General features: G+C 39.8%; 6 protein-coding genes across 8 annotated transcripts in view; 2 read left to right on the forward strand and 4 right to left on the reverse strand.

Moving 5' to 3' along the window:
* Window positions 1-6011: 6011 nt before the first annotated feature.
* ssh2b (slingshot protein phosphatase 2b) lies at window positions 6012-16111 on the forward strand (the record flags this gene model as incomplete). Its single annotated transcript, XM_036142983.1, is given in 13 exon segments — window positions 6012-6124; window positions 6253-6317; window positions 6909-7030; window positions 7123-7188; window positions 7284-7349; window positions 7487-7681; window positions 8738-8831; window positions 8932-9060; window positions 9339-9385; window positions 9599-9745; window positions 10566-10766; window positions 11610-12564; window positions 13495-16111. Coding segments are annotated over 13 exon segments (3460 nt in total), but the record flags the coding sequence as incomplete, so codon positions are not given.
* A 1874-nt stretch (window positions 16112-17985) lies between these two features.
* coro6 (coronin 6) lies at window positions 17986-42702 on the forward strand. Its single transcript, XM_012852822.3, has 11 exons — window positions 17986-18193; window positions 23858-24057; window positions 29104-29226; window positions 33847-33976; window positions 34093-34271; window positions 36515-36634; window positions 36728-36832; window positions 37230-37375; window positions 38063-38120; window positions 41236-41463; window positions 41816-42702. Exons 2-11 carry the CDS (start codon window positions 23860-23862, stop codon window positions 41936-41938), a joined length of 1410 nt encoding a protein of 469 aa, XP_012708276.2. The 5' UTR covers window positions 17986-18193; window positions 23858-23859; the 3' UTR covers window positions 41939-42702.
* LOC105917883 (von Willebrand factor A domain-containing protein 7) lies at window positions 42414-85625 on the reverse strand. 2 transcript variants are annotated; one of them, XM_036142986.1, is made up of 17 exons: window positions 55173-55185; window positions 54870-54937; window positions 52319-52513; window positions 51958-52230; window positions 51776-51869; window positions 51514-51648; window positions 49043-49229; window positions 48793-48968; window positions 48601-48713; window positions 48388-48504; window positions 46413-46619; window positions 46198-46330; window positions 45888-46037; window positions 44626-44718; window positions 44276-44538; window positions 43885-44178; window positions 42414-43781 (listed from the first exon to the last, which is right to left on the reverse strand). In XM_036142986.1, the coding sequence occupies exons 3-17, from the start codon at window positions 52499-52501 to the stop codon at window positions 43401-43403; spliced, it is 2799 nt and encodes a 932-aa protein (XP_035998879.1). In that variant the 5' UTR covers window positions 52502-52513; window positions 54870-54937; window positions 55173-55185; the 3' UTR covers window positions 42414-43400. The 2 variants fall into 2 exon arrangements, with proteins under 2 accessions (XP_035998879.1, XP_035998880.1); XM_036142987.1 differs by lacking the exons at window positions 54870-54937; window positions 55173-55185 and adding an exon at window positions 85558-85625.
* On the reverse strand, window positions 73379-83601 carry LOC105915972 (von Willebrand factor A domain-containing protein 7-like). Of its 2 annotated transcripts, none has more exons than XM_036142984.1 (16): window positions 83515-83601; window positions 82100-82294; window positions 81746-82018; window positions 81567-81660; window positions 81308-81442; window positions 79338-79524; window positions 79078-79253; window positions 78882-78994; window positions 78669-78785; window positions 77782-77988; window positions 77567-77699; window positions 77249-77398; window positions 75784-75876; window positions 75440-75702; window positions 75049-75342; window positions 73379-73865 (listed from the first exon to the last, which is right to left on the reverse strand). In XM_036142984.1, the coding sequence occupies exons 2-16, from the start codon at window positions 82280-82282 to the stop codon at window positions 73485-73487; spliced, it is 2799 nt and encodes a 932-aa protein (XP_035998877.1). In that variant the 5' UTR covers window positions 82283-82294; window positions 83515-83601; the 3' UTR covers window positions 73379-73484. The 2 variants fall into 2 exon arrangements, with proteins under 2 accessions (XP_035998877.1, XP_035998878.1); XM_036142985.1 differs by lacking the exon at window positions 83515-83601 and adding an exon at window positions 83348-83432.
* A 10263-nt stretch (window positions 85626-95888) lies between the features above and the next one.
* Window positions 95889-104951, reverse strand: LOC105915971 (von Willebrand factor A domain-containing protein 7). Its single transcript, XM_036142988.1, is given in 16 exon segments — window positions 95889-96365; window positions 96449-96742; window positions 96842-97119; window positions 97202-97294; window positions 97438-97584; window positions 97689-97821; window positions 97898-98104; window positions 100209-100325; window positions 100402-100514; window positions 100627-100796; window positions 100894-101080; window positions 103324-103452; window positions 103598-103691; window positions 104417-104593; window positions 104595-104690; window positions 104775-104951. Coding segments are annotated over 16 exon segments (2799 nt in total). The 3' UTR covers window positions 95889-95978.
* A 7630-nt stretch (window positions 104952-112581) lies between these two features.
* LOC118564639 (von Willebrand factor A domain-containing protein 7-like) overlaps window positions 112582-117037 on the reverse strand; it is a 19830-nt gene continuing 15374 nt past the window's right edge. The window contains exons 12-18 of the mRNA XM_036143526.1: window positions 115984-116146; window positions 115758-115890; window positions 114631-114780; window positions 114408-114500; window positions 114048-114325; window positions 113632-113925; window positions 112582-113547 (exon numbers count right to left, since the gene is read on the reverse strand). Of these exons, the coding sequence (XP_035999419.1) occupies window positions 113092-113547; window positions 113632-113925; window positions 114048-114325; window positions 114408-114500; window positions 114631-114780; window positions 115758-115890; window positions 115984-116146 (1567 nt within the window). The 3' untranslated portion in view covers window positions 112582-113091. The remainder of the gene's footprint in view (window positions 113548-113631; window positions 113926-114047; window positions 114326-114407; window positions 114501-114630; window positions 114781-115757; window positions 115891-115983; window positions 116147-117037) is intronic.

Consider the following 117037-nt stretch of genomic DNA (forward strand, 5'->3'; position numbering starts at 1 on the left):
AACAAATGACAACGATGGACCTTTTGCTTTAAGGTGTTTTTTAAGAGACATTGATTAGACTTCAAATAAATATAAATATTATATTAGGATATTATTTTATATATGTTTTCTTAAATATGAATAATTAGGAAAACTTGTCAGTGTTAAAGTGTGATAAGATAGGGAGGTGTTAACATAGTCTTATGGTTAACTATCAATGACAGTTCCTAATTGATTATGTTTTTACTAGCTGTTATTTTGTAAACTTATTTCAGATGTTATTCAGTATAAATCTTTCCTCCCCTCCATTTTCTAGACATATCCAGGTCCAGGTATGAGGTGCCAGTGCAGCCACTGCGTGAGAGTTTCCCTAAGATTCTCCAGGGAGAAGCCAGGAGAAGCTTCCGCAGCGACTGGTACAAATCCCATCCCTGGTTAGAATACTCGCAATCAAATGATGCAGCTTACTGTTTTGCATGTAGGCATTTTTCCCTCCCTGATGCTCCAAGGACTGTTTTCACCTCATTTGAGGGTTATCGTAACTGGAAAAAGGCTACAATGAAAGACAGTGGTATCTGTTCTCATGCCAGATCAGAAGGCCATGTAAATGCAATGTTCGCATGGACAGAGAACAAGAAACTTAAGGATAAAAGTACCTCAATGGTTCGACTTATGGATGAGCAAAAAAATAAGCAGGTGGCTGAAAATCAATACTACATTAAAACAGCTGAAATTTAGTTTTAACAGCCACAGAAAACATAGCACAGCGGGGTCACAGGGAGTCTCCCGACTCAGAAAAAAAAAAGGTGTTTTTCTGTCTATGTTAGACCTGCTGGGTAACCATAACCCCATGATTAAAAAAAGACTTGAACAACAAGCTAAAAATGCAAAATACACAAGTAAAACAATACAGAATGAAATGCTTGAGTGTTTGGCTGCAATGGTCAAAAAGGAAATCATCCAGGAAGTTAAAACGAGCAAGCAGTTTTCAGTTATTGTTGATGAAACTAAGATGTTCAGAAAAAAGAGCAAATGTCTTTTGTTCTGAGATATTTTTACAACGGTGTGGTTCATGAAAGCTTTCTGGAGTTGAAGTGGCAGAACACCTGGATGCTGCCGCCTTAAGTGACAAGATTATTTTCTTCCTGGAGAAGCATGGGCTGGACTACAAGAAAAACCTGGTAGGCCAGGGCTACGATGGCGCGGCAGTGATGCGTGGGGCACATGCAGGTGTTCAAGCAAAAATAAAAGAAGTAGCAAACATACCTTCTATGTTCACTGTAGTGCACACTGCTTAAACTTAGTTATTGTAGACACTGTAACAAGTGTGGCAGATGCAGGGAACTTCTTCTCACTATTGGAACAACTGTATGTATTCATGTCTGGGTCTTATGAACATAACAAATGGCTGGAAGTGCAGCGGGAGATGTTTGATGGTGCACCAAGGGAACTCCAACAGCTAAGTGATACACGTTGGGCCTGTAGGCACATAGCATGTCGCAATGTTATGGACAGGTTGCCTGCGATAGTACAGGTGCTTGAAGAGATTGCATCTGAGAACCATCCACAAAGAGCAGTAGAAGCAAGAGGGATACTGGCTCAAATTGATCAGAATTTGCTGGATGTCTTGTTCTGTTCAGAAAGGTCCTGAGTGACTCCAATTTTTTATCAGACATGCTACAGTCTAAAACAGTGGACTATGCAAAAGCTGTTGAACTTATTGAAGCACTAAAGGAGACACTGGTCCTGTACCGTAGTCAAGCCTCTTTTGAGGAAATTTGGAGTGAAACACTGGATTTATGTCAACAAAGCAACATTGATACAACTCAGCGAAACCAAAGAGGCCAAGACAGACAACAAAAGTGCTCCAGGACACTGTCATCCACTCCACCTTGGGACAGCATGTAGTTCCAGATAGCAACATACTTTTTGTGTGTCTGTATACTATCCAGTTCTGGATAACATGATTGGAGAAATAGGAAGAAGATTTTCTAAAACAAATTGTAACATTATGCGGGTGTACAGGCACTAAATCCATCAAGTCCAACTTTTTTAAGAGAGGAGGCTGTTCTATTATTGGCTGAAGCTTATGATTCAAATATTGAGGATCTCAAACACGAGTTACATCAGACAAGGAGAGTACTAGACAGACAAAAGGAGGGAAAGGAAAGTCCTACCACTCTCATGGAGTTCACTCAGATGTTGGACCCATACCAGGATGTGTTTTATGAGTTGTTCAGGTTGTGTAAAATAGGGGTTGTGTTACCTGTGAGCAGCGCATCCTGTGAATAAAGTTTTTCATCTCTCAGGCTCATAAAGACGTATTTGCGATCAACTATGACGGAAAAGAGACTATCAAGTTTGGCTGTACTAAGCATTGAATCAAAACGCACAAAGGCATTAGATCTAGATACATTTGTGAAGCGTTTTGCTGAGCAACATGGAAATCGGCGCATTCAGCTGTTATAGGCATGCTAACTTTCTGTTATGCTCTCTGGTGAGCCTTTACAAAGCTGTTAACAAGATGGCATTATCAACCTTTCTGTATTTACAGCTGAGAAAATCTGATATACCTTTAATAAAACCAAAGTTTGTGAAACAAAGTAAAAAATGTGATACTGGTGCAAATCCTGCTTAATATGAAGCAGTGTTATTGTTTTTTTGTTTACAGTATGAAACTATCCAGAAATGACCTGTATGAACCTACTCACAAAATGTTTTGTACTTTTTCCGACTGGGAGCAAAATGTATTTTTACGTTGCTTCTTTTCAGATTTGTGGAGATTTTGATGTTACATACAGTACTTGCCTTTTTGTTGATAAAACAGCTCTATCTAAAGCATATTTACAAGCATGAAATGTCCATTTCATGTCTCTTTAACTGCTGTGAACTACTGTCCTGTATTGCTCATCACTTTTACAGTAAAACCTCATCTGTCAAAAAAATGTCAAGTTACAGAGGAACAAATGGGGTAAATGTGTGTTCTGAGTAAACAATAAAAGCAATGTCCAGTACCTTGTTTGGTTACCATGACCCATTTGTTTTTACAGTTCCATTCTCAGTCCATAGATCTCTGATGGGTACATTTTTCTTTCTATAGTTTCTCGTGCAAATGCTGCAAAGCTGCCTCTCTGAAACAGTCCATCTCACGCGTCTGCGACTCAGCACCTGTGTCTTACCTTAATACCTTCCCTGTGATAATGCTCCACCTGAAGTAGTATTATCATACTTCTATCTCTTATTAAGTGAGATCACATTGTATATGTTCCTAATATGAACTGTTTCACATGAACACATACTGTACATACTATTTCTCACCAAACTGTGATAACTGTTATTAAATACAGTATAAACAAATGTCATATGTTGCCACCCCTCAAAAATTCCTGCCCCCCTCTCGCCACCCCATAAATATTTTTCTAGATCCGCCCCTGGCGATGAGCGATAAAAACAAAGAGTGAATCTGTGAGAGTCACGGGAGTTTCTGCGCTCGGAGTTTTTCTTTTTCTTTTTTTTGCCTCGGTTCTCCAGCGGTGTCTGGAACCGTCTCAGCCGCGCGGGTAAGCGATGCCTCCCGGAGTGGCGGCCACCCCTCGCAGCTCCTCGGCCGGCTGCTTCTGCGCCTGCTGCGGGGTGAAGATCGGACCCTGCTTCACCGAGAACCCCGTGATCTCTCGGGGGGAAATCTATCAGCTGTGAGTTCATGCGGTCAGCTGAGCAGAAACGATCTGAGCGTCATCTGCAGAAACATTTTGTACTCTCAATACGTTGTTTACGCTTAACTTGCATGCTAGATTTTGGCATGTTCTGGCAGTTTTATGCACTCATTTCTGCGTTAATTCGTGCTCCCAGTAGGTTTGAATTAACAATGGTTTACAGTTTTGCTGAGATGTCTAACTAGATGATTGCACCGCAGCCTGGATCCAGCAGGTCTCCTTGCATTTGCCTTCTGACAAACCCGCCTGCAGGATGCTTCACCTGCTCGCATGCACTCCCCCACCTCTGTTTTCATGCATTTTAAGGGAACACCAGGCTAGCAAGCACACTGTGTACCCCAGACACTTTCATGGCTTATAATTAATCTGTCAGCTCTGGAGGTGAGCACTCTGGATCAAGCTGGCATTTATTGGTGATTTATGGGTTTGATCAACAAAGCTAGAAATATTTCTTGCGTCATGTATTTATCATTGGCACTGTTGTGAGACATTTTGTGCCTGTGCGGGTTCTACGTGTGCAAGCTCGGCTCTTTCACAAGATCATGGTATGAAGATCCTGACGGCTTGCTCACAGCATTGTGCTAAAATGCTGATTTTTTTGTTTTGAGGAAAGGCATGTGGGTATTGTCATCACTCTGTCACTGCTGTTGTTTCAGAGTGTTTTTAGTGTCTAATCCCTGTTGATCCCTTGGTTTGTCTTGAGAAGGATTTAAAGCTGTTTTTACTCGAGAGTATTTAACATTTCATACTTCTTTTTTTCAACAGTAAACTCTGACAAAGGTCAGAGGAATTTTCTAACCTGATAAAGTTGCTCAACTAAAGCCGACATTTGTCTTTTTTGTCACCCGTTGTAATAACTCGTGTTAATTCCAGCGTTTGGCTTTAGCTTCCTTTTATCTTGATGACAGGCAGTAAAATTTGCAGACTTTCTGTCTCTGCACCCTATCCTTGCCCTATGTTTATGTTCTGGCGTAGAAATGAGGATATGGACACTCCGTCATCAGTGGTGAGAAAATCTGCTTTCCGTGTCATCATAAAATACAGACTTTAGGGACTGTCAATTTGTTAAAACACAGTGTAATCATCACCACTATGAAATCTAGCAATGACTGGGAACAAACACCCCTTGGATTTTCACATTCAGATTATTGTGTTCGATATCTTGAGTATATTACATAATTCAATTATCCATAGGGTTCTCGGCATAAGTGGCTTATTGAGAGGTGCCAAGTCGGTGCCTGGTAGCCGTTCAGGTTTGTGTCAGCGAGTCGCAGCCGCAGCCCATGGACCGATAATTGGAGGAAATTCAGATGAAAGAAGACGTTGTTTTAAGTCAAATAGCAACTTCTTTTTATCTCTCCTGTAAACCAGTCCATTTTTTTTCTGTGCCTCTGTCATTTTAGGAACATATCAAATCCGACTCAGCAAACATGTCACTGGAAGTTGCTGGTTTTTGTCTCACATTGCAATCTAAACTGTCTTGAGCTCATAAATCTTGCTTTTAATTGCTGTGCACAAGATTGGTTGTTTTAGGAGCTCACAGGCCTGATCTAAATTAAACTGAAATCAAATCAGTCCTGCCTGAAATGTGTTCCACTTTCAGGCAGGAAGCTTCCATAGCAGGTATTTACCAGATACTGTGGAATAAATGTTTTTAATGGCTGCTTGATTCAGTTGTGGTATGAAAAGCCACATGTAAATACAGATGGTGTCTCTGAACTTTAAGATGTGGTGGTTCACATTTTAAGAAAGTCACCAATGGCGGCATTATTGGTATCTGGGCTGTTTTTGCACATAGGACAGCACTTATTTCTCTTCTGTAATATTTTACAAGGTGGAAGTTTAAAGACGGTGCAATGTTGACTCCTTCGTCTTTGCACAATCACTCCTCATCATTCAGACAGAGTCTTAGGTCCTGGGCTAAGACCACCTGATTTTGTTTTTCTTTTATTTATTGTAATCTTCGGGTGTTTCAAAGAGTTCATGACACCATACACTTCGTCAAGGATCAAGAGCCTTTAGAACAGGCCCATAGCATGACAGATCCCCTACTGTACTTAGTGAACATATGCTGTGATTGGCCAGACTGGGTTTGACATACGTTACACCTTTTTAAAATGCAGTTTTTGATTCAAATGAGAGTATTTACTACAATAACACTGGACAGAAGGGCATTGATCTGGTATGACGCTCTATGCTACACAGTTTTCTTGCTTTGAATGTTTGTTGAGTAAAGTCTCTGAAAGCTAAGGCCCAAAAAAGCTATTAATACCTTTTTTTTTAAACAAGTTTCTCCTTTCTTTTGTCTCTGTGCAGCATCAGTGAAAGTTTCCTGACAGTCAAAGGAGCTGCTCTCTTCCTGCCTCGAGGAAATGGCTCCTCTCCAACTTCAGCCTCTCGCTTCTCGCAGCTACGGAGTAAACATGCAGGTCAGGCGAAAAGCCCTGTTCAAAGCGCCGACCAGTTTCAGTTTGTTTTTCTTAGCTAAATGATGCAGCATTAATAGGCAAAGCTGTTGCCTTAAGTTGTTTAAGAGCTGTTTCTTAAATCTTAACAGGAGACATCCAGCAGCATCTACAGACCATGTTCACTCTCCTCAGACCAGAGGACAACATCAAGCTGGTGGGTGCATGATGCTACCGTATTTTTCGGACTATAAGTCACACTTTTTTTCATACTTTGGCTAATCCTACGATTTATAGTCAGGTGCAACATATATCAAATATATATGTCGCACCTGACATATAAAACATATTTATATGTTTTAAAATGTTAATTCATACTGACCAACATGAACCAAGGAGTAAACATTACCGTCTATAGCCGCAAGAGGGCGCTCTAGGCTTGTGAAAACTATATGCTGCTCCTGTACCACATAAAAATTAATTGAAACATTAATTATAGACATATAGACAACGAAGACTGCACACGTTTGTCGTTTTGCTGTTTCAGTATGCATTCACGCAGCTGAGCGTTACGTGGTGCAGCTCGAAGGGGGAGCCCAGACCGCGACAGAACCCTGTTATTGGGCTGTCCGTGAAGCTAACAATAGCGTTAGCTTATGTTGTAGCTTATGTTGTAGCTTATGTTGTTACAAATTCACTGACTTTTTTATGTTGATCTCAAAACATCCGTGTCATGCGGTACTCAAAGCACAAACCAACTTCACTGCCGGCTTTTTCACTGTTCTGCCCTTTCTGGTTCCTCCTCCAGGCGGTACGTTTGGAGAGCGCCAGCACTCAGGCCACACGCTACATGGTGGTGGCCTCAACCATCGGACGCCAGGACACAGAGGAGAGCGTGGTGCTTGGCATGGATTTTAGTCCCGTAGACAGGTGAGACGATGATTGCGCTCAAACCTACGTGTGCCGCCTCGATGATATAAAGTTGTAAAATTGAGGTTTCTTATTTTTCTCTCTCCTTGCAGCTCATGTTCAGTTGGTTTGGTTTTGCCCTTATGGAGTGACACCTTAATACACCTGGATGGAGATGGGTAAGAAATGAAAGGCATGAAAGAACTCAGCACTCTCCAAGCAAAAGACGCCAAAAGGGTTGAAGGTTTGCTTTGTTTCTCCTTTTTGTTCTCAGCGGATTCAGCGTATCAACCGATAACAGAGTGCACGTATTCAAGCCTGTTTCTGTGCAAGCCATGTGGTGAGTGTAAAGAAAAAACAAGTGGATCTTTATTAAGCTTCCGGTTGTTCAACTGTTTTCATCCTTAAGGGCATTCTCATAAAACAAAATCTTTTTACTGCCATCATATCAAAATCCTTCCAAACTGATATTGACAGGTCGGCTCTGCAGTCGCTCCACAAAGCCTGCGAAGTGGCTCGTTGCCACAACTACTTCCCAGGCAGCTTGTTCCTCACCTGGGTAAGCTATTATCAGAGCAGAGTGTCCTCCGACCAGACCCGCATCAACGAATGGAACGCCATGCAGGACGTGCAGTCACACCGCGCCGACTCACCCGTCCTTTTCTCCGATATGTAAATATTAAAATCATATGGATTTAAAACTATACTTGGTAAACTGCTGATTTCCAGTGCCGTCCAAAAGTATTCATGCTTTTGTCAATTTCTTCACCTTTTACCTTACAACTTCAATGTGTTTTTTATTGGGATTTGATTGCGATACACCAACAAAAAGTAGTGCATAATTATTAAGCAGAACTAAAACTGTACGTGGTTTTTAAACATTTGATCCGGATAAAAATCTGAAAAGTGTTTGCGTTGAGGCTCTATAGGTCAGTAATTTTCAGAACATCTTTTTGCTACAATTCTAGCTGTAAATTCTTTTTGTGTGTTTTTATCAGCTTAAGTTGTCTAGATTCTGAAATCTCTGCTTACTGAAGCTCAGTAAGCATGAAGAGCATATGGGAACAGTAATTTTAGCAACAGCTATAGTTATTGTGTCAATAGATCCAGCCACCTGAGCTGTGAATCTCTGCAGCTCCTCCAAAGTTACCATGGGCCTCTGGGCTGCTGATTAATACCTTGCTGTGCCATTCACTTTCCATTTTATTACAGTGCCCTGTGAGATGTTAAAAGTTTAGGAGTTTCTTTCTCTCCCTAATCCGCCCCAGCATCCCCACCAGAGATAAAATATTTTATTTTTTACCTCTGACTTTCTTTGTTTCTTGGTCATGATGCCATTTTTCTCTTTAATGTTCTCTAACAAACCTCTGAGGCCTTCTGAGAGTAGCTGGGTTTATACCAAGATTAAATTAAACAAATATGTACTCTTATTTAGAGTTTAGGTGACTTCTGATATTTTAGGCATGTTAGAGTGTAGAGGCTGAATAAATATGCACACCACAGTTTTCAAGTTTTTCTTTTTGAGAAAAATATACTTGCATCGTATTCTCTTTGCTTCAAAATTGTATGCTATTTTATGTTGGTTTATCATGTCAGATCTTAATAAAATGCACGAGGTGTTTGTGTTTTAAAGTGACAGTGTAAAACTTTGAAAGAGTTATGAATACTTTAGTAGGGCGCCTTTCTGTCTAACTTTATATGTTAAGTTTCCCTGTCGTGTTTCTCCAGCCCCACAGAGAGAGAGCTTACAGAGCGACAGATAAAAACCAGCTTGAGGGAAATCATGATGCAGAAAGATCTTGAGAATGTCACCTGTAAAGAAGTGAGTTGCCTCGCATATCTTTCAAGCAGAAGTAGTCATTTACATTTTTTGTCCGAATTAGGTTAAACTGAGCGCTCTGTTCTCTTAACGTGTCCCACAGATACGAACAGAGCTGGAAATGCACATGACGTGCAACCTGCGAGAGTTCAAGGAGTTCATCGACAAAGAGATGATTGTTATTCTTGGCCAGATGGACAGTCCTTCAGAGATCTTTGACCACGTCTTCTTGGTATGTTGACAAAAAAAACAAACATTTTTGTTGGTTGTGACACTAAACAAGAAACTCAAGCTACACTTGAACCATTTATCACCACTTTGTGCATCAGAACCACAGCAATCTGATGCAGAGTTGTGCAATAATGTGTCCAATTTTAAGGTACTTAGGTCTTGTTTGGATTGTAAATGCGTACTGTATGTCAGGCATGTGTGACCATTGGGATTTAGGACGGATGAAAAGCTCAGAGGAAGGTCTGGAACAGCATTGAGGATTGCTTTTGTTTCCTACAGGGATCTGAGTGGAATGCATCTAATTTGGAGGAGCTGCAGAAGAGCGGGTAAGGAAAGACAAAATGCAACGAAACGAACCCCCTCTCTACAATCAGTGCTGGGGACATTAATGAAAATACAGTACAGAATACATCCATTTAAAATAAGAACATTTACTTAGCATACAAGCAAATGTTGTAGCTTGATGTGTTTTCAGTTTAACGGCTACAGACAAGCAGCCTGACTTATTTTCATCTAACATTTGTGTATTTTCCCTTCAGCGTTCAGTACATCCTGAATGTAACCAGGGAGATCGATAATTTCTTCCCCGGCGTGTTTGAGTACCACAACATCCGCGTCTACGACGAGGAAGCCACCGACCTGCTGGCTTATTGGAATGACACCTATAAGTTCATATCTAGAGCAAAGTGAGTTTTATGGGGTTTCTGTGCAGAATGGAAAAATATGACATTTGTTTTAAAGCTTTTCCAGCTCTGGATATATAAGGAGGGAATTGAAGTACTGCTTTTACTTTTCCTATTATGCAGATGCAAAACAAATCAAAGTTTCTGAAAGAAATAGAATAAAAAGTTTAAAAAAATAATTTATATAATTGGTTTACCACATTGCAACTTGTACTTTTAAAAGTATACTTGTACTTTAAATAATTTGTTTTTGTTGAGGGACATCTTTCACAACTCCAACTGGTAGCATATAGATTTTAAAATGGAGCTGATGTGATTTATACCAAATGTAAAAAAATGATTTATTTTTGGGGGGGCGGCATAAAAATACGGCTTTTTGTAGTTGCTTTAGAGACCAACTTCATCATTTTGACATTCCTTCATTTCATAATTTTAGTGTTCTTATGTCATTTATTCAGGTGACTGATGATTTTGAACAGTTGTTAGTATCACTCTCCTTAAAACATTTTGTTGACCCATCATTTTATACGTACATCAGGTAACGCGGCTAATTTACAAAGATTTCTATGAGTGCTGAAAAAGTTTATGTTCTAAACTAATCAACACAACTAAGGGTGCGCTTTTAATCTGAAACCTTTGGCAAAAATGGTCTACAAGACAATGAATGTTTTAGTTAACTGCATAAATAATCAGCTAAATCACTGACAGTCTAAGATGGAGATGTTTTTTTGGCTTCTTTAAAAAAACCTGACTCATTTGTTTTACAGCCCTAATTTAAACCCAAAATGACAAGGAATAACTTAATTGTTCATGTCTAAACCAGGAAATCTGGCTCAAAGTGCCTGGTCCACTGTAAAATGGGAATAAGCCGCTCTGCAGCCACGGTGATCGCGTACGCCATGAAGGAGTACGGCTGGGATTTGAAAATCGCCTTCAATCACGTCAAGGAGCGTCGGACTGTGACCAAACCCAACCCTTCCTTTATGAGGCAGCTGGAGGAGTACCAGGGCATACTGCTAGCCAGGTACACACATACACATGTAAAGATGGATATTAGAAGAAAAAAATCTAGAACATCCATTGAGTCTTTTTCAAATGTGCAGTTTGCCACAAAAAGTACTTTTTTTGCTATTTAGTGGGATATGTCACTGAACGTATCCTCTTATTTGGTTTACTATCATCTGTGTAGTATCTGTGGGTCACTTTTACTGCTTAATTGTTTTTGAATGAGCAGAATTTGATTAAATATACTGAAACATACTATTTTAAAACATCTTAATGAAAAACTGGTTTCTGCTTATCTGACATACATTAGGCAATAATAGCGCATCGCCTATCAGACTTTTCCTAACCAATACCACTTTTAAACAATTTCTTTTTGTTTTGTTCTAAGCACTAAAATTATCTGCTGGAGTTTATAGATGGAGTATAGTATAACTTTCGTATGGAGAGTTAAGACATAGGTTTATGTATCACAGCATTTCTCCCTAAGCTGTATCTGATTTTTATTAAGCTCAGAAGAAGGGCATCAAATCACATCCAGTTGGGTGATGCATTTATAGAATGAAAAGGTGGGAATCAATGAATAGAAAAGGGGGGGAGGGTAAATTTCCAGTATTTGAATTGCCAATTATCAATCTCAGCCTATCAAAGGGAAAATAGTTCAGTTCTGATGTTTGGGTGTTCAAATAACTGCATATTTAGACAGAAAATCCACATGCTATAAATCATTATCATGAAATTTCAGTCATCTTTTAAACAATATGCTTGAAAAACAGGAAATATAATTGACATAAATGACACTATGTAGGGTAATTGAACTTTTGTTAATTTTGCCAATATATCTGTTTGTCCCTTTCTTCTGTAGCAAGCAAAGGCACAACAAATTGTGGCGTTCTCACTCCGATAGCGATCTGTCTGAGCACCACGAGCCCCTGTCCAAGTCCCTCGCCCAACCCAACAGTCTGGGTCGCTCCGACCCCCATAACCAGGCAAGCAGCATGTCGGGCTCCTCTGTGAGAGATCTGCTGGAATCTCTGGGAACTTCACCGAGCACCGGAAAACCAACACACTCCACGAGCCAGCCTGATACCGGCACCCGCTACTTTGACGACGAGCCGTCGTTATCAGGCGACCCTAAAGCTCAAAGCCCGGAGGCAGCCTCTCTGGCTGATAAAGCCTCCGACAGGCAGCTACCCCCCCACCATCCCGACCCCACAGCTGGCTCTGTGGTATCTCCCAGCCTCTCCAATGGTCTGTGTGACTCTGAGAAGCAGCCAGCATTCTCCCGGCCACGGGCGGCTACTGTGGTCCCTGAGATTGAGAGGACAGACGCGGTTACTGTTGCACAAAGCGTTTTGGTGAGCCAGCCTCACCCACCTCCCTCTGTTCTCCACCTCCCCCCCTCTCCTGCTCCATCGTCTACGAATGAAGCCGTCAAACCTCAGGTTTCCTCCCCTACCCTCCCGGTCCCGGTGCCCGAACCCTTGACGCCGCCAAACGCACAACAGCCGGGATCCCACTGTTTATCGGCACCAGTGCTCATTAAAAAAACGGACGATCATCAGACGTGCGGCTCAGATCCTCCCTCCTCCAATGACGCCAGTCCTCCCGGTGCTATTCCACAGGACAATGTGCTGCTGTTCGGCCATAGTGCAGATCACATCAACTTTTTTAGTGCCAGGGAAAAATTCAAGGGAATGAGTCACGATGGTAAAACTGCCGTGCAGCAGTCTCCCCTGCTGAAGAGCTGTGGTAAAGACCATCTGCCGCTGGCCCAGGAGGGCGTAAACAGTGAGGGGCAGGAGGAGGAGAACACAAAGGTAACCATTGCTTGTAAGTTTTCCTCTATACTTTCTTTCATGCTTTGTTCTTAGTGTGAGAGTCTGTGTGGATGTTCTGAGATGTTTTTCAGCTTTAGCTCAGAGAAACCGGCATATTTAATCTTACAGGTACATTTTCAACAAATTGTAATATAGTCAAAACATAATTATTGAGTAATTAAATTAAAAATGATGAACTCAGATGAACTCATTACGCAAAAAGGGATCTATTTTTAAATCTTTTTTTTTTTTTTTTTTACTCAGTCCAGATAAGACTTCTCATGTCGACTCTGGTTCAGGTTAACAAAGAATGCAACATTTGTGAGTTTCTCGCTGCTCTTGAATAGACTTCACAAGTCTTTCAAGTTATCCTTAGTGTGAACATATCTCTTAAACTTTTTTCCTTCCACTCATCCTTACATTAATATGCTTGGATACAGCGCTCCTTGACCCGCCCACCTCTACAGCATGGACCTTTTTTTTTTTTTTATCTTGCCCTCCTTGTTAATGACCTGTCACCTGTCTAGTTAGCTGTGTTCCTTATGATTGTGTTAAATCATTATTTATTTTATTATTCTAGTTTTCAGAGTAACTGAATTTATGATTTTGAGCAGCTGTGTAAGCCTTAATATTAAATAATAAAAATAAACATCTGATGTACATCTTGTTGAATAATGAATCTATATGAAATAAGAGTTTAACTTTTTGAATTGAGTTATTGAAATAAATTAAGGTTTTAATGGTTTTGGTGTATTTAGATATATTTGTGTACCAGCATCGTTGAATTTATTCCAAATAGGCCTTTAGGTTATGGTTCATATGCGCCATCTAGTGGCGACTAGTTGAAACGCACATAAAAAAAAAAGTTCACGTTTTTTCTTGGTTTTACTTCATTATTGTTTCTGCTTCTGTGTCACCTCTGCTCTGTAGGAAATCCATGCTCCTGTGCAGGTCGCAGGAGTAAAACCCACAGAGACCCTCGCCCGACCAGAACCACAAAGCTCCCACGACCAAGCAGGGATGAGGTCGAAGGAGGAAACGGAGAATCTAGACACTGTCCCTCAGAAGGAGGCCAAGAGTGTAAAAGAGGAATCAAGAGACAAAGAGGACGAGGAGGCCGCCCCCGCCCGTCTCTACAGCGACTGGACGAGGGGGTCCGTGCGGCGAGTTACGCAACAGCTAGAGCAACGGATGAAACAAGAACACGAGACGCCGTTAGCCTCGTCCTCTTCACTCTCGCTCGCTGGGAACGCCTCCTGCTCTCAGCCCCGCCCAAGCAGCTTCCACTCCACGACGGCGTCCGGGTCACAGGATGCAGGGGTCCGCACTCTGGAGGAAGAGCGGGAGGGCCGGGGGGGTGGCATGTTTACTCCAGCCGGCAGGGAGAACGCACTGGGGGTCCTGGGGAATATCGACAAAAGCACAAAAGGACACAAACTCCAGCCTGCTGAAGCCAGATTGCTCTCTACCTCTTCTCCTTTCCAGCACTCTGTGCCGTCTCCCTTTGCCTCCGTGAACTTCCTGTGTCTGGAAGGTGTGACGGAGCTCGAGTCGTGCGTAGACTGGGACTGTTTCACCGAGGGACCGCATGCCGACATCGCCACGAGGGAGACGTGGGAGACTCTGTGCGAGCTGGGTGCCTTCCTGCAGCAGGTCGGCTCGGGTGGCGCGTGCACGAGCCAGGTCTCGGGGAGTGCTCCGAAGCAAGGCAGCGGTATGCAGAAGAGGTTTAGAGAGGTGGAAGCCAGGATCCGCCAGGCGGGCTTGACCCCTCCGTCTCTGATGAAGCGCTCGGCATCGCTGGCCAAACTGGGCTGCCTGGAGCTCCTCGCCAACGAGCTGAGTGAGCTGGAGCGCAGCTGCTCCGCCGCCGCGGCCGCACCCTCTTCTCCAGCTCTCCTCCAGCCAGCTAGCGACGAATCCAAGAAGCAGCGGGTGCACAGCTCTCCCTCCTCCAGCAGCAAAGAGCCGGAGGCCCCGAACGTCACGGCTGCTAGCCTCTCTGCTGCCGGAGAAAGCCCGCCCCCCTCAGATCGGAGCCCGCCGAAGGAAAAACTTCCAAACGCCGAGCAAGACGCCGCAGGTTCGCCCGGGCCGACGCTTCTGACAAACAGGCAGCAGTACGGAAAGACTCACCCACTGAGGCAGCTTCAGAAAAGAACCGTTAGCACCCCGTACCACACAATGTGACCCTCGCTCCGCGTGTATGTGTATGTGTGCGTGCACCTCTTTAAGTGGAAATCAAGTGTAAATGTTAGTTATTCAGCAAACCGATGCCTCTTGCCTTAAAGGATTCTTTTTAGTCGTTGTTTTTATACGTTTCCCCCCCCCACAGAATCACCAAGAGTGATATCAAGCTCATCTTAAAAGCAAATGACAAGGCTATGAAGGTTCCAGTCTGGTGAACTCAGTCAAAAAAATGAAATTAAACAAACATAGCGTAATCCAGACACCGTCTCGTTCCTGAGCCTGTACATACTCTCCGTGCCAATCCTCGCTGCTTTTCTTGATCTCTCACACGTGTATCACCAGAAGCTGGAATATTGCCTCTGTCATTCCTGCCTCTCGCTAATGTTCCTCAGTCCCATGTTTTCTGGAGAGACAACGGCGCCGCTGATCCTCTGCAGTTTTATTCATTTTCATCTGATTGCTGCCAATATTTTTCATGTCAAAATCAGGCAGAAGTTGTAACCACCAACCGTCTCTTCAACGCAGATCAAAAAGGTGTTCCTAACGCTGCTTCAGCAGGAAGTGGAGACCCAATTATTATTTTTTTTTCTTGATTTCGATACGGAAAGAGTGGAAGAAGGTTTCTCCTTTTTTATTTTTTTATTTTCAGTAACACAATACCTCAAACTAGTCCGAGCTGCGCAGACATCAGGGTCTGGTTTTCTGGAATGTCATCCTCAGTCTGAAACAATTTCACCTACACTTGATAAACTGGAAAGAAAAAAAAAAAGCGTGTCTTTCATTGTCCTCACAGTTCTGAAGCCACTCAGAGCAGATTCCTCATGGATGTTCAGCTGTGATGGTGAAAAGGGGAGCTTTGTGGGGGGGCTTGGAGTGTAATGGCAGAGTTTATATTTATGAATTTCCTGCTGTGATCTCTTTTGGATGTACGTCTATATTCTGAGTGTTTTAGAAACTGTATTTTTTTTTTTTTTTTTTTTTTTTTACATCTGGCTTGTGTCAGTGACTGAGTTAGTTTTATTTTGAACGGATCTCTTTTGTACAGCTTTTAGGAGTGTGCCTGTGACTGGCAAGGGAAACTACTCTGCAATCAGAAATATCTGTACAGGGACGTCTGTCATACATGCACTTTACTCCCTTTTGTTTTTTTAATATTACTTTTAATTGGGACTTTCTCTTTAAGTGGGTTTGCTACTTTTGGGGAGCATGCTTAGGCTGTAGTAGGTGTCGGGTATGTGTGCGTGCGCGTGTGCGTTTTAATGTCGAATACGTTTTAGATTTTATTTGAATCTGTCAATGTAAATATTTTATATTATGTGCTTCAACTGTGACCATTAAAAAATGGAGATTATTAAAAGTCGTGTTTTCTGTGAGTCTGTAAAAGCGACCTGATGTCTAGTTATTGATTACGGTTTGGGTGGATTTAGCTTTTTTTATTATTATTATTTATGCTATGAAATTAGTCCTTTTGGCTTATTCCTCCCGTCAGACCTGGTGTAACTGGGTCGGGATGAGAGATCTGCTTGCTCAGACTCTGCCAACAAATAGTCCCTGTGCCTGAGATGAAAGCTTTGTGATGGCCGCTCCTCACTTTGTTGACCTTAATTCACTTATGCTTAGGGTCATCTTCCATTTGGGAGACCCATTTCCGTCCAGGCGTTAACTTCCTGGCCGACTTCTTTAGAAGCTGCTTTAATATTTCCAGCTAATGTTCTCCTTTCATGACGCTGTCCATTTTGTCCCTCCTGGAGCTAAACAGCTGCCACCCCACAGCTTCAAAGCTAGGTTGGTGACCTTGGGCATGATAGTTTTTCCTGCAGCTATAACAATGGTTGAAACTTTCTTTTTTTTTTTTGCCTTCTGAGCACGTTCCTCTTCCTCCGAGTGACCTTTTACCTTTTTGCTTTTGTTCTGTTGCTTTGTAGACCCTTTTGAAACGGACCGCGTTAATCTTTGGGACAATGGACTTGCGTGCAGTCCAATACTTTGCACACCTGGTTGAACTGATGAATTTAGCAGCTCCTGGCATCTGGAGATTAGACTCAAGGACGGTTAAACCAGATTTGTGAAAGTCATCCTATCTTTTGACTTTCCATTTTGTCAAACAGAAGCAGTATGTTCCAGGTGTGCCGTAAGCTACTGGTACGTTAATTCATAATATTTCAGCTAATTGGAGTTGGTTAACTTCTACTTGAGTATTCCAAAAAAAAAGTAAAAAACAAAGCAACTGTTGAAGACGTTTTGCTTCCTCTCCAGGAAGCTTTCTCAATTAAAAAAGTCTGGAGCATTACTCCAGACTTTTTGAATTGAGAAAGCGAGAGGAAGCAAAACGTCTTCAACTACAGAAAACAAGTCCAGATGCTTTGTTTTCTACTTTTTTTGGAATGACCATGACCTGGATGACTGAGAAACTTCACCAGCATTCTACTTGAGTAATATTTTAAGTAGCTAAGTTGAGTACAACGTTATTTAACTCTATAACCCCCTGTGGTAACTTCACAGACGAGCACATTTTAAGCAGATGTCCATCTAGCTGCGAGTAATATTTTCAGTATGAATCATTTAAAGTATACTGTATGTAGTTTGAAGTGCTCAAACGTGAGATACCTGCGATTGGGTATCTGTTTCAAAAGCATTGTGTTGCGATAAGGCGAGTCAGGATCACTGCTTCCAAATTTGCCTTGCTTTTTTTTTTGTAGAGATCTTTATTTTTTTACCCATATTTAAAAATACAAGATTTAGCACATCATTTTCTATTTCGGCCTGTCGGATTACACCACTTTGAAAGAAAACATCAGACATACTTTCACTTGAGTCCAATATTTGTCTGCCCACCTCTGACACCAAACAAGTTGGTGAAATGAAAAGATTGGTATAAACTTAAAATTGGCCTGGGGAGTGAATCATTCGCAGCTTAACTGTATATTGATTCAAATCTAAAAAAAAAAATGCACTGAAGTTGCTGCATTAGGTTTTATCAATGTCATTCCAACAGTTGGTTTTAACAGTGCAGTCACCTGTATATCGCTTATTTAGCCCTCGAAGCCATGGCCAGGGGGCATCAGTGATTGACCTCTGGTCGCCAGTGTGCGCAGTGGACGCACTCCCCACTCCCCCTCCCCTCGTCCCACCCTTTGGGCTCGCGTTTCCCCGTACTGACGGAGCCTGTTCCAAAATAGACGGAACCCACCCTCCCACCCTCTTGTCTTGCCTGCTCTGTCCCGATGCTGTCTCCCCTCTTTCTCTCCCCCCCCTCCTTGTCGAGGAGCTTCGCGCAGCCACCCAGTGCGTCCGCTCGTCAGGATTCCGCACTTTTGGACAGCGGGTCGCAGGGACTTCATTTAATTCAAGCCATAAAAGAAGACGAGGAGAGAAACAAAGGAGGGCAACACCACAGGAAGAAGTTCTCAAGGGAAGAGGGGTCTCCCCAAAACCTGAGGTGAGCTGACTTCTGCTCAGATATGCGTGTCTGTGTTTGCTGCATTGGCGTTAGAGGCGCGTCAGGTTATGTATCGCTGTGCCTCCAGACGCATAGAGACCAGGACACACGCAGTGACTCCGCACTTATTAAACCCTCTGTCGTTATTATTAAAGGAGCGCGTAGTGCAGGTAGGTCAGCCATCCTCTGAGGCTCTGCCCTTCACACCTATGAGTTATGTCCCGGTGCTTTATGCGTGTTTGCGCAGCGGCCGTTTGATTTTGCTGTCGGTTCATTAGCGACAGAGAGCCACTCGGGGTCCGCCGCCTGCTTTCTGGGACTATTTAGGACGCTGCAGGCAGGTGGGAGGAGCGGCCCCTCCGGCTGGGACGCATCAGCTTGTCATGTCTATATTAGGAAAGTGGCAGTGTCATTCTTTCGCTCTGTGCCATACATGCGCAACACACACACACACACGGAGAGAGCTATCTCCATAACCTGAGCAAAGTGGAAAGAGGTTATTTTTTTTGTATATAGTATATTGGAGGTTTTTCTCCACTGACAGACACAAAGCCCTCCTAATGAAACCAAAAAAAGGCCAAATCAGCGCACTTTTAAAACCGTTAGAATTTAAACAATAAATAACTTTTTTTTTTAATTTTTACTAGGTGGATATTTCTGAGTAGATAATTATGTATAATCGTTTCAAAAACGCTCCTTTTATTATTTTCAGAAGCACTTGCAGAAAGTTGCATGTCTTGAAATATTGGGGGCCATCGGTAATCTTGGGGTGGCACACACCCAAGCCAAAAGCCGTAGGATGAGTTCAAGGGTTTTTATAATATGTATGTTTCTATGACCGAACTAGAAATATTTCTTTGCATAAAAAAATCTTGATTATTCTCAGGATTAAGATAATAAGATAATATTATAGTCTGAGTTCATGTTTTCAAGTACCTATAAACCAACAATTAACAGATTAGACATGTTGAAACCAGAAATGTCATATTCTTGATGTTGCACGATCCTAGCGTGAGAAACAGAAAATCAAAGAGAGCAAAAATAACTAACTAACGGGCATATCAATGTGTTTCAACTCGTCAAAGCTTGGGTTTTCCTCTATTAAATTAATGGATGAAAAATATCATGCATATAAGACTGCCTGGGGAGGAGGGCCAGTGAGGAGTTAGCAATTCTATTGGGGTTAACATTGCCCCTGTTGGCCCTTGTCTAGAACCACCCATGCCTGTTCGATTTCATAGAGACGACAAGATTGTCACACATGCTCAACAATGACAAATAAAAATTGATTGGTAAATCACAAAATGTTTCTCAAATGGTGCAAGCTTTTTGAAATGAGATCTTCAGACAGTCGTTCATTAGCAAATATAGTCCCTCAGGGGTTAAGAAGCTGAACTAGCTAGTCTGACATTAGCTCTAGTGCTGTGGCTAAGCTACTATATAAACTTAAATTCTTGCTCAAAAGCTTTACTAACCACGATGCTTATGACCAGCTCCTAATTCTTGTAAGCTGATCTATTCACATGTCATCCAATATGAACAAATTAGAGCTAGTTCTCTGCTGGGCACCATACACGATAAATGAGAATAGCTGACAGATGACAACATCTTGGGTTAAATTCTTGTGAATATATTTGGGTAAGATTTAAAAAAATAAATAAAAAAAAACATCTAAACAAGTTAGGCCATGTTGTTAGAATTAAATCATTACTGAACATCACATTCAGAAAATGATATGCTTGCCAAAAAGTTTAATATTTGTAATGTCCTAGGGCTTTAAAATATGTACAAAGGCAAAAACAAATGCAGCTTGAATGTGCATATCGAGGGGCCCTGAATGCAGCACAGTGGGCAGGCTGGAATGTAAATCTCTAGATAATGTAGAGCTTCTTGGAAAGCAACGAGGGCTTTATGTCCTCTCATCACTCTTGTCAAGTCATGTGTCCCCCTGCTCGTTGAGGTCAACATCTCAGTTTCAGTAGGCTCTCTTCGCGGTTTTTATGCTAAGAAATGAACTTTTACAGTAGCTTTATGAACCCCTTGCATACTCTTTTGTTCCTTTATTCTTTGTTACGAAGAAACAGAAATTTCTTCTAATTTCTTAAAGCAGTTTGGATCAACAGTCTCCCCAGACGTCAAGTTGTTCCAAAGCTTATCTTTGGATGTTGACTGCTTGTTGACTCATTTTCCAGTTCTTGTTACAACAGGATATTCTCCAATGAGTGGTACAAAGAGAACTGGAGTGGGCACGGGCCAGTATAGATTGTCCTAATATAATAGACTTCAGTAAAATACCAGTTTTATTGTATCACACATTAAGAAAATATATTTCACACTAAATTGATCTGGATAATATTACTGCTGTTATATAAAACTGTTTACTAACTCCCCTGTAGTTAAGTTTATTTTCTGTAAGTAGGGCCAGGCTGAATCATCTGGTAACTGGCCATGGCCTCTGGACAAATCTATGGACAACAACAACAAAAAGATAGGATTACGAAAACTATACACAACAGATGTATTTAAGAGTCAGGTCTTCAAGAACTAGAGAAATACAGCAAACATCTGCAGGACATAGCTACATCACCCTGTAGTTGCTTATCAAATCTAAGCCACTTTTCAGTGAATCACTCTTTGGGAGTCACCTTGCTGATGATCAATACTATTCTATGTACAGTACATCAAACAGGGTTTCTGTGGTATTTTGTGTACATCCAGCAGACGCAGTTAGATCAAACTGTGTGATTGTTACAGGCCGGCAGCAACAAAGTGTCCACAGATCCATCTGGTTAATAGTTAAACAGTTCAAGTTACATTTTATGTAATATGTAGAAAAATGCTGGTTTGTTGTTTGGGTTTAAGAGCATTTTTCCTGATTCAATTCTGTGGATTAAAGTGTTTTAACAAACAAAAAAATCTTTCCTCTCAAAAATTATCAAAACATTGAAGACCTTCAGGAATGTGAAATAGTGACCAAGATCTCTGTAAAAGATTAGAACAAAGTTTTGTGGTTAACAAATAAAGTATAAAAATAAAAATAACTTAAATAGGGCTCTTGATCATTTCAGTTTTAAATTCAGCCTTTGGCCGCGGTGCAGTCTTGGAGTATATGTTGCCTGTCTTCATACGGTCAGCAGGATTACAATCAAAGCGTTACGACTGAACAAATCTTTTTAGTCTTTGACCTCTCCCCAACCTCTGCTCTATCCGCCTTATGTGTGTTTGCTTTTGATGTTTTAATTGCATGTAATGTTAGCTGGGACAATCAACTATTAATATCTTCTCTGATTGTAGGTACTGTTATTCAATATCCCCCTGTGTTTTGGAGGATTAAAGGCCCACTGGTCTGATGCTTGCAGCAGCCACCAGACAGCAAGTTGTCATTCAGCAATCAAAGCTGAAACATGTTGAGGGGTTGTCATTTCATGTAGCTAACACACACGGTTATTTAAAGCTGCTTCAGGTAAACAAGGATGAAAGTGTGAGATGTTCTTGAAATGACAGGGAGCTTCAAAATGGAAGTAAAAAAATGGGATAAAGGAATAAAAAATATTTCCATAATCACTCCCACCCCCTCTTTATACAAAATACACCAGAGGTACATTAATAAATAAAGTGGGTGAATCAGGGGGTGGTGTTACATTGAGTTTTCAATGTAAACTGCTGGGTTTGTGAGAATGATGTAAGCTTTTAATACAAACGCCAAAACCCCTTCTTTAAAAAAAAAAAAAAAAAAAAAATAGATTAAGTTTTGGAATTTAAACTGTTTTAAATAATTTGTTGTCAATACAGGATAATTTAGTCCGGGTTTGATACTCAGAGAAACGTAATAAATGAGAAAATCTGTGATTCTTAACTGTTTACGTTTCTGTTAAGTGTAGAACAATCTTTTTCAGGTTTAATCAGACTGAATATTTTAGATTTTGAACCACAGGTTATGGAATGCACTTCAGGCACACTAACCATACAAGTGAAAATTAATTATTTTATATTTTCCTTTTTCTGAGACCTTGAACAATTTAACAAAGTCGTCTCAAGTCCAACTCGTATATTATGCCCTCTGGTGGAGTATTTAAGTGGTACAGGGGTCAAGTGCCAGTTTCGGTCCAAACTACAAGAATTAAAATGTAAAAATAACAATAAAACAAAATAAAAATGTGTATGTGATCGAGCCTAAAATTTAATTATTTGAACACCAGAACAGAGGTCACTTTTGACCTAAACTAAACACTGCCTTCCATGAAAGAACCTCATTCCAACTGTGAATGTGCTGCAGTAGGACCTGACCAGTTCACCTTCATACAGTCCACCATAATTCCTACTGTGTATTGGAGGTTCTTATAGGAAAATATGAGACTGTGTGTAAGGAAATTAGGCTGAAGCAGAACCGGACCCTTCAAAGTGACAGCGATCCAAAACTTACCAGTACATCCATCAAAGGACTGGCTGAAAACTGAGAAATGGAAAGTCTCAGGTCAAGTAGAAGCCCAGAACTTGATCTCAGGTAAAGGTTGTGGAATGACTTGACACAGGCTGCCCATCCAAGAAAACCCACAAACATCTCACAGTAGGAAATGGCTGCAGCTAAAGAGGGTAGGCCTAGCTAATAGTGGGTATAGTGTCCTAACTTTCTCCTCATAATACATGGTTTAGTTCATAACTTTTGTCTCATAAGTATGTTAAAGTACAATTTTGTGTTTACTTGCAATTTAATTAATCAAATTCTTTCCCAGAGACAAATAAAAAACAGTTTAGACATAGATATATAGAAGCATTTCTTTCAAACATGGGGTGTCCTAATTTTTTTAAGACAGTATGTCACTCGTTTTGTGCGCATCTACTTATAAGGTGGTCTTAATGCTTATTCTTTTTCTTCTTTTAAAAAATGGCTTTTTAAACTGAAACGCTCTGTTCATTCTAAAACTACAAGATTCCGACTCGAACTCTCAAGACTAGAAAGTATTTTAGATTTTGATCCAGAGGTTCACATCTGCAGTCCAGACTCAGTTTAGCACCAGTGAGAAGCTAAAGACCCAAACTTTATTACCGCAGGCAGCTAACAGCCAGTCACAGTATTCGAACAGGGCTTACTTATTATTCATATTTTGTCTATTCCTCTTATTTGTTCCAAACCCCGTTAATAGAAGAACTACCTCTTTTTTAAATTTCAGAAAAAGAGGCTTAATTGCAAGTACAAAAAAATGTTAAGTTTAAGGCACTCATCTTCTTACTGGTGGTTCAATAATTTTGGGGTTAATTCAGACAAAGTCACAATGACACCAACTGAACAGCACTTCATGAGACAGACTTGTTGACAAGCTTTTCTGCCACAAGGCCTTCAAACACTGGTCTTTATCGTTTAATCTCTTAAATGTTAAGTGTCAGTGTTTTTAGTTTGTAGTTCAAATTGTTTTATACTGTATCTGACCTGCTGCTACTATTCCAATGCAATATGCTTGCCTCTGTAATGTTTTCCCTCTGTCACTGTAATGCTTTTCTATCCTCCATTTGTTTTTTGTTTTGTTCATGTACAGCACTTTGAATTGTCTAGTTACTGAAAAGTGCTTTTTAAATAAACCTGCCTGGTTGCCTTCATTGAAAGTTTCCATTGATCTGTGCTTATCCTCTTTCTGTCTCCCCATCCTTCTCCCGCCTCTCCTCCAGTCATGAGTCGCAGCATCGTGCGGCAGAGTAAGTTTCGCCACGTCTTCGGGCAGGCTGTCAAAGCTGAGCAAGCTTACGATGACATCCGGGTCTCTAAGGTGACGTGGGACAGCTCCTTCTGCGCCGTCAATCCAAAGTTCCTGGCCGTCATCGTTGAGTCCAGCGGAGGAGGAGCGTTTCTTGTCCTGCCCCTCTCAAAGGTCAGTAGCGGGTATAGGGAATAAACCTTTATGCATTTGGGCAACTTGAGAATAAAATGTCAAGTTGCACAAATGTTGTTGCTTAAAACCAACTCTGTAGACTGGATAATTATTGGCAGTGAAGTGTTATAAATGTACCCTTTTTTACTAAGATACTGCTATAGGTTTTCTAGTTTCTTTGTAACATTTTTTAATGGAAACACTGTAATTAGATATTTAGATATCAGTTATTTTTGTTCCGTTTAGTTAATAATTTCAGTTTTTCATGATAATTTTCCATTAACAAAAATAAGTTCTTAACTTTGAAATTTGCGGTATTGAATGAATTATAAACTTCTGTGACATATATGGTAAACTGCGACCTATTTAAAATTTCGATTAAAAAGACTAATATGTTTTACTGTTTCATCATAAATCATAGTTAACTTAAACACTGTAATGAAATTTGTGGTATTTACATTATTTTAAGGTCATTTGCCATAATAAACAGTTATAAATGGATTGCAAAACAAGTTTTCACTTACCTTAAAGGAGAATAAGTTAATAGTGTGAAATTCACTATTAGATTAAAAAGACCATACTGAAACATACATCATCATGATTGTGTCTCTCATAAGGAATTTTTTGGCTAACACAGCTGCTGGTAAATACAACATGTTTTATGTTTGAACTGACATTTCTAGCCTCAAGATTGTCATTAGATCTGTGATATTTCTGTTATTCCTGTTCTACTGAGAGCAGCTGGAGAACCACACAGTGCAGCAATACACCAGGAGGCTCTCTGTTATTGACCTCTATCCACCATACTGTGCCATGCAGTAGTTCCTTTGTGCTGTAGTGGGCTAAGTCTGTGTCTTTGATTCAGGGCACCCAGTTCAAATATCAGTTGCATCAGAAAGGGCATCTGGCCTAAGATCGTTGGCAAGTCTGTGTGCAAGATGTACTGACTTGCTATGGCGACCACTGAATAAGGAAAGCAGTTAAAAGGGCACACACACTCATGCTGTGCCGTACAGTGTCATCATGTTTTACAGTAAATTTCTGGCAAGCTCAGCTGCTGGTAATTTGCTGTCAATTCCGTGTTTCTTTATATCTTCTAGAGTACTTTTAGTGTCTGAGAATGATCGTCCTTTACAATGATTGTACTTGAACTTGGCTCCATATGGATGATGAATGACTAATGCCATCCTATGAGTGCACTAGTTTCTTATGGAGTAAAAAAATGTTTTTATTGTTACAAATAAAACTATTAGTACTAAGCAGTGGCTCATGATATATTTTAGTTGCTGTACTAGGATGATGAATCCTGCTTTCTCTGTAAGGTTCCTCCCTACAAAATCCTTGACCTTATGCTACCAAGGTTGTAATTAGATTTTGAAAACATGATCATGTTCTTACTTTCTTCATTTCATGATCCTTATAACTATAACCTTATGATAATTTTCCAGCTTTGTTTAGTTAGACTTACTAGAGGTGGCTTCTGATGTATGATTCTTGTTTCAAGGTTGAATTTTGCTTGGCGTTCGGCTATAATAGGCCTCAGTCAATCATGACAAAGCGTTCAGCAGACAGCTGTGTGAGGTCAAATATTTGTTGTGACCTTAAATGTTTGAAATACACACAAAAGTCATTTTTTCCTCCATTAAGGTTGGCTTTTAAAGGTAAAATCAATGACCAAGTACAAGGGAAGACAAAATAAGTATGTTGGTTTCAAAATAACCTGGGAGTGATTACAAATGTCCTTTCATTTTTAAACAATGAAGAATGCTGTTTTTGGTGTTGTTTCTTTCAATTAAATTGAATTAAATTTTAATTTATATAGCACCAATTCACAATGCATCATCTCAAGGCACTTTACAAAGTCAAATTCAATCAAATCATGCAAACAGATTTGTCAAAAAGATTCCTATCTAAGAAAACCCAGCAGATCGCATCAAGTCTTGACAAGCAGCATTCACTCATCATGAAAGAGTGTAGAGCCACAGGGACAGTTGTCTGGATTGTCCATGGCTTTGCAGCAATCCCTCATACTGAGCATGCATGAAGTGACAGTGGACAGGAAAACTCCCCTTTAACATGGAGGAAAACCTCCAGCAGAACCAGGCTCAGTGTGAACGGTCATCTGCCTCGACCGACTGGGGCTTAGAGAAGACAGAGCAGAGACACAGAAAAGCACAGAACCACACATTGATCCAGGAACCTTGTATATGTTATATGGTAATTACGGATGATCTGCCCCACTGGATGATGTCACAGCTAACAGAACATCAGACCAGGTGTACCTACTATGAAGAGAAAAAAAGAGAGAGAACAAAAAGTTATAAGTTGAAATGACAACAAATAATGCAAATTGGAGAACAGTAGGAGAACTCAGCAGAGTGAGAAAAATAGACCCTGACGTCCTCCAGTAGCCTAAGCCTATAGCAGCATAACTATAGAGGTAGCTCTGGGTAACATGAGCCACTCTAACTATAATCTTTGTCAAAAAGGAAAGTTTTAAGATTAGTCTTAAAAGTAGACAGGGTGTCTGCCTCACGGATCAAAACTGGGAGTTGGTTCCACAGGAGAGGAGCCTGATAGCTAAAGGATCTGCCTCCCATTCTACTTTTAGAGACTCTAGGAACCACCAGCAGACCTGCAGTCTGAGAGCGAAGTGCTCTGTTAGGAATATACGGGGTAATCAGAGCTCTGATATATGATGGAGCTTGATTATTAAGGACTGTATATGTGAGAAGGAGAATTTTAAATTATATTCTTGATATTCTTGAAGAGAATCTAAAGTATGAGAAACATGATCCCTCGTATTGACTTTCGTCAGGTTTAAATAAACGTGGTTAGATCATGTTAAACAATTAGGTTCTGTGTTAAAACTGCTGCTCTGTTAAATCATGTTTTTTTCTTCTTCTTTTCAAACCTTTGGTATTTTTACGCATGGTTATCATACTCTGAGATTTGTATAGCAGCCTGTCCTTACGCTGCTGTAATAATCATAAATATCAGCAGGAATTATTTTAGCTGTCCTGTGAGCCTCCATAGGAGATTTAATTTGAGTCAGGCTGAGAAGAACCTCTGTGACTCAGTAATGAAATATATGATCATTTGGAAGATATTAAAATGTTGTTAGTATCCAGTAATTTGTTATGTAAGCTTCATAATTATAAGTATTTTAGACAGAATGATGATATTTGTGTAGTATAACAGGTATCAGTTTCAACTGATCTGTTTTGTAGCCTTTAGTGGTAAAACTTTTGTAGGTTTTGTGACATTTGAAAGCACAAGATAAATAATAAGTAGCTATTTAAAATGATTTATCTTGTTTAAATTAGTAATTATTTTTTATTATTATCAAATACATGAAAAAGTTTAAAAATGCAAAGTAATATCCAGTATTTTTGCACACACTGGAAAGTCATGGTGAACAGTCATGCTCTATATATACACACACCAGAGCGCTCTTCATCTTCCCTCTCCCTCCCCATGGGTCCCCAACAGGCAAAAAAAAAAAAAAAAAAAAAAAACTCCCCTTTCAACGGCTTGTCATTCAATCTATAAATACACCTCGCTTAGCATGTATGTGTCTGTGGAGGGGGAGATATTTCTAGTAATGCTGATACATGTGTTCGCATGATAAGAACCACAGTCTTTTTTTTCTTCATTTAATCTATGTATGTTAATATATGTGCTGGTAGTGTTCCAAACCATATTTTAGATGTTAATATTTGACTACCACCACCATGATAACCCAGGAATATATTCAAACCCAGAATATGATCTTTTCTCTTGCTGTAAGAGTGAGCAGCTCACTGCTACTTTCAACATTAGTGTGCTAGCAGGCCATGCTAGATTTGTACTGCTACCCTTTTTTTTAAATAAAATTGTTCGTATGTATCTTATGTGTTCTTATGTATCTAAAAAAACCTAAATGGACAATGTTAGCATTATCTTTAAAACATTTTTAATGAATTATTTTGATCAGGTCTTTGTATATCTGGACCAGAATGTAATAGCCCTTATAATCATTATGTTTTAAACCTATTTTATAAACTCTTTTGGTAACGTCTTTTTATATGTGGCAATGCCGTGCAAACCTTATATTGCTAATTTTTTGAATTATTGTTCGGTTAAGATCCTTATAAATCATAAAGTAGACCTAGCATTGTATTTCTTACTTTTTTTTAAAATAAATTGTTCAGGTCAGGTCTTTATCTATCTGGACAACAAGAACTTAAAGCCATGTTAGCAAATACTGCTATTTTTGTATAAATCAGTACAAAAACACAATTCTCATCATCCTGATGCATCTCTATAATTCTCATTGGTTGTTGCTGGTCTTACAGTTGTTTCCAGTTATTAATGTTTTTGTTTTGCTGGATTTACAGGATTTCATCCTATTACTTCTGACTTTGTATGATTACTTTGAGCAATTTCTCCTCCGTTTCTTCTCTGCATGCTAAGGGGGATTAGCTACATTTCCAAGACACTTTTTCACATTATTTCACATTATTGTGGACAGTGAAAATAGAAACTTGGGATCTTTAGTGATGGACTCTACAGTAGCCATGAGACTGTCCATACTTTCCAATGATTTCGGTTCTCAAATCGTGATCTTTGCCTTTCACTCTTTATTATAGTCTAAAAGAGATTGTAACCAAAGCTAGTACAAGTTAACTTTTCTCCAATATAACTGATTGCTGATACTACCTTTTTACTGATGAAAACTGGCATTAGTGACCTTTTTAATGGATCGTCATAGGCTTGACATAAATGTATTTAAAAATATTCACATAGCATTTAGTTTTTTATGGAATGTTCATATTTGACTTGTTTTTTCTGAGAAGTTGTGAATGTAGTATTTTTTTGTCTGTCAGAAACAAAGGGTTTATAGTATTTTAGACTGTGAGGGTTGTAGCAGTATTGAAAATATACCTCTTGTTTCATCATATTCTTTTTTTAACAATGAGTTTTATAAAAATATCAATACTATATATTATATTTTTCACAAAAATGCCAACATGCACTGGTCCAACTTTGCCCTTCCTGTTGCAGACAGGCCGTGTGGATAAGAACTACCCGCTGGTAATTGGCCACTCTGGACCCGTCCTGGATATCGATTGGTGCCCTCACGATGACAACATCTTGGCCAGCTGCTCGGAAGACTGCACAGCAATGGTAATTGCCATCTGTTTACTTTTGTTGTGTAGACGTGTTTATGTGTGGGGAAGAAGCTGGGAGCACATGGGGAAGACACTGGCTATTTTGTGAAAACTCAGAAATCGTCTTAGAAATTTGCATTTGGCCCATTTCATCCTAATCTCTCGGATTTGCATGTTTAACCTTTTGGGATCTGTTGTCACTTTAATGCACAGGCAAATAATTTTTCTGCTTTTCAACATGCCAGGATGTCTAAAGTTCAGGCAAAAGACAAAGCACAAATTATTATGTAGGTAGGAAGGAATTTTCCCCTTTGCACTAAATTGTTGTTGTTGACGTTAATGTGATGCAATTTCCTGATTCATCTGCTTGTGGTCTAAACAGTAGGACATTATTGTGTTGGCTCAGTTTTCTGTTTTAGTTGTGATAAAGCTATGTAGCTCATTACTCTGTTCAATCAGTAGGGGTCACTTTAGGCTTTTGAAAAATGATATGTTATAGCAAGATTATCAATATACAGCTTAATAGTGTCTAAATAGAGCTTTTACACAACAAGAAACTCATTTTAAATGCAGCAGATTTGTTTAATTTATCATTTGTGCATTTTTTAATTTAGCAAATTATACTTTTGATTTTGTTTTTTGTAAAATTGTACATCTTTACTAGTAGTATCTGTAGGCATAGTATGCATCTGGTATAGGCTTACTTACACTCTTACAATTTCTATTTACTTTCCATATTATTAAAATCATTCAGAATTTACATTTTAAACTGCCTTCAATGTCTATACAAGTATTTTCCCCTTTAAAATGTTATAGTATTGTTCAAACACATGACCTCAAGGTGTGAGGGTGAATAAGTAAGTATCTAGAAATCCGGGAGTGACACTGAAAAACAGGTCCATTCATTTGTTACTTTAAGGAAGGGGTGTCCACAAGGTTCTGGAGTGTTTACAGGAAGGTTTGGCCATGCTTATAGAAGGGCATTTGTGAGGTCAGACACTGATGTTGGGCGAGGAGGTCTGGCTCTCAGTACCTGCTCTAATTCATCACAAAGGTGTTCTATGGGGTTAAAGTCAGGACTCTGTGCTGGCCAGTCTAGGTCATCCACATCTTTTCTTTCAGTTTACATGGCCTGCCATTTCGTGGCTAAGTTGCTGTTGTTCTTAATTGCTTCCACTTTATCAATAATACTACCGACAGTTAACGGTGGAATATTGAGGAGCGAGGAAATTTCACGACTGGACTTGCACAGGTGGCCTCCTATCATAGAACCACGCTGCAAGTCACTGAGCGCTTGAGAGCGATCCATTCTTTCCCAAATGTTTGTAGAAACAGTCTGTATGCCTAAGTGCTTGATTTTACACACATGTGGACATTGAAGTGTTTGGAAGACCTGATTTTTCTTTATATTTGAATGGGTAAGTGAACGCTTTTGGCAATATAGTGTATGTATCCTGACCAAAAGAACAGCACACCAAAAACAACTGTCCGAAATAAGCTTGAAGTTTGCTGAGGTGGATCTAATCAGGATTCCTCTTTTTGCACTCCAATTTGGAGTAAACCTGTGGCTGCTCTCCTGGACCCACTAAATACCTTTTACAAATATTTTTTAGTTATAGATTTAATATTAACATTATAATAACCATAACCTTCATTTGTTTCTTTATTTGGTGATCCAACCAAGATCGAACCAGGAAAACTTGCTCTAACAGAATTTCCATAAATGTTGTTATTATTATTATTATTATTATTATTATTATTATTATTATTATTATTATTATTATTATTATTATTATAGTTGTTGTTGTTGTTGTTATCAGACTGCCAAATAACATCATAATCTCAAATGCTTGGATTTTTAAAGACTGTTCTAACATATTAAATCACACAGGGGTTTCAGCTAGTGTGCAGTACCCATGCAATATGTCCAGTATGTGAGTCAACTGTAACATTTTTAAGTTATATAATGAAGCCTTGTTTCAACATTTGTGCATTGGCGCACCTGTCACTGATCTGCCCACTTGTCCATGTCAACATTGCAGGAATTGGTGTGATGTGATGATTGGACTGCTGCTTCTTCTCTGGAAGCAGCTGCATGGATGCCGTTTAAGTGTGCGTGTGTGTGTGCATATGGGGGGGGGGGGGGGGGGGGGGCTTTGTTGATATAAAACACCACACAGACAGACAGTTGCAGCTGTTACCACAGTGGATTTACAGAAAGGCCAAAACTGTGAAGTCATTCTCCTTATTTCACAGAGTCAGATCATTGTGTCAGCTGGAAAGGTCCTTAAAAGTGTTAATATGTGACTGATGTGTAGAAACATTGTATGTGTATGTGTCTTATTACCGAGAGTATAGTTGGGTAGTTCAGTCATCACCTGAGGCCTGTACAAAGCAAGATTAGTGTTTCTACCATGTTAACCTTTGGTTCTTTAAGGGATTTTTGGAATCACGAAGCTTGTTCTCTTTTTATTTGGGTCTATCACCAGGTAAACCCAAACTTGTTACAAAGCAGGTTATGGTTTCCAATGCAACAAGTGCCATGAAGGTATTTATAAATGTTTTTAATTAAACATAAAACATTTGTAGTCCATGTGCTCTCCAAACCTGCCGATTTTTACCTGTATGGTTTGGATACCATTGATGTATAGCAAAGAGGTCTTTAAAGCCACAGGTTGTTTGCATAGAGTTTAGCTTTAAAACTTTCTCTGATGTCCAACAGGGGACACCAGTAACATTGAATAATGTAAACTAGAATAAAACATTGGCAACATTCATGTTTTAAACAATGCAGTATTGATATTCGGATTCATTTGAATGTTTTTGTCACGAGAATATGCTTTTCCAGTCTACATGTGTTTTGTGGATCCAGAGAAGGGTTATGACTGTGTTCCCTGTGGTATTTTGTGGGGGGTGTTGCAAGAGTATGGGGTAACTGGGAAACTTCTGAGAGCCGTGCAGTCCTTGTAGGCCCAACGCAAGAGATGTGCCCATGTTTTCGGCACAAAACTGGGCCTGTTTCCAGTGCGCATTGGACTCCGCCAGGGCTGTCCTTAAAACGTAATCGCTGAGAGGAGGGTGTCTAGTTTGGGAATCTCTGGACGGCATCTTTACTCTTTGTGGATGATGTGGTTCTGTTGGCTACTTTGAGCCATGACCTCCCGCGCTTACTGGAGTAGTTCGCTGCTGCGTGTGAAGCAGCCGGGTTAAGAGTCAGCTCCTATAAGTCTGAGGCCGTAGTTCTCAGACTTACTGTATAGGAGTGCCCCCTCTGGGTTGGTGGGTTAGTCTCTGCCTCAAGCGGAGGAGTTTAATTATCTTGGTTGTCTTGTTCACAAGTGATGGTAGGATGGACTGAGAGATGGACAGATGGATCGGGGCTACACCTGCAGATTTGCAGGTGCTGCTCTGGTCCAAAGTGGAAGGCTCTTGATTTACTGGTGTGTCTACGTTTCGACCCTCACCTATGGTCATCAGGTATGGATTATGACCAAAAGAGCTAGATTCTAGACCCAAGCGGCTGAAATCAGCTTCCTCCGGAGGGTAGCTGGGCTCAACCTTGCTTAGGTACTTAGGGTATCTGATCAGGATGCTCTCTGGGCGCCTCCCTTTGAGGGGTTTTCAGGCATGTCTGACTGGAAGGACACCCCAGGTAAGACCCAGAGCTCGCTGGAAGGACTATATGTAGCCCATCTGGTCTGGGATCGCCTTGGGAGCCCCCAGAAGAAGCTGGAGGATTTTACTGGGGAGAGGGATGTCCGGGTTTATCTCCCATGACCCGATCTCAGATAAGCGGAAGACGGTGAATGGATGGATGGATGGAGACTTAGCCTCACTCACGCACTATGTTGGCAAAACCTGACAGATAAAATCTATATATTCATAATATGCTGCAACACAGGGCTATGAAATAAATAGATAAAAAATAAAATATATCATAATATGTATATATCATACATATTAATCATGCATATGGAACACTTGTAGAGAAAAAACCTTTACATATCCTAAAAAATGTAAACTGGCCATTTATCTTCTGTTCCAGAATGTAATTATTGATTTAGATACGATGAGTAAGAGAGGACAGGCATTAACTGGTGTCGCTAAGTTTATTGATGGTTTAGATCTGGAGAAAAAGTAATTCTTGCCAGCACATTCACAATTCAATGAAAGTGGGGTTGTTTGCTTAATTCAACTGAAAAATAAAACATATGAGTGCCAAAAAGCAAATAAAAACTCTCCTGCATGTATGTTTATATTTTATGTGATACAATATTGAATTCTGAATATTTTATTTCTGAGAATTATAAAAAAAAATCACTATCTGTGCTTCTAGAAACAAGAAAACAAATAAATAAAAATATGTTAGTTAAACTTTTAAAAGATAACATGTTGGTAATATGAGATATATTATTTGTCAAGTTATTTTATGTTTTTAGAGGTCACATGTCTTGACATATATTAAAATATTAATTTATTTAATTCTGCATGAATATCTCTGCAAATTGTGAATGTTAGTAACTGTTGATAAAACTGCATTTTGGATTGATGTTTGAGATTTAATACTTCCTTGACAGATTAGTCACAGTGTTAGCTTTGCAGATTATAGGAATAAAATAACCTTAATCCTCTCCAGGTTTGGCAGATCCCAGATCACTCCCTAACCCGTCCTCTTTCCGATCCCGTTGTCGTGCTCGAGGGACACTCCAAGCGAGTCGGCATCGTCAGCTGGCACCCTACCGCTCGCAACATCCTCCTCACTGCCGGTAGGATCCATTTACACAGACAGAGCTTTTTATTAGACAGCAGTATTGTGTGGAAATTGGAGAAGGCAATACGAAGACTACTAAAATCTTTCTTTTCTGACCTTTTCCCCTTCCAGGCAGTGACAATCTGATAATAATATGGAACGTGGGCACAGGCGAACCTCTCATCTCCATGGACGACCACCCAGACCTCATCTACAGCGTCAGCTGGAACCGAAACGGCAGCTTGTTTTGCACCACCTGCAAGGACCGACGCCTGCGTGTCTGTGACCCCCGAAAGAGGGAAGTGGTGGCGGTGAGTAGCAAGTACCAGCAGATATAATGACACGACAAAGTGTTCCCTAAAGTGTTCACCCCCTTTTAACTTTCTAACATATTGCCATCTGACAGCTACAAACCTCACCGGATTTTTATCGGGATTTTTGTTTGATTGACCAAAACATTGTGGTCCATAATTATGAAATGAAAATATGTGGTTTTAACAAATAAACAGAGTAACGCTCATATATTTTCTGACCGTTTCAATCTGATATATAATCCAGTGTAGCTTCACAAGAGACCTAATTGATTGAGATTTAGTCTCAGTAAAATTTCAGCTAGGTTTCAGAGGTTTGTTAGAGAACATTACTGAAAAAAAATGCATCAGTCAGGGACAAGTTATGGAGAAGTTTAAATTGGGTACCATCTGCAGTTTGCAGCAAGTCTTGTTTGGGACACAGAAAGCTTTTGAACTTACATGTCAAATGCTACTGTTTGTTTGGTGGGAAAGAAAGATTGCACACCAGGTCAGAGGTAATGGAATGATGGATCGGGATGAGAAAACCTGTTAGATGCAACAAAGAAAGAGGTTTGTCTTTCAGTAAGATAACATTACAACAAATGGCCAGAGCTACAGTTGAATGGTCTTGATCAGTGGTGTCCAAACTATGTCCCTTTAACTTGTAATGTTAATGTTATCTTCATTTTACTTGCTAAACAATAAACCTAAAACCAAACATTTTAAAAAAACGAGGAAAGTAGTCTGTCATTCATGAACAAAAAAAAAAAACATTTTTAAAATTTCTATTGATCCAAAACATAAAAAGGGTCTCACAAGTTAGCCTTTTTAAAAGAAAGGCACAACTTCCGGTTCCCACATTTCTTGAATCTATTGTTTTTCTTTTTTGGTCAGACATTTTTATTAGTCTATTCTTAACCCCAAGAACGGATTACTTTTTCTTTGAAAACATTGAGTCCTGAAACGGTGCACCAATGTCTGCTTTTGAGTAAAAGTTGCTGGGTGTTTGTGGTCCTATTTCTTATAAAATCAGAGCAAAAAGATTGGTTAATAAAAAGATGATTCCATTGTGTTGCACCTAAACCTTTTATTATTTTAAGAAGATTCTGATTCTAATAATTTGGAGACCCCTTGTTTAGATCATGTTATATTACTATGTTAGAAAAGCTCAGTCAAAGTCCAAACCTACATCCAATTTAGACAGCGGTAGTTTCATGCTAAGATTAAATTACACCTATGGGGAGCTGATTTATTAACTATGTGACCTCTGATGATAATTGGCTAAACTGGTTCATATTTAGAGGTATCAGATTAGAAGAAGGCAAAAATACTCACCATACATTACATACCAAGATTTCTAGTGTTAAAAATGTTTTGAATATCATGCATTACGTCATGTTGGTCTATCACAAAAAAAATCACAATTAATAGATTTAAGTTTGTTGTTGCTACCTGGCAAAATGTAAAACAATTAAATTATTTTGCCCAAACTTGGTTTTCCCTCTTCGCACAGTCCTGTGACAGATTCATTACTAGTTATAACCGTTCTGAAGTTATTTCTTTCATCCGAAGCCACCTAGTTGTAAATTTTAATGAGGATCAAAACAATCTGATATATACCCTTACTAAAGTGAAAAGTGAAAATCTGTAGCATGTTGAGCACAACATTTTGAATTGTTAATATCTGCAAAAAGCCTTTAGCTGCTTCATTAACATTTACAGTATGCAATGTGGAGCATAACTTCCTCAAATGCCAAATGTAACATGGTTTCTTCAAGCCTAATTAAGAAAAATCTAATTTTATAAACACTTATACATGTGGTTTAATTTCTTGCGGTCTAATTAGACCCTGCATCCACAGCTCCAGTTTAGTCCACCCAGTTTTTCTTTTTACTGCTGCTTCTACTTTTGGGATTCCCTCAGACCTATCGAGTCATATCAGGTAGCAGCTTTCCTAAATATCACTGTGTGCACCAGAGTTAGATAAATGTCAGTCTTCCTGAAAAGCCTAAGCATTAATGTAATCAACATAACCGGAGCTAATACCATTAAAACCTACTGGTACAACGTTCTATTTCCCAGGTTCAGGTAAGGTCAATTCTAGGTAGATGGGAATTTAATAGGTTTAGCAAAACAAAAGCTAAACAAAAGTAAAGTTAGGACTTTTTGCTACTGTGGATAGAATATCAGTAATTTAATAAACAAAGTCTTCTGTCTTGAAAGGATTTCGGTTATTGCATCTTTCCTTGTGACCCTAACAGGAACGTCTGGCACCACATGAGGGCATCCGACCAATGAGAGCCATTTTCATCCGAGACGGAAACATCTTCACGACTGGATTCACCCGGATGAGCCAGAGAGAGCTCGGCCTCTGGGACCCGGTAACAAACACGTTTCGAATAGTCTTTATCAGAGAGCACAGAGACAATAAGCTGATGATATTATGAATGCTTTCTAATTTTTATTATCCTCAGACAAACTTTGAAGAGCCTATAGCACTTTTGGAATTGGACACGAGTAACGGAGTGTTGTTACCATATTATGACGCCGATGCAAACATGGTCTACCTGTGTGGGAAGGTATTTTTTAATCATGACAGACATCTTACGACACTTCAAAAGATAAACAGATTATAATCATTGCTAGAAATATATTATTGAATCAATCCAATAATTTTGAAAGATTCAAATTCAAAACATAAATTATAATTTGATTATACTTATAGGACATTGGAGTCAAGTTTAGTTTATCATACCAATCAGTAAAAAAAGGAAAGAAAATTCATACCAGATAAAACCTAGCTAATATAATTGATATATATATTTAATTTATATATATATATATATATATATATATATATATATATATATATATATATATATATATTAGCTAGATTTTATTTGGTATGAATTTATATATATATATATATATTTAATTTATCTATATATACTGTATATATAATTTTTGCCCTTGCAGGGAGACAGCAGTGTCCGTTACTTTGAGATTACAGAGGAGGTGCCGTACGTCCATTACCTCAACACCTTCAGCAGTAAAGAGCCCCAGAGAGGCATGGGCTTCATGCCAAAGAGAGGTGTGGACGTCACCAAATGTGAGATTGCACGGTAAGTTACTGCAGATGCACGACTGCTGCTCTATGGCATTTTTTTTTTCCACGAATTTTTTTTTACATTTTGATTGATGAAAATGGTTAGTGAATGCTGTACTTTAGTATGTTACAAGAGGGGAATTCAACTATTAGAACAGAAACTTTGAAGTCAGGAAACTTGTGCTCTAAAAGTCCTTGCGAAATAATCTTTTTCCACAAGCTAAAGCTAATTGAATCTCTATTACTGCACTGTTACTCAGAGCTGGAACTGCCACTAAGTGGATTAAGCGGCTGCTTAGGACCCCGCGAATACTAGGGCCCCCAAGATTGTTGCACTGTAAACTGACTTACTCTTGCTCCACTGCGACAAAAGCTATAGAGTCTACGTTAATCATGTGTAATTTGGATCAATCAGCAGCTACTCAAATGTGCAAACATGTAACTTCTAAAAACTAAATCTGACCCAAGGCAATCTATTGTGCAAGAAAGTCTGAGTGAACTGATCATTGTCAGCATCAACCATGAGGTTGGAAGCCTTGTTCATCTTGTCTGTCCTATTTGTTACTGGTTAGAATAATTTAGTCTGAAGTTTTGTCCAAATGTCCAGATCCGGCCCTGCTGTCACTGATAAGTAAATGTGCAAAGTGTGATGGTTTGCTCTGTTCTTTCAGGTTATTTGTCACACATTTTCACTCTTTTCCAGGTTATACAAGCTGCTTGACAAAAAGTGTGAGCCCATCACCATGACAGTTCCTAGAAAAGTAAGTGCAGCTAGCGCAGCTAAGTTCCTGGCTTTGATTGCGGCACACACTGACTTATAGCACCCTCTATAATTAAAGGAGCAATAAGTAATACATTTACTGCAAAATCATCCAAAATCATTCTCATTTCTCACCCAGGATGGAAGTAACATTCCCTATAAACAATTGGTCCTCTCTCCATCAACAATGTCTTAGTCACGTTTTTCTCCTTTCAAACCTAGAGGTACGGTCCAGAACTACGTTAGTGTGTAGCTCGTGTTTACTTCCTGGATCCTGAGCCAATCCTATGAGAGTTCCCAGGGTTCCCAAAATAGTGCACAGCATTTGCTATTTTATATTGGCAAAAGAGCAGCAGCCTGCAAACATGGAAGCCAGTTAGAGAACCAGACCAGAAATAGAGCTCAATACAACATGATATACCTGTCCCAGGAAAGTAAAAATTCAGTGAAGGCTTTGCATATGTGTGGTTCTGGTTTGTAACACTAGGTGTCAGTATTACTTATTGCTCCTTTAATGCTGAAGGCTGGTAAAGATGTGTAAAAATCCATAAAATAAATGAATCTTTATTGAGCAATTATTTGCACACGTGCTGTTAATACTTTGTATGGTGTACGTTTCCCAGTAGGACAGCTGTTAGTCCTCTGTGATCTCTATAGGATTGAGGTCTGGGGACTGAGATGGGCAATTAAAATGTTCAAACAGAGTCTTGTAAATCTGTTGTGTATTGATTTGGCCAAATGTTTAACACCATTATTGTCATGACTCATTTTCTATTGTCTGGCAGAGAGTACTAGTTTTTTTTTTTTTTTTTAAATGTCCTGGTATTCTAGAGTCCAAGATACAATGAACTTTAACAAGCTTTCTATGGTATTTGGAAGATATAGGCTGATGGCATTACAGATCCAGACTACAGATAGTTAACAGTGGACATGAGGATATTTTGTACATATTCATCCTTCGTTTTATGCCAAAGGTACCTGTTGTAGTTATTTCAAAAAAAGCTGAAGCTTTTATTTATGTGACCAAAGCACACTTTAACAAATTTCACTCATACATTACGTGATGGCAGGACAGAAAAGTTTTATATTTCCTTTCATGTGGAAACAGTGCTCTCTAGTGGCTGTTATGGAGACTTAATGACCTCAAGAGCTCTCCAAGGAAAACTTTGCTGATCTCACATAGAAACGACAGGATTGTCTTTCACCTAAACTACATTGAAGGAGATCATATGATGGAAATCCTGTTTTTTTAGCACTTAAATACAATTTGTTGTGTACTTGAAGTCTCTAGGAATTTTTGGGTCATATTTTTCAAGCTGTTCAGTTTTCTCTGTTTTTACTAAGTTTTTTTAACAATAACGTCACAGTATTTGCAGCGGAGTTGCTAAAAAAGGTCATGGACCTATGACTAACCAATTTTGCGAATCCACCATTTCTATGTTTTTTGCCACAATTTTGTTGTCCAAGCTGAAGGATGCCAAAGCTACAAGTGAATGTTCGGTTCTTGGGTGTATTAACACACACAATTCATTACACCGTCACCCAGCATTTTATAAAAATAGCTGAACAGGGTGGAGTGGAACGTTCTGCAACCTGGAGGAGGGCTGGGTGTGAAGTGTCTCCTTTTAACGACACAACATCAAAATGAGGTGCTCTCAGACAAATGTCAGAAAAGGGGCAAAAGAGGGCCTTGTGGGGCAAATATGAGAAATTCAGACCAATGTATTGCCGTTCCACTTTAGACCACAACTGAATGATTTAAACGTGAAAAGGCAGGCCTTAAAAAGCATGTTATGTCCCCTCTAAAGAATAAAGGGTTATTGTATTATCTCCCATCTTCTTCTATTCTACCCTATTACATAAATCCTAAGGATAATTAATACAATACTTATAACAGTGTTAAAACTAAGATTGGAAAAAAATAATAAAAATTACCATTCTTGCTAATCCACCTTTTTTTTCGGGAGCAATTTTATAGTCCAAGCTGAACGATGCAAAAGTTGCAAGTTAAAGTCATTTGTACCCCAGCATCCTACAAAAATCTGGGTGAAGTGGAACACTCTGCGACCTGGAGTGGGGAGGGGTGTGTGAAGTGCCTCCTTTTTATTTAAAGAGACAAAGTAAAAGGTGAAAAGAAATCAACATGAATACATCAACAGAATTTTTTCTTTATTTTGTTTTGCTAAATTTGGAGAAAAAAAAGGCTGAAATAAGTCAAGATTTAAATGTGTTTTTCTCAACTTATTGAAGACCAGGGTTAGCATGCCTGAAATAGCCAGAAGAAAGATGTTATTAGTTCATCCGATGTTTGGAGGGATTTCACACTTTACTGTTGTTCTCTGACAGTGAGTTTTGGATTGGTATAGATTTTTTTCACCTACTTGACCAACAAGTTATATAACTGTATATGGATGCCTTTCCCAGCTTTATCAAAATTGTATATGTTTTACACATTTTAAATATTGATCTAACTTGAAATATGGGAAACTTCAATGGTTACCTGTTTTAGTTGATAAAATTTGCCTGTTTTTTTCCCTTTTATTTTTGTGTCCTACAACATAATTGATGCAACTGCTGCCTAAATATCTTAGCAATGTCCCAGAGTTACCATTACTTAAGCTACGCTATGCAGACACTTCTCTTGGTTTGGGGTACTGAGTAATTTAAACTGAAAGTGATCCCATTACTTAATTTGATTTGGCACACATAGAACATTGAAATTTCAAAATGAAATGGTTAAGTGATTAATTAATTAATACAAAAAACTATAGAATGACACAGTGATGACACAAAAAAGTAACATACCTGGCCACGATGCAACAGAACACTGTGAATTTCCCCCCACTGATTCCAGTACACATGCTCTATTCAGAACAGGAGAACATCAAACCCCTCCACATACTTTAAATGTTGTCATTGCAATATCAGTGTGTGCAATGTAGCAATTGCAAAGGACTGTTTGAATGCAATTTTAGAAAGGGCATGCGTGCTCTGCGTATAGATAATATATTCAACCAGTTTGAAGAATTCTAGGTGTCTTTAATGCCTGGATCTGATGTATATATTTTTTGTGACTGTCTTTTCCTATTATCTCCTTCCTTGACTCTCTTGTATAGTCGGACCTCTTCCAGGATGATCTGTACCCTGACACAGCAGGGCCAGATCCTGCCATGGAGCCTGAAGAGTGGTTGGATGGCCGTGATGAAGATCCCATCCTGATCTCTTTGAGGGGTGGCTACGTGCCGCCGAAGAGCCGCGAGCTAAAAGTGTCAAAGAAGAACGTGCTGGACTCCAGACCTACCACCAGACGTAGCATGTCCACTTTGGACACCAACAGCTTGCCTGTAAGTATTGGGTCTTTTCTGTTCATGTTCCACATCTAAAACCTGAGCTGCTGCTTTAGGGTTTTTACAGAAATAATTGTGACTCAAAAGCATTTATTTAGCTTTCCTGGCTGTATGCTTTAACTTTACCTAACATCTCCTTTTTTATTGAACCTTTTCCCTATTTTTTTGTGTGCAGCCTTTCCCCCCAAAGCACCCATCTGTGTTTTGGTTTAGTTTCTCTAGTTGGTCACTACCCTTGACCTTTTCTCCCGTTCTCTCTTCATCATTCTCCCCCATTTCATTACTTGCTGTTTTCCTTTCTTCCTTTGTTTTCCTTCTTTCCGCATCTTTCCTGTTTCTTCCGGTCCAGCCCCAGCTGCTTGAGAGGCTACTCGAGGAGCTTCAGAACCTGAAGGCCACAGTTTTGTCACAGGAGAAGCGGATCTGTGACTTGGAGAATAAGCTTTCCCAGTACACCAATGGCACCGCCTGACATGCATGTGAACACATAGAACTGGTCTGATTTTCAGAATCACTGTTATTATAGAAATTTGTCTCCACTGCACTGACAAGAAATTGCCCTTCTGAATACTTTAGCCCCTCTGCCTCCCTAAACATACTGTTAAAAAAAATGCATATAATTGAACATCTGTGCATATTACGGCTAAACCCAGAGGCTTTGTGGTTATTCCTGCAAAATTCTAATCCATGTTTGAAAATAATATATCTTCATGGTAAAGGCAATGCATTTGATGAAGTCATAGCTTTGCTGATTTGAATGAACTGAGAACGGTGGAGTTGTGGGACTGTGCAATTGGAAGAGATAAGCAAGTCGGATGCAAAGAAAACAGTTTGCAGTGTTAACGGCGTTTTTACTGGAAACAAATGAACACCAGCTTCCAGGCTAGTGTTCATTTGTTAAGGTAGCGCCACGTGTACGCAGCGGCCCGAGGGATCTCTGATTTTCAGTCTTTTTTACTTTTTTTTCTAAAAAAAAAATGGAAGTATGCAAGGAAGAAATAACAAGTGTAAGAGAAGGAAAACCTCCATCACCATGAAGAAAGCGTACACATGTACTTGATGGTCAGCTGTTACAAAAGACCTCTCTGAATACATTTCAAAATGTAAATAGTAATCAAAGGAAACAGGTGATAAAATATGGAGCTTGTTGCCAAATGTCAAAAGCAAACACGTTTGTGGTCTGTAAAAGAGTAAACATAGGCACATTGTCACAGCAATAAAAATATGTTTTTTGTACACTGGTTGCTTCATTTATTCGGTGTCGGACCCTTCCTCGCCAAGTGACAAAGCATTTCACTATGGGAGATATGGCTCTCTGCCCAGGGTGGCACAACCATCCTGGGTGGTGAAAAAAGAAAGTCCCAACCAAGTTTTCTGCTGCTTTGTTTGATGTCTTGTCAGGAGTGGACATCCAGAAGTGTTGTGCACAGTGTAAACATTGTAAAAACAAATATACCGATCCACTGTAACTGGCTAACAATGCTGATGCTTGGATCTGATTTACAGCTTTGCAGCTTTTGATCAACTGCTGAATTAAAAGACAGGCTTGTTGTTTTTTGTTGAGTCTGGACTGCATTTAAAAGATCACCTCTAGTTTAAAAGAAGGGCTAAAAATTATCAACTGGATTATTCAACATGCAACAACGGGAGTTTCCCCAAGGAGCATATCAGATCATGACTCCCAGACCTGTAGAGTCTGCTGTAGTGCCTCCTCATGGTCAGATGTGGCTAAAATATCCAAGTGGCCTTCAGGAGCAATCCTAACTGGATTAATTCAGCAAAGGGGACCAGTAGCTCTATTGTAAACCCTTCATGACAGCACATGGTAGTTTTCATATGTTTAGTAAGTTATATTACAAGAAAGGAAACTTGATTAAAAGACAAAAAAAGTAACATTGAAAAATATATAAATGCTTGCAATTGTTAAGTATCTTTCAATGCTCACTTAATTTAAATATAAAGTGTCCCAAAGCCACTATGCTGAGGCACAGAAAGAGGGACTGAGAGACTCCGATGGACACTGAGTCCCGGGCCGTGAACCGGCACGTGCCGACATTACCGACCCGGTCCACAACCAGCATTTCCATTTCAGGCGCACAGCATGAGGCAGCGTAGGACACCAGCGTTATGCCCGCGTTTCCAGCTTCCAGGCTAGTGTTAAAGGTGCCGTTGCCCTGTATGAGGTCGACGCGGTCGACACCCGCCTCACTGTCGGTCACCCTGACGTAGATCTCCCACGCAGTCAGGCTGCAGTTTTCAGTGCAGTTGGACTCCCGGTTTAGCAGCTCACACTCAGGGTGGGTGAAATCATTAAACTGTGGGGGCAGGGGGGAAGGTAAAGTCACGAGTTTGAATATTTCCTATTTTTAAGGCAAGCTTTGAAGGAAGGTCATGTGCTTTCAGCTGTGGTGTTATTACCGAGTTTATTATGGAGAAGCGCAGCATGATGTAGTTGGAGTCAGTTCCATCCGGAGACTCGGCCTCAATAGTCAGGATGACGTCAGAACCAGACGGGGTGTTCTTTGGGGCTGACAGGGTCACGGTGCCATTAGTGCTGTTCCCACCTTCCAAGAACAAAATGGTTGGAAACGTTGATTCGAAACCTCCGCTGTTAGAGGCTCGGATGGTTACGTTTCCGTCTGGTCCATTTGACGCCACAGTGAAGGGTACAGAGAGCAGTGTGCCTGGTATAAAGACGTTTTCTGAATTGGCCTAAATAAAAAAAGAAAGACATCAGTGAGTTCAAATGTTAACTTTTCATCAATTATCAGGCTTTTGGTTGTGATGTTCATGCCACACTGATGCTTACTGTAAGAGTCAGATTGGAAGCTCTGAAGTTAGTGGGCGACTGTCTTTGAAAGTCATTTGAAGAGCCTTGAACTCTTCCCTTTACTCTAACCACAAACTCCACCACCGGCATCACATCGACCTGGACCAAAAAGTTCCCGTCCCCCTGTGACTCAACAACTCCCAGAGTCTCCTCCGACCCCTTTGATGATTGCACCAGAGCAACCTCTGTCACAGTTGCAGAGTCACTTCCTGTTATAGACACTAACAACCTGCCATTGACACCTTAAGAACAACAAAAAAGATTTTTACTGATTTAATCACATAAAAAAAAATCATATTACCATTTACATTATTAGCAAGTGTTTATACCTGCTCTGGGACGCGTGTCAAGAGAATCAAATCCATCGAAGGGACCCTCAGAAGGCTCGACGAAGTCAAACAAGAAGTCGACAGGACTCTGGCCTGAAAATACAAATATCCTCAAAGTAAATATGCATTTGATTTAATTTGAAAAACACTGTGTGACTGTTGAGGTTTTTTGAAAACTAATGAAAGTTTAGAACATGTTGCTAAAGCAAAGAGATTGTGACATCGTCTATTAAGGCGCATTGTGTCCCTTATTCTGTTTGTGTGCCGATTCAACAATTTGTTTTTTCATTTTTCTTTAGCTTCACAAAGTAGCTTTCAGTAAACAAATGTGTATTTTACTTTAGTTTTTACTTTTTTAACCCTATTTTCCTGATTTAGAAATACTGTTTAACATCATGTGTACTTCTTGAATAACATGCTTATAAAATTGCAGTTAGATGAGACATAGGTTGATACGCAAAGACTTTTTAATTGCTCTGATTGCAGGACTTCCTATGTAACATAAGGAATTTGTGATAAAGCCATGATTGTGACTTTATAGTAAAAAGAGATCACAGTTTGATATTTTGCCATATTGTCCACATCAACCTAAGGAACTTATTGTAAATTCAAAGAAACAAAACAGGCTGTGATACTTTTTTGTAGACATACACAGCTATACCAGTGCAAATTGCAGACTTATCTGTGGTCAGCTGGTTTCTAACCTTTTCATACATATTATAAAAACATGTTTTTGTAAGTCTTAACCGGAAGAAATAAAGCATATTTATACACAGAGCCCTTTCACGTCTTTGTTACAAATTAGGCACTCTTGTTTTCTAGATATATAAATTGGGATGAAGGGTACCAAATAGGATGCTGCATATATTGGCATGATCAAGAAATCTGTATCTACTCGCTTTTGGTAGAGGTGACAAAAATTGCACTTTGTACAGTATCAGAATTGAGGAAATTCAAAGCAGGATTGTTGTTTACTTGAAAGTGGTTCTTCGCACACACCACTTAAACTTAAGCCATATACACGGTAGTGTAACAAGACACAACATTACTTTGGTAACTGCATTACAAATGTATTCTTTTTGTAGGAAATTTACCTTTTGTGGTTTCTTCTGCATAAAACTGTGTATTTTTTGAAAACAACAAATACTACCAGAGCTATTATGAACAAATTACTTTCATTACAATGGCCTATTTAAAAAAGCATATGTTCAGACAATCTAAAAGCTTAAGTAGTAGCTACAAATGTTATGGCAGTCTCTCACCAATGACTCTCAGGGTGTAGGGGTTATCCGACTCTATTGTTATACCCCATTGTCCAACTTGCTTTTGTAACTGCAGTGTTTTGAAGTTTCCCACAGTCGTGGTGGACGTGATCAACGAGCCTGTTGAGTCGGTGCTTTGCTGAGATGCACCTGGAAATAAGGACAATGATAATCATACTTTGAGTAAATGTGGTTGCATATAAATCGTTCCTGTGACCGTAGCAGACTTGTAATATATTATGAACAACTGAAACACAAATATTTTGTGTGGGTTCAATTTTAACTGAATCATTGTGAGAGGAGATATTACCTGTTGGACTTGTGATTGTGAAAGTCAGGGATCTGCCGGTGATGTAAACTGTCGGGTTTGAGACAGTTTCATCCACAATGAAATTAAAACTATCCGTCTGTCCCAGGCTCCTGGAGGCCTGAAGAAGGGTCACCTGAGGGATCGTAGCAAGAGCTTAGACCAGAGAGATCTTGTACAAAGATGTGTACAAAGATGTGAACTTGCGCTTCAATTACCACAGAAGATCTGGCAAACTGGGTTATGATCGTTGTAGCAGCAGGAAGTTCGGCCTTTGTCACTTCGATGGCCTGACCCCCTGATGCCTGAGCCAGGTCTCTATACAGCTGAGCATCAGACTCTGCAATCATTCTTGTCTGCGGTTGGTTGCCGTTACTCCTCTTGCGACGATTAGTCACTACTGAGTCTGTAATCATAAAGTTGACCTGTAATGAGAAAACAATTATTCAAACCAAGCTAAACCCAATCGTGAAGACTAAATCTGGGGACCTTGACTTAAAAAAAAAAAAAAAAAAAAAAAACTGTTCCAGACAAGTACATTTATTCAATGCAACAAAGATAAATAGAAATATCTTTAGAAATATGTGTGTTGTATTGGATCATCACGTAAATGTCCCTTGAACCTTTTTGAAGTTTGTCATATAAAAACCACTGACCAAAACAAAGCTGTGCACAACTGGGGAGAAGACAAACATAATTTTCAAAAATCTTAAAAAAAAAAAAAGTCTGGCATTTCCATACAACAGGCCTCTGAAGATTTAACTTTCTGGTCATTCTTCTTTTCAAAATAGCTTTAGCTCAGATTAGATGGTGAGTGTGTATGGAAAAATGGTTTTCAAGCCTTGCCACACAACCACATATTACCATGATGGTGTGTTCATGGTGATGTGCTGTTGGGCCAAAAGTTTAATTCTGGTGTCGTCTGACCACTCTTATTCCACATGTTTTTTGTATGGCTTGAAACACACAGCAAGAAAATTAACATTTTGTGCCCGTTTTTTTAGGAATGAATTCTATTTGAAAATCTTCCGAACAGGTGAGATTTTCTCAAAATATTGTTTTAAACAAATCTACTTTAAACTTCCACAGCTTTTCCCCAAACCAGTCTGACATGTTCCTTAGACTTCAAGATGTCATGATTTTTCTTAGATGAACCCAGAATGGACACCACACACGCGGAGCTATTTACTGAGAGTTTAATGACAGAAAGATGAGTAGTGGATGATGAAACAAGAGAGGCAGGACTGGACTGGAACTGGGGTGTAGATGAGAGCAGGAGCTGACAGACCGGAGAGAGTTCTTGAGAGCAGGGCTGCTGAAGCACAGAGGAGGCCGGAAACCCAGCAGCTAACAGAGGCTTGACTTGAGGCACAGAGGAGACAGGAAACCCAGCAGCTGGCAGAGGCTTGACTTGAGGCACAGAGGAGACTGGAAACCCAGCAGCTGGCAGAGGTTTACACGAGGCACAGATTAGGGCAGGAAACCCAGCAGCTAGCAGAGGCCTATTGAAGCTCAGAGGTGGCAGGAAAATCCAGCAGCTAAAACAGGCCTTACTTGAAGCAGAGAGGTGGCAGGTAAATCCAGCAGCTAAAACAGGCCTTACTTGAAGCAAAGAGGTGGCAGGTAAATCCAGCAGCGAGCAGAGGCCTTACTTGAAACTCAGAGGTGAAACAGGAAAATCCAGCAGCAGGCAGAGACTTAACAAGAGACACAGGGGTGACAGGATTCCAGCAGCTAGCAGGGGCAAACCAGGCTAACAGACGTGAAGTGAGTGGAGACTGATGACGAACCGGTGGGGAAGAGATGACTGAAGGAGGCTTTTGTAGGGAGGCTGACAGGTGGAGTGAGTCTGACTAATTAATGCCTAACAGGTGTGACCGATTGCTGGGGAGTGGAAGGTGAGCTGAGTGAGAGGAAAAGGTGTAGGAAAATAACCAGACAAAAACTAAACCATGACACGAGACACTTTTCGTTCTCTAATAAACGTATGAGTCCCTCACAGAATCACTAGTTTTAAATTACAAACACATGGACTCTTTCTAGCAATTAGGGGACTTCTGAAGTCAGGGTCTGAAGTCTGAAGTCAGGGAACATGGCACATTTGATTTAATTTTTAAAAACGGTTGAGGGGTATGAATAATTTTTAGGAGGTACACTAAAAACACGAATCATAGTTGGCATGCAAACATTTACCACTGTTTGGGTCCGCTCTATCAGAGCAATCACTGTGTTCTTCAAGTGTTTGTCTTTAGCTGGTGCATCCGTGAAGAGAAAGATGTCAGAGTTGAACGGTGCACTACTTAACGCCAACTGTAAGACAATGCATGAATAGATTAAAGATCAGTTTCAGATAAAACTGCTTACAGATCAGCAGAATTTAAAGCTGTAGAATACAGTCAACATTACCTGCAGCCCAGAGAGACTCATCTCCTCGTTATCTCCTCCACCAGTAGCTGTCAGATGGTCCACAATATCCTTGAAAAGTGTGTCATCTGCTGTTCGAATCAGTGGCCCAAATCCTTGGGGGACAAAAGACAAAAATCTTAATTTTCTTCCACCTCATCAGACAGAAATCCTTACCTGATTCTAAAACCATACCTGGATCGCTGAAAGGTACGAGTATGTAAAAAGATGGTTTGTTCTCTGTTCCCTTATTACTCTCGATGATGCTGTTAGTGACCGTTTTCACCACTGCAATGTCATCACTCATGCTCTGTGAAGTGTCGGTGACAAAACATAGAGCTCTGCTGGATCCTCTCGAGATTCCCACCATCCTGAGATTTTCAAAGAGTTGGACAAAAATCAAAGGAAAAAAGCCGCCATCGGTGCACAGTGTGAACACACTTACTGCAGGAATGTTGTGTCTCCTGCTGCCAGTCGAATATCTTCCAGCATTTGACTGGTTGCAGCTATTGCCAAATTTGCTGCTCGTGTGTGGAGATGTCCGTGGCTGGATCTGAATGAATCCTTGTTAATCCCACCTTTTGGCTCGATTTTACTAGTTTCATCCAATATTCCTCCATGACTGCACTTTCCTTAGATTAAACCGGGGAAGATGATTAATACTTATGCACAGCTAGGTTTCCTAAAAAAAAAAAAAAAAAAAAAAAATATTTTTTTTATTATTAAAATGTTAATAAAAATGCCCTGCGATGGACTGGCGACCTGTCCAGGGTGTACCCCGCCTCTCGCCCATTGACAGCTGGAGATAGGCACCAGCACCCCTTGCGACCCCAATAGGGATAAGCGTGTTGGAAAACGAATGGATGGACAGGATCCAGAATATTATTTGTACCCTTTACAATTATTTATACCCTTTTTTGGGCACCACAATAAACAATTTATCTGTTTATCTTTTTAAGTCAGGTCTCTCATTGGGCCACTCCAGAACTTTAATGTTCTTTCCTGTCAGAAGAAGCAGGTTGGTCAAATTAAAATATTACTTTAAACCAAAACCCAGCAGAGGTATGAATAAATCTGGCCTTATCATTATCTGAAGGAATCCTTGTTAATCCCACCTTTTGGCTCGATTTTACTAGTTTGATCAAGTGGTCCTCCATGACTGCACTTTCCTTAGATTAAACCGGGGAAGATGATCAATACTGCTAGATTTCCTTTAAAAAAAAAAAACTTTAATTGATCTTTTTTTTTAAAATAAAATGTTAATAAAAAGCGGCATCCGGAATATTATTCGTTCCCTTTAAAATTATTTATATTCTTTTTTGGGCATCATAACAACCAATTTTTCTGTTAATCTATTCAAGTAGGGTCTCTTGCTGGGCCACTCCATAACTCTAATGTTACTTCCTGCCAGAAGAAGCATGTTTGTCAAATTAAAAGATTACTTTAAACCAAAACCCAGCAGAGGTATGATTAAATTTGCCCTTATTATCTTTTAATATATCACAAATAATAAGGATGTGGTTAACACTGAATATAACAAAGCAATGGTCAGTGTGAGAAAACATATGCCGTAAAAAAGCTCACCATAATCAACATGAACTGATGCAACAAGATGGAAAAGCGTCATGACTGAAAGACCTAGGTGTGGAAAACAGCTCAGGGGCCAAAAACAAAGGCGGTCTCTGCTGGAAAACTCTGCTCTTTGAGTACGTTCAGGAAGTCAGCTGGACCCATTTTCACATGTATGTCATTACCTAACCCAGGGCTGAGAACTTGAGCAACCAACATAACAATACTTCCCCAGGTTGTGGTGAGTGGGTTGTTCCAGGAAGGTGTGTGCAAAACAATTTTTTAGTTAGCCCTAGCAGGGTCCCTTCAAGAGCATTTCAATTATAAGTGCGTCAACATTATACGATTCCTCTTTAAAAATGTTAAGCAGTTAACATAATTTTAAATGTTTTGATGATTTAAGCAGCTAGACAAAAGAAACAATCTCTATTTTGATAGCTATATGAACAGTAATGATGGGATTGTAAAATTTGAATAATTCCTATTGCTTGATTAAATTTTAATGAATTCCGAATAAGTTATTGCCAGTTTACTGTAGTCTTGCAAGAACAACCAGTTAAACCAGACCCCACCCATATACCAAACTCTACTTAAACACATGTATGACCGTGGACAAAAGGATGAGGAAAGGACAACTCAACCAATTAACTTAGTTCAACAAATACTCCATCTTCGCAGTTTATTTCAAGCTATTACTTTCTAAAACACTTTGACTCAAGTTTTATTGATTAATTTAATTGTGTTGAAATAATTCTGACAGTCTTTAATGCTGAATTAGATCTTAGCTTTGCTTTATGCAGCTTATTAATTTGACCCATTTGAAACAACCTCTTCTAACTGACTATAAGACTATTTCTATCAGTGTGGCTGTGTTACTGATTGAGTGCTGTGACACAATAAATGTTCTGTCTGAAGTATTTTATTTCCCACTTGCTTGGTTAAATATTACTGATAACCTATTTGGTTTTAGTTAGTTTTACTTTTGCGGTGTATTTGCTGCATTCAGCGCAGGACAGGGGAAATGCTGAAACGGGCACACAGGACTGAAGCCTGTAAATGTTGTAGTCAGTTCACATTTGGCTACATTGCATTGTAATTGAAATTGAATTGAACTTTATGTAGTTAGGTCTAAATTCGTCAGAAAATTAGTTAAATAACGTTACAGCAATAAAAAATATTTTCAGGCTTATTACATAATTTGTAGCAGGGGTACCAATAACTATAAAGGGCAGGATCTATCATCAGTATCCAACCAATAAGACAAATGTTCAGAAAGATTACAGACTGGATCACACAGATCCGCTCATCAGATGTTTACTTTTTAAATGGAAAGGCATCTGAACTTACCAGATGGTTTGGTTGAGAAAAAAGGTTTGTGCCCAGTGTACCCAGAGGTCAGGATCTTCCCAGCTATTATGTCCTCCAGAATGTTGTTTGTGCAGTCGTCTCCGTCACAGCTGCGACAGGTGGCTCTGCTTTTATCTGATGGCGGGTAAACAAATGTTTCACATTTCTTTTAAAACCATTATCTTTGTAATATCATCCAAACTGCATTCTTTATCAGGAAAGTATTTGAAAACTCAGCCATCAGATCATGTCATTTCTTTACCTGCTATGTCACCAATGCTGGTTCCTGCTCTGATCAGATTAGAGTTTGGGAACCTGTACCCCAGCTCCACCCAATTACTGTGACTGTAAAAATCCTTCAACACGGAGAAGAGATGCAGACAGTTACCATTCAATCCAGAATGCTATTAAACTTTTTTTAAAAAAGTGAATGATGTTAAATACTTGCAAAGGATGCATGATTTCTCCCAGTTTCTGCCTCGCAGTCTCATAATTCTCCATCTTGTTGCTGGCTTTGACAGCGACCAGTCCGTCTGTGATGATTTTCTGTCCCTGAACAAACGTCTCCTTGTCAATGTGGAAGCTTGAATTGAGGGCATAGCGGATGTCTACTCGGATGTTCCTCAGCTGGATCGATAGGATGGCTAGGCGGAAAGTCTTTGACGACTGTGAGGCGCCACAGGCGGCAGCAACATTTTCTGCAGTGAAAGGCTGAGCCTGATAAGGCACATTTAATGTTAACAGGATTTAAAAGGGGATCCCATCAGTTTTTAGAGATAATAATGCACCAGGAGCATGTTCGCACCGGAAAGTTGAAGTTGGTTCCTTCAGTCAGGGCCAGAGAGCGACATGCCTGCAGAGTTGCATTCAGAATCGCTCGCTCTGTAATTTCCTGGTGGTTTAGAGAGTCACCTGGCAATAATTCAAAAGCCTGAGCGGCGATGTGCAGTAGGAGGAAAAAAGACACAGCCAACCCCGAGGAGATCATGGCTGAGGATTTCTAAGAGAAAGCAAACACCTTTCAGTTATTCATTTTCCTCCATCAGTCAGTTGCTTTGTAAGCCAGACAGATATGAAATACACAAATCTAGTCAAACGTTTACGTACACTTATCTTGGCTTTTTAATGATTTACTGGAATTTTTATTTTTCAAGAGATCAGTTATACAGCTTACAAGTTCAGCAACATTTTTGTGAATTTTAACTACAAAGGATTAAGATTTTACATAGAGGCCCAATTGTATTTACATCCCTGATGTAATTTGATTAAATGTCCCATAGCAAGTTTAAATTTTTTTTCTGGTCATAAAACAACTTTCTGGCATAAATTTGGCTGAATATTTTTGAACAGTCTTCTTATCAGGAATAGCTAACTTCAATTAAACATCCTAGAGTTTTAACCATAGACCATGGAGTTTGTTTAGGTTATATATAAGGCATGACATTTACAGTCACCTACATGAGCAAGTCAAATTCCTCTGGGGGATAAAGTCGTACTGAGAAAAATAATTGAAAACAATGTTTCACACCTGATAACACTACCAGATGTCAAGCATGATGGGGGTAGCGTCATGCTCTGGGTTTGATTTCCTGCCAGTGTCGGCAAATTGCGGAAAGTGAGTGGACTAATGAAGATGGAGGACTATGTCCAAATCCTTTAACAAAACTTTAAATCAAAAGCTAGATGGCTGAAACGTTGGGTGTTTTAAATTAATGATGACAACAATCATATACCATCATCTAACTTGGTTGATATGATGAAGCAAGCTGGGTACAACTGAAGTGAACAATTTCTAATAAGAAAAGAGGTGGATTATTTATCCAGAATTATGCAGGAGCTGGCTGACAGCTAGAATAATTAGATTTTTCTTTGAGACTTTCAAAGGAACATTGATCTCACATTGGAGAAATTCACTTGTCACATCGGCTCAATAGTCAGTCAATAGTCAGGATTAGGAAAATAAATAAATAAATAAAAAAATACAAAAGAAATCGGAGTAGGCAGATGATGTTATGTGTACTTCCCGGTTATATAAACACACATATACATATATATACATATCTATCTATCTATCTATCTATCTATCTATCTATCTATCTATCTATCTATCTATCTATCTATCTATCTATCTATCTATCTATCTATCTATCTATCTATCTATCTATCTATCTATCTATCTATCTATCTATCTATCTATATATATATATGCCTGCCCTACACACATATGTACTGACATATATTCACTTGGTGATAGCAGCACAGGTTATAGCACAGTGTATTAAATAGATTATTGCACATTAGTTATTGCCCAAAGTTATACCAGTTGTGGTTACAGTTATTGATAGCAGCAGAAGTAACTTCTTTCAGGATTATTGCACGGGTTATCGCACAGTGAATTACATAGATTATTGCACATTGGTTATTGCCCAAAGTTATAACAGTTGTGGTTACAATTACAGTGCAGCATTGTATAATCTGATAGCAGCAGGGGTGAATGACCTGCGGTAGTGCTCCTTTTTACAGACAGGATGTCTAAGTCTGGCACTAAAGGAGCTGCTCAGCTCCTCTACAGTCTGGTGGAGATAAAGAACATTTAAAAATATAACCATCATGAGGAAAACACATTGTTTACTGTGTCAATGGTATTGGCACCCGTTGCTGCAAATCAGTATGGAAACCTAATTTGGCCCACCTGTTTCAAATCACAAATAAGGATCACCTGTGATGAAGTGCCTCCACCCATGTGACATGAAATATCCAGTGAATGATCCTTTTGGTGTTTTGAAAAGCCACCTGTTATTCCTCCTTCATGTGTGACAATAGTAAAGACAAAGGAGCTGTCTGAGGACGGCTAAATCTCTAATGTGCTGTCAAATCCACCAAATCTTAAGGAGGGGTGTCAATATGTGTGCATATGCTGGTTTTCTGTTTATTCTTTTGGAATTACAATATCTAAGTTGACATAACAATTGTTTTTAATAAATTACTTTGGACTGTCAACTGAAAGAACTTGCTGATATAAATTTGGTCCATTTCCATTTATTTCTGAAGATATTCATTCAGTTTAGCAAAACATGTAGGGGAGGCATTAATGGTGAGCATATATATATATATATATATATATATATATATATATATATATATATATATATATATATATATATATATATATACACACACACACACACACACACACACACACACACACACACACATCTGTTATGCTTGTAAGTTATCTTATTGGTCCTTGAAGAAAAAGAAATGTTTGCATGAATCACTAAAAAGCCTGAAATGATAATGACAATCATCCGAGTGATCAGTGAATAGAAACTGATCAAATCAGTTAATTTACTTACCTGGATTATTAGCAATTTTGATTCTCTGTTCCTTTGGTACTAGCAGTCTCAGAACCAGCTTTATGAACCTATGTCAAGCCAAACAGTTTAAGTCAGTTTGAAAAGGGCTTTTTGAAAACGTTAGACTTTGTTTCTTGGATATGATAGATGACTTTAAAGCTGGAAAATATTAGTCTTGACAATTCAAAGATGTAGTCTTAGGAAATATTTTACTATTCGAAATATTGTGCTAATTCTATCCATGATGAAAGAGCTACGTTTCAGATCTCCTTTTTCATGGAGTGAAAGGAAAAAGCTACTCACCTTGATAATTCTCAGCTCACTTTGTGGTTATTTAGTCAACATCCGCCTTATAAGGGTGAGCTCCAAGGCGGAGTCATGCCAGAGCTGTTCTTCTTGTTACTTGTAATCATGCAGTTATGCAGATTTTCCTCCTAAACATCCTGTCTCGGCTGCTTCACTTTTGTTTCATATTTACATAGACATTGCATGTTTGAATTGAGACTTGAGACAATACTGAATACAAGTTATTCAAACACAAAGATTATCCTTCTTTAATTTTCTGTTAAGCATGAAAAAACAGTGTCATTTTCTTTAATGTTTGTTTTATTTTTATCGCTGTCCAAACCACAGCTTTTTTTACTGCATATTTCTCATTCCTGCATTAGCGTGTTTCTATAGATAGTTGATAGAGAGGAAAGCAAATACTTTTTTTTGCAATGCATGCAGGTGTCTCACAACAAAGTGCTGACAGGTGCCAAGACAAATCGAAAGCTTTATGAACCATCATTTCAATTGTACAATGCAGACCTGCAAATGCTGCTGGGCAGGATTTTTATCTGGGTCATAAGTTTGTTTTCGGTTTCTTTTAGATTAAATGACACTTTGTTAGATAGTTCCAACTGATTTTTATATTTCTATATTAACCATACAAGTCCTAATAGAAAAATATACCTTGTTGTTGGAAAAGCAACTTTTTATTTTATCAGATCATAAAAAACAACAACATCAGCTACCATGACAGACGACACACAGCTCTACGTCACCATGTCACCAGGTGACTATGAACCAGTTCAAGCACTGAGTAAATACTAGAAAGAAATCGATGCATGGATGTGTTGTGCCATACCACCGCCATGATGAATAATTGATGTCAGATTGAATTCTGAACAGTAGTATGGAGAAGGTAACAAAAGGAATTCCACCCTGCTGCAAACATGAGACCCTCACAGCCACAAAGGAGAGAGAGTCAGCAAGGACAGCCCCTCTCTCTCAGCAGGGTGCTTCTGTAAACACCCGACAGATAAAAGGTCAGAGTGCTTCTGACCACCTCGTCTTCAGACTCTTCACTTCAGACTCCAAGCTGCAGACCACGTTTCCAGGACAAAGCTACCAGCCGTCACCTGCTCTTTCCTTTAGACAAAAGGAGGAGAGGGAGGCTGGCTGAACCATGAGGCCACATGGTCTCTTCTGTCTGGGACATCTGAAGGAATGTGCCTGGACCAGCCACGCTTGATCCAGGGTCTGCTAAACTTGTCTGCCTGCTTCGATGGAGGACCTCCCTGGCATCAGAGGAACTGCTAGGACAGAGCTAAGCTGCACTATGACTTCTGTGCAAACTAGCCGCAAAGTAAGGGATGCCAAAACAGCTTTGTTCATTTTTGTCTGCTGTTGTAGGAAAGCAGACGCGAGATGGTGGATGCTTTCCCACACCAGACAAGCTGAGCGACCAGGTCTCCGATCCCTCCACATGCTGTTGCAGAGCTAAACACTAGCCTGCCAAGACAAACCAACAACTTTCCTGCTATCCAGTGCTCCTTCCTTAAATGACCAAAGTGGACAGAGCTCACACGAGGCAAAAGACAGGTTTGGACAGAGAGCGGAGGGAGAAGTTAAATGGTTCATTTGGAAATGTTTTGTAAATCGTTTGGACACATGGTTGCTTTAAAACGAAGAGCTTACAGGATAGCTCATTGCTAACATTCAGTACCATGTCATTGTCGAGTGTGTTTTTATGGTTATAACAAAGGTTATCTCCACAAGGGTTTCATACATTGATGAGACATGAATTTTTACATTATCCAGCCCACTCATTATGACTAAAATAAAACCGAAGCTTTTATTTGTTAGCGTTGAATGCCCGCTAGCCAAAATGCTATTAGCTTCTGTTAACATCCAGTTCCGGACATTCAAAAGGAGCTTCTTTTAAAGCATTAAGCTTAACCGTTCTGCTCTGCCATCGGCCGATAGAGCTATGAGCCTTATTCCCGCATTAATATTGAATATTAATCGGTTTAAAGGCAGTTTTGATAACTTTAGACTTTAACCGATTTAGCGACCGATCGCTACAGCAACCCCAGGGACCCAGAGGGAGAATCGCATTAATAAGATCGGCCATAAGGGTTAAATGATTTTATTTAGCAAATCAGTCTTTAGAATATTATTTACTCAAAATAATGTTCTGGTTAACTTGGGCTTTGCATTGTGAATGGATTGAAACACATGCCAAATGTTTTTTAACTCCATTCCATGTTTTTTTTTTTATCAGATCTGCAGTAAACAAGGATTAACTGAATTATTCTGATTATGATCAACCACTTTTCTTTTGTCTTTTGTTTGTTTTTGCATGTAAATAGTTCCTTAGCTTAGCTTCTTTTTATCTTCATTTTGCTTAGTAGTTTTGTTAAGTTTCACTAGCCTTGTAGAGAGAATTTACTAATCCAAATATTGTGTTAATACAGACAGCATTACATAGTGCTGTTCTCTGGATGTTCATTTTATTTCTGTTATTAAATTTGTGAACTTGAAAAGAAGTTGTCACTGCTTTATTCTATGTGTGTGCAGGTTTTGCTGTTAAAAGATCGCTAGTGCTTAAATTCATCCCTTTCAACCATTGTCTTGATATCAGCTCAAGAGCTGATCACCACCACCAGACAATACGTAACAGACAGATGGGTTATTTAATAAACATTAAATAACTTTAAACAGTGTATAATTGCACAATAAATGTGCCAAAATTGTCTTCAATTAAATAAAAACAAAACTTAAGTAATCATTTTTGGACCAATAGAGCAGCGTTCAAAGGTCAGCACACAGCTTCAACTGCTTCAGCTAGTAACCATTACCTGACTCTGCCAGATAGATTTGCTCCGCATATCCATCTGGAAACCTTCTGTTGAAGTAATTTTGGGAAGGGGCGAAAATACTGGTTAGCTCATTGGCCTATGTTGGTGATAGACGGGCCAAAAAAACCAATCAGATTCGTCGCCGCTCGTAACAGAGCGACGACGAAAACACAACCACAAGCCAAGCTACTCTTGCTGCTGCAGGTAAAGGCTCGTTAGCTCAGCAAAGAAATACTCTGTAATTCCGATAAAACTTGCTCGATAGCCGCGCTAACGCTAGTTTAATCAGCTGAAGCCGCCATGTTCTTTAGACTGAACTGTTGCTCCTCGTTGCGTCACACCTCAACCCGCCTCAAAGCCAACGCTGATTGGACGTTCGTTTGGTGAACGGCTCCAAATTTTCTTTAACGGAAAGTAGCCAGACTGGTCTGCGAGTGAAACCTTGAAAGCTCGCGAGATCAGGATGGTCTCACGAGGCTATAGTAACCATTGATCGGGCCCGAAATCTGGGTGTAGTAATGGACTCAGACCTGAACCTCCAAAAGCATCTAAAGACAGTTACAAGGTCGGCTTTCTATCACCTCAAGAACATTTCCAGGATTAAAGGACTGATGTCTCAGCCTAATCCATGCGTTTATTTTTAGTCATATTGATTACTGCAGCAGTGTTTTCACCGATCTGCCTAAAAAGTGGATCAGACAGCTGCAGCTGATCCAGAACGCTGCTGCCCGCGTCCTCACTAAGACTAAGAAAGTAGAGCACATCACCCCAGTTCTAAAATCCTTACACTGGCTCCCTGTATCTCAGAAAATAGACTTTAAAATACTTCTGTTAGTCTATAAATCCCTGAATGGCTTAGCACCTAAATACATCACAGACTTGTTATCAGTGTATCAATCCTCCAGACCACTGAGGTCTTCTGGCTCCAGCCTACTCTGCATACCTAGAACCAGAAACAACACAGAGAAGCAGCATTTAGTTCCTATGCTCCACTTATCTGGAACAAACTTCCTGAAAACTGTAAGTGCTGAAAGCCTGATGTCCTTTAAATCGAGATTAAAATCACATTGGTTTAAGATTGCCTTCGACTGTTCTAGTTAAGCTGTTTTAAATAAAATTAGTTAAACATTGTAGTACAACTGTTTTTAATGTTTGCTTAATAGTTTCTATTCTCCCATGTTTTATTTTGTTTCTACATTTTATTCCAACTTGTTTTTATTCTGTTTTATTTTCCTATATTTTAATCATATAAAGCACTTTACATTGTCTCTGTACTGAAATGTGCTGTAAAAATAAATTTGCCTTGCCTTGCCTAGAGGGAGGGTCACAGTTCCAGCTTGGTGTTTTGAGGCTTTCAGATGTTATCTGCTTGAGTTTATCTGATCTGTGCGTCTACGAATGCGTCTTGATGTAAAGATTGACCAAACCTGTTGGTTGTCAACTTCTTTGTCTAGCAGTAGGGGTTTTGTTTGAGACATATCCGGATGCAATAATCCATGTCAAAAAAATAATGCTTTGATCTGAATTCTCATTATTGTTGTCCCACAACCTTTCTTTTGCTCTTGTTCTGAGGTGCTAATGAGGCACTTCAAACATAGCCCCATCCTCCAAGTAGCAGAGCGCTCCAATCTAAGCTGGAAGTCCTTGACCTTGTTTAGCAAATACTTTGACATTATTGTTCACAAAATGTGATAAAAATGGAAAAAAACTGAACGGCTTCAAAAATATGACCTAAACAGAATATATAAAGAGATCTGTGCAGCACCTGGAGAGCCAAATAAACTTTTCTGCACTCCTAGAGACTCCAAGTACACAACAAAATGTATTTAAGGGCTGAAATGTAGGTTTTGCCTGATATGTTCCCTTTAAGGAAACAAGACTACCTTTCTCTCTGCTGCTTGCTGTAAAAATGTGTAGAGAGATTTTGGTGTGGTCTCAGGGACGGACTGGTACAAAAAAACCCTGCCCTGGCACCACAGTCGATAACACAGATCTTTTTGTTTCAGTCTTTTCAGTCTGTTGAACGTGTAAAACAAAGAAAAGAGAAAGAAAAAGTATAAAGATTAGAAATGACAAGGAAATATGAGAGAGATAGATAGAGAGAGAGAGAGAGAGAGAGAGAGAGAGAGAGAGAGAGAGAGATCTTCAAGTTAAAAACAGCAATGTAGAATCTGAAATCTGAAAATTTAAGAAGGCTGATACATGTAAGAGCAACATCTTGAGATGTTAGTAAATGCCCTGTGTAAATGCTAAAAATTCAACTGGTGGGATCTTATCAAAGTGGGCATTGCCTATTTCCACCCAGCTACTGTGACTGCAGAAATCCTTTCTTTGTAATGGCTGTTTATTTAAGTACGAGTAGTTGTGACCTTTTGCCTCTCGTTGGCAACAAAGTAAAGTGTTTCATTCACAAAGCCCAGCAGAAATCAATGTTATCTGATCGGCTCTAACCTGTTTGAGCTGAACCTGTTAGTCTCGCCTTTTTTTTCTTTTTTTTTTTCTCTCCCAGTGTCCTGTCTAGCAATGTGGCAATAAGAATTGATGTCTTAATGCCAAACAGAGCTCGACAGATTTTGCTTTCACAAGTGGAGCAAACAGCTTTCGCCATAGTGCTCCGCTTGATTTATGCATGTAAATAGCTTTATTGTGATTTCTGCAGGGAGAATTTCAAATTATATGGACACTACAATGGGAAAGTAGGAGAGTAAAGGAAGAACAAGAAGAGAAAAAAAAGAAAGAGAAGAGGTGAAAGAAAGAAGAGATAAAAGGGACAGAATGATAAAACGTCCTCTGTCTGCTCCATCACCTGGAAAGAGAGATGCAAAAAGAACAGCACAACCAACAGACATAAAGCAACAGATACAATTGAGTAACACCTTGATGCCATTGCTAAATCATATGTATTATTATTTAAGCTGACATGTGTAAAGTGATACCTGAAAAAAGAAAGAGAAAGAAAATAAATAAATAAATTACAGGCTTTCTGTATATAAGTGAACACTTAATACCTGGAACCCTGCACCTGTGGGAGTTTGTGAGAGTACACAAGTTTAGGTGAGAATTATTCAGAAGGAAATAGCTTGATAGTGGTTGTGGAGAACCAAAGACCCGCCTTCCCCGAGCACAGAGGCAGGGGTCAGGGGACCCATAACCCCGGACTCCCAAAGGGACCCCCAAAGCAGGGCGTCCAAGAGGGGCCAACACAGGAAATCTGCAACCCCCCCCCCCCCCGAGGAAAGAGTAGAGACGACCCTGAGGAAATCCCCCAGCCACCGCAATGCCGACGTCCCAAGGAGCCGCAGTGACGAGCCCGTGGGCTCCGCCTGGCAGCCAGCCGCGCTGAAGTGGTCACGGCCATGGGCCCTGAGGGCCAGAGGCCCCAGGGACACCCCGCCCCCGCTGCGGGGGCCCCAGCCGACCCCCGGGGGGCCAGGCCCCCAAAGCCGCCACCGGGAATGGACCGGCACCCACCCGGGAACCCGGCCCAAACCCGAGGACCGTTAATGCGCCAGAGGGCCTAAGGCACCTGCCAGCACAGTGGAGGAGGGCAGGAGGTGGGGGGGATGGGCTCCGCACCTAGCGGAGACTTGAGATGTTCTTGGGAGAGGGAGCGGACCGAACCCGTACCTGGAACAAAAAACCTCCCTAGTGCCCCACTCACCACACACAGACTTACAAAAAAAAGGACGCTGTACACACATTCCCACATAACACTCACATCCACAATTCAACTATACCACTGCCTGTGCCCGACCCCCGGACCAGGCCCCCCCAAAGAAGGGGGGCCAACATGACCCGTACGGGCCATCCAACCAGAACCCCCTTCACCCCCTAAATACCTAATAAACCCCCTCCCTCCCCCACCTTACCCTAGCCACCCCTGCCCCCACCTCTTTCTTGGGAGAGCAGAGGCGTCAGCCCCAGACCTGGCAAGCCGCTGGCTACCCACAGCAGCCCCCTGCCAAGACCCCGGATCCAGTGGCCCGCTCTTCCTCCAGGCCCCAGACTCCGTGCCGCGATCGGAGATCGGGGGTGTGCAAAAGACCCCGATCTTCCCAACGCCCGCTCAGATGTTGTGTTGTTGCATTTAAAACTGGGAGCACCGAAGAGGGTGCACGGCACAGCCCACCCCCCCACCCCCCCACCCCCACCCCCGGAAGGAACCTGGTGCCAGCGCCCCCCCTCCAAGCAACTACCCAGAACCCTCAATGTCTAGATGCGAGAGGGGGTGAAGGGAGCCGTCCGAGGCGAGGCTCACACAATAAAAGCCCCCCCCCCCCCCCCCAGACGTCTTCACCCCCGCCCCCCGTACCATGGCCTACATGAATGTGCGTTGTGAAAATGTTTGGAGTGAAAGTGTCTAAAATGCATGATAAAATTGGGGAGAGGGATGTCATCAGAAAGTGGCAACCTCCAGTAACGCCCCCCTCTCCAAGGACCTACATGTGAGGCGGCGTGATGGAGCAGGCAGAGGGAGGAGACCGGGGATGGGGAGCAAAGGACTGAGGAGCCAATCCAGGGAGCCAGCTCCCCTACTGACTCCAATAGGCACCCCTGCTCCCAGAAAGCCCCACACAGATCAGATAAGGTCCCGCCTTTGAAATCGGGCTCTACCAGCAGCTGTCCAGACTGATATGCTGTGTTAATGGTGTAAGTCGGTCTGGCTGGCCAGGCTATGCTTTGCCCGCAGCTGTGAAAGAGTTAGTAGTGAACGGTTATCTCTGCACACAAACAAAACATGCAAAACACATGCTGGTTGTTTTTTGTCCCCTCAACAATAATTATTTCTAGTATTCCCAATTTAATTTACACAATATACTGGGAAAGAGAAGATTTGCCCTCAGACAGAGCAAAGACATGACATACCTGCACTATGATATTTAGGATTTCTTTCTGTGTGATGTCTTCATGAATCAAGGAGTCTACAATTAATAATTTAGAAAGAAGGTTGTTATGATTTAGAAGTCTTTGAGATTTTGATTTTATTTGTGTTTGTTTGGCTTTATGTCTTGCTTTTTATTGTACTATTTAAGTCTTGTTGTCATGAATTGTATGACGAACCCGACCATAGCCACACACAGAGCTTGGATGAAGAGCTTCATTGAAGGTTGAGGTTAGTGGAGAATGTGACCAACAGTTTATACCAGGCTAGAGCAGGAGGACGGATGGGAGCTGGAGAACTGCGGGTGCAGTGCTGTGTAGAAGACGAGAAAGAGCTGGGGTAGAGGATGAGTCAGCAGCACAGCGAGGAGAGTTGCAGTCAGGCACAAGGAAGGCAACAAGGGATGAAGACTGTTGCATGTGGAGAAGCAGCAGGACGGAAAATGAAGAGCGCAGTCGTGAGTTGACGTGGACAGACATGAGCAGTAATGAGCAGACGATCCGGAGGGGAAGAGCTGACTGAGGTGAGTCTTTATAGTAGTGTTCACAGGTGGAATGAATCCGGGCTTGATTAGGGGCGGCAGGTGAAACTGATCAGAAGGTGGAGTGGAGAACTGGAGGTGTATGGGAGGTGGAAAGTGCCATGAAATGTCCATGGTGCAGCAGGCAAAACTGCACCATGACACTTGTGTTCTTTAGTTTACTTTCAGTGCCCATCATTTGTTAGTTTTCATTATTATGGTATTCTTTATTATGTTATTCTTTACCCCTCCCTGGGCTGCCACCTTACCGTGGTGGAGGGGTTTGAGTGTCCCAATGATCCAAGGAGCTATGCTGTCAGGGGCATTAAGCCCCTAGTAGGGTCACCCAAGGCAGGCAGGTCCTAGGTGAGGGACCAGACAAAGAGCAGCCCAAAACCCCCTTATGAAGAGTAAGATTAATGGATATCGTGTTCCCTCGCGCGGACCCCACTGGGGCCCCACTCTGGAGCCAGGCCTGGAGGTGGGGCACGTTGGCGAGCGTCTGGTGGCGGGGCTTTTACCCATGGAGCCCGGCCGGGCTCAGCCCGAAGAGGCGACATGGGTCCCCCTTCCGATGGTCTCACCACCTGTCGGAGGGTGGCAGTAGAGGGCGGGGACCTTGGCATTCCGATCCTCGGCTGCAGAAGCTGGTTCTTGGGACGTGGAATGTCACCTCTCTGGTGGGGAAGGAGCCTGAGCTCGTGCGCGAGGTTGAGAGGTTCCGACTAGAGATAGTCGGACTCACCTCGACGCACTGCTCAGGCTCTGGAACCAGTCTCCTTGAGAGGGGCTGGACATTCTTCCACTCTGGAGTTGCCCCTGGTGAGAGGCGCCAAGCTGGGGTGGGTATACTTGTTGCCTCTCATCTCTGTGCCAGCCCGTTGGGGTTCCTTCCCGGTGAACGAGAGGGTGGCCTCCCTCCGAATTTATGTGGGGGGACGGGTTCTGACTGTTGTTTGTGCTTATGCACCAAATGGCAGTTCAGATTACCCACCCTTTTTGGAGTCCTTGGAAGGGGTACTGGAGAGTGCCCCTCCTGGGGACTCCCTCGTTTTGCTGGGGGACTTCAACGCTCACGTGGGCAATGACAGTGGAACCTGGAGGGGCGTGGTTTGGAGGAATGGCCCACCTGATCTGAACTCGAGTGGTGTTCTGTTGTTGGACTTCTGTGCTTGTCATGGATTGTCCATCACAAACACCATGTTCAAGCATAAGGGTGTCCACATGTCCTCTTGGCACAAGGACACCCTAGGCCGCAGTTCAATGATCTACTTTGTTGTCGATTCATCTGATCTGCGGCCACATGTCTTGGACACTCGGGTGAAGAGAGGGGCGGAGCTCTCCACTGACCACTACCTGGTGGTGAGTTGGCTCCGATGGTGGGGGAGGAATCCAGTCAGACCTGGCAGGCCCAAACGTATTGTGAGGGTTTGCTGGGAACATCTGGTGTTGGTGCATGTCGCGGCGGAAACCCTCGAACACGCTGGTGGACGCCATCGGTGAGGGAAGCCATCAAGCTGAAGAAGGAGTCCTATCGGGCTTTATTGGCCTGTGGGACTCAGCTGATGTGTACCGGCAGTTGAAGCGGCAGGCGGCTCGGCTGGTCGCTGAGGCAAAAACTTGGGCGTGGGAAGAGTTCGGAGAGGCCATCGAGAAAAACTTTCGTACGGCTATGAAGCCATTCTGGTCCACTATCTGGCATCTCAGGAGGGGGAAGCAGTGCGGTACCAACACTGTTTATAGTGGGGGTGGTGTGCTGCTGACCTCGACTCGGGACGTTGTGCATCGGTGGGCGGAATACTTCGAAGACCTCCTTAATCCCACCAACACATCTTCCATTATGGAAGCAGAGCCTGAGGACTCTGGGTTGGGTTCTCCCATCTCTGGTGCTGAGGTTGCCGAGGTTGTTAAAAAGCTCCTCGGTGGCAAGGCTCTGGGGGTGGATGAGATTCGCCTTGAGTACCTTAAGGTGGCCTTAGGATTGCGTCTCTACTATATGCGGATGACGTGGTCCTATTGGCTTCATCAGGGCGTGATCTACGGCTCTCACTAGAGCGATTCGCAGCCGAATGCGAAGCGGCCGGGATAAAAATCAGTGCCTCCAAATCCGAGACCATGGTCTTGAACCGGAAAAAGGGTAGAGTGCCTTCTCCGTGTTGGGGAGGATGTGCTGCCCCTAGTAGAGGAGTTCAAGTATCTTGAGGTCTTGTTCACGAATGAGGGGAAGATAGAGCGGGAGATCGATAGGCGGATTGGTGCGGCGTCTGCTGTGAAGCGGGCGCTGTACCGATCCGTTGTGGTGAAGAGAGAGCTGAGCCAAAAGGCGAAGCTCTCGATTTACCGGTCGATCTACGTTCCTACCCTCATCTATCATCACAAACTTTGGGTCGTGACCAAAAGAACGAGATCCCGGATACAAGCGGCCGAAATTAGTTTTCTCCGTAGTGTGTCTGGGCTCTCCCTTAGAGATAGGGTGAGGAGCTCAGTCATCTGAGGAGGACTCAGAGTAGAGCTGCTGCTCCTCCACGTCGAGAGGAGCCAGTTGAGGTGGCTCGGGCATCTGGTTAGGATGCATCCTGGATGCATCCTGAAGCTGCTACCCCCGCGACACGACCCCGGATAAGTGGAAGAAAACCGACGGACGGACGGATGTTATTCTTTAGTTTAGTTTTTCCTTTTTGGGCTGTTAGAGTTTTGCCTGTTAGAGCTCAAATATTTTTGTACACACGTAGCCAGCCTTTATAAAAACAAATCTCTCGCACTCATTGTTTTTAAAAATAATATCATATAATATCAAACACAAGGGTCATTATTAGAAAAGTTTTCATCTACACAAACCTGCACAAATACAAAACTGAGGCAGATGCGTAGGGGCCAGTGTACTGCAAAGCTAAAACCTATGTCAGTGAGTCAAAATCCTTCAACGCAATGGAGACTTTGTACCGCATTGTGCCTCTGTATTGGGAAGAAGAGTTGGTGCAAAACAGATGACCTCCTTGCGCTCTTTCTCCTTTGCACTTCAATTTATTGGAACATCTGGGCTTGTGAACACTAACAAGCAAAAAGGAGGAAACATTCCTGGCTTGTTGACTTCAGTCACTTTTGTCTATATAAATTAATTTTATAAATTAAAATGACTGCTTCACAAATCGTAACTAGACTTTGTGATTAATAATAAGCAAATTCCAAACTTGTCTACCAAATAAATAAGCAACAATTAAAAAAGGTTTCATTGCATATGTATAATTTGTTTTTCAAATAACCAACGCATTGACATAGTGTATACATGTTTTTATTGAAATTTTAATGCAAACATGCTATGTGACATATTTCACCGTATTACCACTGCATTGTTTATGTTTATAGTTTGTTACAAAATCTTAATTGGGTTAGTAATGCAGTGGGTGTATCGAGTCAGTTAAAATGAAAGCATTTCAAGCATTGTATTTCTTGCCATCAGACTACGTTAGAGTTAAACATTTGTATGGTCTGACAGCAAAAACAAGTTTCTCAAGTTACCTGTCTTACAATGAAATAAAAGTGAAAGTATTCAGACACATTTAATCTGTTAGTTAGTGCCTGTGCTTTACTTTTACCATTAGTTCTCACTAAGGCAAGGAAACCAGGCCATCAAAAAATATTTGTCATATATAATATTCTTTCCTCATAAATATGAAAAGGCAACCTTATTTCTAGACAATATTTAATGTGTTTAATTAATTTTAAAGGAAATGTCAAATTAATTGGTCAAAAAGGAAAATATTTATGAAATAAAATTTATAATTAAAAACAGGTAAAGCCAAAAAGTCAAAAGAATTAAAAAAAAAGTCTAAACAAAACAAGTGAAATACATAAACGTGGCTAAAAGTTTCAGAGGACAGCTTTTAGTGTTTTTGTCATCTGTCTGTCTGTCTACAGTGTTAAAAAAAATTAGAGGCTAATATAGAGTCAGCTAAACATCTGGACTATTGATTTGGTCAGTTCAGTTGTAGAGGGGGTTATTAATAAGTGTCAATTGTTCTTGTATTAATCAAAGTAACAATAGATGCACTAAAGGTACAACAATGAGATGACTCCAAAAACAGGAATTGTTTTGCAGATGGAGAACACCATTTTTCACAGGTTTTTCATAGTTTTACATTTGACCATGGTTTATGTATTTATAGCACAGCAGGTAAACCTGTGAACACTACACTTACACAGTTCACACACTGCTTATAGATTTATGTTTGGGTAGTGTATATATCTCAATATATCACAATGTCGGCAATTTTCTTAGCTTTCATTTTAGCCATATTAAAGAATAAATAAATTAATAATCGGATAAGAATCAACGTGTTACAACCAATTTTGCTCATGCTGTTAATGTGTTGGTCTGGTGAGGCATCTCCATGGAGGGACACACAGACCTGTACAGGATAAACAACTGCACTCTGACTGCCTTTAGGATGAAATCCTCAGACCTGTTGTCAGATCCGGGTGCTGAGTTCCTCGTGGTGCATGATAATGCATTAAGAAAATTTAACTAGCTGCAGCAGGTTTCACTTTCACTTTCACAGTGACTTTGGATTGGATCTTTATCCAAAATGTGGACATTTTGGTCCTCAAAAGAGTGTCCTTTGTCCTTAAGATGTAGGTGGACAGCAGAGTCTTGACCTGAGGAGGTAGCTCTCCTGTTTTGAGCCATGCGTCTGTGGAGAGGTTGTTTGGTTTCTCCAATATAAAGGTCAGAACATTCCTCACTGCACTAAACTGCATACACCACTCCGCTCATCTTAGGTTTGAGTGTTTTGTCCTTGGGATGCACCAGCCTCTATCTAAAATGTCCACATTTTGGACAAAGAAGACCGATGGTTTGAAAGGGGTGTGAAGGAAGCCATCTACGTTAAAAGAGAAAAAAACAACCTTAAACAGAGGAGGAGCCCTTAGGTTCCAACTCTCAAAAACTTACAATACAGCTATAGAATTAATTCCGGCCAATCATCACCTCAGTTCTCACCCTCATATTGGTGATCAAAACATCGTTCCTTTAAGCCAGGCCAACAACAATCCTAACGACTCCTCGTTACAGAGGAGTGGAACAGTTTCGGTTCAATCTGCTGCCTTAATGACTTTAACGACTGCCCATTACCAAGGGGTGGACCTGTTTCAGTGTAATTTGCATGTTGTCTAAGCCATTACAAGGCCTTTGTTAGGCAGTAGTATAAAGCTTGTTACTCCACATTACTCCAGACTTTTTGAATTGAGAAAGTTTCCTGGAGAGGAATCAAAACGTCTTCAACTACGGAAAACAAGTCCAGTTGCTTTGTTTTTCCTCTTCAGATATTGCCAAACAAGTAAACACATTCTTTCTAGTAGATCATCGTAGATCATCTTGACTTAGTAATAGTTCATCACATTAAAGATAAGGTTGAGCTTTCACAGCACCATAAAACGGATGAAAGACAAAAAGCTAAATTCAATAAATTGCAACGGAAAGCAGCACCTACACTAGACACCAAAATACCCCATGAGGAGGCCACCAACATCAATGTTCAGGACAAGTGGTTTAAAAACCCTCTCTAGCAGGTCGCTGACGAAGCCAGAGATGGAGGTACTGAGTAAAGGTTTGAATTTTGCCATTTCTCCACAAGAAATACCCATTGTGGAACTGATACACAATGCGAACACAAGACTGGAGCAGCGTAACAGGCAGTGTACAGCTTTCGCGCATGCGCACTAGATGGTAATCAACCGCTCATCTTATTATAACAAGACTTATTATATCCAGGGGAAGACTTTCCATGCTTATATGGACTCTCAAAAATTCACAAGGAAGGAACACCACTCAGACCCATTGGCAGCAGCATTAACTCAGGAACATATAACATTGCTAAACAGCTTGCTAGTATTTTAGCCCCCCTGGTGGGAAACACACCACATTACATAGAAAACTCCAAAGATTTTGCAAACAAAGTCACACATTTAAAGATGGAGCCAGGAGAAACTCTGGTGTCTTTCGATGTCACTTAACTTTTCACGATTTCACTACATCAGAGGCAGTAGAAATAGTCAGGAAACGTCTTCAACAAGACAGTGACCTAAATAACAGGACTAATTTCACTCCGGACCAGATTTGTACCCTACTGGACCTTTGTCTTTCAACAACTTATTTCAAGTTCAGTGATCATTTTTACAGACAGAAGCATGGTTGTGCCATGGGATCTCCAGTATCACCAATTGTAGCCAATTTTCACATGGAAGAAATGGAAAAGAGAACTTTGGGAACCTTTAGAGGAACACTGTCAAGCCACTGGTTTAGATATGTGGATGACAGATTTGTCAAAATCCAATTAAAAGAAGTGGAAGCTTTCGCCTTCATCCCTAAAATCAGACGTGTGGGTAGATTTTTGGTTTCTGTGATTGGTTAAATGCATTGAACCAAATTAACTTTATTTTCCTGTTTCCTATTGATTTTGGGGTAAAATCAAATCAAGCTGAGCTATGTATCGAGAATCATATCGAATCGGCTCATCCTAGATGATACCCAGCCCTAATTTATACCAACAAATGGTGAATGGACTGTACCTGTATAGCTCCTTTCTAGCCAACCAGGCTACTCAAATTGCCTTACAACACAATCTGTGCCCTCTTTTACTCACCCACACGTGGTCATACAGCATTTACAGTGAGCATGCTCAGCTTGCAGTTTACTATGAAACACCATGGTCATAGACGTCAATTGTTATGCATAAGGTATATAAGTGCCTACAGCATTTGGTTTTCAGTATATTTAACTGTCTACTTATGGTAAAGCACTGTATGGTAAACATACACTGCTTAGGTCCCTCAAATGTCCAGATCCGGCCCTGCTGTCACTGATAAGTAAATGTGCACAAAGTGTAATGGTTTGCTCTGTTCATTTAGTTTATTTGTCACACATTTTCACTCTTTTCCAGGTTATACAAGCTGCTTGACAAAAGTGTGAGCCCATCACCATGACAGTTCCTAGAAAAGTAAGTGCAGCTAGCGCATCTAAGTTCCTGGCTTTGATTGCGGCACACAAAGACTTATAGCACCCTCTATAATTAAAGGAGCAATAAGTAATAAATTTACTGCAAAATCAACCAAAATCATTGTCATTTCTCACCCAGGATGGAAGTAACATTCCCTATAAACAATCGGTCCTCTCCATCAACAATGTCTTAGTCACATTTTTCTCCTTTCAAACCTAGAGGTAAGGTCCAGAACTACTTTGGTGTGTAGCTCGTGTTTTCTTCCTGGATCCTGAGCTAATCATATGAGAGCTCCCAGGGTTCCCAAAACAGTGCACAGCATTTGCTATTTTATATTGGCAAATGAGCAGCAGCCTGCAAACATGGAAGCCAGTTAGAGAACCAGACCAGAAATAGAGCTCAATACGACATCATATACCTGTCCCAGGAAAGTAAAAATTCAGTGAAGGCTTTGCATATGTGTGGTTGTGGTTTGTAACACTAGGTGTCAGTATTACTTCTTGCTGATGGCATTACAGATCCAGACTACAGATAGTTAACAGTGGGCATGAGGTTATTTTGTAGACATAGACTTAGACAACTTTATTTTTCATTCTGCATGCACAGAGTGCGCACAGAACGAAATTTCGTTTGCATACAGCTTGGAAAATCATGGTAAATTGCAGTAAATTACAGTAAATTTCAGTGTCCTCAGTCCCTTTTGGGCTTCAGCAGTTTCGGCAGTTCAACAGTCTGATGGCAACAGGGAAAGCGCTTTTGCAGAACCTGGAGGACCTGCAGCGGAAGCTGCGGAACCTCTTCCCAGAAGGCAGCAGTGAGAACAGTCCATGGTGGGGGTGTGAGGGGTCCCCGATGATGTTACAGGCTCGGGACACACAGTGCTGTGATGAAAGGTCCTTGATGGAGGGAAGAGGAGCCCCGATGATCCCTTCTGCTGTCCTCACCACTCTCCTCACATTCTTCCAGTCGGAGGCACTGCAGCCTCCACACCACACAGAGAGACAGCTGGACAGAATGCTCTCTATGGTGCTTCTGTAGAAGGTCTTGAAGATGGGCTGGGGCAGGTGGGCTCTCCTCATCCTCTGCAGGAAGTACAGTCGTTTCTGTGCCCTCTTCACCAGTCATGTGGTGTTCACAGACCAGGTGAGGTTGTCCGTGCTGTGCACCCTCAGGAACTTGGTGCTGCTGACCACTTCCACAGCTGAGCTGTTGATGAGCAGTGAAGTGTGGTGGGGGCGGTTCTTCCTGAAGTCGACGATGATCTCCTTCGTCTTCTCCACTTTCAGGATCAGGCCGTTGTCTCTGCACCAGCCCACCAGCTGCTCCACCTCCTCTCTGTAGCCTGGTCGTTGTCGTCTCTGATCAGGCCCACCACCCTTGTGTCGTCTGCAAACTTCACGATGTGATTGGTGGTGAACTTGGGAGCGCAGTCGTGTGTCATCAGGGTGTACAGCAGGGGGCTCAGGACGCAGCCCTGAGGGGAGCCCATGCTGAGGGTGATGACATCAGAGGTGTTCTGTCCGACCCGGACTGACTGAGGTCTGTTGGTGAGGAAGTCTAGCAGCCAGTTTCGAAGGGGTGTGCTGAAGCCCAGATATTCCAGTTTTCCCACCAGATGCTGTGGGATGATGATGTTAAACGCTAAACTGAAGTCCAGAAACAACATCCTCACGTATATGTACATATTCATCCTTTGTTTTGCGCCAAAAGTACCTGTTGTAGTTATTTAAAAAAAGCTATTTAAAGTTATTTAAAGAGGCTTTTACTCATCTGACCAAAGCACACTTTAACAAATTTCACTCATACATTACATTTGTAATGGCAGGACAGAAACGTTTTATATTTCCTTTCATATGGAAACAGGCGGGCTGGGTGTGAAGTATCTGCTTTTAAGGACACCATATCAAAATTAGTTGCTCTCAGACAAACTCAGAACAGGGGCAAAAGAGGGCCTTGTGGGGCAACAGTGATAAATACAGACCAAACTATTGCCGTTCCACTTTAGACCACAACTGAAAGATTTAAATGTGAAAAGGCAGGCCTTCAAAAGCATGTTATGTCCCCTCTAAAGAATAAATGAAGGGTATTCTCTCCTATTGTCTTCTATTCTACCCTATATAGTCCAAGCTGAAGGATGCAAAAGTTGCAAATGGAAAAGTAATTTATTGTTCATTACACCGTACCCCAGCATCCTACAAAAATCTGGGGTGAAGTGGAACACTCTGGAGGAAGGGGGGTGCCTCCTTTATATTTAAAGAGACAAAATAAAAGGTGGAAAAAAATCAACATTAATAAATCAACTGAATTTTTTCTTTTTTTTGTTTTGCTAAATTCGGAGAAAAAAGGCTGAAATAAGTCAAGATTTAAATTTATTTTTCTCAACTTATTGAAGACCAGGGTTAGCATGCCTGAAATAGCCAGAAGAAAGATATTATTAGTTCATCCGATGTTTGGAGGGATTCCACACTTTACTGTTGGGTTGAGTAGTCGTCTGGCAATCAGAAGGTTGTGGGTTCGATTCCAGCCTCCCCTTACCACATGTCGATGTGCCCCTGGGCAAGGCACTTAACCCCAAATTGCCTACCGAGCTGCGTCTCAGTGTATGGGGAGTGTTGGCCTAGTGGTTACAGCAGTCTTCTTGCAGTCAGAGAAGGTTTTAAGTACCCGGTTCGATCCCCAGCGCCTGCACTCTGGGTCCCTGAGCAAGACCCTTAACCCCTGATTGCTCCCAGGGCGACGCACATGGCAGCGCACTGCTCCCCAAGTTGAAAGCAGAGAACAAATTTTGTTGTAATGTATGTTTCAATGACAATAAAGATGATATTACTATATTACTATTATAGACCTGTAGAGTCTGCTGTAGTCCCTCCTCATGGTCAGATGTGGCTAAAATATCCAAGAGGCCTTCAGGAGCAATCCTAACTGGATTAATTCAGCAAAGAAGACCTGTAACTCTATTGTAAACCCTTCATGACAGCACATGGTAATTTTCACATGTTTAATAAGTTATATTACAAGAAAGGAAACTTGATTAAAAACAAAAAAAATGTAACATTGAAAAATATATAAATGCTTGCAATTGTTTAGTATCTTTCAGTGCTCACTTAATTTAAATATAAAGTGTCCTAAAGCCACTATGCTGAGGCACAGAAAGAGGGACTGAGAGACTCCGATGGACACCGAGTCCCGGGCCGTGAACCGGCACGTGCCGACATTACCGACCCGGTCCACAACCAGCATTTCCATTTCAGGCGCACAGCATGAGGCAGCGTAGGACACCAGTGTTATGCCCGCGTTTCCAGCTTCCAGGCTAGTGTTGAAGGTGCCGTTGCCCTGTATGAGGTCGACGCGGTCGACACCCGCCTCACTGTCGGTCACCCTGACGTAGATCTCCCACGCAGTCAGGCTGCAGTTTTCAGTGCAGTTGGACTCCCGGTTTAGCAGCTCACACTCAGGGTGGGTGAAATCATTAAACTGTGGGGGCAGGGGGGGAAGGTAAAGTCATGAGTTCAGTGTTCTTTGATTCATTTTGGACAATAATCTCAGAGCTATTGCAAACAGATTTTGTAGTTAGTCGTAAGGATGAGCAATTACTGTATTTTTCATCTTTATTGGAACCAAAAAAATTGTGACAATAATTGTGATTTATCATAATAGTAAACGCTAAATGATCATGTTGAGCAAACCCCAAAACTGACAGCATGGTTGACAATCTCAACCATGCTGTCAAACTACTAAACTTTGTGTTTTTTTCTACTGTTCTTTTTCTACTATTCATTTCATTTGACGATAAATAAATAATATTTCTAAAAAAATATGATTGAATACCATTAACCTTGATAAATAAACCTTACATACTGTAGAATAAAAAAATGCGCTAATTAATGTAACTAGTGAACTACATTGTCTTATTTGATACTGAGTAAGCTTAATTTCAAGAGCAGTATTTGTATTTTTTGGACTGTTTGTTACAAAAAAAAAAAGACTGAATTTTCAACCCTTTTTATAGTCACTTTTGTCATTATTGCAGTAAGAACCACAAGATATAATGATAAAATTTTAAGTCTATGTAAACTTTAATCACGCGTTAGGCGTGACATAATTTCTATACAACATAAAAATACGACAATTTTTATAAATGCTGCCTGAGTTTAAAATAAAACCCTAGTTTAGATTTGATTGGAGCTCATCACAAGTTAACATTAAGTCCCAGATCACAATGTGTATGATTTTTTTCCCCCTTTCTAATGAAGATGGAGTTTTTTTTGAGCACGCTGTCAGATGTCTAAAAATATGTAACTTGATAAAAATCATCAAAAAGTTTTATATGAATAAATTTACTGTTTATATTTGTTTGATTTTCTTTAGCAACTATGCGACTGTTGAGTTACATTATCAATAAAGTGGTATAAGTTACTATATTACTATAATTGGTAAAATAATTTGCATTTCTAATGGTAAATTACTTCAGTGTCATCTATACATTTTGAGAAAAGCATCACAATATTTATGACTGCAGCTGTGATAACAGGTTCGCCTTGGTCAGTGGACAGTTTTGGAGCAGAATATTTTAAAGACAGGTCATTGCATCTTATTACCTATTTTTAAAGGCAAGCTTTGAAGGAAGTTCATGTGCTTTCAGCTGTGGTGTTATTACCGAGTTTATTATGGAGAAGCGCAGCATGATGTAGTTGGAGTCAGTTCCATCGGGAGACTCGGCCTCGATAGTCAGGATGACGTCAGAACCAGACGGGGTGTTCTTTGGGTCTGACAGGGTCACGGTGCCATTAGTGCTGTTCCCACCTTCCAAGAACAAAATGGTTGGATACGTTGATTCGAAACCTCCGCTGTTAGAGGCTCGGATGGTTACGTTTCCGTCTGGTCCGTTTGACGCCACAGTGAAGGGTACAGAGAGCAGTGTGCCTGGTATGAAGATGTTTTCTGAATCGGCCTGAATAAAAAAAGAAAGACAGCAGTAAATTTAAATGTTAACTTTTCATCAATTATCAGGCTTTTGGTTGTGATGTTCATGCCACACTTATGCTTACTGTAAGAGTCAGATTGGAAGCTCTGAAGTTAGTGGGCGACTGTCTTTGAAAGTCATTTGAAGAGCCTTGAACTCTTCCCTTTACTCTAACCACAAACTCCACCACTGGCATCACATCGACCTGGACCAAAAAGTTCCCGTCCCCCTGTGACTCAACAACTCCCAGAGTCTCCTCCGACCCCTTTGATGATTGCACCAGAGCAACCTCTGTCACAGTTGCAGAGTCACTTCCTGTTATAGACACTAACAACCTGCCATTGACACCTTAAGAACAACAAAAAAGATTTTTACTGATTTAATCACATAAAAAAAATTACCATTTACATTATTAGAAATTGTTTATACCTGCTCTGGGACGCGTGTCAAGAGAATCAAATCCTCCGAAGGGACCCTCAGAAGGCTCAACGAAGTCAAACAAGAAGTCGACAGGACTCTGGCCTGAAAATACAAAAATCCTCAAAGTAAATATGGATTTCATTGAATTTGAAAAACATTGTGCGACTGTTGAGGTTTATTAATACATGAGCAAAACTTGAGTAGATGCATGTGGGCTAAAAGGTTCTGTAGGTGCTAATAAAATCTCCATTTTGTAAATTCATACAATGGCTGTTTAAAGTGTTTCAGCGGCAAAATACATCAGAACCAACAAACTAATGTTCACAGAACAATATAAGTGGACGTTGAAAGCTAAAGGAGCAAAAGGAAAACGCTGTTTTTAGAGCTGGGACAAATGAAAGTTTAGAACATGTTGCAAAAGCAAAGAGATTGTGATATCATCTCTATGGTGCATTATGTCCATTGTTCTGTTCCTGTGCTAATTCAACAATTAGTTTTTTCATTTTGCTTTAGTTTCATAAAGTAGCTTTCATTAAACAAATGTGTATTTTACTTTAGTCGTGGTGTTTTTTTTTAACCCTATTTTCCTGATTTAGAAACACCGTTTAACATCATGGGTTCTTCTTAAATAACATGCTTATAAAATTGCAGTTAGATGAGAAACAGGTTGATACGGAAAGTCACTTTTTAATTGCTCTGATTGCAGGACTTCCTATGTTTACATAATGAATTTGTTATAAAGCCATGATTGTGACTTTAAAGTAAAAAGAGATCGCAGTTTGATATTTTTGCCATATTGTCCACATCAACCTAAGGAACGTATTGTAAATTCAAAGAAACAAAACAGATTGTGATACTTTTCTGTAGACATACACAGCTATACCAGTGCAAATAGCAGACTTATCTGTGGTCAGCTGGTTTCTAACCTTTTCATACATGTCGGCATTTATAAAAACATGTTTTGTATGTCTTAACTGGAAGAATTTAAGCATATTTATACACAGAGCCCTTTCACGTGTTTTTGTTACATATTAGGCACTCATGTTTTCTAGATGATATGTAAATTGGATGCTGCATATATTGGCATGATCAATAAATCTGGGTCTACTTGCTTTTGGTAGAGGTGACAAAAATTGCACTTGGTACAGTATCAGAATTGTGGAAATTCAATGCCGGATTGTTGTTTATTTGAAAGTGGTTCTTCGCACACACCACTTAAACCTAAGCCAAAAAACAACATTTCTGTGGTTACAGAGTTACAAATGTATTCTTTTTGTAGGACGTTTACCTTGTGGGGTTTCTTCTGCATAAAACTGTTTATTTATTTTTTTTTAAAACAAATGATACCAAAGCTGATTACTAATTACCAGAGCTAATTACTAATTACTTTCATTACAATAGCCTATTTAAAAACATATGTTCAGACAATCTAAAAGCTTAAGTAGTAGCTACAAATGTTATGGCAGTCTCTCACCAATGACTCTCAGGGTGTAGGGGTTATCCGACTCTATTCTTATACCCCATTGTCCAACTTGCTTTTGTAACTGCAGTGTTTTGAAGTTTCCCACAGTCGTGGTGGACGTGATCAACGAGCCTGTTGAGTCGGTGCTTTGCTGAGATGCACCTGGAAATAAGTACAATGATAATCATACTTTGAGTAAATGTGGTCGCATATAAATCGTTGCTGTGGTCGTAGCAGACTTGTAATATATTTTGATATTATGAACAACTGAAACACAAATATTTTGTGTGGGTTCAATTTTAACTGAATCATTGTGAGAGGAGATATTACCTGTTGGACTTGTGATTGTGAAAGTCAGGGATCTGCCGGTGATGTAAACTGTCGGGTTTGAGACAGTTTCATCCACAATAAAGTTAAAACTATCCGTTTGTCCCAGGCTCCTGGAGGCCTGAAGAAGGGTCACCTGAGGGATCGCAGCAAGAGCTTAGACCAGAGAGATCTTGTACAAAGATGTGTACAAAGATGTGAATTTGCGCTTCAGTTACCACAGAGGATCTGGCAAACTGGGTTATGATAGTTGTAGCAGCAGGAAGTTCGGCTTTTGTCACTTCAATGGCCTGACCCCCTGATGCCTGAGCCAGGTCTCTATACAGCTGAGCATCAGACTCTGCAATCATTCTTGTCTGCGGTTGGTTGCCGTTACTCCTCTTGCGACGATTAGTCACTATTGAGTCTGTAATCATAAAGTTGACCTGTAATGAGAAAACAATTATTCACACCAAGCTAAACCCAATCGTTAAAACTGAATCTGAGGACCCTGACTTAAAAAAAAAAAAACATCAAAACTATTCCAGACAAGAAGTAAGTTTATTCAATGCAGCAACGAAAAATAGAAATAACTTTAGCAATATGTTTCAAAAAGCACCTTGTTCAACATGTTTGCTGTGTGGCTTCAAACTGACAGCAAGAACATTAACATTTTGTGCCCCTTTTTAGGAATTAACTTCTTTTTGACAATCTTCCAAACAGGTGAGATTTTGTTTTAAACAAACCTACTGTACTTTAAACTTCTCCACAGGTTTTCCCCTGACCATCATGGCATGTTCCTTTATCTTCAAGATACTTTTTGTTCTCTAATGTTCTCCAATGAACTTATGAGTCCTTCACAGAATCACTAGTTTTAAATTACAAACACATGCACTCTTTCCAGCAATTAGGGGACTTCTGAAGTCAGGGTCTGAAGTCTGAAGTCAGGGAACATGGGGCATTTGATTTCATTTTCATGTATCAGAGCAAAGGGGGTGAATGCAAACATCCAAAATCCAAGAAAATATTTAAAAACAAACTATTTTTAAAAACCGGTTGAGGGGTATGAATCCTTTTTAGGAGGCACACTAAAAACATGAATCATAGTTGGCATGCAAACATTTACCACTGTTTGGGTCCGCTCTATCAGAGCAATCACTGTGTTCTTCAAGTGTTTGTCTTTAGCTGGTGCATCCGTGAAGAGAAAGATGTCAGAGTTGAACGGTGCACTACTTAACGCCAACTGTAAGACAATGCATGAATAGATTAACGATCAGTTTCGTGTAAAACTGCTTACGGATCAGCAGGATAAAAAAAACTGTAGAAATGTCAACATTACCTGCAGCCCCGAGAGACTCATCTCCTCGTTATCTCCTCCACCAGTAGCTGTTAGATGGTTCACAATATCCTTGAAAAGTGTGTCATCTGCTGTTCGAATCAGTGGCCCAAATCCTTGGGGGACAAAAGACAAAATCTGTTTTTAATTTTTTTCCACCTCATCAGACAGAAATCCTTACCTGATTCTAAAACCATACCTGGATCGCTGAAAGGTACGAGTATGTAAAGAGATGGTTCGTTCTCTGTTCCCTTATTACTGTCGATGATGCTGTTAGTGACCGTTTTCACCACTGCAATGTCATCACTCATGCTCTGTGAAGTGTCGGTGACAAAACATAGAGCTCTGCTGGATCCTCTCGAGATTCCCACCATCCTGAGATTTTTAAAGAGTTGGACAAAATTAAGCAAAAATCAAAAGAAAAAACCCGCCATCGGTGCACAGTCTGAACAAACTTACTGCAGGAATGTTGTGTCTCCTGCTGCCAGTCGAATATCTTCCAGCATTTGACTGGTTGCAGCTATTGCCAGGTCTGCTGCTCGTGTGTGGAGATTTCCATGGCTGGATTTGAAGGAATCCTTGTTAATTCCACCTTTTGGCTCGATTTTACTAGTTTGATCAAGTGGTCCTCCATGACTGCACTTTCCTTAGATTAAACCGGGGAAGATGATCAATACTTATGCACAGCTAGATTTCCTTTTAAAAAAAAAAAAAACTTTAATTGATCTTTTTTTTTATTAAAATGTTAATAAAAAGCGGCAACTGGAATATTATTTGTTTCCTTTAAAATTATTTATATCCTATTTTGGGCATCATAACAACCAATTTATCTGTTTATCTTTTCAAGTCAGGTCTCTCATTGGGCCACTCCCTAACTCTAATGTTACTTCCTGCCAGAAGAAGCATGTTTGTCAAGTTAAAAGATTACTTTAAACCAAAACTGAGCAGAGGTATGAATAAATTTGCCCTTATTATCTTTTAACATATCACAAATAAGGATGGGGTTGATACTGCATACGCTACAGCAATGGTCAGTGTGAGAAAACAGATGCCGTAAAAAAGCTCACCATGATCAACATGAACTGACCAAACAAGACCAGGTGAAGGAACAGCGTCATGACTGAAAGATCTAGGTGTGGAAAACAGCTCAGGGGCCAAAAACAAAGGCGGTCTCTGCTGGAAAACTCTGCTCTTTGAGTACGTTCAGGAAGTCAGCTAGACCCATTTTCACATGTATGTCATTTCCTAACCCAGGGCTGAGAACTTGAGCAACCAACATAACAATGCTCCCCCAGGTTGTGGTGAGTGGATTGCTCCAGGAAGGTGTGTGCAAAACAATCTATTAGTTAGCCCTAGCAGGGTCCCTTCAAGAGCATTTACATTACGATGTGCTTTTATTCATGAATGAGTCAATGTTTTACAATGCCTCTTTAGAAATTTTAAGCAGTTGTGTTTTAATTTGAAATGTTTTGATGATTTAAATCAGCTAGACAAAGGACACAAAATTTGTTCTGATAGCTATATCAACAGTCATGATGAGATTGTAAAAAATGTAATCATTTCTGTTGCTTGATTAAATAGTAATAAATTCCAAAATAAATTATTGCCAGTTTACTGTAGTCTTGTAAGAACAACCAGTTAAACCAGACCCCATCCATATACCAAACTCTACCTAAACACATGTATGACCGTGGACAAAAGGATGAGGAAAAGACAACTCAACCAAATAACTTAATTCAACAAATACCCCCATCTCCGCAAATTATTTCAAGCTATTACTTTCTAAAACACTTTGATTCAAGTTTTATTGATACATTTAATTGTGTTGACATAATTCTGACAGTCTTTAATGCTGAATCAGATCTTTGCTTTTGCTTGATGCAGCTAATTAATTTGACCGGTTTAAAACAAGCTCTTCTAATCTACTTTAAGACTGTTTCTATCCATGTGGCTGTTACTGACGGCAGTTTGAGTGCTGTGACACAATAAATGTCCTGCGAGTATTTTATTTCCCTTTTGCTTGGTTGAAATTAACTGATAACCTATTTGGTTTTAGTTTGTTTCTATTTTGCTGAGTATTTGCTGCATCGGGGGACAGGGGAAATGCTGAAACCGGCACACAGGACTGAAGACTGTAAATGTTGTACTCCGCTCACATTTGGCTACATTGCATTATAATTTAATTGTACTTTATGCAGTTGGATCTAAATTTCTCAGAATTTCCAGAGTGAAATTACACTACAGCAATAAAATTTATTATTTTCAGGCTTAATACACAATATTTGTAGCAGGGGTACCAATAACTATAAAGGGCAGGATCTACCATTGGTATACAACTATTAATACAAATGTTCTGAAAGATTACAGACTGGATCACACAGATCCGCTCATCACGTTTACTTTTTAAATGGAAAAGCATCCGAATTTACCAGATGGTTTGGTTGAGACCAAAGGTATGACCCCAAAGTACCCAGAGGTCAGGATCTTTCCAGCTATTATGTCCTCCAGAATGTTGTTGGTGCAGTCGTCTCCGTCACAGCTGCGACAGGTGGCTCTGCTTTTATCTGATGCCGGGTAAACAAATGTTTCACATTTCTTTAAAACTGTTATCTTTGTAATATCATCCAAACTTCATTCTTCACCAAGACAGTCTGAAAACTCAGCCATCAGACAATGTCATCTCTTTACCCGCTATGTTGCCAATGCTGGTTCCTGCTCTGATCAGATTAGAGTTTGGGAACCTGTACCCCAGCTCCACCCAATTACTGTGACTGTAAAAATCCTTCAACACAGAGAAGAGATGCAGACAGTTACCATTTAATCCAGAATGCTAGTAATCTTTAAAAAAAGTGAATGATGTTAAATACTTGCAAAGGATGCATGATTTCTCCCAGTTTCTGCCTCGCAGTCTCATAATTCTCCATCTTGTTGCTGGCTTTGACAGCGACCAGTCCATCTGTGATGATTTTCTTTCCCTGAACAAACATCTCCTCGTCAAAGTGGAAGCTTGCATTGAAGGCATAGCGGATGTCTACTCGGATGTTCCTCAGCTTGATCGATAGGATGGCTAGGCGGAAAGTCTTCGACGACTGTGAGGCGCCACAGGCGGCAGCAACATTTTCTGCAGTAAAAGGCTGAGCCTGATAAGGCACATTTAATGTTAACAAGATTCAAATATCCCATCAGTTTTTAGAGATAATGCACCAGGAGCATGTTCGCACCGGAAAGTTGAAGTTGGTTCCTTCAGTCAGGGCCAGAGAGCGACATGCCTGCAGAGTTGCGTTCAGAATCGCTCGCTCTGTAATTTCCTGGTGGTTTAGAGAGTCACCTGGCAATATTTCAAAAGCCTGAGCGCCGATGTGCAGTAGGAGGAAAAAAGACACAGCCAACCCAGAGGAGATCATGGCTGAGGATTTCTGAGAGAAAACAAACACCTTTCAATTATTAATTTTCTCCATCAGTCAGTTGCTTTGTATGCGAGACAGATATGAAATACACAAATCTAGTCAAACGTTTACGTACACTAATCTTGGCTTTTTAATGATTTACCGGAATATTTATTTCTCCTGAGATCAGTTATACAATTTACAAGTTCAGCAACATTTTCATATGAATTTTGTGAATTTCAAGTGGATTTTAACTACAAAGGGTCAAGATTTTACATAGAGGCCCAAATATGTACATGCATCCCTGATATAATATAATTAAATGTCCCATGGCAGTTGAACCTTTTTTTCCGGTCATTAAACAACTGTCTGGCATAAATTTGGCTGAATATTTCGTCTTCTTATCAGGAATAGTTAACTACAATTAAACACGCTAGAGTTTTAACCATAGACCATGGAGTTTGTTTAGGTTATAGATAAGGCATGACATTTACAGTCACCTACATGAGCAAGTCAAATTCCTCTGGGGGATAAAGTCGTACTGAGAAAAATAATTGAAAACAATGTTTCACACCTGATAACACTACCAGATGTCAAGCATGATGGGGGTAGCGTCATGCTCTGGGTTTGATTTGCTGCCAGTGTTGGCAAATAGCAGAAAGTGAGTGGACTAATGATTGAGGACTATGTCCAAATCCTTTAACAAAACTTTAAATCAAAAGCTAGAGGGCTGAAACTTTGAGTGTTTTAAATAATGATGATAACGATCATAAGCCATCATCTAACTTGGTTGATAGGATGAAGCAAGCTGGGTACAACTGAAGTGAACAATTTCTAATGAGAAAAGAGGTGGAATATTTAGCCAGAATTATACAGGAGCTAGCTGACGGCTAGAATAATTAAAGTTTTCTTTGAGACTTTCAAAAGGAACATTTATGCAAATATGAGTGTATATATTTAAACCCGTATGTATAATTTTCACCTTTTATATATATATATATATATATATATATATATATATATATAAACACACACACACACACACACACACACACACACACACACACACAAAATCCTGCTCACCAATATTGGCACCCATGAAGTTGAAATACATATTATGGAATATCTACCAAAGGAAATTCATCAAGTGAAAGAACATTTTACTACAGATAGCTTGGGTTTGATAGAAAACAGCAAATGATGAAGAACATTTAAAAATATAACCATCATAATGACAACACAATGTTTACCGTGTCAACGGTATTGGCACCCTTTGCTGCAAATCAGTATGGAAACCTAATTTGGCCCACCTGTTTCAAATCACAAATAAGGATCACCTGTGATGAAGTGCCTCCACCCATGTGACATGAAATATGCAGTGAATGATCCTTTTGGTGTTTTGTAAAGCCACCTGTTATTCCTCCTTCATGTGTGACAATAGTAAAGACAAAGGAGCTGTCTGAGGACGGCCGGGGGTCCGTTCTTCGTACGTCGCTAACTCAGTTAGCAGGATTTCATTGTTGACGATTTGGCATGATCTTGGATCGTTTGGTTCTTCGAAAGACTTCCTGCACTTGTTGTCATAGCAACATGTGCGCCAGCTTAAACCTGCTCCAGAGCAGGCTTATTTCATGTAAACAAGATTAGATCGCAGCTTTATAAGCGGAGGAGATAGGGAAGTCTGCCGTAGCCATGTCCATTTTTACGACTGCGACCTGTTGCGGAAGGTGCAAGAATAATTTGCAGAGTTTTTCGAATTAATCGCGTATTGCGCAATAGACAGGATCCTTTAGCGCAGCGCGACAGTATAATTGTAGAGAGATTTTCTTGGTGGCTGTTATAAACAGACAAACACATTATTTAACAGTGGCTTTTAAAGAGGAAAAAGTGGTGTTAGAGCCATAAATCTAAAATATTTAAGTTATTTGTATGATGGTTTGCTTTTTATTTTTATCATATTCAGTAGGAAGATTTGTTCGGGCCATTTTATTGTGAAGTTTAGTTTACTTTGAAAGGCTTGCTTCCTGTCGAGCCGTATATTGTATTAGAAAAAACTATGGATGGATTATCTAGAGACGGAGCAATACAGTTTTACCGTGTAAACTGTGGATGACTTGGAAAAGGAAAATTTTCATTTTTTATGGATAAAGATTTTTTTTTGTTAAAATTCCCAGTTTGCACGTGTCCTTTACTTCCAGTGTCTAAGGAATGACACTGAAATTTGGATCTCTTGACATAACAAGTGCCTTTTTAAAATAAAGTATAATAATTAAAGGCTACCATTTTGTAGAATATTCTTGTATTTCACTTTTACTTGTTCCCATGTTCTAGTGGATCCCGTGGAGGCTCTGATATAAAAGAACAAAATAAATATTAAATTATTAAAATGCAAAAATTCATACTGTAGAATGTGATAGAAACATCTACCATGGACAGTATTTAAGCATTAATTTGTCTGCTGCTTTTTGCCAGCCCTCTCTCCTGGCTTTAACAGATTTTGAGGTGTTTTAATTAATGACTCAAATTCGGCATAACCTTCCATTAAAAGCTCGTGTTCTGCTTGGGAGAAAAACTGAGGGCGTTCTTTTGCCATGCTGAACAGCCAATAGCAGCACTGCTGATCAATGTTTCTACTATCGATACATTTCCCCTTATAAACAAACGCATGAACGCGCAGTTGTCTCAGATAACTCAATCCAGCCATACTAATCATAAACAACAGGTGTGTTGGAAGAACCCAATTAGCCGGATCATGATTAGCCGGATGAAATCATCTTGGATGTGTCATTTGATCTCGGATGTTTTAAGCAACGTACGAAGAACGGACCCCTGATCTCTAATGTTCTGTCAAATCAATCAAATGTTAAGAGGGGTGTCAATATGTGTGCATATGCTGTTTTTTTTGTTTTTTCCTTTGGAATTACAACATATATGTTGACATAACAATTGTTTTTGTTAAATTACTTTGGACTGGCAACTGAAAGATCCTGTTGATATTAAGTTGGTACATTTCCATTTATTTCTGAAGATATTCATTCAGTTTAGCAAAACATGTAGGGGTGGCAATAATGGTGAGCAAGACCACACACATATATATATATATATATATATATATATATATATATATATATATATATATATATATATATATATATATATATATACACACACACACACACATCTGTTATGTTTGTAAGTTATCTTGCACGAATCACTAAAAAGCCTGAAATGATAATGACAATCATCCGAGTGATCAGTGAATAGAAACTGATCAAATCAGTTCATTTACTTACCTGGATTATTAGCAGTTTTGATTCTCTGTTTCTTTGGTACCAGCAGTCTCAGAACCAGCTTTATGAACCTATGTCAAGCCAAACAGTTTAAGTCAGTTTTAAAAGGGCATTTTGAAAACGTTAGTCTTTGTTTCTTGGATGTGATAGATGACTTTAAAGCTGGAAAATATTAGTCTTGACAATTCAGAGATGTAGTCTTAGGAAATATTTTACTAATTCTATCCATGATGAAAGAGCTACGTTTCAGATCTCCTTTTTCATGGAGTGAAAGGAAAAAGCTACTCACCTTGATAATTCTCAGCTCACTTTGTGGTTATTTAGTCAACATCCGCCTTATAAGGGTGAGCTCCAAGGCGGAGTCACGCCAGAGCTGTTCTTCTTGTTACTTGTAATCATGCAGTTATGCAGATTTTCCTCCTAAAGATCCTGTCTCGGCTGCTTCATCTTTGTTTCATATTTACATAGACATTGCATGTTTGAATTGAGACTTGCAGCAATACTGAATACAAGTTATTCAAACACAAAGGTTATCCTTCTTTAATTTTCTTTTAAGCATGAAAAAAAAACGGTGTCATTTTCTTTAATGTTTGTTTTATTTTTATCGCTGTCCAAACCACAGCTTTTGTTACTGCATATTTCTCATTCCTGCATTAGCGTGTTTCTATAGATAGTTGATAGAGAGGAAAGCAAATACTTTTTTTTGCAATGCATGCAGGTGTCTCACAACAAAGTGCTGACAGGTGCCAAGACAAATCGAAAGCTTTAGACATAGACTTAGACAACTTTGTCATTTTGTATGCACAAAGTGCGTACAGAACAAAATTTCGTTTGCATACAGCTTTAAAAAGAAAAGCACAGTAAGTTTCAGGATAGGGTGCAGCAGTAATTTATGTAAACAGTTGAAATGTAAACAAGGTAAGCAATGCAGGGGAAATAGACAGTGTGTGATTCACAGTGTACAGGTGAGTATTTTTAAAACCGTGCAATATACGAATGTGGTACAGAGTCCATTTGTGGCTTCAGCACTTCAGCAGTCTGAAGCATATGTGCAAATGTGTAAATGTGCAGATATACGAATGTGATACAGTGTCCATTTTGTGGCTTCAGCAGTTCTAGCAGTTCAACAGTCTGATGGCAACAGGGAAAAAGCTTTTGCAGAACCTGGTAGACTTGCAGCGGATGCTGCGGAACCTCTTCCCAGAGGGCAGCAGGGAGAACAGTCCATGGTGGGGGTGGGAGGGGTCCCTGATGATGTTTTGGGCTCGGGACACACAGCGCTGTGATGAAAGGTCCTTGATGGAGGGAAGAGGAACCCCGATGATCCCTTCTGCTGTCCTCACCACTCTCCTCACGTTCTTCCAGTCGGAGGCACTGCAGCCTCCACACCACACAGAGAGACAGCTGGTCAGAATGCTCTCTATGGTGCTTCTGTAGAAGGTCTTGAGGATGTGGGCTCTCCTCATCCTCCGCAGGAAGTACAGTCGTTCCTGTGCCTTCTTCACCAGTGACGTGGTGTTCACAGACCAGGTGAGGTTGTCCTTGATGTGCACCCTCAGGAACTTGGTGCTGCTGACCACCTCCACAGCTGAGCTGTTGATGAGCAGTGAAGCGTGGTGGGGGCGGTTCTTCCTGAAGTCGACGATGATCTCCTTCGTCTTCTCCACGTTCAGGATCAGGCTGTTGTCTCTGCACCAGCCCACCAGCTGCTCCACCTCCTCTCTGTAGTCCTGGTCGTTGTCGTCTCTGATCAGGCTCACCACCGTTGTGTCATCTGCAAACTTCACAATGTGATTGGTGGTGAACCTGGGAGCACAATCGTGTGTCATCAGGGTAAACAGCAGGGGCTCAGGACGCAGCCCTGAGGGGAGCCTGTGCTGAAGGTGATGACATCGGACGTGTTATGTCCGACCCGGACTGACATAGGTCTGTTGGTGAGGAAGTTCAGCAGCCAGTTGCAAAGGGGTGTGTTGAAGCCCAGATGTTCCAGTTTTCCCACCAGATGCTGTGGGATGATGGTGTTAAACGCTGAACTGAAGTCCAGGAACAGCATCCGCACATGCGTGTTCTTCTCCTCCAGGTGTGCCAGGCTCAGGTGAAGAGCAGAGGAGATGGCATCCTCAGTGGAGCGGTTTCGTCGGTAGGCAAACTGGAACGATTTTTTTATGAACCATCCTTTCAATTGTACGATGCAGATCTGCAAATGCTGCTGGGCAGGATTTTTATCTGGGTCATAAGTTCGTTTTCGGTTTCTTTTAGATTAAATGACACTTTGTTAGATAGTTCCAACTGATTTTTATATTTCTATATTAACCATACAAGCCCTAATTGAAAAATGTCCCATGTTGTTGGAAAAGCAACTTTTTATTTTATTTGTATTTTTTTTTTTTTTTTTTTGGTCTATTTCAAGTTTGACCAGTACTGGGAACTAAAAGTAAGAACAGCCTCCCCTGCTGTAGCCACAAATGGGTTATTTGTTGGATTAGAAAAGAGCTGTTTATAGGGTTAATAAAGGTATTTAATGACACCCAGCATGAGCGTGTAACATGAGAAAAAGTATACTAGAGATATTTGAGTTGCAGTTGCATTGAGTCTGCAGCGATTGTGCAAATGGGTAGTAAAAAAATGTCTTGTAGTCTGACTTTTGTGGTTCTCAACTGTTTACGCTACTGTGTGAAATGCTCAGTTAGGTGATTTGGGAGCATTATTTTCCAATAGCATTATGTCTTCCTATGTGACCAAAACAAAAAGCATATATAATAGTGCGGCAGGGGCATTAACTCTCCACACAGCTAAACAATTAAATGATAATTTAATCAAGTAAAAAGTTTCATCTATGAGGGAAGGGAAACTAAGAAATTGTGACAGCTGAACTTTTACCTCCATAGCCGACTTTGCCAGAGCTAAGGCGTTTATTGAAAACATGGCACACACACACACACACACATATATATATATATATATATATATATATATATATATATATATATATATATATATATAAGATAACTCAACTTGATTTCCTTTTTGTTCCATGTTACCTTGTTATGTGATACTAGAGGGAGGGTCAGAGTTCCAGCTTGGTGTCTTGAGGCTTTCAGATGTTATCTGCTTGAGTTTATCTGATCTGTGCATCTAGGAATGTGTCTTGCTCTAAAGATTGACCAAACTGGTTGGTTGTCAACCTCTTTGTCTAGTAGTAGGGGGTTTGTTGTCTTACATGATCCAAACAAGATTGTGACATGTCCGGGTGCATCTCAATAATCCATGTCAAAAATATAATGCTTTGGTCTGAATTCCTCAATATTGTTGTCCTACAGCCTATCTTTTACCCTTGTTATGAGGTGCTAATGAGACACTTCAAATATGACCCCATCCTCCAGGTAGCAGAGTGCTCCAATCTAAGCTGGAAGTCCTTGACCTTGTTTAGCAGTTCTGCCGCAAATACTGTGACATTATTGTTCATAAAAATGTGACAAAAATGGAAAAAAACTGAAAGGCTTCAAAAATATGACCTAAACATAATGTATAAAGAGATCTACGCAGCACCTGGAGAGACTAATTAAACTTTTCTGCACTCCAAGAGACTCCAAGTACGCAACAAAATGTATTTAAGGGCTGAAATGTAGATTTTGCCTGATATGTTCCCATTAAGGAAACAAGACTACTTCTCTCTCTGCTGCTTACTGTAAAAATGTGTAGAGAGATTTAGGTGTGGTTTCAGTGACAGACTGGGACAAAAAAAAAGGTGCCCTGGCACCACAGTCGATGACGTTGATCTTTTTGGTCTTTTCAGTCTGTTGCACGTGTAAAACAAAGAAAAGAGAAAGAGAAAGTATAAAGATTAGAAATGACAAGGAAATAATGAGAAAGAGATCTTTAAGGTAAAAACAGCAATGTAGAATCTGAAAATTTAAGAAGGCTGATACATGTAAGAGTGACAAAGAGACAAAAAACATTGTTGATTGCTCTAAATGTAAGACTATACTCTGGTAGCTATAGGAATGCTATAAGAAGCTGCAGACTGCCCTCCCTAAGGAACTGCCCTCTCACAGCAGGGTACCTACTCAAACTCTATAAAGCCTTGCTCTGCGGACCCATCTTTCTCTTTCGTAAAGCCCAGCACTCCAGCGAGGAGGGTCTACACAGGAAGGATGAAGCGACCGTGTACTCGAATGGAGACCCGCCAGCATGTGCTCAGGCTGAAATCGAAGCATAGTACAGTCTGTGTTCTGGGAAATCAACATCAAAACCTAAGCAGGAAATAGGGTTTTGTGATCTTTCTCAGCTTTTGCAGGAGAAGGCTGACCTGAAAGTTGCTTCCTCTGCAAGCCGTGCAGAGGCCCTCCCAGGAAGCGTAAGGAAACCCTTCTGATCCGGCATGCTGCATGTCCCAAAGTGGCGAGCGCAATCGCGCTAGCGAGGCCCATTGCAGCCCATCGGAGATACGGGTAGAACTCACCCAGGCCAGGATTCACAAACGAGGGATTTCACCTTGAGCTTTGACCTTGGAGTAAGTCATTGCAACCAGATGCCCCAAAGTTGCTAGTAGCCATTAACAGCCTGCTACTACCATAGTTAAAAATATCAGTCACCTGTGGGAGAGTGAAAATGTTAATCTTGTAGAAACGTCAGCTATATCTTGAGATGTTTTTAAATGCCCTGTGTAAATACTAAAAATGTAACTGGTGGGATCTTATCAAAGTGGGCATTGCCTATTTCCACCCAGCTACTGTGACTGCAGAAATCCTTTCTTTAAAATGGCTCTTTATTTAAGTACGCTTTGTTGTGACCTTTTGCCTCTCGTTGGCAACAAAGTAAAGTGTGATTCAACATGTTTCATTCACAAAGCCCAAGCAGAAATCCATGTTATCTGATCGGCTCTAACCTGTTTCAGCTGAACCTGTTAGTCCCGCCTTTAAAATCGGGCTCTACCAGCAGCTGTCCAGACTGATATGCTGTGTTAATGGTGTGAATCGGTCTGGCTGGCCAGGCTTATGCTTTGCCCGCAGCTGTGAAAGCCTTAGTAGTGAACGGTTATCTCTGCACACAAACAAAACATGCAAAACACATGCTGGTTGTTTTTTGTCCCCTCAACAATAATCATTTATATTATTCCAAATTTAATTTACAGATAATACTGAGAAAGAGAAGATTTTGCCCTCAGACAGAGCAAAGACATGACATGTACTATGATATTTAGGATTTCTCTGTGTGTGATCTCTTCATGAATCAATGAGTCTACAATTAATAATTTAGAAACAAGGTTGTTATGATTTAGAGGTCTTTAAATTTTTGATTTTATATGTGTTTGTTTGGCTTTTTGTCTTGCTTTGTATTGTACTATTTAAGTCTTGTGTTCTTTAGTTTACTTTCAATGCCCATCATTTGTTAGAAGTTTTCCTTATTAGGTTATTCTTTAGTTTAGTTTTTCCTTTATTGAGCTATTAGAGTTTTATCTGTTAGAGCTCAAATATTTTTGTACACACGTAGCCAGCCTTTATAAAAACGAATATCTCCCCCACATTGTTTTTAAAAATAATATCATATAATATCAAACACAAGGGTCGTTTTTAGAAAGGTTTTCATCTACACAAACCCGCACAAATACAAAACTGAGGCAGATGCGTAGGGGACAGTGTACTGCAAAGCTAAAACCTATGTCAGCGAGTCAAAATCCTTCAACGCAATGGTGACTTTGAACCGCATTGTGCCTCTGTATTGGGAAGGAGAGTTGATGTAAAACAGCTGACCTCCTTGCACTCTTTCTCCTTTGCACCTCAATTTATTGGAACATCTGGACTTGTGAACACAAACAAGCAAAAAGGTGAAGACAGGAAATGTTGTGTAGTTTCCGGGGTAATGTCAGCTGGAAACAAACAGCCGGAAATGCTGTAGATTTCGTAGCTGTAAATTTGTCCAGTTTAATACTGATGACACACGTGTTGTAAACAGTCAATCACAACATCAATGTAAAGATCAGCACCTCTCTGATAGCTTTCCTTTTACAACTATGGTCGCACACATGTGATGTCAGCACCACATTATTTGCTGCAGGCTGTGATGTACTGGATCCTAAAACTCAGTTTTGTCATGTGCAAAGGCAGGCTTTGGTTGGAGTTTTCATAATCAATTATTTTCAGAGATATAAAACAGAGTTTTAGTGTGGATGAAAGGTTAAGACGTGTAAAAAGTGTAAAGCGTGTAAAAAGTAGGCTTAAGTTTACCTGTACGTCTACTCATTCATGTTTATTATTCTCTCCCCTTCTGTTTCCCACTCTCCGCCACTCTGCTATGCAGCTCATTCAGTTCACTTGTGTCAGATCATCATCACTCATGTCACTCACCAGTCTTCGCCATTTGTGAAGCTCCTGTTTGATGCTGTCGTGTTGCTCAATTGTTCCATTTCTGTTCATGTCTTGCCTGCCCAGATCTCTGTCTGTTTTTGCCTACGGTTAATGACCCATTCTGCTTGTCCCTGCCCTGTAAAGGTTATCTCTTTATTTCAAAAACTCTTTACATCTAATCATGCCACTCACGCCTGTCTGTTTCCATATGGTGTCCTACTCTGAAATCATGATCTGACAGAGGTTCAATATTCTGAATCTTTTAACACCAAACTGCAGAAGCGGGAACACAACACAGCCAACCTGGACATTCTTGCAAGACCTTTACCAGACTAAATAGAAGTTTTAGACAGTTTCATTTTTTTTATTTTCTAAAAAAAAAAAAAAAAAAAAAAACTTCTAGTATTCACAAAAAACCGAACAACTTACATGGAATTCAAAATCTTCATGAAGCTAGATTTAAAGTCACTGAAATCATCAATGATTCTGGATCTCAACCATCTTGGACTGAAGGATGGTTTTATTGTAGAAGATGCCTTTAGTTCACTTCTGTTTTACCACAACTAATAAAGCCTAACTCCAACTGTTTTTAAACTCCAACTGTTTTTAATGTTTGCTTTTAGTTTCTATTTTTCCATGTTCTATTTTGTTTCTACATTTTATTCCTACTTGCTTTTATTCAGTTTTTCCCCCTGTATTTTAATCATGTAAAGCACTTTTGCTTTGTCTCTGCACTAAAATGTGCTATACAAATAAATTTGCCTTGCCTTGCCTAACTGGTTTTCAGGGTAATTTTCCCCAGGAAGTAGCTATAAGACTTTTCCTGATGCTGTAGTAAAGCTTTGTGTTTGACAAGTGCTGAAACATTCCTGGCTTGTTGATTATTGGGTTTCAGTCACTTTTATCTATATAAATTAATTGTATTCTATAAATTAAAATGCCTACTTCACAAATTGTAACTAGACTTTGTGATAAATAATAAGCAAGTTCCAAACTTGTGTACCAAATAAATAAGCAACAATCAAAAAAGGTTTCATTGCATATGTATAATGTGATGTTTTTCAAATGACCAACGCATTAACATAGTGTAAACATATTTTTATTTAAATTTGAATGCAAACATGCTATGTGACATATTTCACCGTATTACCACTGCATTGTTTATGTTTATAGGTTGTTACAAAATTTTAATTGGGTTAGTAATGCAGTGGGTGTATCGAGTCAGTTAAACTGAAAGCATTTCAAGCATTGTGTTTCTTGCCATCAGACTACGTTAGAGTTAAACATTTGTATGGTCTGACAGCAAAAACAAGTTTCTCAAGTTACCTGTCTTACAATGAAATAAAAGTGAAAGTATTCAGACACCCTTTGTTCATAATTAATCGGTAAAAAAGGAAATATTTATATAATAAATATATAATTAAAAACAAGTAAAGCCAGAAAATCAAAAGAATAAAAAAAGTCTAAACAAAACATGTGAAATACATAAGCCTGGCTACAAGTTTTAGAGGACAGCTTTTAGTGTTTATTGTCATTTGTCTGTCTGTCTACAGTGTTCAAAAAATTAAAGAAACACTTTATAAACTAAGCATAATATAGAGTCAGCTAAACTTCTGGACTATTGATCTGGTCAGTTCAGTAGGAGAGAGGGTTATTAATAAGTGTCAATTGTTCTTGTGTTGATCAAAGTAAAAATAGATGCACTAAAGGTACAACAATGAGATGACCCGAAAAACAGGAATTGTTTTGCAGATGGAGAACACCATTTTTCACAGGTTTTTCATAGTTTTACATTTGACCATGGTTTATGTATTTATAGCACAGCAGGTAAACCTGTGAACACTGCACTTACACAGTTCCCACACTGCTTATAGATTTATGTTTGGGTAGTGTATATATCTCTATATATCACAACGTTTGCTGTTTTCTCAGCTTAAATTTTAGCCATATTAAAAAATCAATAAATTAGAAATTGGATAAGAATCAAGAGTGTTACAACCAATTTTGTTCTTGTTCTTAATGTGTTAGTCTGGTGAGGCATCTCCATGGAGGGACACACAGACCTGTACAGGATAAACAACTGCACTCTGACTGCCTTTAGGATGAAATCCTCAGATCCATTGTCAGACCCTTCCTTGGTGCAATGGGTCCTGGGTTCCTTGTAGTGCATGATAATGCACTGCATCATGTGGCAAGAGTATGCAGGCAGTCCTTGGAGGTTGAAGGAATTGATTTAAATCCAAAAAGTCCTCAAAACAAACAAAAACCTATGGGACATCACGTTTTAATCCCATGTTCTGCCCTAGTCATACCCTGACAAACCATATTGATTTACTGCAATGACATTTAAGCAAATTTAACTAGCTGCAGAAGTTTTTAGTTTCACTTTCACAGTGACTTTGGATTAAGCCCTTTGTTGGTTGATAATTTTCATCAAATGATGTGGCATCCTTTTGTTTCTAACACATTACCCATTCCAAATCAGTATGGACACCAAGCATGATTTAAAAAAAAAGAAGCTCTTATGTTTTTTCAAAGTGTTCCTTGAATTTCTTTGAGCATCCTATGTATCTGTCTGTATTTCCGTCTATCCATCTGTCTGAATGGTAAATGGCTTGTACCTTTATAGCACTTTATCAAGTCCAGAAGACCTCAACGTGCTTCACACTACATTCAGTCATTCACCCATTCATGCACACACGACAGTTACATTGTAGACACAACTGTTCTGGAGCAGACTGACAGAGGCAAGGCTGCCATACAGCGGTGCCACTTGGCCCTCTGACCACCACCAACAGGCAAAGCCCAGGGACACAATGGCCGAGAGGGTCAGTACCATTAGTTCAGGCTATCTCCTGCGCCACTATTTCCCTACAAGAGAAAGTTGCAACAGTTCAGACAGGCAAACCTTTCAACAAGTTCACTTATATGGAACGACCTCTCTGCTCAGAGCAGTTATTCTGGGTTAGTTAAATCGTTCACCTTTGAGGTGGGAACATACCGGTACTATATATTGCCAAAATTGATGTACTTGCCTTTATAAAAATTAGCTTTTATGAAAACCCATTCTCATTTCATCGGCTGTAATACACAGCTGGCTCAAATTGTGAAGCTATATCAGCAAATCTTCTGTAAATGCTGTCTGCGTGGTTCAGGAATGTATTTTTAGGTGAAATTATATTGGCTCCTTTTCCACGATAAAACTGAGATAAAGTATCTGCTCTGTCTTCTCTAAACCCCAGTCAGTCGAAGCAGATGACCATTCAAAATTAGCCTGGTTCTGATCTTTATTATTAGTATTTTACTGGAAAGAACAGTTTAGAGATTCACCTTTTGGACTAAAGTTAGTGTTATGATGCTAAACAGAATCCAGCAAGACCCTATTATGTCTTCTAAAGTAGTCCGCTACATAATCATATCATCACCAGTGCATTTCTTGTTCCAAACCCTCAGCTGGGTGTTGTGGCTGCATATGTGTGCATAGGTGTCTGGACAGCAACCTTATGACAATAGCAGCAAATTAGCCACTTCTTTCCAAAATGAACAACAACAATTGTTATACAGTAAATATATACAAATATATTTGTATAAATTTATAGGAATTAGCTTACCTGTTGACCTGAGTGTATATATTGAAATCATGGTTAGTATTATGACTATTGTTAATCTCAAAAATATAAATTTGTCAAAAATTGTTATTATGCAGTGGCATAGGTGTCTGGACAGCAACCTTATGACAATAGCAGCAAATTAGCCACTTCTTTCCAAAATGAACAACAACAATTGTTATACAGTAAATATATACAAATATATTTGTATAAATTTATAGGAATTAGCTTACCTGTTGACCTGAGTGTATATATTGAAATCATGGTTAGTATTATGACTATTGTTAATCTCAAAAATATAAATTTGTCATGTTCAAGGAGCTAATCTTTTCAGAAACAGCCAAACCTGTGCAAAATGAAACATTTTATTTAACTAAGCTTCACAAAAGTGTTGTACTATCACCAGCTAATGTTTAGTACATAATTATTTTTTTCCAAAATGTAGAATATTTTATGAAAAATGTAGGGTTCAGAATATCACAGTCTCAGCCTGTAGAGAGAGGTTTAGAAATGTGGAGCCAACAAAAAGTAAAATCAAGTAATCAACTCTTGCAGACCAAGAGGCAGCAGAGTAACTACAGATTTCCACATTGCCAACTTGATCTACAGCCACCAGCTCCACATCAGGGGAGCAGCAGGAAGCTACATAAGACACTAGACTTGCATTCTCGTTGTCAGCTGCCGTGCTGATGTTCAAAGTGCCGCTGCCTTCTCTGAGACGGACGCTGTCCAAACCCGTCCCGTTAACTTCATCGGTGACCTGGACAGAGAGCTCCCACATGGACTGCTTGCAGTTTTCAGAGCATTTGGACTTCAGGCTAAGCAGCTTACACACTGGTGGGGTGAAGTCAGTTACCTGTGGTATGGTGACATCAAAATAAATTAATATTTATCCTTAAATATGTTTTAAAATGTATAGAAATCAAAATAATGCATTACAGGTGGAAGGATGGTTAAATGTAGCACAGCATAGTTGGTGTCTGCACCTCCTGGAGCCACAGCCTCAATGGTCAGAGTGATAACAGTACCGGATGGGGTGTTGGCAGGAGCTGTGATGGTCACTGTAGCATTAGCACTACCTCCAGCATCCAGTGACAAACTGGATGGGAACGATGAAGTAAAGCCTTGGTCATTGGTAGCTTGGATGGTGACGCGTCCACCTTCACCCGTTGTCATCACAGTGAAAGGTACTGATTTTGATGTTCCTGGCTCCAAGACCATATCTAAATCATCCTAAAGATTAATGTTAAGACACATTTAAGACACAAGTATAGCAAAACTAATCTATGTTAAAAATACAAATGCTTTAGTTTTTTACTGGCATTTGCTTACAACAGAAACCGTGAGAACTGAGGCTCTAAGGCTGGTGGTGGACTGCCTTTGGAAAATCCCTGAAGACCCTCTGGAGATACCGTTGTTGTTTTGCCCCTTCACAAGTACAACAAACTCAACTGATGGGATCCTGTCAAAGCGAACAAAATATTCCCCTCCACCCTGGGGCTCCACGGTGCCGTTAACCTGACCTGAACCGGACGATTCAACCAAAGTGACTTCTGTAACTGCGGCGACGTCGCTCCCAATCAGTGTCACCAACAGACTGGCATTGCTACCTTCAAAGAGAAGAAAAGTAAGTCATGTGCGCCAACATTATTGAGAGTTTTCCAGCATATTAGAAAATGTTGCTTCCACTACCAGCTGTGGGACGATTGTCAATTACATCAAACCCTCCAAATGGGCCATCTGACTCCTCAATGAAGTCAAAGAGGAAGTCGATGGAGCTCTCTCCTGCAATTGCAGAAAATATAATGAAACAAAGCTGACCCAAGTATAGCTTACAATCAGAACACACTGCTTTTACAGTTTTTAAGTACATCTGTAATCATTGTTTACTTTGAGTAACATTTATTAGTCGAAGTTATTGGTCTCACCTACAACCTTCAGACTGTAGGGATTTTTTGACTCTATTCTTAATTTCCACACTCCCACAAGTGTCAGTAGCTTCACAGTTTGGAGGTTTCCAACCATCTTGGATGAAATGATTGAATATCCTGTTCTCTCATTATTGTGAACCACACCTAAATGAAGTAAAGCATAAATATATATGGAAACATTTAAACCATCCGTGACATTCATTTATTGAGCAACTGCTTAGGAGCTACATATTGAAAAGTACACTGACCTGAAGGATCAATGACCATAAAATCAACATTCCTTCCAGTAATATAAATTGTCAAGTTTCTCACAGACTCATCAGCTGAAAAGGTCCAAATTTCAGCTTTTCCAGGGTTCCTGACTGCTTGCAGAATAGTTACCTGAAATGTTGAATGTGGCTGGGCAGGTGAATTTTGAAACATAAAAAGCTATCTAATTAAAAAACTGTTTTCATACCAGAGAGGAGCTGGTGGATTCAGTAAGAATGTCAATGGCTTCAAGCAGCTGACTCTTAGAGACTTCAACAGCCTGACCTCCTGAAGTTTGAGCCAAGTCTCTGTACAGCTGGCCATCATATTTGACCATCTGATGGTTTTGTTGTTGGTTGCCGTCTGCGTGACTTTGATGACGGACCCCATATACATTAGTTTTCATAAAGTTCACCTAAAACAAGACGAAGCTCCAACTGAGTTGAAACAAACCACAGTAAATCTCTTCACCAGAGAGGAAAATATAACATACATCATCATCCTGGAGCTTCCTTGGACCCTCATCTTTTGACTTGTTATCAGTATAAATAGTTCAGTTACTAATACTTTATAAATTAAACGGTGTGCGCAGAGTTGCACAGTCGCGGGGAATAGCCGTTTGCACGGTCCTTCAGTATTTAAAACAAGGATGTGTGTGTGTGTGTGTGTGTGTGTGTGTGTGTGTGTGTGTGTGTGTGTTGGCATGTTAAGCTATAGTAGTGTGGACCCCCTTCTTGACAGACAATCAACACTGTGGGGACATTTTGCATTGTGAGGATATTTGTTCACAACTTTGAGAGTGAAAACGTTTACTTAACAAGATCTTCAAGGTAAAATCTACCCATAATTGGCCCCATGGCTCCCTCAAGTGAGTTAAATATGAAACCCAACAGTTTGAAATTCCAATGTTTCTTTTCTGTTTGTCTTGGGTTTCTGTAAAACCTGGTTCTAACCCAGATATGTATCTTCTAAATTTTATTTTTTTCTCAGGGCTGAAATGACATGATAGTTCCCAAGTTTGCTGTGATTGGCCATTGTTATCTGACAGCTGTTCTTTAATTGATGTTGCAGATTAATGTAAGGTTTAGAAAGGGTAATTATTTTTTTTAATTATTCTTAGGAAATGATCAGAGTAACCCATCTGTCTCAGGCTTTTATACAAGATGGTTATGGAGGCTTCTAAATCTGATTGGTTGTAGCTGATTTTATGAAAAGAGATTCATTGAGATTTTACAATACCTTTAAAATGTGTGTTTAAGATGATAACTGGGTTTGGTAGTAAAGCATGGGTGTAAGTTGGTTTAAAATATACTTTTGTCTACATTATCTTCCAATTACCCTCTGGTTCTAGAAATACACAGGTATAAAACCTATTTTTAGGGGAATTAATGTAAATTATTAAAATCCATCAGAGCTCTTTTTTTCTTTGTAACCCATAGGGTCTATTTTTAGTTTAGATCTCCTTCCACAGCCATGCCAATGATTGCCAAATCTATGTGCCTTTAAGGTGAGGCGAGGCATGGTCTGTTACAACTCTTTTATTGTGTCTTGAGGATATTAAAGCTTGGATTGCCCTACATTTCTTACATTTTAATGATAATAAGACTGAGGTTGTTGTGTTTGGTTCTAGTGGAAGATGTCAGAGCCCACCGGTTGATTTTGACTCCCTGTATGTTAAGCAATGTATGTTAGGCCCCCAGTAACAGAGAGAGAGAGAGAGAGAGAGAGAGAAAGAGAGAGAGAGAGAGAGAGAGAGAGAGAGAGAGAGAGAGAATGTAAATGAATTGAATTTTTTATTTTTTTGTTTATTTTTTAAAACATCACCTTTGTAAATGAGATCTTGGATCTCAATGACAACCTGTATAAATAAGGATTAACAAATATATACTTTATAAAATCAGTGGCTTTGGAAAACCAAAGCTACTGACGCAAACGGAAAAGCCTTTGGAAAACCAATAAAAATACAGGACATCATCTACATGAAAAAACTAAATTGCTATGCAGTCTTTCATCTACATGAAAAACTAAATTGCTATTCAGTCTTTCTGCAACTCCTGCCCACCCTATTTTCAGCAAATACACAAGTGTGTCACACCTGACATTAGGGATCTGGAAAAAGAAAAGGGAATCCTTGCTCGGAGAACAATGGAATGATTACTTTTTAGTATTTGCCTTAAAGAATTGAGTGGAGAGCCATATAGCCCAGAAAATACTGCCAGGTTACTGGAACTTATCCCAGAAAGAATCATGTAAAGACAGGGAAAATGCTGAACAGCTTACATTGGCAACACATGGCAAATGCAGGAACACACAAATGAATAATGAATTAACATGTATGATTTTAGTTCTGTTTGAAGAAATTGGAGCACTCTGAGAAAATTACAGATCAAGTAAGATGAAGTTAGAAACATACAAGAACCATTAGTCTTTCAGGCAACAAGACTAACCATTATTTTGTTTTTCTTTTTACATTGATAATTTATTACTAGAATGAATATTGTTGATGCATAATTACTCACCACAGACTTTGTGTGCTCTATGAGTGCAATCAATGGGTTTCTCAGGTGTCTGTCTTTGGCCGGAGCATCCGTAAAAACAAATATCTCAGAATTAGGAGGCGCACCAGTTAAAGCTAGCTGCATGAAGAAACAGATTAATGCTTAATTATTCGCTTTTCTTCTAATATCAATTTTGTCGCATCAAAAACAGCACCTGAAGTCCAGAGAGACTTAATTCTGGAGGATCTCCACCTCCACTTGCTCTTAGTGAGTTGATGTAAGTCTTAAAGACTTCTGGGTCTGTTGTCCGTACCAGTGGCCCAAAACCTGCAAATGTGATGGGAAAACAAATATATTTAATGTGTTTCCTTCTCTCATAACGCTTTAACTAAAACAAAGATATAGAGAGTTAAAAAGTGCAGAATCATTAAGACTGTACCTGGATCACTGAAAGGAACCAGAACATAGACAGATGGCTCATCCTGTGTTCCCAGTTTGCTGTCTATTATAGAGGCTGTAACAGTCTTCACTGCAGCAATGTCATCCCCCATGCTTCCTGTTGTGTCAACCACAAAACAAAGGGGTTTGCCCTTGAAGAGTCCCATCATCCTGAGGAATGAGTAACAAAGACAGAAATACCTTAATTTAACTCATTATATAAACTATGAAATTATAAAATTTAAGTGAGAAATACTAAATTCAGTACTCAAGGAATTCTCTATCCCCAGCTGCACCTCGAACATCCTGTAGCAGCTGACTGGTTGCTGCTATTGCCATATTTGCTGCTTGTCGGTGGAGGTGTCCATGGCTGGACGTCAGGGTGTCTTTGTTGATTCCACCTTTGGGTTCCATCATACTCGTACTATCAGGGAAACCTCCATGGCTACATTTCCCTGTTTGTCATCACAGTAAGAACAAAGTCAGTTTTAACCATTTTTGACTCATATAATCACTGTTAGAAATCTACTATTTAGTTCTTCTAAATGGCACAGACCTGGGTTCACATAACAAAGCAAAGGGCACCATAATGAAAAAATATATATTTCTAAAGTTTTGAGAAGAATGTTGCTATGGCAGCTGGAAACACCTGTCCTCTGCTGTTTGAATTGTCATGTGATGTCAGATGTTGTCATGACAAAGCAAAACATGTTTTATAAACTAGGAAACTATGATGAACATTGTGCAGAAATCAGTATCTTCCACCAGGTTTAATCAGTCAGTTTACAACACAGTTAGCCCAAAAGTTACAAATGGGGAGATTTGATATAGGAGATGTTGAACAAGAATGCAGTAAAGTTGGCTGGTGGGATTGTCAGATTAATATTTTAAAGCCAATTTAGTATGAATTGTTTGTCTTAAGCTGAGGCCCCAATATCACCCCATCTATGTTGTCATTAAAAGCTTTATACAGGCTAAAACATCTTTAATCTGTCCAACACATGGTGATATTGAACATAATAAACTTAGTGGAAGACACTTACTGATTTTGCACATCTTGTGAGGTCAAACAACAAATACATTTTTCATGAGGCAAAAATATTTTTTTATTTATCTAGTTGGATCTTGATGAACAACAACAGTAATGTTTGCAGAAATTCAAACACAGCATGTCAGCACAGGCATATTGGAAGGGTGATGATTAAGGCTTTTTTGAAGACCTCAGAGAACGTTGCCTTTATGACAAAGTAATCGAAAAACAAATGTGAATCCATCTGTCCAACAACTAAGTCTTGAGCAAAATTGGTAAGAAAGCAAACAAAATAAATAAATAAAATGATCTCAAATGGCTGAAATGTAATGAAATGTTGGCCATTGTTGTGAGTTTACGAGGTCTGTAGAGAAACAAATGCCATAAAAACCCAATGACGTAAATTCCTGTTGTGAAGAATAGTGGATCAAAAAATAAAGAAACCTCCACAAGGAAAGGCAAAACTTAAATCGTCAGACAGAACATAACTATCATGTTATTGCTGCCAAATATCCTGACTTTTACTGTTTAATGATTATGATTTGTGTGCGTGTGTTTTTTGTCTAGGTTAGAATAAAGTAAGTTTGAAACCTGGTAAAAAATATAGAATTATTTACACTTTTTGCGCTGTTACAGCCATTCTACGTTACTAGTATTTTGTGTGATAAACAAACACAAAGTAGTGCAAGTGGAAGGACTATTCTATTGTTTTTAAAGACTTTGCAACAGAATATCTGAAAGGTTTAATCTGCAGTTTTTGTTCAGTCACTCTGACTTATTGCTTTGTAGTACTACTTTTTAAAAGTAATTACACCTGCAGGTCTTTTGGGGATATGCCTCCACCAGCTTTGCACACATAAACGGAGATTTTGCATATAGGCCAATGCACTTTCACATGACTCTTTGTGGCTTTCTGTCAACAGCAGCTTTCTTCTTGCAATATCAAGGCCTAATTTTGGGATTCAACAACTAATAGTTATGTCAAGAGATTCTCCCAAATGAACTGTGGATCTCTGCAGCTCCTCCAGAGTTACCATTGGCCTCTTGACTGCGTCTATGGTTAATAAACCATAAACACAGTTTATCTGGATGAACTCCATGTCTTCACTATCCCTATGAAATGTGCAAAACTTGGGATATTGTTTTATAACCTAACCCTGCTTAAACCTCTCCACAGCTTTATTCCTGACCATCTGCGACTTTAATATACTTTTGAGGCATTCACAGAACAGCTGTATTAACATTGAGACTAAATTACACATAGGAAGACGTTATTTTCTGATCAGATGACTTATAAAGATATTTGGTTGCACTGGGCATAATTTTGAGTTATCAGAGTAAAGGGGGTTGATTACAAATGCATACTATAAAGTTTTCTTTATTTGTAGAAATGTTATACGTATGACTTCACAGTTATGCTCTGCTTTTGTTGCTCTCTCACATCAAAGTTTATGGTGGACCTCTTCATGTGAAGTGCATGAGGTGTGGATATTTTTAAAAGGTACTGTAATATGTCTGGGTTCAGAAATCCATAGGGTGTACTTTATTGCTCCCGTTAAAGTAACTGTCTTCAGTGAATATGCCCACCATGGCGAAGTCAGAGAACTGGCAAAAACACCAGTTTCTAAAGCCACAAAGTGAAATATTAATATAAATGACAATCTTTACCTGAGGGTTTGGAAAAAGGATTCACACTGAAATATCCTGAAGTAAGTATCTTGTTCTCAAGAATGTCCTTCAAAATGTTGTTCCTGCAGTCATCTCCATTGCAGGTGCGGCAGGTTGCTTTAGCTTTAGCTGCAAATTCACATCAGATCAGAGTATACACATTTGTTCATCGCAGGCACAGAAATCCATGCAAAACAAAACTTCTGCCTTTTGCTTAAGTTGACTTACCAAACACAGCTCCCCTTAAACTCAGTTCACACTTTAATTTCTTTACCTGCTATGTTTCCAACACGGGCGTTCGCTCTGATCAAATTGCTGTTTGGAAATCTGTTGCCTATTTCCACCCAGTTACTGTGACTGTAGAAATCCTTCATTTTTAAAGAAAAGAAAGACAAAATTGCAGCTTTTACTTGCTGTGTTGCACTGCAACTGTATTATACCTATTTGAAAATTGTAACTTATTTTGTGATGCTTCTTCCACAAGTGGGCAGTAAAGACCAAATGTAGCTGCAATAGAAGGTGGTAGATATAAGGAGGTGGAAAAGTCCTGTAGTATTTAACTTAAGTAAAAAGTGCTATTCCTGATTTAGCATAAATCTTTTTTGCTCATTTCTGTTAGACTGAGACCTTATAAACATTGATAAAGTGCAGTGACAAAATAAAACATGACCACAAACATTATTTAACAATTTAGAGAGTAAAAAAATACTCCTGAACTTAATTCCTGAACTTTTATCAGATCAACAAAATATCTTAAATGAAACACAAGCACACTGTAAGGAAATTTTTTTAGGCAACATCTATATGCAGATCTGCATTTAAATAATAAGAAAACACTTTCATTTAGCTATCATACAGCAGTTCTTGATTTGCATCATTTTCTTTGCATTTTATCATGGCCTTTTCTCTCACTTGTGAATTTGATTGAAAGTAGACACAACAATACTTAAAATAAAATATTGTCAAGAAAAAGTGTAACCAATGTAATTTTCTATAATTCCAACTACAAACTTGTCCACTTGTCAATATAATTTGCTTTCCTTCTGCCTATGCTAATTAGCAGATAGACAGGTTTACAAGTAGGCAGAAGTACCTGTAATGTGTGGAGAAGTCTTCCCAGACTCGATGTTGCTGAAACAAAGTTCTGCTTATTATTGGAAGCTTTTACGATTGATAAACCATCTGTGATGAGCTTCTTTCCTTCGTTCAGCTTCTCATTATCACAGTGACGGCGTGCACTCAGGGGATATTTAATGTCCGTTTGCCAGTTTCTTCGTCTTAATCCGCTGGATGGTTTTGATGAAACTTTTGGAGGATTTTGATGCTCCGCAGACAGCAGCAACAGCTGAAGGGGTAAAAGGCTGAGGCTGCACAGACAGGGTCTTTTATTAAAACAGTTATTACAGAAGAGGGGATAAAAACATATTTGATGTAATTAATTTAATTCTTACAAGAGAAGGGAAGTCCCTGCCCTCAGACAGAGCTAGGCTACGGCACACCTGAACCGTGACGTTTAGGATGGCTCTTTCTGTGATAACTTGGTGACTGAGAGATTCTCCATTAAATATACCAAAACTGTGAACTCCAGTCTGCACAAGCAGAAAACACAGCACGGCCAACCCAGACATCACTGCAAAAACTGCGGGGAAACAGAAGTTGGACAAGTTTGACACCTTCACCGGGAGCTAAATAACTTTTTAAGCATACCTACTTCTTGGGTGACTACACGTACAGTAATCCAGCAATTAAATCCAGCTTTAAGGTTACTTTATTTATACCCGTAGGTTGATTTGTCTGTCAGGGTTTTAAGACACATACATACCCTGGTACACTATGCAAAAACATAACCAAAACCATTTGCATCAAGGAATGTTCAAAGTGCTAGCAGGACACATAAGAGGACCCGGCTTAAAATGGAAAGATTGCCTATAAAGTAAATAAAAGAACTGATAAAATAAATAAAAGGACTGACAACATTTCTTTAAAAGAAATATGATAGTCCAATAAAATCTATGACATCTAATAAAATCAGCCTGTTCATTTCAATAACCGCAGTGGGAACAAAGCTGTTTTTAAAAATACTGGTTCTACATTTAGGGACCAAGAACCTCTGTCTGGGGGGAAGAAGCTGGAACTCACAGTGAAGGGGTGCAAGTCATTTTTAAACAAAAAGAGGAGGAGGCTATATGCTGTACCTGCCTGATGTACAGGGATGCAACTGATTGTTGGAATTCTCCAATTAGTCCTAGAGGACGTTTAACAATCTGCTGAAGAGAACTCTTTCTTTCAGGATTTCATGAACAAACCATGACACTTGAGCAGCGTCAGGGTAGCTTGGAGTTGCTATAGCAACACCAAGATTTGGCCTAGCAACTGCTAAGCATTTTTGTTATGGAAACCCAAAATGCAACGTAGTAATTTAGTAATGGGTTCATTTTAATATCAAATATAAAGATTGCTCAACACAGTCATTAATGAACTGAATTAATGAACTGGTGGTTGAGTCAATCCTTATATTTTTTTACATTAGAAACAAATCTATGCGATAATCATTGTCAGGAGGTTAACGTATTCAGTAAAGCCGGTAAACCTTGTAAGGATACGGTAGTTTGGAAAAGAAAAAGTTTCTCGTTCGTTGTCAGCAACTCAGGTATGTCATATAGCAAACTGGCTAAACTAACCGCAAATGAAAAAATTCTGGTGCCCGGCAAGGCCATGGCTCTGAGAAGAAAAAGATAAAACCAATTTCGACAAAAAGCAACCAGTACAACGTGGTCATTATGGTTCGTTTCCATGTTAAAATGGGTTGAGGTTTCCTTCAGCAAAAAAGAAAAGGCGCGGGTGGGACCTTCTTACACACAGGTTCACAGTTCTCTTCAAGAATTAATTTTGTTTTGTTCTAAACAGTCCCATTCGCTCATGCAGACATATGTGTCACCCTTGGTGTTCCACATTTACAAGCCTTCTTTATTCTTCTTGAAATGAAGAAGAAATCAATGCATGGATGTGCCAACCATTTTCTTCAATTGAATAAAAACAAAACTGATGTAATAATCTTTGGACCAATAGAGGAGAGATCAAAAGTTAGCACACAGCTTCAGCTGCTTCAGCTAGGAACCACTGATCAGGCCCCAAATCTGGGAGTAGTGATGGACTCAGACCTGAACCTCCAAAAGCATCTAAAGACAATTACAAGGTCGGCTTTCTATCACCTGAAGAACATTTCCAGGATTAAAGGACTGATGTCTCAGCAGGATCTGGAAAAACAAATCCATGCGTTTATGTTTAGTCGAATTGGTTACTGGAACGGTGTTTTCACAGGTCTGCCTAAAAAGTCGATCAGACAGCTGCAGCTGATCCAGAATTTAGAAACAGTCTTCAGCATTAGTTCTTCCTATTTACTTACTCATGTGCCCGGCAAACCAAAAGTGTTTTAACACATTCAAAGTGATTTTCAACCGCTATCAGTGTAAAATTAAAAACATAAGAGAGATTGAAACAACTATGCTTCTTCAAGTCCTTTCTGGAGTTTTCAGGTCTTCCTCTCCTCTTTGTTTCTTTCTTTGTTTGCTTCTTGCTTTCTTTTGTCTCGTCACTTGATTTAAAACCCACCAATTTCACCCCCAAAGAAATGACTGAATAAGAAAGGTAAAACTGGGCCTGTTTATAAACTTTTATAGTTTAGTAGATTAAGCGAGATCTTTCAGCCGCTCCCCTCATTCACTGGGTCGGTACAAACTGGTGTACAGACTTGAACAGATTTTTTTACTGACATAACCACGTTTTGGACTTAGGTCCCTAGATTAAGTTAAAGACTTAAGCAAATATACCATGTCTTTTCATATATTACTGTCTTGACATTGCACATCTTGACAATTAATTAAAAGTAGTTATATAAGAAAAGTTTTTATCAGGAATCCAGACTCGGACATGTTTTAAAAGTTAAAAGTGTGGGAAAGACAACACTCATCCACATAATGGCACATAACACAAGGCTACACTTAGAGTTTATTGGGCAACAACTCTTTCTTATCTGGGTTTCTCTTCATCATAGTGTAAACTATACACCTGTTCTCAGTCTCCCCAGGTTCTTTTATCTGGTAATGTGGTGTTTCTACTGTAGACTTCTGCAGTAATAAAACTAGAAAGGCTTAATTTAAACGCAGAATGCATGTAAACCTTTTTTTTAACATCCGTTTCGTCTTCAGTTCTGATGACAATCAAATATGAATATTTTCTAAGTATTATTTTTCTTAAATGATTAGATATTTTTAATAAACAACCACGTATAGAGAAAGTGGAGGAAAAAGGCGTTAGTTGAAATTGCACGTACCTGATATCTGGGGAGTGTCTTGATCGTAACGTTGCCGCAGCGCTGATGGCTAGAAATGTATTATGGGTTTTTGTTCAGGTGGGTGGGGTTTTTCAGATAGCGGAGGTGACGCTTTATTTGATCAGCACATGACTATGACAACAAGTGTTTTTTTTTTAATACAAATACAGTGTCAGAAACTAGTTGTGTGTCTGTGTCTCTCCTGATTGGAGTGAAGCCACGCACCTGCAGCTCCTTTGGGTCATCAACCTGGGAGCCTTTAAGGAGCTGTAGGACCTCCACTCTTTGTTGGATGATTACACGTTAACGGCAGTCTCTAGCAATCCTGTGCCTTGCAAAAATTTAGAACTTGTCAAACAGCTTGTTTTTTATGCTGCCTGTGAAACTCCTGCTCATAACTCTACTTGGATATCTCTCATCACTCTGAACCAGGCTTTTTGCTGCCCTCTCTCACCTTCAAGCCGAAATGTATGAATACAACGAACAACAGCAAACAGGCTTCAATTGGAGGCAACTGGACTTTTGATCAGTTCTCTCTGAAAACATTCCAACGCCTATCCAGGAGTCTTTGTCAATTCTGGTGGCTCACATTTGAGCAACCTGCAGTTGGTGCACTATTGTTTTTAAGGACATGGAGGCCCATTTTAAGTCAGATGCAAATCAATGCCGGACTTTTCACTGTCCTGGGTCATTAGAAGCTATTGCTTGGTGTGAAGGGACTACTTTGGTCACCTGAATCATGATGAGGCTGTTGATGTAATCACTTTGGAATGTGTTGGAGGGCTGAGCTGGGGAGATGGAAAACACAATCCTCCTCCTCTGTTAAGTGATGGCTTTTCTCTTTTGATCAAGATGGCTTCTTTCACCCCTCTTCAAAACCATCTGTTCTTACTGTCCAAAGTCTGGACATTATTGTTGTCAAAGAGGGCCCTTTGTTCTTGAGGTGCAAGTGGACTGCTAAATCGTGCCCCGAGTTGCTAGCCTTCCTGTGCTGTGCCGTGCTTTTATGTAGCTGTTGTTTAGTTTCTCCAATGTAGGAGTCTGAGTAGTCCTTGCTGCGTTGGACCGCATACACAACACCGTTCAGCTGTGGTTTGGGTGTTCTGTCTTTGGGATTAACCCATTTTTGTCCGAGTGTTATCAGGTTTGAAATTTACTGGTATGTTGTGTTTGGGGGAAATTCTCCTGACACATTTGGAATGACAACGTTTTTGCGTCTTTCTGTTTTCTCCTATGTGTTCGATGCTCTGTTGTTTCTTCTGATAGCTTTGTTGGCTGATTTGACAAAGGTCTATTTTGGGTAACCACAAGCTTCCAGTGATTTCCTGACGTTCTTGTGTTCTTTTTGTTTCTCCTCTGTGGCTGAAGGAATGTTGTCAGCCCGATAACTCAGAGTTCTGATAACAGAGAGTTTGTGCTCCAGTGGGTGATGTGAATCAAAGGGCAAATATTGGTCTGTGCGTGTGGGCTTCTGGTAAACCTCAGTTTTGAGACTCCCATCTTCCTCAATGTGTACCGCACAGTCCAGAAAAGGCAACCTGTTGTTCTTAGCATCTTCTCTGGTAAACCTTATGTTGGTCTCCACTGAGTTGATGTGGTTGGTGTGGTTTGGATTTTTACTCAAGTGTCTTCCACATGTATGAGTTGGTGGTGTTACTTTGTAAGCACTTAGTTGCCCTGCCCTTGTTGCAGAATGCGTCCAGGAGGATGGGCCTCTATGTCCTTTAAAAACAGCAGCGCACCAACAGCAGGTTGCTCAAGTGCGATCCACCAGAATTGACAAAAACCCATGAATCTGTGTCTAAAATTTTTTAGAAAGAACTAAGCGAAAGTCCAGTTGCCTCTGATTTAAGCCTGGTTGTTGTTGCAATGACGCGGATAACTGAGAATTTGCACAGGCAATAAAATGAACAGTTATCTTCTTTAAAGCAGCTCTCAGGAAAAATAACACTACATGGCTGTAAAATGCAGAACAACAGTGTTCCTGTTTAACGGGTTTAATCATTACCTTGCTTAGAAGTCCACACCTTCTAACTGGTAGGAAAGTGGGATAAGATTCCATGCAGTTCCAGCTACAATCAAGTAATAACTATAACTATAAATGGAGGAGTACAGAAAAGGTCAGAGGGAGCTGCATTGTGTTTTTGTAGATCTACAGAAAGAATATGACAGCATACCAAGAAAGAAGTTGTGGATAAAATATGAGGAAGTGTTAATGATTTGTTCATTGACAATTTGTTCATTGACATGCTTGCATTATTTTTGCATCATTTTAAAAGTAAGAATTGGTTCAACAAACAAGTAGGGTTGATTATTGGAAAATTTGTACTGTGTGGGTTAGATGCGTGCATTTAGAATAAAATATTTCCTCCGGTTCACATTACAGTTCACATTACACACAATGAAGGCAAAAACTGACAAACAAACAGGCAATGAACAGGGGTTACATCTATTTTTTTATCGTTTAGGAAAGTCACAGATAAAGACAATGAGGTAGTAGGGTGTTTATTGAACAATGATGATCTTGAGGCTACGTGAGAGCAAGGAACATGTGGTTGAAAATCTAGAGAGGTGGAGGTTTGCCCTGGAAAGGAGAGGAATGAAGGTTAGCAAGACAGAATACATCTTTGTGAATGAGAGTAACATGAGGCGTGAGGCTATAGGGTGCAGAGATGGTGGAAGATTTCAGGTACTTGGGGTCAACAGTCCAGAGCAACCGCAAATGTGGAAAAGAGATGACAAAACGTATCCCAGCAGGAACGGGTGGAGAAAATTGTGAGGTGTGTTGTGTGATAAAAGAGTATCAATGAAAATGAAAGGAAAGTTGTGCAGGAGTGGCGAGACTAAGAATATATGGTTTGAAGACAGTGACACAGAGGAGGAGACCAGAGGCAGAGGAGGAGGTTGCAGATATGAAGATGTTTAGGTCCTGTTTGGGAGTAACGATGAGGGAAAGGATCACGAATAAGCACATTAGAGGGAAAAATTATTTTAGATGTGTTGGAGATAAAGCCGGCGTTCCCATAGTTAGATTTTTTGGACATGCACAGAGGAGGGTTCCTGAGTACATTAGTGGGAGGCTGGAACTGGCAGGCAGGAAACTTAGAGGAAGACCAAAGAGGAAATTTATGGATGGAGTGAAAGAGGATGAGAAGTTAGTTGGTGTGAGAGAAGAAAATGCAGAAGGAAGAAAGGTTAGATGGAAACATATGACTGGTTGTAGCAATCCCTGAAAGGGAAAAGCCAAAAGAAGAAGATGATGAAGAAAAATATATTTGTCTGATGTTTTATAATCTGAAACATCTAAGTGCAACTCAGAAGAAAAACAGAAGAAATCTTTAATGTGGGATTTTTTAACTCTATATATTCATTGTATTTCATCTGGGAAATAAGACGTGTTTGTTCAAAATGCCCCGAAAAAAGTTATGAAAAGATCATCTAACTAGTGTTTTTATAGAAATGTATTAATCATAAATAATTATTAGCTTTGTTATGCCATATAAACTGGGGAAATATGTGGATCTTGCCAAAGATCTATTAATTCCTATCAATTGCAATTCATTTATTGATAACATCGACTGAAATATCATTAATTTAATTTTTGAATACGCAGACTAAGACCTGGTTCGCTCAAAAACACTGTCATTTATAGTTTTCTGTAACTAATTGACAAAAATAACCTCTCACCTGTTTGTATTTAATCTTTTATTTAAGCTCACAACTCAGATTTGTTTCTAGGACATAAGATATAAGATATTTAAGTATCTGAATGGTCTTAACAGTTGTTTTCTCAAAGATACAGTCAGTTTAATTTTCTCTTTGTGTGTTTCCCATTTGTTTCAGGAATCTCCACCACTTTGCTCTAACAACGGAGAATGAACTTTGAGCCTTTTATCTCTATGCTTCTTCCAGCGAGACTCTTAATGATACCAACCTTTTGCTACATCTGTTTATATTCTGAGGAAATAATGAGTAGCAGTGGCAAAGATTAGTTGATCTTTATTGCATAGGTCTTTTGATAAAGTGGGTTAGCTATGCATACATTTAAACACCCTATCTCAAACTGATAATGTTAAAGTTTTTCATTAATTGTCATTTCCTGTCTAATTACTTTAATAGACTGGTAGTTGAAATGAATGTAAGGACTACCTAAAAAGACAATGGTTAATCTAAAAGACTTTAGCAAGAGTTTTCACAAATAAAGCCAAACATAAAAATTATTTTAAAATTTAACAGTTTTAGTCATTTTTAAAATGTTTTTCTATGTCTTTATTGTTTTTCTATGTCTTTGCTTGACATATTTTAACTAATGTTTTCATGCTTTATGTGATGGTAAGCACAAATACATGTGTTTTTGTCTAATCACTTGAAAAATGCTATAGGAGTCAGGTTTTTTTTAATCTTTTATTACATGATCTCAAACAAAAAGAGGACCTTTGGTTTGAATTAAAAAGATTTCTATGTATATATCATATAAATCTACATATAGCAGAGGAAGTTTCCCTTGTTGTGGTCTGTGTTGCACCAGGTTTTAACACGTCTCTATCTGAAGACATTTTGTGGAGTTAATGTGTAGTCAAAATGATGCTTAGGGTGGTTAAATGTGTTTATTTTATTTTATGCACCTTCTTCTTTGTACAATGAGCTCCAGAGCAGGGTTCCTTAACCTTTTACCCGCCACAGGTCAACCACTTGCCCTTTCATTTATTTGTGTTTAGTGGGAGAATTGACTACACAAGCATGAACCCTTTAATAATTGAAATAGTTGTAACAGATTTATAAAAGACATTTTATTTAATTTGGGCGTTTTGCTGCACATGACTGGAATCACATTAATCCAGAAACAAAACTTTTAAAAAATGGTAGCAGAGTAAAAAGAAAACATGACATGCCACAATTAAGCGTATGCAGATAACCAACACAGTATTAGAAAATCCACAGACCCACATCTAAACCAACTCTTCAACTCTAAGAACATCAGGGGATCACTTTTGTGTGTCTTGGTGCATTTCTACATTTAGATCTGGCTTAATGCAGAAGCTTTTTGAGTTGTTTGTGTGTGTGTGTGTGTGTGTTTTTTACTAAACAAATCTTTAGTAAAAACCTGGTAGGTCTTACACCCCTTCAAAACACCTGATTACATAGGAGAAATTAAAGAATACCTCAAAGATTTATGTTCAGCTTTAGAAAAAAATAATTTCAAAGATATTAAGTTGTCACTAAAACTCAGTTAACAGAGTTTAACCTTCACCAACAGCAAACCTTCCTTAAAGCTATCCATAATGTTCGAACGCAGTGCTTACATTTTATTCAGCTTCCAAATATGTTCTATTGTCTTGTATTAGGGTTAGAGTATGTAACCTACCACCAGGGGGCATATAGTATTGATTTCCTTCACCAGAAAACCCTTTTGTAAATTTTAGCCATTCAGATTATCACAGGCTCAGAGGCTGTGCCAAAAAGCTCAGAACTGTGAAGCAAAAGCAGAGAAAAATTGAGAGATCAACTCTTGTAGAGAAAGATGTAACAGCTGGTGTCACAGGGCTGCTGGTTGTAGCATCCTGAGTTGCAGCTGTTGCAGCTGGACTGACGTTTCTGCGAACAGAGTATCTACAGATTTCCGCATTGCCTACTTGATCCACAGCCACCAGCTCCACATCAGGGGAGCAGCAGGAAGCTACATAAGACACTAGAGTTGCATTCTCATTGTCAGCTGCCGTGCTGATGTTCAAAGTGCCGTTGCCTTCTCTGAGACGGACGCTGTCCAAACCCGTCCCGTTAACTTCGTCTGTGACCTGAACAGAGAGCTCCCATGTGGACTGGCTGCAGTTGTCAGAGCAGTTGGACTGCAGGCTGAGTAGCTCACACACTGGCTGAGTGAAATCAGTCACCTGTGGTAGAGTGACAGCAAAAACAAATCAGTATTTACTCTTAATGACTTCTTAAAATGCATAGAAAATGAAGAAACACATTACTGTTGTAAGGACGCTCAGACGCAGCACAGCATAGTTGGTGTCTGCACCTTCTGGAGCCACAGCCTCAATGGTCAGAGTGATGACAGTACCGGATGGGGTGTTGGCAGGAGCTGTGATGTTTACTGTAGCATTAGCACTACCTCCAGCATCCAGTGACAAACTGGATGAGAATGATGATGTAAAGCCTTTGTCATTGGTAGCTTGGATGGTGAAGCTTCCACCGCCACCAGTTGTCGTCACAGAGAAAGGAACTGATTTTGATGTTCCTGGCTCAAAGACCGTATCTAACTGATCCTAAAAATACAAACAAACAATGCAAATGGGAAGTTAGAAAAGTAGACAGAATCATAAAGAAAGATTTGGAAAGTTATTACAATTGTTTTTTTGTTGTTTGTTTTTTGCACAGGTTTGCTTACAACAGAAACCGTGAGAACAGAGGCTCTCAGGCTGGTGGTGGACTGCCTTTGGAAGATCCCTGAAGACGCTCTGGAGATACCGTTGTTGTTTTGCCCCTTTACAAGTACAACAAACTCAACTGATGGGATCCTGTCAAAGCGAACAAAATATTCCCCTCCACCCTGGGGCTCCACAGTGCCGTTAACCTGACCTGAACCGGACGATTCAACCAGTATGACCTCTGTCACTGTAGCGACTTCGCTCCCAATCAGTGTCACCAGCAGACTGGCATTGCTACCTTTAAAGAGAAGAAAAATCTTACGGTTATACTGGTATAGATCCAGTTAATGTTACACTTAACCAAACTTTGTTTTTATTACCAGCTGTGGGCCGATTCTCGATCAGTTTAAACCCTCCAAATACACCGTTTGACTCTTCAATAAAGTCAAAGATGAAGTCAATGGAGCTCTCGCCTGCAAATTACATCGAAAGGGAACTAAATAAATCAAAGTTTACACATAACTGGCTCTGCATTTACTTTACAGATTTTTAGCCATTGTGTCATTTAAATAATATTTTTCAATCAAATAAATGAGGTCTTACCTACAACCTTCAGACTGTAGGCAATTGTTGACTCTATTCTGATTTCCCACACTCCAGGCTCTGTTTTTAACTGCAGCGTCTGCAGGTTTCCAACAGACTGGTATGAAAATGTTGAAGATCCTGTAGTGTTGGCACTACTTTGAATCACACCTGAGAAAAAAAAGCCACAAAATTGTACAAACTGGTTAAACAATTGATCAAAGTCTCTAAAAGCACTAAAAAAAGTTGTATTTCAACATACAATTAGTTTATTAAATAACTACTTATTAGCAGCCACTCTTAATTGAGTTCAAACTTGCAATTGCAGCAAGGACAAATTTTTCCACCAAGAGGATCATAAATAATAGTTCTTTATGGAAATAATATACTTACCAGGTGGAAAATGACCTAAACTAACATGAAATGTTGCAAGATAAAAAAAAAACATATGCCAAGAAAATATGTTTTAAAATAAAAGATAGACAAAATGTATAAAGGTGCATGTTAAATATCTGCTCAAGCTCAATGAGATTTATGGAGATCTTTCATGCAGATCATCAGGTTGAGGTCAGAACGTGTTTTGGGTCGCAGCAGCACCTTGATTCTTCTTTTTTACAGCCAATTTGGTGTGCCTATTCTTCTGCAACTAAGACCACTGCCCTGTTGTGACCAAGCTGGGGCCAAACTTCATCTATAGTACAGGTGGCCTCTCACCTGGCTAGAAGAATAACTTTGGTGTCTAGAGAAAATCAACAATTGAAATGACTGCATAACGGCTCAGTAGCAAAGCAAAGCAGACCCAGATAAAGTCCAGGTAGCTGTGTCATCTTGGCCACCTTCAATGTGATCCATACTGTTTGTAACGTCCACACCCAATGTGCCTTAAACTTAATAAAATAAAAACTAAAAGAAAAGCCAAGCCCACTTGTATAGAGGTGGTTTATCCTTTTAAAATATATGGAAGGAGCCAGGATGTATCTTGTTAACCATTTTGGCTTCACTTTTTTAGATAAATAATGGTGCAATTTAGAATAGATTTAAATGTGACTTGAATCTGTTAGAAACACCATTTATATTCTACACTTATTCATATACCATGAAATAAAAAGAGATTATTTTTTAAGTGAATGTGTTTGAGTACCAGTCACCTGACGGACTGATGAGAGTAAAACCAACAGTAGCCCCGGTGATGTAAATGGTCGCGTTTCGTACTGACTCATCAACTGTAAAAGTGTAATTTTCAGCCTTCCCAAGGTTCCTGGCTGCTTGCAGAAGGACAACCTGAAAAATCAAATTTGCGTTTCATTTTGAAATCCTTAAATGTAAAAAAAGAAATGACGGCAGCAATAGATGTCAGACCCTGTTTTTTCTTACTTGAGCGGAGCTGGTTGATTCGGTCAGGACGCTGATGGCCTCGAGCAGCTGGCTTTTTGTGACCTCCACAGCCTGACCTCCTGAAGCCTGAGCCAGGTCTCTATAAAGCTGACCATCTGCTCTCGCCATCCTAACATTTTGTTGTTGGTTGTTTTCTGCTTGTCTTCGACGGCGAAACAGAGATAAATCAGTGATCATGAAATTCACCTGAAACAAAATGAAGCTGGTCAGCATTTCAGCCGTCTTTAAAATGTACCTTCAAATGCATAATTTTGTTTGGGTGTTTGCAAACATACTCTGCATGTGTATTATGAGTCACACATACAAACTAAAATTAGTATACTGACTCACTGTAAGTGAAAATGACAGGAGATTGAGTCTGAATAATTTCTAAGTCCGTTGCATAATTTTGCTGCTACAACTGCACTGGTCTGACCACCAGCTTAGACCTTGAAATAACTGTATCACTGTATGATTAAAAGGTGATTTGAACATTCATTTTATAGAGTTCCCTTTTATTTTACTAATAATACAATATTGTTGGTTGTTGCTCAACCAACAAAGATACATATTTGACAAACTCTGTGAAAAAGGTCAATGCCTGGAGGAAATTTAACACAGAAAGACCAAAGCTGAGAAACAAACTGGTAGCCTTTTATCTGTGAGGATACATTGCTAAAAGCTGTAACAGTAACTTTTTAAAATGTACGTTTTTTTAAAAACGTACATTTTAAAGCACTCAAATGTAAATCCAAATACTATGACTTTTATTTGCTGAAAACAAATAATTTACCAGGCTATTACAGTATCACTCACCACAGACTTGGTCTGCTCTATGAGTGCTATCACTGGGTTTCTCAGGTATTCGTCTTTAGCTGCAGCATCCGTAAAAACGTAGATCTCAGAATTAGGAGGCGCACCAGTTAAGGCCAGCTGTTTGAAGTAGGAATAAAGGGAATAAATCAACATTTGTTTCCTTGATATCATCAGTTTTAAAACAGCTATCAAATGACCTGAAGACCAGAAAGACTCATTTCTGTGTGCGTCTCCCCCC

Source organism: Fundulus heteroclitus, chromosome 11 (assembly GCF_011125445.2).
Source record: "Fundulus heteroclitus isolate FHET01 chromosome 11, MU-UCD_Fhet_4.1, whole genome shotgun sequence".
In the NCBI taxonomy this organism is placed as follows: Eukaryota; Metazoa; Chordata; class Actinopteri; order Cyprinodontiformes; family Fundulidae; genus Fundulus; species Fundulus heteroclitus.

What these genes read in the sequence shown, in the direction of transcription:
- coro6 (XM_012852822.3), top strand. Translation starts at nt 23,860, where the DNA reads ATGAGTCGCAGCATCGTGCGGCAGAGTAAGTTTCGCCACGTCTTCGGG. An exon ending in CAACATCCTCCTCACTGCCG is followed by an intron (nt 33,977 to 34,092) that starts GTAGGATCCATT and finishes TTCCCCTTCCAG; the next exon opens with GCAGTGACAATCTGATAATA. An exon ending in CCATGACAGTTCCTAGAAAA is followed by an intron (nt 38,121 to 41,235) that starts GTAAGTGCAGCT and finishes TCTCTTGTATAG; the next exon opens with TCGGACCTCTTCCAGGATGA.
- LOC105917883 (XM_036142987.1), bottom strand. Translation starts at nt 52,501, where the DNA reads ATGATCTCCTCGGGGTTGGCTGTGTCTTTTTTCCTCCTACTGCACATC. An exon ending in TGAGTCTCTCTGGGCTGCAG is followed by an intron (nt 48,505 to 48,600) that starts GTAATGTTGACT and finishes ATTGTCTTACAG; the next exon opens with TTGGCGTTAAGTAGTGCACC. An exon ending in GCTTCTCCATAATAAACTCG is followed by an intron (nt 43,782 to 43,884) that starts GTAATAACACCA and finishes CTGCCCCCACAG; the next exon opens with TTTAATGATTTCACCCACCC.
- LOC105915972 (XM_036142984.1), bottom strand. Translation starts at nt 82,282, where the DNA reads ATGATCTCCTCTGGGTTGGCTGTGTCTTTTTTCCTCCTACTGCACATC. An exon ending in CACAATCACAAGTCCAACAG is followed by an intron (nt 77,399 to 77,566) that starts GTAATATCTCCT and finishes ACTTATTTCCAG; the next exon opens with GTGCATCTCAGCAAAGCACC. An exon ending in GCTTCTCCATAATAAACTCG is followed by an intron (nt 73,866 to 75,048) that starts GTAATAACACCA and finishes CTGCCCCCACAG; the next exon opens with TTTAATGATTTCACCCACCC.